Below are 144,179 nucleotides of genomic sequence, written 5' to 3'. Positions count from 1 at the left end.
GAAAAAATTTAAAAATTTTGCATTTTCAAAGGAGTATCGAGGTCATTATTTCTTTGAAAACACCTTTGAATAGTATTTTTTTTATATAAGGTATGTATTCAGGTCTGTGTAGAAACCATAAAATCAACAATTGTTTCCGAAATGGGAAATATTTTTTTTTTTTTTAGCTGTCTATTCTGGGAAAACGTGTTTTCATGAAATTTATATGAATAATAAGATACATTATCTGATAAACAGAAAACAATCGCAAAAAATACAAATGCTTTTTTTCATTCCGATATTTGAGCAGAATTCATCGAGGTAATTTTCGCGCCGTTTCCGAAATTTCGTCCCACGATCAACAGGTTAATTATGCAAATATTTTACTCTTCGCCGACGATATGAAAATATTCCTCCCTATTAATTCTATTATTGACTGCTATTAATTACAAGAAGATCTATATGGACTTGATGACTACTGTATTATCAATCATCTCAACACGAACACCTGAAAATGTTATGTTATTACCTACACTAGAAACAAAATAAAATATGAACATATCTACCACATAGCCAGCCAAGTACATACTTAAAAAGTTTACACAAATTTGTGACCTAGATGTTCTGCTTGACAGTAAACTTACATTCGAGGCGCATGTTGATATGAATGTGAAGAAAGCTCTTAGAATGTTAAGATTCTTATTCCATATTGGAAAAGAATTCAAAACACTTTTTTTATTGTAATATATGGAATATAGATACTTACATAAATATTTAACAGTATTTTTGATCATCATTGGTTATGTATACCTTATCAGAAAAGAGGAGTTCTTGTGCCTGATAAGGGAACCACGATTCTTACATAGGTTTTATGTTGTAATAATATTTTTGTATAGAATATAGATTAAGTTTTTTAATTTGTTAAGTAAGAGTGCTCGCGTGTAATTTTTTTGGGCATGATATCATTTGTTTTCTGTAAACCATTCATTCCTATTTTTAGTTGGTTTAATTTTATATTTTTCTGGATCTTGTTGCTTATTTCTTCAGCTTTTGTAGATAAGATTACTATTGAGAACATCTCTTCTTGTGGACTTCTTTCAATGTTTTATGTTAGCACTTGCGCATAAGATGGTGTTTTATTATTATTTTTGTCGACATTTTGTTCTATTTTCTTGGTAAGTTCTTCGTGATTTTCGATATTTTTTTCTGTAGTTGGATGATTTCTTCTTGAAATTTTATTTTTTCACATTTCCAAATCTCCTCTAGTATGTAGACACGTTGTTCCAGTTTAGTTCTTGCTTTTGAATCTTTAATCGTTGTAATATTTTGTATTTCGATTTTTATGTTATCAATGGCCGTGTCCATAATATGTTGTAGCGCGCAAGACGATGTCGCTCGTGCGGTTATACAATTTTTGCGACAATAATATATTCGGCTGCGCTCGTCTATCCGTATGGACAATAGAGTTGTAACTTAAATATTTTCTTTTTCTTATGTTCGCAGTCATCTTGAAATTGATTCTCATGGAATCCTCAATATAATATTTATTTAAAGCGCATTGAAGCCATCCAAAAAAAATTGCCAATCATTTAAATTTTAAGATGAATATTGATAACCACGACATTAACAGCTCGATGGAATATTAAAACTAGAAGAGACTCCGCAGATATAATATATCTCCATAAAATTATCAATGGCCTTATTGATTGTTCGCCCATTTGGTCTGAGATTAATTTTAGAGTCCCAAGCTTTAGAACTAGAGACAAATCACTTTTTCATCTTCAAAAATGTTCTACTAATCTCAGACAAAACGCTTTTATATTCAGAGCGTGTAACTTATATAATAAGAATTTTAATGATATTAACATATTTTCGTGTAGTTTAGGAACATTTAAAAATATACCTTAGCTATTATTAAATCATTGTTAATAACATACTGCAAGTTATCATGTTGTTGATATGAACCCTGTCCAGTTGCATGTGATCCATTTTATAAACATTTGTTCAGCTTAGTTGTAGGTATATACAAAAATTAGTGATTATTGGTGTTGTCAGTGAGGATAAAATCGATATGTTATCATTTATTTGCGTTCTTATATCCTATTTTATTTAATATTTTCAATTTTGTATTAATTGTTAATATTTTTAGCCCACGGGCACTGGACCCTTAGTTTGTTCTTATAATTTTATCTTTACGTGAACCTGTCATTAGATTTTATGTGTATTAATAGAATAGAAGATGCAATAAGAGCCACGAAGAGCCGAGAAGTGGCGGTAAGAAGTTAAAAGTTTCAAAAAAGCCAATAGGGGACGAGAAGTTGTAATAAAAGGCACTAAGAGTCAAGAAGAAACAAGACTAGCCAATAAGGCGTGAGAAGATGCAACAGGAGCCAATAATAGCCAAGAAAAGCCAAGAAGAGACAAGAAGGAGCTGTAAGACGTAAGAATATGCTAGAAGAGTGAAGACGAGCGAAGAAGGGGCGAGAAGATGCAAAAACATGCAAAAAGATCCAAAAAGAGACAAGATAAACCAGGAAGAGCCAAAAAGAGGCAAGATAAACCAGGAAGAGCCAAGAAGAGGGAAGACATAAAAAAAGACAAAATAACGCTTAAATCAATTCCTGTATTCCTGCCCATCCTTAATTCTAATATTGGCTTATTAGGTTGCCATGTATATCGGTAGATGTAACTCCAACCCTCTTCTCATCCTCCTCAGAGCACGTGTTCCAAGTCCTAACAAATCACTACCCCCTGGTATACCGGTCGCACCGGGACAGGAGTGCTCCTGGCTGGGGTGGTACAATCGTGTCGTATCGTATTTATTGTATTATATTTTGTCTCAATACAAAATACTTTCTTCAAAGAATATTTGTAAAACAATCTATTCTGTTGTTTTTTATACATATTTTAAATAAACTTTTGTCTAAAAAATATTAAAACATAACCTACTTCACGTACCTACTCATATACGATTTTAGTTCACGAATTCGAGTTGTTCACTCGATAGTGACGTAGATAGTGATGCCATTGCTAAAATATTCTGGGGAAAGTTTTCAACCCACCAGAAATTTAACAAATAGCCCCTATAAATATTTGGTAACCCACCGATTTAAATTTTTGCGGTATCACTGGACGAACTGACTCAGCTCCTCGGTTCCGTCGTGTGTGACCCCCTAATTTGCACCGTGTATTCAGCCATATGATTCAGGGCCAAATGTGTCCAGCGTGGTCCAGCTTATCCGCAGCTATTGTTCCCACTAAAATTCGATCGATTAATCATTCGATTCTTTTGATGTTTTTATCATGCTCATCACTAATACCCATGAATCTAGGTTCATGTGTACATAAGCAATAGGTCCAATCGATGAATCATCGATGATTTTCTCGATTTTTTGACCATCGAAGTATTTCAATTCATTGTCATCGACAAATTCACAGTCCGAAACAATCGTGTTGAAACGTCGTCGAACATGGAATGATGGAATAGATTCTGCCGGAAATCATTCGAAACCACAGCAGTCACGTCATTGGTCAGAATTCATCGAAATCAAATCATTCACGTCATTGGTCAGAATTCATTCTACAACGAAAATCGTTTCCAAAATCCGAGATACGCCAAAAATATCTCGGATTGCTTGACAAACGAGATATTATAGGTACATTGTGTTACACTATTAGGTACATTGTGTTATATCTGTAAGTACATTGTGTTACGTACTACCTAATATGATTTGATATGCATATATATATTTTATTATTTTTGTTTTTTTGAAGTGAAACTTCTTTAGGCGCGTAATTCGGGGACGGAGTAAAACCGAGTCAGGATCGACACGAAAATGCGGGTACCCCCACCACCGCTCACCGTTCACTGTCCCTCTCTCACCATATGCGCTTGTTGAGGTGGGGGAGCCGCTCACGAACGTTCTCTCCCGACACGGGACAACAATCGATGCAGTTTTTGCACGATTCATTAAGGATTTAAGTGCTCATGTATATATCTCGCACTTTAGTTACCATAACCCAATTATCACGACATTAGGAAATGATATTCATGAAATTGACAATGAAAATGGCACATGATTGGTAAATTGTTATTGTAATTTCTTTGTAATTTTTAATTGTAATATTGTTATTTATGTAATATTGTATACTTGTGAATAAATTGAAAATTTTTGGAACTATACATTAATCGAACGTCATTCATCTATAAGAAAATATTAGAAAAAGCAAATCCATGCTTCGTAGTTGAATTATTTAACCTCTAATTTTCAAACTAACCTAAGAGAGAAAATAGAGATGATGAAATGAAAATAGAGAGAGAGGAATACTAGAAGTTTCACTTCTGTCTTGCGTAGGCTTGACACACCCACTTTTTTTTTTTTTTTTTTTTGGTTTTTATGTTCTTGGTGATGAAAGGTTGTATTATTTCTTCTATTGAATTAGCATTAAAATACTTAGTCAAATGTTTCGATTAAATTATTTCGATCATGACCATCACTAGTTTATATCAATTATCAGTGTATGTCTATGGCCCAATCTGACGAATCTGACGTTTACTGTTGACATTGACACAGCCGCGCACGGCCGACACCGTTGATCGCTGACAAATGACATTTGCAATACTGCTACGTGCTGCCTGCAGAGTTCAGAGTACATAGTGGCAGTCAGAGACGGGGGCGTGCACAGGCTAGATAGACCATAAGATGAAGAGACGCGAGCGATGGCAAGAGACAAGCTCATTCAGAGGAAGATATACGATCTGCTGTCCAACAGACCGCTCATGGCATTCGTCACTGTCTTCCTCTTTGTTCTGTGCGTCTTTCAAATATACGGGGTGAGATAATTATGTCCTTTATTAAATCATTTCAGTCAAAAACACGTTGCGTGCACATTCCGCATTTAAATAACGAAACACTGTCTTCCTGTTGTTCTACGCGCCTTACAAATATACGGGGTGAGATAATTGTTATTTTCTGTATGAAAACAATAGAGTCTAGCTTATATTTCAGTAGTAAACATGTTGCAGGCAGATTTGTGCATTTAAATTGCGATTTTTATTTTATATTTCATTGATAGATGTAGATTCTTCTGGAAAGTTTTCGTAATATAGCTAAAACTAATATCAATAAACCAACTGTAATACAATCATTAGACATAGACAACACAAACTCTCCTGACCCCAAAAAGATGGCGAAACATGCAAATAAATATTTCACTTCAATAGTAGCTTTACTTGCAAATAAACTTTGTGAAAAATGTAGCGAAAGCCAATATAACCTCGTCTATTTGCCAGCATAAAGTGGATGAGATTAAAACTACCACTAAAGAAGTCACGGAAATGATAGATGACCCCAACACATCGAATGCTTGTAGGCCAGATAAAGTCTTGAATTTCATTGTAGCTAATCCGATTGCATTCATTTGTAATTAAGTTTTAAGTGAGGAATATTTCCGAATCACTTCAAACAATCCATTGTAATCCATGAAAATGGAGACAAATCGCATGTTCCTAATTATCGGCCTATTTCAATTCTTAAATTTTTCGCTGTCTAAAAAATTTAATCGAAAACTGTCTCAGTCCATGCCTAGAAAACAATAAGATTCTATGAAACAGCCAATTCTAGGAACAGAATATGCTGTTGCTAAATTGACCAAAATTATTGATGTTTTCAGATTTACGTGCTGTCGTCGGGTGGAATGGCGACCTCGCTGTGCAAGCGGGCAGGCTGCTCTGTGCGGAGGGAAGGGGGGGACACATGGGGGGGTGAGCCGGTGGACGTGGTGTACACGTGGGTCAACGGCTCTGACCCTACGTGGCTGCGGGAGCTGCGCGCACTGGCCGGCGGGAGGGACGACGTTGATCCCTCGCGATATGATGACAAGCAAGAGTTGAAGTATTCACTGAGGTTACTTTATTTTCATTCTGTTATTAGGCATATTACGCTGCAAACAACACCTTTTTATTATGGTTCCTCGCCTGACTATGTTGGCACACTCCGACATCATGCCGGCATACTAATAATGAATGGCACACGGTCGATCTTCCTTGTATCTGCGTGTAATGCTTGCTTCTCACGCTCTGTCCACATTGCCAGGTCCCTGGAGTTGTATGCGCCGTGGGTGCGCCACGTGTACATAGTGACAGCGGGGCAGCTGCCGTGGTGGCTGGATTCTGCAGCTCCTCGCCTGACTCTGGTGGCACACTCCGACATCATGCCAGCGCAGTTCCTGCCCACTTTCTCCAGCCCGGCTATCGAGTCCTTCATACACAAGTAACCACCATTATTATTCACTGTTTGTTCTTAACGGTCATCTTGTTACGCTTGCTAGCTGATCACGCTTTGATTGTAAACTAAAACAGATTGAGGATCAAGGTTTAACGAGGACTGTCACAAGGTTGTCATAAATTGAAAATGGTGCTGATGATCTTTAAGCGGCCGCTACACTACTCGCTTCGACGCTTCGACGAAGTCCTCGACGAAGTTAGCCGAAGTTCGAAGTGCGTGCCCACACACTCGTGCAACTTCGCGAGTAACTCAGTCCAACCAGTCAGTGATTGGTTTATTTATGCCGTGACGCTTCGAGTCCTTTGACTCGGGCGCATTTACCGACAACAATCGGAAGTCGGGCGAAGCGAAGCGAAGTTGCCCGAAGCGAAGCGAAGTTCGTGCCCACACTATCGTATTCGGTCAACTTCGATCAACTTCGCGAGTAGTGTAGCTGGGCTATAAAACTACGTACACCCCAATATGAAAATGTCTCATTCTTGCTGCTATCTCCCATTCCTTCTCCAGCTGAGATTTTGATATTTGATTTGTCTCTTTCATACTAGACGTCAGTCACCTGGTCGTTACTTACTAACTAACCCTCTTTCCATTTCTCTGAAAAATTCCACTGGTAGAGAGGATAGACTGCCACACAGCTCTGTCTTGCACAGACTCCTTGCTTCATTAACTACTGTCATGCATCGCTTCATACGGTAACCGGATAAAACAAAATACCATAAAATAATAGGTTATGTTAGGTGCCTATGTTTTGTTTTTTTTTCCTTCACTTTTCTTCAAAGTAAAAAAAAAACATACTTTTCTATTTAATATTTAGAATGTGTTTATGTTTGGTAGGATTCCCGGCCTGTCAGAGCGCTTCCTGTACTTCAATGACGACATCTTCCTGGGCAGCCCTCTGTTCCCCAGCGACCTCTATACCCTTTCAGAAGGCTATGAGCTGTACACGGCGTGGAACGTGCCCGAGTGCGCTGTGGGCTGCCCCTGGTCCTTCCTAGGTACCAGAACCAGACCCTATCGTTGTTTACCACACTACCATTGTTATCTCCTGTACATGCTTACTACTCAAAGTCTTCGCATTGCATCTAGTGGTAGATAATAAAAATGAAGACAGATATGTCATGTAAGCTTACTGACTGTCGCTTTAGGTAGAACCAAAGGCTGGGAGCCGCTGTGCGCAGATGCGATTTGCAATTGTTTGGTTAAACGCCTTCTTTTGTGACATCTCCGGGATAATACACAGTATGTCAGTTGTCAGATTCCAATTATGTTTGTTCTTCTGTGTATGTTCCATCGATCACCTATGATCGCATTCCCCTGATGTCTTAAGTTCTGAAACTCTGTGTGTTGCTAGGCGATAAGTCCTGCGATAGCGCTTGCAACGTAGCAGCCTGCGAACACGACGGGGGCGACTGCCAGGGGCCCCCGCAGCGCCATTATGGCCTTGGCAACCCCCCTCTGTTGCCAGACGACTACGACAGTCCTTTCTTCGACGAGGAAGAGCGATTGGACGCGGACGCCAGTTTGGGGCGCTACCCAGGATTTGATGAGCCTCCTTTCAACTCTAAGGTGATTCTCCTTCCTTAATTCTTTTTTTTTTACATTGGCGAAAATGTGCAACACCTCCATACCTTTGAGCCAATAATGATACATAGTTGATATACTACAGGACATGGACAGGTTCATTTAAATAAAACATTAGTCACCATAATGGGCAAGATCAAATAATTATCAAGATCTAATAATCAAGTCAGACGGTGTCGGGTATTACTGTAGTACGTAGTACCAAGCGCTAAGGTACTACGGTACCTAGGCCATCGTAGAACCTATGGACACTTCGACCGTTGCCTAGAGGTCAAGTCGGATGGTAATAGAAACTACCGCGCTATTACTACAGGTACTGGGCGACCTCTATAGTCTTCGGCATAACGGGTGGCAACATATAAAAGGCAGCGAGGCTCGCTTCACAGTCAGTCTACTACTTACATATGTTTAACGTGCTAATCAAAATTTTCTTAATCATTTTGCGCCGCGATTACTTCAATGATCTTGCTGTTTCTGTTGAGGTGATATAGATTCTGTGATATATAAAATATTGTTAAAATTTATCCTAGGCTAGTTTATCCCGGCAACAGAATATTTTTAAATATTCCATAGTTTAATTTCAACATTGAACACATCTTCAACCTTTGCAACACATTTGCATATATTACATTATTAAATAAACACCTAATTTGGGGGTAGAGTATTTTTTTTTACTTATTTAAATAAGTTTCGCTTTTGGTTTGGACTGAAACAAGAACCGAAGACGAAATTCAGTTGCAGTTTCGGCTGAAAGTCTAGTTTCCGTTGGTCAATACATATTACTAACATCTTATATAGTCTAGTTTCCGTCGCTCAATAGACATTACTAACATCTTAAATAGTCTAGTTTCCATCGGTCAATAGACATTATAACATCTTAAATAGTCTAATTTCCATCGGTCAGTAGACATTACTAACATCTTAAATAGTCTAGTTTCCATCGGTCAGTAGAAATTACTAACATCTTAAATAGTCTAGTTTCCGTTGGTCAAAAGACATTACCAATATCTTAAATACTGATTTTATTGTTTTGGTATTTTTTTATTACTACAAAACCTATTTACACCTTATAATGTAAAATGCATGGGATATCTCAGTGACCATGTCGAAGATTAGCTCAATAATTTTTCGGTTTTGATGTATCCTCAATAACAAATACGTATTATTTTTATTTATTACAGATGGTTCAGGCTCGACAGCATGAAGACCAGGATCTGCTGGACAGTCTCCGCCCGGAGCCAGGATCTGACTCCCGCGAGACCAGGCTGGTCAAACGGGAGACGGAAGATGAATTCTGGGCCCCCGTAAGCACCTCTGGGGACATGGCCCATCATAGAAACACCATGAGAAGCTTGAAGAGTTTTCGAGAAAGCCAAAACAGTTCCGAAGAAGAGATTAAACATATAAGTGACTTCAAATTAAATTCGGGTGACTCAACATTAGATATAAGTGACTTGAAGTTGAATTCAAGTGAGTTAAAGTCAAACGGTTCATTTAAAAAGTCAAATATCAATGACCTAAACTTAAGCAATAATGCCATAAGAGATATTATGACATTAGATGGTACAGCGGATGACGTACCAGAATATGTAAGTGACTTAAAATTGAGTACTAGTCACTTAGAGTTAAAAGGTTCACTTAAAGAGCTACATACCAATGACTCAAATTTAGAAAGTGATGCAAATAAAAGTAATTTAGATTTAGAAGGTATAAGAACATTGGTAGATGATGGAACTGTGGATGAGATTCAGAGAAGAAAAGATGAATTCGAGGTCCCCCCAGATGATCTTACTGGGGACATGGCCATCCATAAAATCACCATGAGGAGTTTGAAGGGTTTTAGAGAAAGCCAAAGCAGATCCAAAGAAGAGATTGAGAACTTGAATATAAATGACTTAAAGCTAAATGTAAGTAGCTTACAGCCAAATAATGCACTTAAAAAGCCATACGCCAATGACTTAAATTTAAGAAATGTTGGTCTTAAAAATAATTTAGACATAAGAGATATTAGAACATTGGGGGATGTTATTGCTGGTGAGATAACAGATGTCAATTCTCTATTAGGTCAAGCCGTACAAAAAAACTTATTAGAAAAGAATAATTTAGATATTAGAACACTAGGAGATGGTAATGCAGAGATACCAGATATAAGGGACTTAAAATTGACTGGTGAGAAAGACAGTTTTTCTCTATTAGGCAAAGAAGAACCAAATAACTTGTTCAAATCAAAAGAAAGCTTAATGGAGAAAAATAATTTAAACATTAGAACGCTTAGAGATGTTTTGCCAGAAGAGATAAGTGGCTTAAAGTTAGCCAATGTTGAGAAAGACAGAAATTCTCAATTGGGTCGAGAGGTGCCGAAAAACTTGTACCAGTCTTCAGAAAACTTGATGGAGAAGCTGAAGAGAGCGGCGTCGATGGATAAGTCCAACGTCAGCAAAGCGGTCAACCATTTCAACAAGAGTTACTTGAAAGCCGACAAGAAGTCCCGGCAGAAGAAGAGCACGTATGAGGATGTGGCGGATGATTCGGAACCCGGTGATGAGCGTAAACTAGCTATGTACGCGCGGTCACTGATCTATACCAACAAGCTGTTGAATAAGGAGTTTGGTTTCCAGAACAGGAAGGTGAAAGAAACTTTTATTTTTACGTGGAGAACTGCTTGAAGTTAATGGGATGAAACAATCCAGTCTAAACGTACCTTTCTAACTAACTAAGCATCATGCTGTTTCTCCCAGGGGTAGGCAGAGAGAGCCTCATGTAGGCCCTTACATAATACTTAGCAGTGGCAGTTTGAGGATTTTTCACTGGGGCTTCAGGAAGTCAAGGGTAGATATTATATTCGAATTGTTAATGCCCTGAGATGATAAAATAGAGCTTTCAGATGAAATTTTATTATTATTATTATTATACGAGCAGGCATCATTCTGGTGATGAATACAAATCTGATTTCACAATAAGTTTCACAGTAATTGAGTCGTTTTAAATTGAATAATAAGTTAAGTTTTTCTTCTCTCCAAATAAGAATCCAATCGTGCTTTAAATTAGTTTATATAAGTAGCATCTACGACAAGTTATGGAAGTTTGTTCCAAGTGTTTCCTAGGATGCAAAAGATGTTTTTTTATGTTTTGGTGAAGATGTCCAGATAAAGTCACCTTTTCTTTTAAGGCCCCGTAATAATCGATCAAAAAAGGTTTGAAAGGGAGATATGTAAATATAATTAGAGGGAGCATGCTAATATTAAAAAACGATAACAATTACGCAAAAGTGGTGAAAATATTTAATAAAACACGGCTCGTTTGAAATAGAGCAAAAATCACTCGAAAAATGCTTTAGTTGAATTTAAAGATACACTGTGAATTTTTTCATGCCTATAACATATAACATAGAAGAACAAAACGTGTTTTTAATAATTTTTGGAGCTTACTTTGCGATTTTTTCTATCGAGGGATTTCCGCATAACAAATGCATAGATAGAACTTGAAAACTTAAAGCGTTAACGAGAAACTTGTTATAAATCGGTAGAAATTGGGTATTTAATACTGGTAATCTTAGTTCCTTGAGTCAATCTTCATATTTGCCAGATTCTCAAAGCTCTAGCTCTGGTATTTTTGTAAATGGTTTCTGTACACTCTTTAAATTTGATTACTTTGTTAATGAATTACTAAAATACATTTAAATGCTTTCAATATATATTAAATTATAATTGTCGCAAATGAATTCTTTTGTTTTTATCACATGCATTTGTTTCTGATGTCGGTACCAGCGGGTAGAGTAGTTACAGACGTCCAGTTTGCTAGAAATGGGGTTTTGAAGATTTTTTTCCTGTATACGAAGAGTTAATATTTAAATCTATACACCAGGTGCCAGCGCACGTCCCGTTCCTACTGGAGCGCAGTGTGCTGGAGGCGCTGCACGCACGCTGGCCCACGCATGTAGCGGACACGGCGCGCAACCGCTTCCGTCGCCCCAATGACCTGCAGTATGCCTTCGCCTACTACTACTTCCTCATGAACGAGAGGAGGCAGCTGACCATCCAGCAGATTTTTGACAAGTTCGACACCGATAAAAGCGGGTAAGTTAAGAAGAGATTAAAATATTTACAAGTGTGATCTTTCCTAATATTTTGTGATGGTGTTTCAAACCCCATCGCATTTGATGACGAAAATGACGATCAGCGCCATTTTGAATGTTTTAATAGTCTCCGTTCTGGCTTCGAGAGTGACTGATGAAAGTGCAGTAATAACGAATATGATATTTCCTCTATATCCCCTTTCTGTTGGTTGATTTTAGGACGTGGTCTGATCGTGAGGTGCGCACGGTTCTGGCGCGAGTCCGTGGACTGCCTCTCACGGCAGAGGCGGTGCGTGCCCTGGAGGCGGCCGCACGCTCCTGCGACTCGGAGGCCAACAGGGCGCACCCCACTCCTCCTGCTGAGAGATATCTCGACTCTGATATGGTAAGCATTCCCATATTCCATTCCCATAGATTCCAGCATTCCCATCGCCATAGATAAATTAGAACGAAGGGAGATCGGCCAATAACCATTAATATTATGAAAACGGACGCACATAACTGTTTTCAACATCGTTCACCCATACCATGTACTGCAAAACGCATCTGGGCACCATCCTTTAATTCTACCTACATACTGTGATATCCTAGATATGTGGTAGTTTAAGATGTTACTCATAGATGGCACTGGTAACAATAGAGCTGTCGATAATGCAGGGATTAAGACTTAAGATAAATATGATTGTAAGCCCGAGATGAGGGCCCAGAATCATTTCTACCGCCAGCTAATACAGACACTGGCCTAATGGCTGTCCGAGCTTGTTTATAATCTCACTGAATTGGTCCAAAGTGTTTTGTTGACCCTGGAGTTTTTATTTTAGGAGTTCTGTGATGACCCAGAGTTATAACGCATGGCCGCTTTAATTGTCTTTGGTCATAGCTCTGCAGCAGTCGGAACGGTTCAAGCTGTTCAAATCAAAAGAGCGCTGATTTTAACTTCAGATGGAATTAATGCAATCACAATTATTATTGTTCAAGTAACACTACGTTTTTACTTCAAAGATGTTGTTATATTTAAACATTGCCTCAATCATATAAATTTAAGGGTATCCTGTATTTGTGCAATAATTGTATGTGCGCTAACTTCGGGAGATGATTCCGCATGATAATAAAAAAAAATATATATTTTTCCATAGAAGAATATTTATTTTCCTATACAAACAACTTTTTAATCTAAAAAGTACCTTAAAATGTTGGAATTCCGGAAAAAGGTTTCTTTTTACTTGTACTACATGTGGAATCACCCCCGAAGTTAGCGCACTTTACCCCTGGACAACCTGTATACCAATATATATTTTTAATTTCTTCGTAATTAGTGAATTGTATCTGTTTTTTTAAAACTTATGCTCATGGTAGTACTCCCAAAATTATATAACTTATGTTAGAACTTTCTTTCTTAACAACAATTTCTCGATTAGGAAAGTACTAATACACATTGTTAACAATAAGAAATTAAAAGGATTATAATACATACTTAAAAATAAATTTTTAAATAGAGTGGAGTTCCTTATTAAAAAATGACCAATTCATTATGCATGGTAGCTAACGCAGTAAAGTTGTCTTTCGAAGCGCATCGCACCGCCCGGCTGACTGGAGCGTTCGTTCGTTAGTTATTCTGCTATTGAGGCTATTTACCATGTATTCTTTGTACATATGTCTAGCCGACCCTGAGCAAGGAGCTGGTGTGCGGCTGCGCAGCCCTGGCGGGTCCCCTGCGCTCCTCGCTGGGCATGCTGCCCCCGCGTGCGCGCCCCCGCCCCGCCGCACCCCGACACACCTTCGCCATGCTGGACTCTAACCTAACTAAGGCTGTGGCCGCGCTGGACGAGATACGCCGTGACACCAAGTGAGTGCCGCGTCATCTGGGTTTTTTTTTTAGAACTTATTGTGGATTGTGGACAACGTGGATTGTTTTTTATATTACATTATGAAATCAATTAACCTCTCAGACAAAGACTTTTATTTACTGTGTGTTCCTTTGAGAACTGTCAAAACGTGATAATTTTTGTGTTATTTACGAGTTTTGCTAAAAGCTTCATAACTCACGTTTTGGGAAACGTAGCCTCATTCTAAAAAATGTTTTGGAAAGATTATGAAATCCACTATCGCATTGTGTTTTAATACGTAAATATTTGCGTTTCTAAATATACATTATATGAAAACGTCAAAAATATGTAAAAATCGCTGACCATTATTTCAAAGCCGTGAAAAATGTACTTTTTTCTGAGTATCATAAAGAAATAACACTTTATATATTGAAGAAATATAATTAAAAACTATTAGTCACCTCAAAATATTAACCGTCCAAACTAAAATATTTTTAATAAATTATTTAGAAACGCAATAAATTATGAACGAACAAGATGACAGATCCAATCGGCTTAGATAATGCACCTCTACGTTCCATAGATATTGTTGAATACAGACGCGTAGCGTTATTCATTATCGATACTCTGTTTTTTAAATCATGGCAATCCGTATACTAGTGATGGAAATAAATCGATTTTTGTAAAATCTCACGCGTTTACGTGAAAAGACGTTCTAATGTCTTGACCGCTATTATCATATTTACGTCTTTTGACGTATTTACGTCTTTGTTTCTATTATCTATGGGTTAAAGTATAGCCCAATTGAATGTATTCTATGTAAATTCTTAGGAACTTGGGTTAATGAAAAATGGGATCCATCTCAAGAAGTGAGGGTTTGTTAATTGTTTGCTTTCATTAAGATACCTTGGCTCCCCGTACTTGCAAACATAACCCCGCCAAACATCAGGCGAGAAATTGCAACACTGAGGGAATACAAGAAGGCGCTGTAAAAAAGCGAAATACCTTTGCACGAAGATGTCGTCTCCAACCCGGCATGCCGCTTGAAGTCCCGAAAGCCCTTCTGGGCGGAAGGAGAGAGGCTCCTCCGATTACCTCTCACCCCAGAAGATAGGTGGAAACTTGAGTGGCATCTCATACAGGACCCCACCGAGAGACAGCCTGGGTTCTCATTGCCTCGCAAAACCTTGCGCGCCATCAATAGATTAAGGTGCTCCCATAGCCGCTGTGCCCACATGATGCACAGATGGGGCCTTAAAGAGTCGGCGATGTGTGAATGTGGTGCGGTGCAGACCACCGAACATGTGGTCAACGCATGCCCGCTCCATTGATTCACCGGGGGGATTGATGAGGTTTACATGGCGACGCCAGAGGCCCTAGACTGGCTCGCAGACCTAGATGTCCCCCTTTGACCCCCCACCATACGAAAGAAGAAGAATTAACCACTCAGAACATTAGAACGTCAAAAGACGTAAATATGATAATAGCGGTCAAGACATTAGAACGTCTTTTCACGTAAACGTGCGAGATTTTACAAAAATCGATTTATTTCCATCACTAGTATACGGATTGCCATGATTTAAAAAACAGAGTATCGATAATGAATAACGCTACGCGTCTGTATTCAACAATATCTATGGAACGTAGAGGTGCATTATCTAAGCCGATTGAATCTGTCATCTTGTTCGTTCATAATTTATTGCGTTTCTAAATAATTTATTAAAAATATTTTAGTTTGGACGGTTAATATTTTGAGGTGACTAATAGTTTTTAATTATATTTCTTCAATATATAAAGTGTTATTTCTTTATGATACTCAGTAAAAAGTACATTTTTCACGGCTTTGAAATAATGGTAAGCGATTTTTACATATTTTTGACGTTTTCAAAAATGTATATTTAGAAACGCAAATATTTACGTATAACAACACAATGCAATAGTGGATTTCATAATCTTTCCAAAACAATTTTTAGAATGAGGCTACGTTTCCCAAAACGTGAGTTATGAAGCTTTTATAAAAACTCGTAAATAACACAAAAATTATCATGTTTTGACAGTTCTCAAAGGAACACATAGTAAATAAAAGTCTTTGTCTGAGAGGTTAAGATGAAAAATCTTTTTTGTAACCGTGACCTAAGTAGGTATGAATGGTTTGCAGAATGGTTTGTTGTAATGCTTTCTCTGTATGAAATGGAAACCTGAAGTTAGAAGTCTTTAAAATGTGGATATATAGGCCTATCCTCAAATTACCCCAGACAGACGATAGGGCAACCAATTTAAAAGTTCTTCATGGAATGGCCAAATATTGTGATGGAAAATTAATGGCTTACTTGTTACTGGTAACAGTGCAGTTCCGCCCAGTTCTTCCGGTTGCAAACTACAGTGTGAAGATTACCTTGAATATCCAACCTTCAATAGGAGAGGGCATCCCTATCTGATAATTCTGTATTTATTTTTTTGGTGGACAAATTAATGTACTTAGAGAAATAGGGTGAAGATTTATCTTACGGTTGGTTCTTTCTCCAGGAAATTCATCTGCATCAATGACAACCTGGACCCGGCCCGCGAGGAGGAGAATGTGATAGTGCGCATGCTCCTTCAGGAACTGTACGAGGCGCTTCTGCCTCTGCCTTCCAGCTTCGAGCTGCCCCCCGGTGTGGCCAACAGGTACAATACTATACTACCCAGCTAAACATCTATTATCTGTATAGTTCCTGTAAGAGGAACTCATTCTGCTATCTCCCACGTTTGCCTTATTCCTCTGACGGGCCCTTTAATAAAGTTCACCAGAGTTGTCATTGGGTATTGGGTTATGTCTCATGTTTATACAACGTGCCTTCCCAGGAAGAGTCCTTGTCCACTCCTTGTTTGAGCCTTGTTCCCATCAAGGTGAGACATTGGAGCTTCGATTGAGTTTGGAGTTTCTTTATCTCCTTAACATTTCCTAAGGCATTCCACTCCCAATAGCTGCATTTTTCTCCTGAGGTGGCAGTGTCTTATTAACAGTCCTATGAACTTCCTCAGTGAGTTTTAAATAAAAATATAATTGTTCGTTTGTTCAAAATCTTAAATCTCCAAAAGTTCTTCACTGATTGCTTTGAAATTTTGACACAACGTTGCATTCGAATATGCGTGTATTTTTATATATTTATATTATATAGATGTCATCTGTGACAGGTAAAAACGTGCTTTTTTTTAAAAGAAACAGCACCATCTGTTGAACATAAAAGCAGCATAAGCTATTGTTTTCCATCTGCACAGACAGACTGAGCCACAGCACTGGGTTCAGCTAGTTGTAAATAAAATTGGACCCAATTTCGACCCTTGAGGAACTCTCAGGTTGTTTTCCATTGGTTCCAATACTGAGTTTTCACATTTTGGAGATCTTTTTTGAAAATAAATAAGTGATACCGTCTGTGAGCTCTTAACTGTCTCATTTTAAGGGTTTTGTCCCATTTCTTCCGACGTTGAGCTATTGGTGCTTTCTACCTTCAACATAATATTGTGCTCTGGAGGTTACATCGTCCTCTGTTAGCAGTCCTACTAGCTCCCTGTGTGAGTTTGTACCGATAATGAATATTTGCCTGGTTCATTTGAGGTTTGGACTACCGTAAACACAACTACATGCACAAACCACTCAAGCGTCCCTTTTTTAATCTTAATCACTACGCTACTTAGAATGCAAGGCTGATTTAAGTGTAATGATTAAGTTTAAGAAAGGAAGTTAACTCACTTTTCAATATATATTATATACAGCTTTGTATGTATGTTGCAGGTTCCTACGTCTCGAAGAGTTGGAGGCGTGGCGGGCAGGTCGACGCGCGGCGTGGCTGGGTCTAGCGCTGTGTGCTGCGCTACTCACCGCCCTATCCCTCTACCATCTGCGCTCATTCCGCCGCTCTCTCCACAGGGTTAATTCTCTCCTCTAACCAGTTCTTTTTTTACACAGACTCCACAGTAATGTAAAATGATTTTCCCCAGGGCCTATATCATCTTTGGGAATGCTGTGTGGATGGTCTTTATTAAGGAAAGGAAGGAGAGGAAGTTCTGGGAAGGTAAAAGGTATGAGGGCATTGACAGACGTATGAATATATCCCTCCAACTGCAGCGCAAGGCGATGGGTCGAAAGACGTCAAAGGGACTCCCCAAACCAGCCTCTCTCAATCTGGCACGCCACATAGCTGATGGGGAGGCGCATCCTGAACACGCCGGCTGGACCGAGGCACCCCTACTAAATCACCAAACGTAGAGAACCACTTGGGGAGACCTATGGCACAGGTGTTGGTTATCCAATAAATGGTTCCTGGGGCTGTGGTTCCTAAACCCACCTCCTAAACTGAATAATAATGATGTTCTAATCCACTCTGTGGATTACAATAGATATTTGTATGAAATAATCCACTGGTAATATTTTTTTTGTGCTTTTTTCAGTCAAAAATAAGAAAATGCATATATGTATCTCAATTCAATCTCACATCAAAATTGTAGATGCTCTCAGTATTTCCGTTGCGAAACACCACCGTTCAGAATTGAAACATTGCTTGAAATGGCTTTAGCTGTTGTTTGGCGATCAGATCTGAATAACCAGGTACTTCCCCACCTTCCTCTTCTCCTCCTTAATCCCTTCAGCCTCAAAACTTACCCCGATTGGTCCATGGTTCCCACTGGGTCCGACAGTGGGGACTCTTGGGCGGTCATTGTTTACATTCCAAACGTCTTCAAAAGACAAAATCTACACTACACTCTTATTCTTCATAATGATCACTTTTTATGCCTTATTCAAGTCCCAATAGTGTCCATATTTGTACTGAGGCCATCAAAATCTGTAACATTCATGTGGTCAATAGAAAAGTTATCATTTCAAATTTTTAAATACGTAGTTAGCTAGTCTGATCATTATAATTACCGATCTCTGATATTAGGCCATTTTCATATATTTTTTGTAATAGCATAATACGCTTTAAGCTCATTTTTGTGAAAATGCCATATCGTACCTTAACGTATATTGTACCTTAAAACCAATTGATAATAGTACATGTGCCCCAGTCTTAATTATTCTTGTATCGTTACCTTTTTGTTGACATTTGCTGTCAAATAACGTTTTATTGTGACATTCCATTAAGTGGGCGTTCATATATATTATGTATAAGAGTTGCTCACCAGTCCAAACCTAGTCATTTAACCAGTTTTAAATTTTAAGATCATGTTGTATTTTCGTTGTTTTGTAAATAGCATATAATAAAAAAACATTCTGATAAAATTGTTATTTTTTTACTTTAACCTTTAGGCTGAGTTCAAATGTATGTGTGATTTCACCTAAATTTTTTTTATCTCTTCTCGCCGACCAATAATACTTTTTAAAACTGTATTTAAATATATTTTCCAAGATCATTCTTTATGCCTTGCTCAAATTACTCATCCATTTTTAACTAATCATAAATAACTCGAAATAATTGTTTTGGGGCGATGTTAACACATTGTAGTCGGGCACTTCAAACAATAGACTCTAGCCTATAGCGGGTGTTTTTCGCGATTAGCGCATAAATATATCGCTTTCCTAAAATTGACACAATTTCTAAACCAAATAATATTTTCAATTGAAATTTTCAAAGAAATCATATATGACATTTGATCATCAACAATAAATTATAATTGCTTTGATTAAATCATAATTTCACCACATTTCAAAGCTGAATATAAAAACCTGATATTAATTCAGTAAATAGCATTCAATATTTGAAAATTCCAAGTAAAAGATAACATGTTTATTCATATCAAATAAATAATAATATATATTTGCCATGCCCGCAATTTTACAATCGCTGGATGTGTGAAATCTGATCGCGTAAATTGAACAGTGTCGTCTAAGGTCGAAGGCGCACACTCAATAACTCATATGTTTAATTGCTTCTTGTCAAAAAAGAGTCTTTTGCGGTTGTCTCGCCTAATTGAAGAGCCCATTCCACTTATGAATCATAGTATTTCACGCTGATAACAAACCCGTATAATGCCGTTTCCCGCCAAAAACCGACAGTCGACAAAAACGGCATTTGCCGTGTCCCGCAGTTGACCGACAGTCCGCGAAAAACGGCAAAGGCCGTGTCCTGACGACAATGTGTTAATATAAACAAAATTAAATATTACGGAACATCAAAACATATGACTGTTCAGTGGCTGAGTTGGCATCGCATGTGAGTCCCACCCAGGTATTGTACGTTCAATTCCTTGACTGGCTAAGTCATTCATCATGACACAGGCAACATTTTTCGCTTACTGTGGTGGTAGTAAAGATTTTATTTGATTTGATTAAGTTGTTATTCGTAACCCGGGAATGTTAATCTTTCTTCTTAAAAAAAATAAATAATTATTGAATATTAACGCTGGCCGGGCTGTACCGGGCGGTGCTTACGTCTGTTTGCGTTTGAATTTTTATAACACATATTTGATCCGTGTGCTGAGCGTTTTTAATAAATAAGGATTTATTTATGAACTTATTTACACAGTATGCAATTTTTCAAACATTCTTCTTTTTAAACTTCGAGAATAACTATGAAATTTTTTCCCTCATAACGAAAGAAAATATTAAGCAATTAAAAATTCTGTTTTCTGGGCACTATGTTAGTTAAAATATTATACTTATATTAAAATACATTGTGTACCAATACAATATCATCTAAAGCGCCCTTGAGGTGATTTCTCACGAAAACGGCGCTATATAAATTAGCCAAATATTATATATTCTCTAAAACATGAAACAAGATGCAGCGTTGTTACAGTGGTTACAAATCTCAAAAATTCAGCCTAAAATAAAAAAGCGGCGCACGGTTTCACTTTTCTTGCAGTTATCGTCTCTTGCACATGCATGCCGAGCACGTTCGTTTGAACGGGCTTCGTAAATTTGAAACGAGCTCAATAAAAACCTGTCTTGGGCGCTTGAAATCCTTACCCGATATTTAAAAAATAAATTCACAGAACATGTTTCTAGAGATGTCGCTAGAGATGTGATTGGGGAATTTCTAGAAATGAATTTCGGTTCTATATCATGCTTGTACGCAAAATAACTATTGGTGATGATCTGGCTTGTAAGTAGCACAGACCATCAGGGAAATTAATTCCCTATGAAAAAAAAATGGTTGATTATTAAATTCACTCTGCAGGAGAAGTAACAACTTATAATCCAGCCACCAATTACATAAAAACAGAAGACTCACCAGAAATAATACTCACATTGTTGAGTTTAGCTCCTTAATCTTCAAATTCGGCAGCGGACTGGTGATTGGCACAATAATATTTGCATTTGCAGTATAAAATTATAATCTGTCACCACCAGCTCTCAAGAGAGTGAAATTTAGAATACTAAAAGAATAAACACATTGTAATTCTAAAGTACTGTCACATTATTGTGACAAAAAATATTTTAATCCTTTTAGTCTTAAATCGACCTCTTTTGACAAACAATACAATTCGGATGAATCCAACTGATTAATGCAAAGATGACTGTAATTCATTATCACTCACCTGCAGAGCAAAATCTATACAAAACTGACCAGAGATGTCTCTTCTGTCCACTATTTTTCATTTTAAATTTTATTTCAAACTAATTTTAAGTCGACTGCTTCTCCAACTATAGTTGACTCTCGTGTAAGAGACAAGCGTGATGAAATGACTATAGATGCTTCCCTTGCTTGTTAATATATTTTTTGACAATCTCCGAAACAGCTGTAAGCTCCCAGAGATTTTCATAACTTGGAATTTGCAAATAATTTTATATTTTATTGAAGAAAATAATAATAACAAATCTAAACGAAACATGAAACAGAACAAGACACAGAAAATAAAAAGAAAACGGTCTCAACTGAAATGTTTGATGCCAGATTGACATTTAAAATGAACTTGTTATAAATGAAAAGAGAAGACCAATCGATTGTATTATTATCACAAGGAATACGAGGAGAGAGGAAAGGAAGCCTTTACCTGTTGATGATGTTGATTTATTTTTATCCTATTGGTTTCTTGAAGATTCCGTGGGTTTATAGGTATACACCTCATACTATCGCCATTAATTTTTGTATCTTGTTTTGTTTCATTTAGATTTGTTAGTATTAACTTCTTCTTCAATGATATACAGTCAAACTTGGTTATAACGAGCATGAGGGGACTGACTAAATTTACTCTTTACAGTCATTACACGTTATATCCAAAATAGGTTTTTTAAAAGTCGTATGTATGATACCTTCCTGCCTCAAGTATCAATATATTCACAAATGTACAGTATATTTTCAAATAACGAGTAGGTATTACTTACTAAAAAAAAACACTTATATTACTCAAATTTATTATCAATGATTGTTAAAGATTTCGTCCCCAAAACAAAACGCATAATAACTATCCATCACCTGGTTCAAGGCTTCTAAGAAAAATATCACTAAATTGTATATCTTATTATCACTAGCTTTCGCTTGTAAAATCTCACTTTTCATAAATAACTAGCTTTTGGGATTGTTTTGGTTTTCGGCTGTAAGTCATAAACCAGTGTTGCACAACCCGCGGCCTGCTTCTTGCAACCCACATGTCAATTTCATTCGGCCCAATTGGCTAGAGAAAAATCAAAATGTTTGGGGTAACCCTGAGTGAGAACATTTTTATATACTTTTGGTTAATTTATGCTGCATATCCTAAATGGAACTAAATTTGAAGAACCGGTTTGCATAACACCAAATTCTAAAAATCATCAGAAACCTTAAATTTCGTTGTCAACCCCCTCTCCCTCAACGAAAACAAATCGTCTGTAGGTCGCGGCCTGTTTAAAAAATAGGCAAAGCCATAAAGTTGTGCATCACTATCATAAATTTACCCCATGCAGCGATGTATACACTGTTGGGAAGTGAGTTAGCTAAAAGCTTCACAGATGCTCTCATAGAGGGCAGTGCAAAGAGCTTGCTTGGAAGTCCGCAAGATGGCAGCTAGTAGCCAGTAGTCGCTAGGGCCAGTTAGGATGCTTCCAGGCAAACATGGTGTTTGCAGATCTCATTTAGCCAGCTCCTAGTTAGGTCGACCATCGAAGTCACTCTTGTAATACGCAAAGTATTGAATAAATCCCCGATTTAATATAAAGAATTTACTCGCTAAAATCTCCTTCCACGACGAGTTGGAGAACTGTTTGTGGGAACACAACAGCTGGCGCAGTCGGTAGGATAGTAACCAGTACCTCCATAAACATATTTACTAGTTTTTAAAACAAAATTGACGATGAGTTGTAATACAAAAGACGTAAAAAGGGAACAAATTAGCAAAGCTCAAATTCGGCATGACTTTCGCAGATTTTATGACAATTTTACATAGTGCCCAATGGATAGCAATGCTTCACATAGCCGACAATCGTACACAGGGAGTGCCATAAAAATATAAATTCGTCTCTAAAGGAATAAGAAATTCCCGTCAGCCGCCGTTGTGTGCCGGGCAGCTAACCGCCGCCCCTTTGATTGTTACTACTTACTTCGAGAATAATTTGCAATTATTCGTTTTTGTTTTCAGACCCAACCAGCATGTATTAAGAAATTGTGTTGACAAAATTATTTGCACGATATATCAGTGAATCTACCTCGTTATAACAGCCAACAATTATATGAAGATAAGCCTGAATATTTTTTTGTAATTGCTCATTATAGCCGTGAACTCGCTATTGCCATGGTCGTTATAACCAAGTTCAACTGTATTGATGGAAATAACCTTCTAAAGAAAAGTTATTATTTAGGTCATATTTCGTATATGGAATTTAAATAAATCAGTGTATGTATTTGTTCCGGAAGATTGTTCTGACGAAGCCTAACCTTTGAAGGGGGCACCAAAGAAAAAGTACAATTTAACTTCATTCCAGAGTAAATGAGATGTGCTTAGCATCGCCCTGTTGAGATTAGTTACACCACTTACGGGGGATGAATTAGTGGGCATTTGGAACTCTTGTGCGATATCAGATAAAAATAACTTGTTGCTGAAATAATAACACATTTCATTCAATATTATTAATTTAATAATATTATAATAACATCTTTGTAATAAAAGGTTATATTTTTACAGAATATTTTTGAAAAAAAAAATAAAGAGGCAGGACAAATTAAAACTAAAATAAACAAAACAAATTTAATACTTTATTTTTTAAATTGTCTTAAAACGAAAAATCTTATTTCAGATGAACAAAAAAATAATATTAATAATCTAAACAAAAGAAATACTAAAATAAAAAAAAAACCTTATTTTTAATTAAATAAACTTAACTGGACAAATTATGAAAAAAAATAACAATAATATTTTACAACATTTACAAAATAACGATTTGTAAATAACACATGGAAATAAAGGAATGATAGAGAAACGAAAAAAAATAGATAGATACAATTTAATCCTATGGTGGAAAAAACAGGAAGCAGTAATCAGAGAAATGAGACAAATTTGTTCCACTATATCTTGATGATATTTTAATTGATGTATTAATTTTGGTTTCCAAGAATTTTTAATGAAAAAATAATGAATAATGAGCATTTCTGATATATATTGTTTTGGTTTAACCAAGTAGTTAAGGCAGCGTAATCATCAGACTGCTAACATTACATAAGCGGTTATATGAAATAGTTTGATAGGCATCCACCCCATTTTCCTAAACTTGCTTTATTAGATTTTTATGTTTTACCAGAACCACTAATAATCCAATCCTTTAATAAAGGGTGGTCCATCAGGTATGCTGGATTTAAATTTCCCTCTAATGTTTGAAAGTTGTCATCTGTTGTTCTGAGATTATTCAAAATGAATTGCTATACAAGAGAACAACAAATTACAATCACATTACAAATTTAATTTAATTGGCCTTCTCTACAGCTCTAATGGTATGGATTTGATAAACTGACAGGAATTTGAAAAGGAGCTGGATGACAACAACAACTTAAACGCACACAAGCTGTTTTTGCTACCATCGCCTTTTCGGTATCTGCTGTGTAAATATTACATCTGTAGGTTTTACTTCTTGTAATTGGGATATATTGATTTCATACTGACCTGAGTGGGATTAACCTTACTGTTAACTGACAAAACCCAAGGTACTTTTGACGAAACGCGTATCCCGTCAGATTTCAATCGTTTTGGCGGGCTTTGAAAAATGCAAAAATGAAAATTATTTTAACTATGAAATTGACATTTGTAAAAAAAAAAATATATATATATGGTGACCGGATAACTCATCGATATGACAATTAAACACACCTATAAAAAGTGGTATAAAATTATGAAACAAGAATTAGGTTAAATAGGTTATACATGTAACTATTTAACCTAGTTTTTGTTTCATCACTTTTAATGACTCTATATCATCTTTTAAGAGGAAGCTACAAGCCAAAAATGTGTATATTCTTGGTATACCTTATATTGTAGGTAATAGGCATTAAAATCGCTTGACAAACAGAGTCTAGAAACGTTCGATTTCGAGCACAAAACTGGTTTTTATTTATTTTCTAAATATTTTTTTAAGAAAGCAAAAAAGTTAATCAAGTGAAACTGTCACAGATAATCTTAGCTATAATAATGTATTTTTTAAAAGTTGTTTCCGTTATGCCTTCACACATTTCTATTGAAAAAAATTTTTTTTAGTAGTTTACATTTATATTTTTTATTTGTATTCTACTCAAGCGAAGAGATAGAAAAATCTTCAATTTATCTAAAGAATATTTTTTGGTATTCATAATGTTCACGAATTCGTTATAAAGATTAATCAAAATAGTGATTTGGCATTAAGCTTCGCCTTAAAGGTGTGTTTAATTGTCATTTTGAGGAGTTATCATGGAACCTATATGTATATATTTATATACACTAGCATTTAAGTTAGAAGGCGAACTTTCATAATTTTATTACAACTACTGGAATTCCTTATTTTCGTATATCCAGCTGTCATAAGTTGTTATTATGTATATCCAGCTCCTCAATTGTAAAAAATGTTAACCTTTTCAATAAGTTGTAAATTGAATTGACCTAATATAAGAATAGATTGATGGGAAGAGAATGATGAACGTAAGTGCCTCTCTCTTTCTATTAATGTTGGAAATTAATGTTAAAAAAGTAATATTGAAAGATTATTATCATAATACTTTTGAGGTACATTATCAAGTTTGAAAATCGAATAAAAATATTTCTGAAGAAAATGATTACTTTTCGAGTTCTAGAACTCTAACTAGTATAATATAAGTAATATTGAGGTTTAATTTTATGTTTATTAAATATCGACATATTAAATATATTTATAAGCAATGATAACAATGATTATTTGAATTACTCTGAGATAAAGAAAGGGACGACCGTTATCCGGGCAATACTGACGAAGCAAGCATATTCCTTGCCAAACGTCATCTCGGTACGGCCAATGCATTTTTAATTCTATTATCATAAATCCAATGGTACAGCCTTTTATATATAATCAATTCTCTTTCATTTTTAAATCAATTCATGTCTTCAACATCAAAAAATCATTCATACAACTCAGTTTTTTTTTTTTTTTTTAATATAATTTAAAAAGATTTAACTATTGATTATTCAAAATACAAAACTTGAGAAAATGCCTACATCAGCATGTTCGCAAGATGAAAATTTGGTTCCAAGTACATCATTATATTATTTATACATAAACTTCTTATGCCTAAGGTTCTGAAAAAAAAATAGAGAGTAGAAAAGCGACAGTAATAATTTAAAATAAAGATTTAAGGTAGTTACACACGGTGAATATCAAGAAATATAATATATTCCAGTAGCTCCCAAACTTTACGAGATCGGCAACTACTTTTGCTCCTAGTTGTCATGAGGATCGACTTATAAAAAGAATTTTATAATTTATTTTTTTTCGTTCTTCAATTAAGGCGATGCAATACGTCGTGTAATATTTCAAATCGAGCCGCTATCAATAACACACTTTACGTAGATGGTGATAAGGTTTAAATTCCCGCTTAACACCATCCGCCTGTTTTGATTTATGCAAAAAAAAACATTGCCAAAAAGTGCCTTTTATTTTATTTTGTGGATGTTCAGGCATAAATATTTAATTTTTTTTCGATAATTTTATAAATAACTTAATTTGTCACATTATACAATAAAACCATAACCGAAAATAGGTTCGTAAGTAGAAGATTTTGAACTTTAAAGCAGTTTTCATAGGCCTATATATATTATATTTTTCTGGGCTTATAAAAAGACTTATCTAAAAAATACTCCATGATTTCAAAGGCCAAGATGTATTCTACTCGCAGTATTTAATTAAAGCATCTGAAACATTTCTAGGCGACCAAATTTTCAAACCAAAAACACATGATTTTAAATTACTACGTAGTGCATTGCCTTAACAAACAAACATTTGAATCTAGTGTAATGAATGATTAGTGCATGAATCTAGCCCTGTGAAAAATAATATCCCTCAGTGCGTATGTCATGTAGAGGTTCTTTTTAAGGAAAAGAAGTTCTGGGAAGGAAAAGGTATGCAGGGGTGGGTGAATCTGGGAGTCGGCGTGTATAGGAGTGACTGACGTACGAATCAATCCCTCTCACTGCGGTGCAAGAGTCCGAAGAGAGTCTGGCTGGAGAGGTCAAAGAGTCAAACCGGCCTGTACCGATCCGGCCCGCCACGCAGTGGGTGGGAGACGCATCTGCCACCAAGACTTCGACTAATCTCACCCCATGAAACTGGGCACCCCTGCTAGGTCACCAAATGTAATTAATCACTCGGGGTGACTTATGGCAGAGGTGTTGGATGTGCTATGAATGGTTTAAAGTGATAGACCGGTTGGGAACCCTTGATACACAGAAGACATCTGGATGACTGACCATGTGCAAGGCTGAAGGAGCGAGAGGCGAAAATATACATTGTAAGGAATCAATCCAGATCAAGGAATGTAATCTACACACATATTATATTTCTCGTATGTGATGACTGCATGGGATTGTATAGCAAGCAATGTTGTGAGATAGGTCACCCCCACTTATATTTAAATATTATATTCGCCATCTGAAACTACCTTTACACATAGAACATATTTCTGGTATATTAATTATCTGACTCAATTATTACAGCAGACTCCAGGACTTTTACGCATATTTACATAAATTCATTCAACAACACTAAGCAAATACATATTTCATGCGCTGACTCAGTCTGCAGTATACGCTCGTAGTATAGTCAATATGTCCTACCGTGAATCAGAGTATTTCTTATATACATATTCATGTTTCAAGATTGAAGATTGACAGAGCTTAAAAATTTTTTAAGCTCCATTTAACAATTTAATTTCATTATAACGATTTTGGATGAATAGATTGCTCTGACGGTAGCCAAACTCCGATAGGAGAAGGCACAAGAAGAATAAGTCTAGAATATTGGGAAATTTAACAAAAATATAATGAAACTTTGATCGTCGACTCTTACATAAACTAGTTTGAAACGTAATATAATACCACAAATAATAATTAACCAGCTGGGTATGTTTGTTAGTATTATGCAAGGATCTAATACAATTTGGTACAGTTTAATATCAACTATTAGCAGACCATCACCCCATGTCCCGGGGGGGTGGGCAGAGAGCATAGACACACCGTGTCATTCACATTCATACATATTTAAGCTAATCACGCCATCGGCTATTCCACCGTAGAATAAAGGAGGTGCATAGACTATAGATACAAAGACGACAGTGACAGGCAAATGACAAAAACAAAATCAATCAATTTTATTACTGGCATTTTTTAACAATAAATTACACAAATTATTACAAACATTGGGAAACTGACGTTTTTCTTATTGAATACAACATGGCAATGCTTTATCTGACATACATGTCATGTTATTGAAACTAATATGGCAATGCTGTATCTGTCATACATGTCATGTTATTGAATACAACATGGCAATGCTGTATCTGTCATACATGTCATGTTATTGAATATAATATGGCAATGCTGTATCTGTCATACATGTCATGTTATTGAATACAACATGGCAATGCTGTATCTGTCATACATGTCAAGTTATTGAATACAACATGGCAATGCTGTATCTGACATACATGTCATGTTATTGAATACAACATGGCATGCTGTATCTGTCATACATGTCATGTTATTGAATACAACATGGCAATGCTGTATCTGACATACATGTCATGTTATTGAATACAACATGGCAATGCTGTATCTGTCATACATGTCATGTTATTGAATACAACATGGCAATGCTGTATCTGTCATACATGTCATGTTATTGAATACAACATGGCAATGCTGTATCTGTCATGTTATTGAATACAACATGGCAATGCTGTATCTGACATACATGTCATGTTATTGAATACAACACAGCAATGCTGTATCTGTCATGTTATTGAATACAACATGGCAATGCTGTATCTGTCATACATGTCATGTTATTGAATACAACATGGCAATGCTGTATCTGACATACATGTCATGTTATTGAATACAACATGGCAATGCTGTATCTGTCATACATGTCATGTTATTGAATACAACATGGCAATGCTGTATCTGTCATACATGTCATGTTATTGAATACAACATGGCAATGCTGTATCTGACATACATGTCATGTTATTGAATACAACACGGCAATGCTGTATCTGTCATACATGTCATGTTGTATTCAATTTATATAACATTTTAAAATATATTTTTTTATTAAGTGCCATCTTTTAAAATAGGAGTGTAATTCTTGTGTTGAGATTAAACCGTTTGCCGGATTTGTTTTAAAATATTCTAATTAATTCAAAATTGAACCCTTTATTATTCAATGTTTAATTTTGCTTGAATCTGCCATCTTCGCTAATACAAATACACCTCACATAAAATACGGCTGCAAAAACATTCATTCCCAAATACGTATTTTGGTTAAATTATTGTAGATGAACAAAAATTTCACTTTGATAAATTCAAGGGATTAGTATATCAAAGTGTTTTGAACCAGAATTTAAATTTGGAATGTTACTAAAATGATTTAATTCAAATGATTTGTATATCAAAGTGTTTTGAACCAGAATTTCGAATTTGGAATGTTTTAATTCAAATTTAAACCATGAAAAGAATACAGAAAAACAAAGCTTTTAAACTACATATATGTATTATACATTCAAATGAAATTCAATACTTCTTTTAAAAGTTCTTTTCAGGTAATTCTAGAAATTTCAGCACATATTAGCACAAGCTGTTCAGTATATAATTAAATTTATACAATAAGCACACTATAATTTTAAGTTGTACAAAGGTTTTCTATAAAATATGTTTTTTAAAACCTACTATACGTAAAGTATTCAAGATTTTTTAAACGACTTTGCGAATTGTTTTAAAGATCAAATTGAAATAAATGACTTATCTATGCATTTTATCTGCAAGTTGATTGCTTTAAAAGATAATTTTGTCGATATAATTCATGTAAAACATTGAGAATACGAAATATCTTCTTTACTATATTTGAATGACAATTTTTTAGAACATGTTACGACAAAATAGAAAAAAATAACTTGTTTCTGTAAAGTAAGAGATTTTAGATGATATTATGTAATATTCAAATAGATTCATTTGGCTACATTGGATTAAAAGCTAGTAAATCCCCACTGAAGAAATAATATCAAGCAGGGTGATTTCACATTTCAACACGCTGATTTGTGGATGATTAGAAAACTCCTCCTATGATTGTTCCTGACGGTTATCTCAGTCACCGACAGCATAGACTATATTATTGGCCTGCAGAACTAACTTCCCAGTGGTTCGTGCTCCATGCTGGTATGGGAAGAGCTATCTTGTTATTAAATAGAGAGTTTAAACGGCAAGCCTTCTCACAAGCTATGCTCACATAAAACCTGCTTTTTATATATCTCGTGGCCCAAGGGTTGTGGCGCCAACTGTCGTGTATATTCTAAAAATAGACCGATGCCCGTTGCTTGTTAGTGTGCTTACGCCATCGAGAGGGGAGGGGGTCAGATAAGAGCCTCGAAATTCACTCTGCTCGACCAAAGAATCAGTCATAACAAGGCAACGGAATGCGTTACATGAGTTATTCATACGTCGTCGTGTAGATCTTGAGGTGCTCTAAAAAGTAAGCTGAGCAGAAAAACATTTATTATGCCCAGTGACAAGCGAAAGACATAAAACTAAAAAGTGACGGCAGTGTAGATACTAACCACCCCATTTTTTTTTTACTTTCACTGTTATTAATGTTTCATAAAAACTCACTTTGACCACACTCACGCGTTTACAACACACTTCTATGGGTTTTTCTCTTCAGTGTAAATTACGCTTAATTTAGATGACATCCTATAACAACGAAACCCACTTATAAGGTTCCCATTTAAGAAGTGTTTTCCGGTCCCTTGTAAAAGCTTATAAGAAAGTTTCACTGTACATCCAATGTATTGTAGAAAAATATTGAAAAAAAGCCAACAAAATCTATTTTCAATACATAACATCAAATTTTTACAGAAAATCACAGATTAATTTATTCAAAAGAGAGCATTCACAAAGACACTAAAATAGTTTTCAGTGCGTGCTTTGTGGAAGGTAAGAATATACCCATTAAATAAATGTTCACAATGGTAGAAAGCTTTGTCATATTATAAGCACTTTAAATGCACTTTTTGTAATGTGGCAAATTTCTACCAATTCTTAAATTAATTAAATTTGGCTTTTACGCACGGTTTTCTTTTGCACCTACATATATTTATAATAATTTTTTGTATATATTTTGAAAATTTCACGTTCACCATAGGAAGTAAATGAATTAAAAGCCGGAATGAGAAAATTGAAAACACCAAATTACATTAAGAACATTTGGCACCTTTTAAAGTAATTAAATGCCAATAAATAAATTAATAATAACTGACCACACAATAAAGACACGCTAGATTTTATAAAACTTTAACCCTTTGACTGCAGACATCAAGCATAGACTATTGTTGGATAATTGTTATATAATATCTATTTTTTAAGAAAACTGGAAGTCATGATCATTCAAATTGATAGATTTACCCTAAAATAAAATCTGGGTATCATTCTAGGAGGGTTCAAGAATGCTTTGAATAAATTATGATATCAGTCATACATTAACCGCCACAGAGCGCCCATTGAAATGACCATGCGCAGAAAAGCAATGTTCGCTAAGGTCAGGCAAAGGTTTGCAGCGCTGTCCATTGTGGGACTTTTATGAGCACAAAATTATTGTTCCTTCTTAAACGAATCGCATAGAGTAGCGATGCTAAAATATCAACTAAATAGTGTAACAAAATATTTTCCATGACTAAGGACGTGTCCTCGATGTACCAATTTCCCTAATTTTGGCTTTGGCATAGACTGGAGCGAGTGAGACAGCCAGATAGTGATCCCAACATGGCTATCTCACTCACTCTGCTTTGTGTCAGGACCTAAATGAGGGGGATGGGTATATTGGGGACAAGTCCTTGGTTAGGCATGGAGAGAGGCAATCTGCCTCCTGATACCATCAGAACAATTTACAAAAATACCTTCCTAGGCCATAGACAAGCCAATGAACGCCAATTTACTCAAGAAAGAATTTTTCACAGTGCTATCGGTCAATCTCTTCATACATAATCTGGCAATTCCAGTAATCTGACAATTCCAGTAATCTGGCAATTCCAGTAACCTGGCATTTCTAGTAATGTGGCAACTCCATTAATCCGTCCCCATCGGGTTTTACATAACGCCAAACTAGTGAGATTCTACGTACATATATTAATCCTGAAAAAAACTCGGCACAGATAACATCACCGCCTATTGCATAAAATCCAGCAGTCAAAAGGGTTAAATTTAATTAATTTACTTCCCCCCTTACTAATAGACGTGTTTTAAATTTTACATTACTAATAAACAACGATTAATGTATCGTATATGGTTAAATCAGTTGTGTAAAATTAAAAAAAATATTTATTAGGAAGGGGTCAGTCTTTTGCCGTTTACTTGGTGTGGAAATGTCACTGCCTACCTCTTCAGAGAAGGCTGGTAATCAGTAAGGCGCAATATCTATTTTTATCAGCTTCTCCCTATGGCCAACAAAATATTGAAAAACTTGTTAATCTATATTATGTTATAATATTATTGTTTTTGAACCATTGAAAGGTTTAAATATTATTTTGACTGTGATTGATGTATGTAACTTCTTATGAACACAAGTGTATTTATTATCCATACGGAGGAAGAGAATATAACTTTACAATAATATAATATAGAGTATTGTTTATGACGTGTTTCAATTGTTTTGGTGGGATTTCTGCTCAAACTTCGCGGCCATGTCTCGAATGTTGAATGACGGAGATCGCTTTTCTTTCCTGAAAAAATAAAATATGTAGAGGTTAGGTTAGAACAGCCATATTCAACGTGTTGCCTATGTATAATATGGACAGACTTTAATATCTCTGAAACATTCCGTTAAAATATTAGTAAAGTATTACCTGGCTGATGAAGAGCCGACTACCTCGGGTTTGGAACTGGCTCCACTTTTTCCCTCCAAATCGCTGACGATTCCCAAGTTCTTGGGCCGGGCGAGTTTGGGCCCGTCCCAACTGGCTCCTGACCGCGCCGGAGGACCAGAACTCTGGAACGCATCCAGACTCAGCTTCCTCTGAATAACCGAAATGGTTTCCTCTTCAGGTGTGATTTCCGGCACGCTCGAATTTTCCTCTATCACTTTCTCACTAGATTTCGCCGCGTTTAACACTACGGAAAACTTGCTGCGTTGCACTGCATCAGCAGTGTTACGTCGCTCCAGTAATTTTCCGGGATTCCGTAACTGTATGCCGTCGAAAGTGACATCATCGTATTCTTCGCTGTGTTCTTTGTTTCGGCATGTCATCTGTAAGTCTCCGATACCTCTGAAGGAGTGCGGACTGTATTTTTCTCTCAGATACAATCTTCGCTCCTCTTTGTATTTTTCTATCCGTTCCCGACTCATCTTGTCTGTCTTTTCAGACGGTATGTCGGCTGAGAGAGCGTCGCAGAGATCTTTCTGACTGTCAGATAAGCTGCTGTTGTTGGATCTGAGTCTTTGGTTTTTCTTGGGAGAGAGGCGCGCTTGAACCAGGCTTATCTTATTCTCCGTTGTGGGAGTAATGCTAACGAGTCTACGCACAAACTGTTCCTCTCCAATTTCTTCTTCATCGAGACTCCTCTCATTAGAATAGTTTGTCAGATTTAGGGACAAGCTATCGCGGTTCGAGCATGATGTGGGACAATGATCGCTTGAAAGCGGAATTTTTTTGGGTTGGTTGAGTGACTTGGGATTTCCTGCTTCTAGACTTTTTCGTCTTTCGGACACGGTGAACACTTGCTCGGCTATTTCTCTTTCGGAAGTGTGATCACGATTTAAAACGGCTTTGCCAAATTCTTTGACAAAAGCGTTTTCGTCCAGCGATCGCGTGTTTGTCGAGTACTTGGCTAATCTGTTATTTCTAGCTCGGATGCAAGGAACTATTTTACCGGTAACAGATTTATTTCTTCCTTCGCATAAACTGGCCGCCTTGCTACGATCGAAAGGGTGACTCAATTCTTTTTTCCGTTCCAATGTGGACAGTTTCTCCAGTAGATTGGTTTTAGACGATCTATCAAACGAGAAAGGTCCTTTATTTTCGGTCGGGCTTTCAAATTTGTGAGCTAACTGCCTCACGTTAGTGCTAGACCGACCTAATTTGGATTTCTCATCAGTCGGCGACGCTAGATTCTCATTATCCCCAGTATTTTCTTTATCAAAGTCGCCAAGACTCAGTTTAGGAGAACTTCTCACGGCTTCGCAGATTTCTAAACTCGAAGTGATGTCGTGCGTATTAATTTTGGAATCGGTTTTCTCTGAGAACGGTACCTTATAATTTTCGTATATGTTTTTATTTCTAGATTCGTTTGACTTCAATCTACGGTCGAGACAGAGTTCCGTCAATGGAGAGGTTACTTGGTCAGAACTGTCGCAGACATTATTAGCGTCAACATGCGGCATTAGCACATTTTCGTACGAATGCTGCGACTGGGATTGATCTTCAACATTTTGTGTTTCGAAGCAGACATTTTCGTACCAACTGCCCAAAGACTTGTCACCGGATTCATTATTGACGTTGTCCATTCCTTGTTCGACAGTCACTTCTAAGCTATCAGCAAAAACTTCATTTTCTGGCGTAAGTATCAAGTTATTAACTTCGTTGATGCTTTGCCTGAAGAACTTAACCTGGTTGTAAATATCCACTTCATTATTTTCATGTTGGGCTACCGGTTGGAAAACTTGAATGTCTTCCGTTGGGGTTTCCAGAGATATTAAATCATCGAGGATTCTGACGGGTTGGCAGGCTTGCTGGGTGGGCAGACTAGCGTCCCAGGTCTTAGGGATGACTGCAGATTCTCCGATGGTTTCAACGGCTTCGTAAGCATCGTCCTCACAATCATTACTAGAAACATCTGCAGTTTCATTAGTGAAAGTTTTATTTTCTTTGGTGGGTGATTTGTATGTGATACTGATGGTAGATTTGATAGGAGATTTAAGCAGTGGGGGCGAAGTGGGAGTGTTGCTCCCTCCACTGGAGGAAGCCAGGTGGATGTAGTTAGGCCGGGCAAAGGTAAAGCACTCGTAGATCTCTTCAGTCCGTTCCTGTTCGTACGTGGGAGTGCTGTCTTTAGAAATGCAATTCTTTCCCGAATCTCCAGACATGTTAGAAAACCTGTTCAAATTCTGGTAACTAATATTCACAGGAGAGAGCGATTCCTCTAAACTGTCCACCATGACAGTATTTAGATTATCGTGGCTTTCTGTGACGGTGATGCTGCATCTGTTCTCTGCATCCGCATCGATTGTGTTTACTTTCAATTTATTGACGAGTACACCTTCCACATCGTCATAATGAATTTCTTCCGGCGCACTGATATCTTCATAGTTCTGATTTCCGACTACGCATTTCGCTTCGTCCGAGCGCTCCAAATCGCTGGAAGTCGTAGATTTATCGACACTTGAACTCATAACGCAATCGGACCAATTAAAATCGTCGACTTTAACATCTTTAGAACCGTCAAGATTGTCATTGCTTATATCTTTTGTAACGATTCCTGATAGAACGCCGCTTCCGTCGGCTTTCATAATATCGTTGATGAAATCATATGAGCCGGGATAATCGTCTTCGTCTTTTTCGTCTTGGGTTTCCATTTTGCGTTCAACGTTTATCGAAGACAACATGGAGTCGAGTTCGTGGCTTCTACTCATTAAAGAATCTCTAGATTCAAACAATCTTTTGCCGAGAGACTCTTGTTCGTTGCTCCTGCTCATGAGAGATTCTCTGGATTCGAGTAACCTTTTAGTCAGAGAGTCCCGGGACTCGGTGATGGGTAGGGAGCTCTCAGAATCGCTCTGCAGCTGGCTGTAGCCGTAGGGGTGGTAGTCAAGGCTGTGGGGCTCCGCTGGGCCCCCATCGGCCTGGGGCCAATCGACTCTGATGAGGGTGGAGTGGCGAAGGGGGGCAGGCTGCGGCGGTCGGGGATCGGGGGGAGTGCCACAGTGGCTGTGACGGTTCGAGGGCTTGCCGGATTTTCTCGGCGAGCCGCGTTCCCTAGAAGAATAATAAATACATGTTAAGATAATAAGAGTATCGAAATAAAAACTTCCCAACTGTGCAAATGTGAAAAAATTCAATAATTTATTAGTGACCACATCAAATATGACGGTCGGTCAAACCACTGGCCTAACAGATTCCACAAATAATTTACATCCAAGTATCAGGTTTTCGAGTTTTTACTGTAACTATTTTCTCATCAGATTAATTATAAATACAGAAATAGCACATAATCACCTCATCTTCACTTTTATAGCCACCGTCTGCTGGGGGCTGCCGGTGGAAAGTTTCTGCTCCTTGCATATCCTGCAAAACAAACTCAACAAAGTCAGTCAAAGTCACTTAGTAAACCCAATAATAGAGTCAAGCCAGTCAAAGTCAATTGGTAAACCCAATGCCAAATTCAAGCCAGTGAAAGTCACTTGGTAAACCCAATAACAAACTCAAACGAATCAAATCAACTTGGTAAACCAATAACAAACTCAAGCCGGTCAAAGTCAATTGGTAAACCTAATAACAAACTCAAACCAATCAAAGCAATTTGATAAACCCAATAACAGACTCAATCCAGTCAAAGTCAATTGGTAAATCCAATGCCAAACTCAAGTCAGTCAAAGTCACTTGGTAAACCAAATAGCAAACTCAAGTCAGGCAGCTACTTGGTAAATAGTAATAAGGGAATTTAAGTGAATAATATAGTGATGGATTAACCTCTTGGCATCTTGATCCTTGTCGGGTGACTGCTGCGCCCCCGGGAGTTCCTCAGCCCCTGCCCTCGCTTGGCTGGCGCGCCCGTGCTCCGGCGTCGCGCAATCAATGAACAGCAGATCTGATAGCTGCTCCTCCAGCTTGCTTCTCTTTCTGTAATTATAAAATAAACTAGTTTTAATACGATTCTGCCACTGAGACGTCCGACATAAACCATGTTATATACCAGAAAGATTTAGACAGTTTATTTTTATACAAATCAACAGTTTTATTCATTAATCAACAGTTGAACCCGTGCCTTCTGATGTCCGGTCAGGTGCTCTGTAACCACTGAGCTATGTCGGCTTATTATTAACAATTACTACTTATTATATTTTTTCCACCTGTAAACAACCAACTTTATTTTTGTAGGAAAGGCTTTGTTAGTGCTAAACTTCTAACCAGATGGCATCGAGACATATTATATCTTCATTTATTGGGGAAATATTTTTGACTTGTCAAATATTATTATTTTTTTAATGATAAACTAATTTTTATGAGACAAGGTTTTATGCATAGCATAAAGGATAGCAAATAAATAGTCGCCTGAAATATCAATACAAATTACTCGGAAGATATTTTCAATTTGTATAGATATTTCAGGTGAATAATTATTGCTTATAATTATTCATTTATTAGATGTTAAATCAAAACAAAAATCATGTGGAAGAAACACGGACTAAAGCATATAAAACATTAAGAAAAATTTCAGATTCGCAAGTCGAACATAACCAAACTCACATTTTAACTATTTTTTTGAGTTCTAAAATCAGAGATACTTGAAAATTTTGATTATATTAAATTTCTAGTACGTAATTTCTTTGACGCACTGTACATCAAATTCATATTTGGTCTCCCAGTAGATTTCAGAACACTCTATTAATTTTGAACTATTTAAAAATTTAATACAGAACAAATTGGCATCTGAACGAAAGAATAATAAGATGGTTAGAGACTGGCCTGGTGTCGGGACTGACCCTGCCAACGGTCGTGCGGGGCAGCTTGACGGGGCTCGGCTCCGCACTGGTGTCGCAGCTGCTGCCCTCTTTGTTCCAAATCTGCAATCAATTACGCAACACAATAAATAACATGACACAAATCGCAACGCTGACAATATTGATCTAACAACAGACTGATTATTTATTTAATCGTTGGAGACAACTTCAACAACTATCAAACGAAAAATGTGAAACGGAAAAAGATTCAGTCGCATCTGGGAATTGAAACTAGCACCTTCGCCTTGCCGGGGCATTGGTCTGACTACTGAGCTAATTCAACCACATCAACTTACGTCATTTTTAATTGCATCAAACTTCGACCAAGAACTTTCAAGATTATCTTCATTTTCTTAACGTTATCTTCATTTAAGAATGGTTAATATTGTCTTCAATGATGGAAATATCAATTAGAGGTTTTACTCAGTGAGTGATTTGTCATGGCCTCCATAAAAAGTATATGTTACAATTTTAGAACATATAAATGTAAAATAAATGAGAAACGTTAAAAAAAGAAAAATAATATATGTAAAAACAAGTAGTACGTAGCAACAAACAGTAACTAACTTTACGCCGTTTCTCCGCTGGGGTAGGCAGAGAGGACGGACAGCCAAATAACTCGGTCTCGGCACACACTCCTTGCCTCATTCACATTCATACATCGTCTCATACATACTCTTCTATTATTCTGACTCTTGACATGGCCCAATTCAAGTATCTGATTCACTTGGTCGTGCCATGTCTTCCTCGGGCGTCCCCGACTTCTGCTACCGTTTGTAAGTATTGAAAATTTAACAATACTAAAGAAAACAATATCAAATGAGCATATGCAACAGGCGATTGCAGTGTTATGTTATGTTGGTAAAACTAGAAAAGGTTGATATGAAATAGAGCAAGTAAAAGTATAAATAAGTCATGGAGGCAATATTTCTATTGGTGACATATTGCTAAACTGTCTGTAAGTGATGTTGAAAATGAATCGAAAGTATAATGTGGTGTCACATATTGGGTATATTATCTTTCAATGAATGCATCAATGCAATCACCTGTCTGGTGGTGTCATCCTCGCTGAAGATGTCCATCTCCCTCTCCTGCGATGTGAGTCGGAGCCTCATCTCCGCCAGCTCCAGGAGGCTGGCCTCGAAGTACGAGTCGCACGAGACGGAGCGGTTGTGGGTGTTGGGATTGGTGTCGGGCGGCGCCAGGAGTGGGGGCAGGGAGTCCCCCTCCGACAGGAGGCTCTCGCAGGAGCGCGCCGCACGGCTGGCGTCCATCTGCCGGGCACAAGGGGCAACAATAAGTTTGTTGGTAGTTCTTATTCGAAGTATGTTACAGTTAACTAGACTTTTTCGGATTTTTCTGTTTCAGATTTTCATTTAGGAATCGCTAAAATTGTCTTCAATAATTAAATAATAATATTTATATATTTAGAATCAGTATATGTTGATCTACATGTATGAATTTTAGCCCATATTATTTTTCACTTAAGTTCCTCTATTTTAACAACTTCATTCATAAATCGTTGTAGAGTTTTCGTATTAATTTCACCGAAACAAACAAACCAAACACAAAAAACCACGTAAAAACTCTTATGCTGCCACTGAGACCTCCATAGTAATCTGTCTTTCTTTTCATGCGTCGTTTATGAGAAAGAGGGAATGTTACAACGAAGCAGTATGTCTCAACACAGTACACAGTATCATATTTGTGCGTGCTGTCAACGTCTGTCACGTTTTCATCATCCATTACATATTTATTTGAGAAAAAGAGAGCGGTTACAATATCAGCGGTATGCCTTCAATACTCACCATAATGCTGTCATCCTTGTGTGTGCTGTCTACGTCCGCCACGCTATCATCCTGCGCACGCAGCGTAACCTGTTCGTTGTCAGGCGGGGGCAGCCTAGCGTGTGGGGGCAGGGGTAAGGGGGCCGCAGGGGGCTGCAGGGGGGCGGCGGGGGCAGGGCGTTGCTTGCTGGCGCGGGAAAACAAGCCTCGCCAACCGGAGGGGGAGCGTTTTAGACCGCGACCAGTAGACCCTGCAAATCAATCATTATTCAGTATGTTAAGAGTGCAGTCCAATGTAATCATGAATGTTCCTGTATTATGTCAAATTTTAAGTTCGGTTCTTTGATTTTATCATATGTGGCAAGCCAGGGATTTATTTAACAGTGAAATCTGACATTAAATGGATTGTTATAATATCTGCATTGATTGCCTATGTGATGACAATGTCAAATGTTGCAGGGGTCTACAATTGGGCCTAAAGCAGTGGTCCCCAACTTCATTCGGGTCGCGAACCCGTTTAATAGAAGCCGTGGTGTGACACCCCGAGACACGAAGGGGGAGGCGGGTTAACAGAAGAATATTTTAATTGCTATTTTCAAAATTGGAACTGATGTGTCGACTTTCGGTAATTTTTCACAGGCCTGCACTAGGTTTAAATAATAAACGTCAAAACGTGAACCTGTCAACAGGAAAAAAATACCAGGAGCACATAAATTTCAAAGGGTAATTTGTATTAATTTCCACGGTGACGCTAATGCCATAGTTATACATAAAATAAATATACAAAAAAAAATTATAACTTCTAAACGTGAACCTTTCGACAAGAACAAATTATCAGGAGCACAAAAATGTGATTGGGTATTCTCATTTGGTTATTATTATAAACATTTATTGCTCGGTGATGGCAGTTGTTAAAAATCACATTACGAATAAATCATTTAAATATTATTTTAAATGATTATCCTGTTATTTTTCACAGGTCTGCGTTAGTATTAAAAATAATAGTTGCGTGTTGCAGAAAAGTGTGATATTTTATGTGGCAATCCATGTTTGACGTCAGTGTATGAATAATGTTGAGTAAATGGATAGCACAGAATAATTACCCGAGGGCAGCTGAATGATGGTGTGATAGCGGGGCAGGCTGTTGGGTCCGCCTCCCACCTCGATGTAGTGCGGCTCCCGGGACACGCTGGGCCTCAGCTGCTGCTTACTGCGAGCCTCCTCCAGGCTGAAACAACCAACCAACACTATATTATTATGGATTGGGGTGGCGGAATAATTTATTTATTAACGGACATCGTCCAAATTACAAAATAATAACACGAAAACAATAAAATGAAAAATACAGGAGTAGACAAAGGGACATGAAAGCAAAGACATAAGGTAGATATAATATAATAAAATAAAGTGACAAGTCGAATCAAGTCAAGACTACGCCGTGGGTCAGGACCACGGGACACTTATAATATTCCGTCACTTTTTTAGCGACCGGCAAAAATCATTCAGACTTATTCCAAAAAAGTTAAGGTTTTGACTTGAGTTGACCAGTCTACACATTCTGGACAGTGGTGAATAATATCCAAAATTTGTCGAATGATGGTTGAGGAAGAGCAGTTCATTATTTCTGAGTCTTTGCGAGGGGATATTGAAGGTAATGAGTTGCAGTAGAGTAGGTGAATCAATAATACCATTTATAATTTTGAAGAAGCAAATGAGGTCATTTCTTTCCCGACGGACTTCCAAAGGAGAGAGGTTTAGAGTTAGTTCAATTTCATCATATGAGTACATATTTGCTTTTTTCTAATCCTAGCCTTTTTCTAATACAGCCAATAGACAAGCCGTGAGTCCTTCACGTGTCGCACACCACTACACGCTTCACAAAGTTCATTCCGACTCTCGCGAGCTATAAACTATGAAGTGTTACACTGTGACTAGTCTGACTCCCTTGGCGCTAGCGGGGAATACCTTATACAAAATGCACTACAAATGCACAAAATATATTTGCCCTACCTCTTTTTCTTTGTACAGTTGAACCTCGTTAATTCGAAATCCACGGGACAAATCAAATCAAATTTCGAATTAATGAAAAAACGCAATGGGGCAAAAGTAATGTCACAATGTGAATTAGCTGCCATTTTGTTAGAAACGAAAAAAAATTGGGCTCTGTTATCACAGTTTATTTTGAGGTTTGCACGAGACGCTCAACCAAATGCTTAATTGTACGTGCACGTGGTGCAGGACGATAACGAAATTCATGATGCGTTAAAACAACAGACCGGAAATTGGTCAAATAAGCTGTAACAATAATTCCTCGTTCTTCAGGTGTGTATCGCTCCATTGCTTGTTGTCAACTAATTCTTTATGTGACTACAACATAAATGTCAAAGCACAATGACATTTGACGCCATTTGCAAAAATTATGGCACATTCACATTATGATATTACTTTTGCTCCATTTTGTATATGTAGCATTGATGTCATGTTGTGGAAGTTTGTTCCATGCTTCCACCATTCTATTTGAAAGGAAGTGTTTCCTACGATTGGATGCAAAAGGTGTTTTGTTAATTTATTTTGGGTGTCCATGGAGACTTACATTTGTGTTGGTGGTAAAGATTTCTTGACTATCAGGGCAACATGTCCAGTTACAATTATAAAAGTGTCAATCAAGCCACCCCTTGCTCTTCTTTCTTTTGAGGTAGGTTATATTAAAAATTCTAAACACCTTAGCAGCTTGGTGGGTGTCTGCAGTGGCAGGCTCTTGGGCCGGCGTCCCTGGCCTTCGCTGACTGGTCCTGAATCGCCTGCGTCCTCCTCGGGCCCGGGAGGCGGCAGCGGCTGCCCCTCGGAGCAGAAGATCAGCTCCGCGTAACAGATCAAGAACTCCGTTACCACGGCCTAGAGAAATACACATCATGAATTATACCATTCGCATTTTCGCTAAGAAGATTTTAAAGACACTGTTTATGATGTATTGTCATTTTTTTTGGCAATGTAAATGGTCTAATGTCTAATCGATCATACATAAATTGAGAGTGTTTCTGTGTTTCCTTCCTCCTACAACCTCATTCCTTTGTTTCACCAAGAGTCCTAACTGTTCGGAGTCCATGGGACTATGGCGCCCCGAGTTTGGGTTATGTTGTGAGGCTGAAAGAAGTGGAAGGGGACAAGAAGATCGGGAAGAGGAAGGTACCTGGCTATTCAGATCCGGTCACCAAAGATTTCAAACTACTATTACAAGTAGGGTTTCAATACTGAACGGTGGTCATGGCAAGGCATTTTTCTTTATGTATTTGAAGCAGTAGCATGTAGTCTATAAAGGCTGAAAAGCTGTGCTTACGCTTTAAGAAAAGCAAAGAACCATGTAGAGAAATTAAAAGATAATAGAAAAATGAAAAAAATCCAACTAATTTCTAAGAAAAGTACTTAAATTTGAAAGTACGCTCATTTATTCAATTGGCCATAGCAATCAGCGGAAGATGGTAATAAAGTGGCCATTTTCAAATATTCAATGCACAATAATTCATACCCTAACTTGAAAAACAGCCTACCTTTGGTGATGAGAAATGTAAGTCACTGTTATATAGGTGCACATTTCAATTTATACATTTTTTTAATGTAGTTGTTACCTGTACGGCGACACCTTGCAGTGCGTGCTGCTGGATGGGAGAGCGCAGCAGGTTGGGTGCCCACACTATGGCCATATTGCGCGCCGTCATGCCGGTGCTGGCGCCAAGCAGCGACATGTGGTGCAGGTGGCGCATCAGGAACGCCAGCGTCCTGAAAATAATTGTGAGCGTCATGTTATTGTATTGCATACTTTAATACAACTGTCTATCGACAATGTATCCTAAGATGATTTGAACACGGTACTCGCCAAACTGAAAACTAAAATCTGGAGAAGCTCAAAGTCAGTGTTTGACGGGACAAGCTAAGGAAGATCAACAGTCGGTTGGAGTGATCAAGTACCACGAGCATTTGGAACGCTGGTGTTCGCGGCTCTTAATATAGCGCAGGCCCGTGAGGAGAATTGGGAGTATTTGAATAGAAATTGTCACATACACAATTCTTTCAGAAATCTGCAGCTCAATTATCCGACAATACTATTTACTTATTATATATTTCATTATTATTCTACTACTCCATAAGTTGAGCTCCAGGAGTTCGTGTTTATGGGAGGAGTATTTACCTTAAGTTCTAATGATTTTTTAAACAATAATCAAAAACTTATGATATAGATACAAACATAATATTAACATAGGTACACAAATTAAGACTGTGTTTTTAAAGATGATTAAAATAATATATCTTTTTAATAAATTTCTTCTGGCGCATTGATATCTTCATAGTTCTGATTTCCGACTACGCATTTCGCTTCGTCCGAGCGCTCCAAATCGCTGGAAGTCGTAGATTTATCGACACTTGAACTCATAACGCAATCGGACCAATTAAAATCGTCGACTTTAACATCTTTAGAACCGTCAAGATTGTCATTGCTTATATCTTTTGTAACAATTCCTGATAGAACGCCGCTTCCGTCGGCTTTCATAATATCGTTGATGAAATCATACGAGCCAGGATAATCGTCTTCGTCTTTTTCGTCTTGGGTTTCCATTTTGCGTTCAACGTTTATCGAAGACAACATAAAAATCTATATTACAGTAAGCGTGAGGAAATTAAAGGGTACAATATATCAGGTACACAAATTAGAAAAATAGTTTTTTAAAGACAATTAAAAAATGTATATTTTTTTTACAGATTGAGTAAGTGTTAGAAAATTAGGGGTACAATATATCCAATTTTAGGGACTTAATTAACTTTTTGAATTGTTCATAATTCACAGTTTCGGTTACACTAATTTTATTTTTGGACAATAATATATTGTACCATCTCACACCTAAATACGAATAGTGGTGCTGAGCCGTGGTCGTTCTAAGCATAGGAATGGCTATTAAGCCATTAGTTTTGAATCTATTGCTTATGCTATCCGAGGGGTGAATTTTATATATAAAATATTCTTTATAAATTTGATATAAGGCGATTCTATTATACAATTCTGTGATAGATGGTACATTAAATTCCCGAAATATCTATACACCGTAGATAAATAATTATACAGCGAGGGGTAGTGTTATCTTACTCTGACGCACGCAATTACTATACCGGCATCTAGCTTGCTAGAGCTGACTATTTTACCAGTCACCAGGGTAACGATTCTTTAATCCAGGCCGCTCGCAATCGCCGTCCAAAGTACATACATTTGTCGATATTCTTATTCTTGAGTCTCGTCGAAGGGACATAATTACATACGCCAATAATAATATTTGGATGATTTGTATAGTGCCATTTTTGTGGAAAATCATCTCAAGGGCGCTGTACAAATATATAAGCCACCCAGTGAGGCCCACATTACTGGAAAATTTTGAAATGTAAAAAACAAAAAAAATAAAAATATAATACATTTCTACAATGATCTATGTTATTACTAACTACATATATATGGAGATAATATACAGTACAATACTTACCTGGTAGGTCACTTGAGATTAACACTTAATTAACATTAAACTAATTGTGTATTAGCGAAATTTAGAGACAGGATTTGTGACATAATTAGAAAATTGGATATAATTGGACTTTCTCTCAGGAATGGTATATTTAATTTAAAGGTATGACAGCTTAAAAAGGTAAGTTTTTAGTTTAGACCTGAATTCTGTTGGACTTGTTATGGATCTTAGTTCCTGAAACGTCAAAAGTCATTCCACACAAACAACGAGTGGGTCAAACCATTCGAACCGTTGTTCAAGTGGAATAACTTCGTCGAGAATCGAGACTCGTGGTTCATTATTGTTGTTTTAGGCAATGATCAAATAAATAAGAGGTTTTAGGACATTTGGGTTAGAACTCCTGTGTATTCGACCAACTGTCACTTGTGCTTCTGTTCGTTTCGATCTGCCACGTTTTTTGTTTGAATAAGTTTACAAAGTGGAGTCTTCTTGCAAGCGTAAACCTTAACTTTAACTCTTTGCACGCGGCCGTATCAACTGTTGTTACGGCAAAAAGTCTATACTCACACGCGGCTGTATCAACAGTTGATACGGAAACTTTGACGGCCGATATTCCCGCTCTCTTTCGTCATAAATGTATTTCTTGCTCACTTGGACATTTGTAGAACTATCACGATGCTGACATCTACAAGAATTTCTCAAAAATAAAATTGTATTTCATAAAAAAAAATCGATAACCAAGTGCGCCTCTTCGCGCCTTTTAGTCCTTTAGTTTACATTTTTGTCAACGGATGGCGTTAGTACTAGTTTGTCATTCACAACTTTTCATAACTAAGAATGATAAGTGATCATGTTGTGTCTATAAACACAGTGGGCTAAGTACACACACACCGAGAGTGGTTTATTTATGACGCCGAGTGAATGGCGGGACCACATTCAAAAGATACGGTACGTCTTTGTATGAAATTTTATGTTTTTGTTTTTATAAACATCTAAGAGTGTTGACACACGAGGATTTGTTTTCATATTGTGGAGAATAATCTGTTCTGTCTATATAGTCCAATAAATCATGCCAGAATGCTATAATTTGACATTTAATTGCATGCATAGGTATTTGAAAATATGTACCGCGTACGGGTATAGATAAAACGGAGCAAATTAACGCGTTCAAAAGGTTAAACCAAAAAATGGAAACTACACGAAGGATCGATAGCGGTGTTTGTTTGTTGTTTCGAAACACAGTTGTTTTAATTTTTAGCATATTTCGTATGCTTGCACTGAAATTCCGCTTTCTAATTTGACACTTGTCCAGTTTTTGGGGAGGAGGATTAGTGACAGTGCACTACGCAAGCATCAAACTAACCTGTAATGTGGAGGAGGTAGTTTGACGATGGTCTCCCTCATGCGGAGTAGTTTCTCGGCATCATCGAGGCGGCGTGGTGGGGGTCCTGGCGCCCCCGGCCCTTGCCCCTCTCCCTGCGCAGTGCCCTGCATGGCCGCCACAAAGCATGTGTACAGCTGGTATGTGCACAGCGGGTTAGGCAGCTCCCTGTAATAATGATTACAATAGGTATTAATTACAATTTTATCAATGTTGATATGATTAGTAAATGTTATAACTTCGTTCTACATTCATTTTTGACTGAACCGGCCACAGTCATTAGGGGCCGTTCAAGTATTATGTAAGCACTATAGTGGGGCAGGGGGGTCTTTGCTTTGCTTATTTTTGATGACATGGGGGGTCGAGATAGTGATTACGTCAGCAGTAGTAGTTACGTAGTTATTTTTATTTTTACACATTGGCAACCCACACATTGTCTATGTTTGAAAACCGAATACATATTCGGGGATTCCCACAAATAATTAATACGTTTAGGTACTCGCTTAGAAGCGAATGGGGGAATTACCGCGCGCTACTCACTTGTCAAAATTTCTTCCATCAATCTATTGTTTCGTTTCAGTACGATTGACGATTTGACGTGTTGTAAGCAAATCAAAGCAAGTTAATATTTGTGTTACCGTTGATCCTCTTTCGCTTATGAATCAATAAAAAAACAGAATACATTAACAGAAAAATGCATATAGGTACCAATTTTTATGTAAGCATGGGAGGGGGGGGGGGGGGGGTAAGAGCTTTGCTTACTTTTGGTGACAAGGGGGAAGAGGGGGTAAAAAATTGTAATAAATCTGCTTACGTAATACTTGAACGGCCCCTTATGGATGTCTTCAGACTCGAATTTAGTAGGTGTAATTCAAATATTGTCAGGTTATTCGTAGCCTGGGAATGAAAATTGTAAGAAGAGACCGTACCTGAAATACATCTTGAGCAGCGAGGCCACGGCGTGCACATCCTGCGGCGGCTGCTGGGTGTCCGGGAGCCGCTCCTCGTCAAAGGCGATGCGCAGGCGCTGCGTGGTGCTGGAGGCTCCCGACAGCCTATAGATACCGTCCACGCAGCCATGCTGCTCGATGATGGCGCTGCAGCACGACAGTACCAGGGGCACTGGAACAACAACACAAATGTAAATACCAGGGGCACTGCAAAAACAAAAGAAGTACAAGGTAACCGGAAACTTGTAGCACAAACAGAAAACTGGTGAATCTCATCACATTTGCAGCTTTCATTTTCCAGTCCAATTTTTTTAAAAATTGGTCACTGGGAGGTTAATATCAGCCGATTAATGTTTTTTTAACCCTTTAGTTTACCAATCACCAGGGTTCTCTTCTTATGATGTGGATTTACAAGTTTCCCCTCTTGTACTACGAGTTTCTGGACACCGTGTATAAATACACTGAATGCGGTATGACTATAGTTTGTCCTTTGGGACTAGTGTCTCACCCTCGTGTCCGGAGTTGAGCAGATGCTCGCCGAGGTCGCAGCCAAAGACACGCTCGCGCAGGATGCCCTGCTGGCGGAGGGCTCTCCGACTGGGCCGTGACAATATGAAGCTGCGGAACAGCGAGATCAGCTTGCCGTGCTTGCGTAGCACCGGCTTGATGGGGGCCACGGCTACCGACCTGCCAAAGACAAGTTGTTTTAGTTAGAAATTAATGTTTAAAATCATAACAAGTACCTACTATTAGTGCCATATTCGAATATTGGCTCTGCAGACATTTGGTTCGCTGACCTGCCAATTGAGGCACTGCCCTCGCCCCTAGTAGCCAAGGGAACTACTCATGTTGAAGAGAGTTCAAATTTTTCTTCTGAACCACTTTACACGAGGGAGTATGGCGAACACCTGTGGCTCTATCCTACCAACTTTCTATTGGGTATGCTCAGAATGAACTATCTACAAGTCAGAAAAGATGTACACATTGCTACACATTTCTTCAGACTGATTCGTGGATGGTTTGAAAACTAACCTATCACGGAGAGCATACATTTCTATGTTCCCGATGGTTATCTCCAAAGATATTAGAAGAACGAGATACGCTATGTTGGTCGCCGGACCGTAGGCGGAGTACTACCTAATTAGGGTACTTTGAATACTATCGGGACGTGTACGCATAGAAATCTGTTCTATGTATTAGTGCGGATACCTTAGCGTAAGCGAAGGTGTGCAGTAGTATCGGTGAACAAAACCGGCGACACTGGGCAAAACAATTCCACACAGTATGAACTGCTCATAGCACATCTCGTTCTTCTAATATCTTTGGTTATCTCCGTCACCGACAGCATACTGTTCTGTCTCCCAGCCTGCAGGACTAACTTGCCAATGGTCATGCCGTTGGGAAGACCAATCTTGCTGTTGAACAGAATCAATTCAGATATAGACATATTCTGCACCAATCAAGCAGCCTTTAAAAGACAAGCTTACTACTACTAGTATAGTATACTGTTTATATTTACGTTGATTCTTCTAAAAGTATTCATAAACGCACTAAAATTAACTATTTTGTAATGTTTTTTAAAATAATAAAATAAAAACGGATTTATTTAAATCAAACTAAAAACATTATCAATTATTATGGTTTGCAAAAGAATGTGTAATTGAAAATTGCCAACAAGCGAACATGTAACGTTCCCAAACCTCGATCTTCCTCTCTCCCATTTGCTAGTAATAACAATAATATGACTGACCCCACGATGGGTGGCGGCTGCTTCATGTTGCGCGGCACCTTGTCGCCTATGACGGCCACGCACTGCTGGGGGAAGAAGCCGACGCGGAAGCCGCGCTTGCCTCTCCACCACGTCGACTCCGAGGGGCCGGGCATGTCGATCACGGAGATCATGTCGCCTACCTCGAAGCTGATCTCGTCTCGAGCCTGGGGAGAAAACATAATAACTTAATTATTAAACATGCAACAACAAGATGTGACAAGCACGGCTCAGTCTAAAACCAACTTTGCATTAACTAACATCTGTTGTAATATTACCTACCATATGCTTACTTCATATATTTTCTTAAACTTAACTCCTCAGGTATATTCTGTCAGAAGGTCGGAGTATTTCCACTTTGTATTAAAATCCATATAAATGGAATATTTCTGAATGTATCCGAACACTAAAAACTGTTTTTGAAAGGTGATAAAATACACTATCAAATTTTATTATCGGAAATAAACATGTATTTTTTGAAATGTTTAAATTTTGAATGCAAACATAAAAAATAAATAAAAATGGCTCACTTTACATATTTTATAACTAAAATTACTGATAATAAAAAATATATAAAAACACATCCATTTTATTAGACAAATGTTATACAAATGTCATTATCACCTCAGAAACCTTTGGTTTCATGAAGGTGCACATTTTAATTATTCTGTGGTTAATTTCTTGATTTGAATATAAAGCGTGGTGTTTTCTTTTTCTAATACCATTTAGATCATATTTCTCACCATGACAGTAAGGGAGATGCAACGATTTCTGTGAGACCATATGAATTGTTATAGTGGCAAACGGCCAACGTGGGAAATACCCCTCTCATACAGGACCCCACCGAGACCACCTGGAGACCCCAGAGACAGCCTGGGTTCTCATTGCCTCCAAAACCTGGTCCGCCATCAATAGGTTAATAATAATAATAATGTTTATTTGAGCTGGACAGAGCGGTGTGTGCAATGCTCTGCCTGCCATAAAAGTTTACATTTAAGTTAACCCGTCGTATCCCGGAACCGCATATGTGAGTGCAGCACATTATCTACGAATTAAAAAAAAAAAAAAAAATTATGTGCGATTTTGACCCTTATGTATAAGGAATTTGTATGAAGAACAAGGTCACAATCGCTTGGGCTATTCTCGTTCTTTACGCAGCAAATACCGGAATGACTTCTAGCTTTTCAGATTTTTTACAAAGAATTTTTCTGTGGAATGCCAACGAAATATTTGCCGCGTTTTTAGTGTGAAAGCGTCTTCTTTCATTATTTTTGATATAAATTGATTGTGGAAATAATAGATTTGAGGTATCATCAGAAAGATAGTTTTATCTACATTATTTTGATGTAATTTTTATAATATTTCACCCAAGAAAAGTGATGAAAATTAACTTCGTAAGAAATGTCAAAATTTTTACGTCATAATGAATAATTATATTTTTAGCATTATTTATTTACAGGTTTCTTGTACAAAATAATATTATTAGTAACAACAGTTGTATAAACTACCGAAATCTGGAAGAATTGTTATCATATACTTATATAATGCGACACAAAAAAAATTTAAGTGGACACTTGACGTTTGATTTTGGAATTTGAGCTTTTGGAAATTGAGCTAGGAATTTCCTGGTACACCACAGGTTAATACATAAAAAGAAAATGAATAAAGAAATAAATAAAAATAATAAATGAATACATTGATGAGCACATTAGGACTTTATGGTGGCTTGAGTGAAATTCTCCATCTCTGGTGTAGAGGCGCTCCCTGCCACTGGGCAACGGCCTGGACAATAAGGTGCTCCCATAGCCGCTGTGCCCACATGATGCACAGATGGGGCCTTAAAGAGTCGGCGACGTGTGAATGTGGTGCGGTGCGGATCACCGAACATGTGGTCAACGAATGCCCGCTCCATTCATTCCCCGGCGGGATTGAGGAGGTTCACATGTTCACGAAGCCCGAGGCCCTAGAATGGCTTGCAGACCTAGATGTCCCCTTCTGACCCCCACACCATACGAAAGAAGAATTGTTACCAAAAGCGAACAAATTAGCCTGAATGGTTAATGCATTCATTTAAAGCAGCCCAATCGCTTTTCCATTCTGAATGGTGGTTTTCCACCATACTGATAATATCCTATAGGAGCGGAGGCAATGAACAGACAAATGTATAACCTGCGAGACGTATTTGCGGACAGAGTAGGCGGCTGCCACGGCCGGAGTGTTGATGGAGTTGGAGTCTTCGCTCGCCACCAGCAGACGGTGTCCTGAAAGACACATTCATTCATATTATATTATGTATCAATATAAATTATTATACACGGGATCTTCCACAGTATGAGATCTTTTACTATGGACGACATGGGGCAAGTATCAAACAGACCACAGACACATACATAACAAAATAATTCAAATAATTAATGAAATGGCTGTGCATAATGTTATATCTGCCTTACTTTGCAGATTTAAATGTTGAGAGCTCTTTGAAAAAAGTAAAAGGTTCTACTTATAATTGTGTTTATTTACGTTACAAATAATAGGTCTAGATTTAGCTATACTGTTCATTACCCGAGGGTTGATAATTCTCTGGTTCGAGAAGCTTGTTCCCTGTCAATCTCATCTCACAAGTAATTGTTACACTCTAGCGACATCTGTCGGACTCTGGAGTAAGCTTTATGACTGGCGCCATCTATCGCTCAAATACTCATCTTATTACCATACATCACACATAACTGATCATCCAGACTACGCTTTAATCAATTCTGTCAATCTCTTCTCACAAGTAATTGTTACACTCTAGCGACATCTGTCGGACTCTGGAGAAAGCTTTATGACTGGCGCCATCTATCGCTTAAATACTCAACTTATTACCATACATCACACATAACTGATCATCCAGACTACCCTTTAATCATTTTATCACTGAAAACACTATTTCAATAGTGTCTATAGTCATACAGCAATATATCGGGTAATTGAAGGAATCACAGCGCAGTCAAGAAACTACGTTCCCAGATCGGGTTTAAAGGGTATCATGATTCAAAGCTTGGAATAGTCTAGCACACAATTTAGTGAATGGTTATGCCATTTGTCACTTTAGCACTGTCATATCTCATATTTGGAAATTTTTGTTTCTATTTTCAGGTGACAAAAAAGCATGTTTTTACCTGTCACAGGTGACATCTATATAAAATAGGTATATAAAAACTCACGCGTATTCTTATGCTAAGCTGTGTCAAAATTTCAAAGCAATCAGTGAAGAACTTTTGGAGATTTAAGATTTAGAAAAAACAAACAATTATTACATTTATATTTATATAGATAGGTGGATTTCCAGTCAATTAATTCTGAGCATGCAGTTGATGGTGTCTTCAGCAATGCGTATAACCTAGCGCAATTGTATACTGTTGAAGAGTTGGTCCGCCTGGGTTGTCACACCAAGGCAGAAAGGAACAAGGTTAACGTTAAGCCAGTCGAGGATGATGAGAATGATAATATCATCAGCAAGGTGGTCCACCTTGCTCAATTGAATACTGACAATGCAGCGGTATCACTGCACAGAGGGAGATATGAACCAGGGAACTAAATTCATAAATGCTATACCTTTATTATCCATCTGCAGCCAGTTGAGGATGGGGCCGCAGTTGATGGTGTCGTCGGCAATGACGCTGAAGCGCTGCAGGTAGGCAGAGATCAGTTCGGCGTAGGCCTCGGGGCCCTCGCGCCGCGCTGCCTCCACGCCCGCCTGAAGGTCCGGCAGGCCCGACACCTTGCGGTCGTATATGCACCTGGAAGCACAGCTTAATGGTTAACTCCAGGATAGTGATGGAGAAGAGGTACGGTAGAAGAGACAATATATACAAAAGGGGACAAGACAAGAGAGACAGGAATGTAAAAAAGGGAAAAAAGATTATTAATTTATTTACGCCCGTTAAAACATTTACTATTTTTTTTAATGATAAACTTATGTTTATAAGACAAGGTTTTTTATACATAGCAAAAAGGATAACAAATTATTATAAGCAATAATTCAAATAATTAAAATATAATACGTAGTAATTGTTGATTGAAGTACTAGTACATATTGAATTATTTGGCGTGTTGGGAATAAGCCGACGTAGCTCAGTGGTACAGAACACCTGACCGGACATCAGAAGGTGCGGGTTCAATTCCCGTTGGCGGGATTTATTTTTACTCAGGAGATATTTTCAATTTGTATGGATATTTCAGGCGACTAATTATTGCTTATAATAATTTGTTATTCTACATTTACGTTTGCATTTTAGTAGTATATACAATATACTCATAAACAGTGCAGTAGATTAGTACGTATGCCTGATATACACATATTTTAAATATTGTATAAGAAAAAAAAAGAAAAATTTACAGGAACATAGTGGGAAGTAATATAGAAGTATCAACACAATTTGACCGCTGCAGCCAACGCTCTTTTGCACATCTAAAGTCAAACAATTTCACAAAATGAACTCACTTTTTCACTTAACGCTGTTTTTCCGCATAAGGACTCAATTGGGTGCCCCAGCGGAGGCGAAATGAGGAAGGGGTACAAGGAGACTGTGTGAAAGGGGATTGGAGGCGAATGGCGCAAAGAACAACAGCCAGAGTTTCTATTCCCCGAGATACAGCACTGTGATCTTCAATTGATATTCTAATTTAAATATGTTATTCCCACCTGTGCAGCATGGAATCCAGCATCTTGAAGTTGTCAGCGCTGCGGGTGACCATCCAGTCCTCGCAGTCCTCTTGTGGCTCTGAGACTGATGAGCCAGCAGCCCCTGGGCCAGGACCGTTCTCCTCCGATGAACTGCCTCCCAGGGGGCGGTGGGGCCGCACACTCACCGTCACCCAACCGGCTGGAAGTGGAAAATGAATTTAGATTATTAGCAATATTAGAATCCTTATCATAGTTAGTGTAACATTAACTCTAGATTGGAGGCCCTTTGGGAAATAACTCCGTATAACTAAAAACTTAACCACTCAGAACATTAGAACGTCAAAAGACGTAAATATGACGTCTTTTCACGTAAACGCGCGAGATTTTACAAAAATTGATATATTTCCATCACTAGTATACGGATTGCCATGATTTAAAAAACAGAGTATCGATAATGAATAACGCTACGCGTCTGTATTCAAGAATATCTATGGAACGTAGAGGTGCATTATCTAAGCCGATTGAAACTGTCAAGATGTTCGTTAATAATTTATTGCGTTTCTAAATAATTTATTAAAAATATTTTAGTTTGGACGGTTAATATTTTGAGGTGACTTATAGTTTTTAAATATATTTCTTCAATATATAAAGTGTTATTCCTTTATGCTACTCAGAAAAAAGTACATTTTTCAAGGCTTTGAAATAATGGTAAGCGATTTTTACATATTTTTGACGTTTTCATAAAATGTATATTTAGAAACGCAAATATTTATGTATAACAACACAATGCGATAGTGGATTTCATAATCTTTCCAAAACATTTTTTAGAATGAGGCTACGTTTCCCAAAACGTGACTTATGAAGATTTTAGTAAAACTCGTAAATAACACAAAAATTATCACATTCTGACAGTTCTCAAAGGGACACAAAAAAAATAAAATTCTATGTCTGAGAGGTTAAGTCACTTTCGAATATGTAAATCAATTTTGATTAAAATTAATTTATTTTATTCAAACTAAAAGCTTTTTAAAATTCGATGATTGTTTACAAGATTCGCAAAGTATCGCTACCGAAAACGCATGCACACAACCCGAAGATGTGATGTACGCGTCAGCTTTAAATGCGCAATCCATCCAATTGGCGTTAAAACTTATAACGTTATACACTTAAGTTTGATAGGAATTAGTAGAGTATTATTTCATCCCTACCGTCCTCTTCCTGCTGCCTGGTGGCGTCAGGCGTGTCCACCGCCCGCACTGTGAGCCCCCCGAGCCGCACGCGCCCGTAGTGGAAGTGCGCGCACTCTTCAAGGCGGGGGAAGCGTGCGGCGCCCTCTTCGCGTGGTGCGCCCTCGTGCACAGACGCGCCTGCTCCTGTTGTGGGCAGGCCAGCCGGGGCACTGCGGGACATAGACCAGGCAGACCAGCCTAGAAACAAACAACCAACCACAGTAGGATTTTTGGCAAATGACAATTTCTGCAAACCTGCACAACTCTAAATCTAATTTTAAAAGAAAGACAAACATTCCCAGGTCCACTATAGTGAAACTCTCTTACTAGTAGTTCTGTAGGCTGTTGATTTATGGCTATTTATTTAAAGAACCTTAATATTAACAATTTTTAAATTTATTTTTTATATAAATACCTAAATTGATGTCAACACAACGAAAAAAAAAAAATACATACCTACATAAACAATAAAATTATGATATTTTTATTTCATTAACACATTTCTGGATCCCGTGCGAATTTCTTTAATTCGTTTTAAATTACTATATCTTCGAAAATAATAAAAATTTCTACATAGTAACTCAGCATACCAAAGCTATAAAAGTACCAAACGAAAATCGAATATTATTTGAAATGCAACTCAATTAACCTTGTAACATGTTTATTATGGTCCGCCCATCGGTATTTGCCCATACCCGCTTTCTTTAAATACGCCTGACATCTCTAGCTCGCTTGCACATAGGAGTTGAGTGGGGCAGAAGAGAGATAGCAATTTGAATTGGGTTTCACGGTCATAAAAACCCTCATTCCAGGAATTGAATTATTACAATAACAAATAATATACTATAATTTTGTTGGAATACCAATGTAAACGTAAGGCACGGAGATAAATATAAAAATAAGACGTGCATTACGTTTCGATAATTATGTACACGTAGTTGGGACCTTTACAAAGAGATTGAATAATTCTGTCTTTTCTGCCATTTTCGGCCGACGCAAAGAGGTAGAATTACCCTTCCGGCCGTTAAGCATCAATCGACCGAAAGGGTAGAACTACCTTTCTCGGCCGAAGCGTGTTAATAAATTCAGAGCAAGTTGGCACCAAAATTAATTCAGTTGCTGTGGTCAGTTTCAGTCAAAATAATTTCAGATGGGACGGGTTATAACACAGACATAGGAATTAATAGAGGAGAAGATAATGGCGAGGGGTAAAATCAACTGTTGAAGAACGAAGGGGGTGAAGCTGACTGTGATTGTCAATAAATCAATCTGACAGTAAATAGGCATCTCGCATTATAATATCACCATTTACTTCTTAAAAGTAAAACCTGCTTTTGAATGAATAGACATTTTTACATGGGAGCGCAAATTACTCGCCACGTTATGAACAAATTTGCGAAGTCCAAATTCGGCAAAAAAATTCGGTTCTATTTTCAGAGTCGAATATTTCGTTTAAGTATTTAGTTAAGACACTTTTATAAATGTTCATAATTTACTTCCCAGCAACCAACCAGCTTTGTGTTTCGCGTCCAGACGTTTCTCGATGTGATAGTATATGTTTCTAAAACTGATCTATATTATACGATGTGAATATGCTTAAAATAAAGTAAAATAATGCTTATATATGGAATGTAATACGACAATTGGGTTTATTCTCTTTTTCACAACTATTTTTACAAGTTTTCATAGTACAAGTCAACATTTTGCCGTGTTATTTCGTAAAATGAACCGATGATGCCTCGACCATAGTTCGCACAAGAATGATGACGTCACGTTTTCAAATTTCACTTGAGGCCATACGCGAGCCCAGCCGGCTCCAATGGAACCGGTATGGGGAGTGGGGATAATACGCTTTTAATCACTTAGGGCAGGTCTACTAATATTCATATGTCTATGGGTTATAATAAACAACTACAGTTTGGTGGCAAAAGGAAACTTTAACTCAAATTCAAGAGAACTCGATATGAGAAAGTCAATACATAAAACAAGCAATTGATCAATTTAATTAAACTTTATGTTAAACAAAATAATATTCTTCTTAAAGTAGTCCCAGAGAGAGATTGTACGTACTCTTCAATATGCCTGAAAACTAAAAAGCCAAGAGATACTAGAATGGTGACGTCACATACAACCTCTCCGTGTGACTACTGTAAATTAACTACATGAAAACACAAGACTAAAAACTTTTTCTGAAATTCATACACTTTAATGTACTTTTCCGGCAAAAATATGACAAAGAAACCTTTTTAGGATGAATTTGTGAGGAAAAGAACAATGCAATTTCGATAAAGGTTATTTATATTTATTACTTGTACAGGGTTTTCCAATAAGAGGTGTTATTTTGAAGAGCCCGCTATTTCGGTACATGTTACTTTTGATGCTGTCATTTTTTGACATTTGACAAGTAGAAACTACGCCATTAATAAAAATGGAACGATACACGCTTCAACAACGCATTGAAATTATTAAAATTCACTTGAGTGAATCAAATGCAAATCATCGTGAGTGATGAGGCCCATTTCCACCTTGGTGACTTCGTCAACAAGCAAAATTGTCGCATCTGGGGCTCGGAAAACCAATGAGTTATTCTTGAAAAGCCTCTTTATCCTCAACGTGTGACTGTCTGGTGCGGTTTATGGTCCGGCGGAGACATTGGACCATACTTTTTCGAAAATGAAGCTGGAGCAACAGTTACGGTGAATGGATTGCGCTATCGAGAGATGATTAATGATTTTTTATGGCCGGAATTGGATGGTATTGATCTGGACAACGTTTACTTTCAACAAGACAGCGCTACGTGCCACACAAGCAACGAAACCATTGATCTTTTGCGATTGAATATCAAAATAACACCTCTTATTGGAAAACCCTGTACTATCATGCAGAATCAATCACCTCCCGAAGTTACAGTACTTTAATAATAATATTATTTTGATGATTTGTTAATTGCCGTTTTGGTGAAAAATCACCTCAAGGGCCTTGCACTTTACCCGCAACCAACCTGTGTGGCTTGAATTAGAGGCAAAAGGAGCTTTAGAAGGACTTTTAAATTCACCATAAAATGGTATAACTTACCGCTGGTATCATTATCATCGGTCTGGTAATCCAGGCTGCACTCCTGGATGGACTTCCTGTCCACCTCGCCAGAGAAGTGAACAGACCTACGACAACAAACAAGATTCAAATTATAACCACTCCAACGATTTCTGACATATTATGGAAGTTTGCAAAACATCTTAGGCGACCGCTTGCCATAATATGCCAAATTTATATATGTATAACCATAAAATAAAAATAAAATAAAATATGGGATAAATGATGTAAGGTGGATTCGTTGGCTTTAGTAAGCAGTTTCCATATTACAGTTGATAAATGGTGTAAGGTGGATTCGTTGGCTTTAGTAAGCAGTTTCCATATTACAGTTGATAAATGGTGTAAGGTGGATTCGTTGGCTTTATTCCCCAGTAAGCAGTTTCCATATTACAGTTGATAAATGGTGTAAGGTGGATTCGTTGGCTTTAGTAAGCAGTTTCCATATTACAGTTGATAAATGGTGTAAGGTGGATTCGTTGGCTTTATTCCCCAGTAAGCAGTTTCCATATTACAGTTGATAAATGGTGTAAGGTGGATTCGTTGGCTTTAGTAAGCAGTTTCCATATTACAGTTGATAAAGGTGTAAGGTGGATTCGTTGGCTTTATTCCCCAGTAAGCAGTTTCCATATTACAGTTGATAAATGGTGTAAGGTGGATTCGTTGGCTTTAGTAAGCAGTTTCCATATTACAGTTGATAAACGGTGTAAGGTGGATTCGTTGGCTTTATTCCCCAGTAAGCAGTTTCCATATTACAGTTGATAAATGGTGTAAGGTGGATTCGTTGGCTTTATTCCCCAGTAAGCAGTTTCCAAATTACAGTTGATAAATGGTGTAAGGTGGATTCGTTGGCTTTAATCCCCAGTAAGCAGTTTCTATATTACAGTTAATATTTTGAGGAATGATATTAATTAAATCGAATGAGCAAATCTTCCATCGCTCGAGTGGATATACAATACCCCAAACAAATTTTGCTTTGTGAACACTGGACAGGCCAAGATGCCAAACAAAACGTCTGTAACCAAGTGGGTCTTCCGACTACCCTGTGCATTTTTCTGTCTTATGGTCTTATTAATCCCAATTATTCAGTCAATTATTAACGGTAACTTATGTAATTGCGCAGAAATACTAAAATGATATGTCAAGTATTTAACCGCTTCTGTGCCAAGAGCGAGTTTACTCGCATTCTTGGCCGTGCCCAGCAGGCCAGCCATAGAAAAATAGCGAGTTTACTCGCTCTTCTTTGAGCCTCTGTATCATACATAATGTCCCGTTTTTTTTTTTTTTTTTTTTTTTTTTTCTTGAATATTGAATAAATTTGGTAAGTCATTTAAATATCCTTTCAAGGTGTAATGTTGTTAATTTATAAAAATAAGATTTAAAAATGATTTATTTCGATTAAAAATTCACGGCCTGCTGTGCACATCTACACTTCTACCTACTGGCATTCAAAAGGTTAAGCTAATATAAGGAGGATAGTAATTGTGGGTACTACCACTTGGCTGCGGGATAGAAATGAGATTTTTTTTTTGAAAATGTTTATAAGTTTTTTGATGTCTATCTCTAATAATCAATAAGTGTGGTTACCTGTGGTAGATGGGCAAGGGCTCGGGGTCTCCGGGGGCCAGGGAGAGGGACTGGCAGGACATGGCGGAGCCGCGGCCCGCCGGCGAACCCTGGACAACAAAAAGAAAGAAGACATTAGACATCAATTAAAAATATTGTAAGACAAAATGTAGATAGCATAAGGTGTACAGTTCCACGGCAAAACAGAACATAGTCTAAACTAAACTACACAAACAAACTTATTTTGTGGTACCATTTTATTTAAAAATAATAAACACCTCGTTTTAACTCCTAAGATACAACCGACATCTTTTACGAGCTATGCTAACCCCATCAGGGTTAACTTAAAACTAAATTACAAATATAGACTTAAAGACATAGTCATAGTAGGAGAAGTGGAAAATATAGACTTAAAGACATAGTCATAGTAGGAGAAGTGGAAAATATAGACTTAAAGACATAGTCATAGTAGGAGAAGTGGAAAATATAGACTTAAAGACATAGTCATAGTAGGAGAAGTGGAAAATATAGACTTAAAGACATAGACATAGTAGGAGAAGTGATTTATGACGGCCTCTGTAGTCGAGGGGTAAGGCTCTCGACTAGCAAGCTGAAGGTGGCAGGTTCAAATCCCGGCGTGTGCAAGTAAATTTTACTAGATTAAATTGTGTTATTTCACAAATTCTCATTTAAAATAATATGTAGTATATTTGTGGCACGTTCCAGAGTGGAAGATACTCTCAGTATAGCCCTGGTGTAAGACCACCTTTCAGAATTAAAACATTGCTAGAAATGGCTTTGGCCGTGTTTGGTACTTCCCCACTTTCCTTTTTATTCAACTAAACTAACCTATTCTCTTATCAGTTTTGTCACTGTTCTGTTTAATCCGGTTACCGATACCGACAATGAATACAAGAAATAATTGGATTAAATTCTAAAATTAGGTAAAGATAACCAGATTAGCGAAATTTTCGTTCGCGAACTTAGTCATGTCCTCAAAGCAAGAACATACCTGGACACCTCTGAATATGTTACATATAAATGCAAATCTACTACCAGTGTATGGTTTGGAGTGGAAATATGGATATAAAAATGGCTCACCTCATTGCTCGACAGAAAGATGAATGACTTGATCAGGTGCACGAAAAAATTGCCAATATTACGCTGATAATCTCCAACCTCAAATGAGACTATGTTAGGCACACGACACAACTAATGTATTATCGTGATTTATTTTAGGAGTATTTATACCATCTGGCCTTAGGTGCTTCTTACGAGCGTGCAAACTCGGCCATCCTGGCAAAAAGACCCACCGATCACACCTAATTACAGAAACAATTGAAATCCACAAATTACCCATTAATTTTAATAAAGACGACTAATTTTAATAGTTCGTGGTATACGGTACTTGACGACTACACTAAAACTAAACGCCGAAAACAATTTTTAAATTAAATAATTATGCTGGAATACCAGCGCTAAGAAGATCGGAGCAAGCAACACGGTATCGCATCTACATACATGAGCACACATTTCACCACAATCTTCGATGATGATACTGTAACGCTGTCCGATATGTTCACTAAAGAAGGAGGTAGCGTAACACAGCATAATACCCTGCGTGATAATACCTTTGGCCGTGAAAATATCAAATCATAACCATCCTAATGCGGGGGCTTATGATTACAGGGGCCTAGCTACAAAAACTGATATTTTGAGTTAAGGCGATGCACCACGTCGTGTGATATTTTAAATTGAGCCGCTATCAATAACAACCCTTACGTAGATTACGATAAGGTTTAAATTCCCGCTTAACACCATTCGCCTGTTTTGATTTATGCAAGCAAAAAACATGGCCAAAAAGTGCCTTTTATTTTATTTTGTGGATGTTCAGGCATAAATATTTAATTTTTTTTCGATAATTTTATAAATAACTTAATTTGCCACATTATACAATAAAATCATAACCGAAAATGGGTTCGTAAGTAGGAGATTTTGAACTTTAAAGCAGTTTTCATAGGCCTTATACATTATTTTTTTCTGGGCTTATAAAAAGACTTATCTAAAAAATACTCGATTATTTCAAAGGCCAAGATGTATTCTACTCGCAGTATTTAATTAAAGCATCTGAAACATTTCTAGGCGACCAAATTTTCAAACCAAAAACACATGATTTTGCATTACTACGTATGGCATTGCCTTAACCTTAATTTCGGTACACGAAGCTTTATCTTATACATACAGCCGTTTAAGAGATACAGTTGAGCATATGAGCATTCCAATCTTTATTTGCGTTTATCTCAAAACTATGTTTATGTAGATATAGCCCCTGTGATCCTAAACCTTTCATTATATATCAAAAATTCAAAAACATCATAAAATGTATTCCAAAAAGACGGCAGATGTGAAAGTTGACAGATAGTTCATTGGTTAGATGTATTTGAAAAGCGCAAATTGTAAAAGTTTGCAGTACCTGCACTTGCAGACATGCGAGCGTATCCGCACAGCCCACCAGGACCCTCTTCATGATGATGCTACCATTGGCCTTCTATCCTCCCCACATAATGTTAAGTGTCACTTCTACATCATTTCACCGCCACATTTGTCACATTTTATACATTAACTTAATTTGTCAAAACACCAAAGTCATTAATTTTTAGAATATTTTTTTACCGCGAAACTCTAATGACAATAAAAGTCCTGTAAGATTGGTCTATGTTACTTTATTATAAAAATTTAAAACGAAAAAGAATAGTTTTGTTCTTGTTCTATATCACCATTGTCCTGACAAACAATGCTGATTTTGCAAATTTATTTATTTATTTATTAACGGACATCGTCCAAATTACAAAATAATAACACGAATAAAGTAAAATGAAAAATACAGGAGTAGACAAAGGTACATGAAAGCAAAGACATATGGTAGATATAATATTAGAAAATAAAGTGACAAGTCGAATCAAGTCAAGAATACGTCGTGGGTCAGGACCACAGGACACTTATAATATTTCATCACTTGTTTAGCGACTGGCAAAAATCATTCAGACTTATCCCAAAAAAGTTAAGGTTTTGACTTGAGTTGACCAGTCTACACATTCTGGACAATGGTGAATAATCTCCATAATTTGTCGAATGATGGTTGAGGAAGAGCAGTTCATTATTTCTGAGTCTTTCAAATTGGCAACATTGCATCAGAGTTGCGTAATGAGGGACTGGCGTGAAATATATTATTGCTTAAAAAACATATATTCATATAGATCAACAAATGCTGATTCTGGATATATAAGTTTCATTATATGCAATAACATTTTGAATGAATAAATTGTCATTTAAAACTGTGAAACACTCAAATGCCCCGTGATTGGCCGGCACAATTTTGTGCCAAATTGCACTGCATATTATCCGGTTTACAAATTATTTAAATAAGGTTTTTTTTCTTCATACAAACCCGAGGTACGTATGACATCACGCGTACCCCGTCAGATTTCGATCGTTTTGGCAGACTTCGAAAAATGCTAGCTATGCACAACTATTTCAGTAACCGGAAATGAAAAATAAAGCATGCTAATAACAATTTCATGTCTTTTTTTCACGCCATGTTTTGACATAATAACATTAAAACAGGTTTTTTTACAATAGTTGTTTTTTGAATTATTTTTAATTGAACCGAAACTAAGAATCTAATAACCTATTTTAGGTGAGGTTAAATAAGAGTACAAAAAAAATAACCTTAAAACTTTCACATCAATAACAATGACCGCTAAGTGAACAATCAATTTCAATTTTAACGAAATTGAAATTGATTGTTCACTTAGTAGAAAATTTATTATTTTCCATTTCTGGTGACTGAAATAGTTTTATCTCATTGTTATTAAACTGAGTATTTTTTTTAATAATTTGAGCATATCTGGCTATTTACCAAATAAATAGGGGATGAAAAATACACAATTACATATTTCTTGCTCTTAAAAACAGTATAAATGTAGAAATCAAATTTTAAATAGCTTTAATGCAAAGTAATCAATTTTTAAATATGATTTTTAAATTGGAACAATCGAAATGTCTAGTAATGAAAAATCAATAAAATAATAAAACTTTTATTATTATTGATTACGAAAAAAAATTGCTGATCGATCGTTGCGTGGTTCAAGCGATTCGATTATTGTCAGACCGTCTGTTGAGAGTGGTTTTATTGGCATCAAACACTTTGCTTTCTATTTTCTATAATTATGTATTTTTATTCGATTATAAAAAATAAATAAAAATAAAATTAGAAACCTCATCATTTTGTGTCAAAGAAATTAAAATTAATAAATATCGATTTTGACATTAAATAATATTTGTTTTTATTACTTCTGCCACAAGGGCCACTATACAGATTAAAACTTTTCAGCTGTTTTCACAATCAAGATTTCAGTAGAATATGATTTGGTGACCATTTTCTTTTCTTTCGATTCACAATCTACTCGATCGTGCCAGCATTCAAGTCATAAATCTGATAAAATAATTTATTGTTTCACTTTAATATTTTCAGTTATACCAATATCACGTTTAAGTCTATCTAAAATGTTCCAAAATCAATATTATTCAGTAAACAGACCAAAAAAGAATACAATACACCCAAAATCCTCGCAAAAAACACGGATATTATTACAAAAACATTGAAAAATATTAAGTGCGTTATTAAAAGCATCAGATAGACAATAAAAACATTGATTTCGTCACTAACAAACCGACACTTCTAACGCCGAAATGTTTAAAACTGTACACAAATAAAGTAAACACTGCCTAGACCCCTACTCAATTCACAAGGAAACCACTCAAAGCATAATTAACATGTCTACTCGACGACCCAAGTGTTTTTGTGTTTTTCGATCAAGATTTTGACAGACGGGTCCGCCCTGATAACATTTTGTGAGGTTATGTCTGAACCGGGGTTGCCGTTTTTGAGAAAATCTATTCCGCTTTCCCGAAAGCAGATTATTTCGGGAAAATCTTCGCGGAGACTGCGGCGCGCGTTCGAAATTCAAACAAGTCGTTGGGAATTGAATGTACCATAATGCGTATGGAATTCGAATTATTTAGATATTTGTTTTAAAAACTTAAAGAATATACGAGACTGCGTTTGAAATTAGAATTAGTTGTTTAGAATACGCTTTAAAAATCAAACAATATACGAGACTGCGTTTGAAATTAGAATTATTTGTTTGGAATAACGTTAAACTCAAACATAATCCGAGAATAGAATACCTTCAACTAGTTTACATCAATGTTACTAATTTAACCTCCAACTTGGTGTAGGTACCTATGTGTAACCTTTTTTGTCAGGCGTGTAATCTTATATGTATATTTATTATGTCAACAAGCTTTTGCAATGTATTGGTTTTCATACTGTTTTTTCTAAATAAATAAAGATACTGCGTTATAAATAAGCACACTGTGGTTGCGCTATACAAACTGTTGACATGGAATCGGGAAATTGCTTCTTCAAACCGTTTGGTGTCGAATAGCATTGACTTATAATAGCGCATGTTGGTAAAAAAAAGCCATTACTTCGTGGATCCACATAATATTAGAATAAATTAAACAAATACAATAAATTAAACAAATACAATAAGTTAAATAAACAACTTATAAACCACTGTTTATTTCTATTGCCCGGCTGACCGTTTTTTTTTTGGAGAGCGTCATTGGAAGAGCAGTTACAGTGGGTGGCCGAAATATTAATTAAAAATTACATTATTATCAGTGTGAAGCTGTATAAGATTTTTAAACAGAGGGATTTTATACTTTTAATTGTTTTTTTAGATAAATTGTGCATTTATTATACAATTAAAAATATATTCTTTATTTTAAATAAAACGGATTTGAGAAAGAGTACAATTTAAAATGTTTATAAAAATATCGTAACATTTAGTACAACCCCATTAGCGTCAGTTAGAGTTACCCATTGATTTATTATATTTAGACGAGCCATGAAGTGAAAAAATAGGTTCCACTTTTTGACCTCCAAATGACCTCCAACTCTTCCAAAGCTCTAACTATGTCCTAATTCCGGTTTACTTGCACCGTTTATCGCGTTCTAATAGTGGAACAAGTTTAGATGAGATATTAGTACGCGGTAGCAACTCTAATTGTGGCTCTATTCAGTTACCCCATTTCTACAAGACGACAAAAATGAGTGTTTATAATTTATAAATAATCTCTTCAAATTACTGGTATTCCGGTTAAAAACGGGATTGCAGGCCTTTAACGAATGAATTAACAGATTTCCTGTTAAAATATTAGTAAATTTAGGATTATTTTTTAACCAGAATAACAATAATTTTAAGAAATTCTTAATAAATTAGCAACACTCATTTTCCTCCGTGTGATTTTTATAGCAGAAGTAGTTCTGACTTACGATAGGTATTTTTCTTTAAGTTTATTAATAAAATTAGCAATAAATTTTTATGTGCATTAAAAGCTGTTAATTTTTTTATTTTTTTTATAGTGAATACCTCACAAGAGTCCCAACTGCTCCCGTCTGGAGCCAGTGAGACTATGGCATCCCCAATTGTGGGATGTTGTGAGGCTGAAGGTAAGTGGGGAAGGGAAAGAGGAAGGTGGGGAAGTACCTGGCTATTCAGATCTAGTCACTAAACACGGCTAAAGCCATTTGGAGCAACGTTTCAATTCTGAATGGTGGTCTTACACCAGGGCGATACTGGTAGTATCTTCCACTCTGGAACGTGCCGCAAATATACTATATATTATTTTAATTAATTAATTGTGAAATAACACAAATTAATCATATAAAATTTATTTGCGCACGCCGGGTTCGAACCCGCGACCTTCGGAATGGCAGTCCAATGCGTTACCACTGGACTATGCCGGCCGTCAAAAAATAATAAATAAAAACTCTAGTCAATTTGGAAGGCGGGTATTGGTACCGCCGCCCCGGGAACCATTTATTGGATAACCAACACCTATGCCATAGGTCACCCGACGTGGCAAGCTACGGTTGGTGACGTAGCAGGGGTGCCCGGGTTTATGGGGTAAGGTTTATCTAGGTCTTGGCAGCGGATACGTTCACCTAAAAATACCATCCACACAGCATCCCCAAAGATGACATGCCCTGGGGGAAATAATTTTCTCCGGGCCTCCTGTGTGGTGTCAATGTAAAACAAAACTAATAATAAGCATAAACTTTTTAATATAAGTGTGTTTGTCGGAAGTGACTTGCCAGGTAAGTATGTTTTGGTATCTTTTCTATATAATAAATGTAGATCCTAGAAAATAAATTGTACAGCGCCCTTGAGGTGATTTTTCACAAAAACGGCGCTCTACAAATTATCCAATTATTATTATTATTATTATTGGCCACCCATTGTGTAACCAGATTTTATATTTCGTATTTTTTTAAAAATATATATATAGTAGGTACAGTTTTGTAAATAAGGTAATTAATTTACCGTCACGCCATTTCCAATCGAGGATGAAAAACCACACAATTTTGTCCTCGCACGTACGCATTACAAAAATCACCAACAAATACGGGCAACGAATATTCAGTTATCTTGAACCTTATATGTATATTTAATAAGTTGCCAATGCATATAAAAAGCCAACCAAATCGCACCTAACTAAAAAAAATACTGAAAAAAAGGTTAATATAGATAAGATTTTTTTATATTGATATTGTTTATGCATACACTAACATTAGTATTCATTGCTTTTATGCATGTAATTGTATAAGGCTGGCCGCATACATACGTTTTTCGTATTCGATTTCCGAATTCGTTTTCCGTATTCGGACATCCGAATGCACGGAATCAGTAGAAAATACATTAACTGCCGCACACGTTTTAGTTCGTGGGGGGGGGGGGTGGCGGCTAGAGAATTTCAAAAAAATAAAAATTTGTCCCCAGAAAATAAACAAATTTCAAGAAAATATAACATTTGTCCCCAGAAAAATAAATTTCATGGGGGGGGGGGGGTGGCTAGAGAATTTCGGGACATGTTTAAAATTGATGTTTTTTGTTTTTGAAGTAGCTTAATTGGCGCCTTTTAGATTTTTTCGGCGCCAATTCTCGCTCTGAGTAGCCTAAATGGCGATATATCGCCCTTGTTGGCAACACTGGTACTGACGTTTATACATTCCGAATAAAGAAAAACGAACGTTTGCGCTAGTCTCACGGAATTCCGAATACGGAAAACGAATTCGGAAAACGGAAAACGTATGTATGCGGCCAGCCTAAACCTATGAGTGTATTAAAGTACGTTTAGTGCCTTTGAGTATATTAACTGTGTTGTATGTTATATAATAATAATATTTGGATGACTTGTATAGCACCGTTTTTGTTCAAAATCCCCTCAAGGGCGCTGTACAAATTTATAATACATTTCTACAGTGATCTATGTTATTACTAACTATTTATGGAGATAATATACAGTACAATAGTTACCTGGTAGGTCACTTGAGATTAACACTTAATAACATTAACTAATTGTTTATTGGCGAAATTCAGATACAGGATTTAGGACATAATAGGAAAATTTGATATAAATGGACTTTCTCTCAGGAATGGTATATTTAATTCAAGGGTATGACAGCTTAAAAAGGTAAATTTTAGTTTAGACCTGAATTCTGTTGGACTTCTTATGGATCTTAGTTCCGGAGGGAGTTTATTCCAAGCCCTCGGCCCAGATACTCCGAAAGCGCGATCACCAAACTTAGTATTTGGCTTGCGCTTAGGTTATATCAGTCTGCCTACAGCTGCTGATGTTGCTGATCTAAGAGTTGACTGCCTCAGACCAGTGTTTTCCGGGACGCATAGTTCAGAGATGTAGGGTGGGGCCATTTCATTGATGGATTTAAACACCATCCAGCACAGTTCGTACTGGATTCTTTCAGGGCAATTGAGCCAGTGAAGGTTACCAAGGTGCTCTGAAATGTGCGAATATTTTGAAACCCCGGTTATGAGCCGTGCTGCTGCATTAAACACTGATTGAAGTTTGTCAATTTGATATTTTGGAAGGCTGGCATAAATGCCGTTGCAGTAATCGAGACGTGAGACTAAGTAAGAGTTGATAAGTAGTTTTGTTGCTTCTGTAGGAAGATTTCTGCGGACAGACTTGAGTTGTCTTAGGAGAAAAAAACCGATGCTTACAGTCCTATTTATTTGACTTTATCTATCTGTTTATGTATTTTATGCCTTTGTACTGTAGTCACATCAAATGTTATTCTTCTATATATAATTTTTTTTTTTTTTTTACAGTGAATACCTCACAAGAGTCCCAACTGCTCCCGTCTGGAGCCAGTGAGACTATGGCATCCCCAATTGGGGGATGTTGTGAGGCTGAAGGTAAGTGGGGAAGGGAAAGAGGAAGGTGGGGAAGTACCTGGCTATTCAGATCTAGTCACTAAACACGGCTAAAGCCATTTGGAGCAACGTTTCAATTCTGAATGGTGGTCTTACACCAGGGCGATACTGGTAGTATCTCCCACTCTGGAACGTGCCGCAAATATACTATATATTATTTTAATTAATTAATAGTGAAATAACACAAATTAATCAAATAAAATTTATTTGCGCACGCCGGGTTCGAACCCGCGACCTTCGGAATGGCAGTCCAATGCGTTACCATTGGACTATGCCGGCCGTCAAATAATAAATATTCTGTATATTGAGGCTTCTCGCTATAAGTGTGCTTTGGTGCTATAATCAATATTGTAAAATTGACCTGCTGACAAACTGATTTGGCAGTTTAGCGGGTGCTTGTAATAAGAATAAAATATAAAATAAACGATCCAATCCTCATTCAAACATAGTCTCATAAATCGCGTGTATATTTATATTCTTCCGTTAATTCCGACGTGCGGAATCTCCGATCGTGCAACTGCCGAGTTAGACTTCGAGTCGAGTTTCGCCGGAGTCGGTAGACGAATTGACGCGTGAACGGCAGACCACCAGACAGGAGACACCGGCACAGGCGACCGGCCACTCGCAGCTCGCAGACCGGAGAAAGTCCCGCGGGGAGGTGGCTATACACTTTACACTCTCGTATCTGCATGGTAAAAGTAAAGCGAGTAAGTGATGACTCAATAATCACATATAAGGCCACGACTAGACTTTGTACGGGTTTGGTAGTCAACTTTAACCTGAAACCCCTGTTTTGTCGGATAAATTGCAAACTTTATAACATAAACAGGTGGTGATTGTGTTTGTTCTACCAATTCAAAATATCACCTCCACTCAACAAGCCTTATGATAAGGAACCGCCGAACGAACTTCGACTTTAAAAACATCAATGTTGCCATCTCAGCTCTTGTAGAGCTGCATTAGCTCTGAATCTAGATCAGCTCCAAAAAATAGCTTTTAGCTCCATTTTCAGATATTATGGCTCTTTATTTTATACAGAACTCCCAATTTCTACCGATTTATAATATGTTTCTTTAACTCTTTAAGTTCCAAAAAAAATATATGTTGTTTTTGAAGATAATACCTATGCATTTATTATGTCGAAACGGTAATTATATGAAATTCCATCGGAAGAAAAAAAACGCAATGTAATCTCCGAAAATTATTAAAAACACGTTTTTTTCTGTTATTTAATATGTTATGGGCATGAAAAATTTCACAGTGTATCTTTAAATGCAACTAAAGCATTTGTCGAGAGATTTTTTTCTCTATTTCAAACGAGTCATGTTTTATTTAATATTTTCAACATTATCGCTTAATTATTATCGTTTTTTTATATTAGCGCGCTCCCTCTAACGTTCGTATTTACATATCTCCCTTTCAAACAATCTTTGAACGCTTACAACAGAACCGAACACAGATATCCGAGCCCTCCAAACTTCAATAGAGCGATCTTTTATCAAAAACTCTAAGCAGAATTCTTGCCTAAACAGACCTTGCAATAATTACAATAGCGTATTATCCAAGGTGGATATTTTCAGTTGCGAACTTACCAAATACAAGAGGTCCATAAAATAATATTTCTCTGATGGTTTTTGAAAAATGTTATGTCTCTATTGTTTATATTGCTATTATGATCTACAACCTCTCTCCGTGGCTATAAATGTTTTGTTTTGCAAATTTTTCGTTTAACATAATCTTTTGTTTTGTATAAATTTTTGAATTAATTTTCCTTTCTTACAAATTTAATTTACTTATTCCTTTTTATGTTGTCACAGTAGAGGTAAAGTCACAAGGAGGAAATCCATAATTGGTTTTATTTTGGCTATATAATACATATGTACAAACTGAAATAAATGTAAACTGTCTATTTCCCGAAAATTAATAAATAAATTAAACTTTTTATTAGAAGGCTACATTTTGCTTTCTTCAATCTTCCGATTGCTATATTATTATAACTCTAAATAAGTGCTAAATGTCCACAATCGAAGAGGTACACTAAAAACTCTTGTAGTTCTTTCTTAGATACCGTACTAACAAAGGGAATAACGGTTAGTTTACACGCCATACTTTTAACGGTTCGTGTACCAAAAAGTAAAGCACAGAAAGCCACCGTATGCGACATATGGGCGGAGATATGCGTGGCATATGGCAAATGCAGTGTTGATGGTGCGCTCATTCCAAAACCATACCCTCGCCCAAACTGCACGAACAAGCATCATCAGATTTAGGCAAATGCGTAATCGTGGAATATATTTTTTAAGGTTCCATGATAAATCAACACATCGACAATTCAACACACGTTTAAAAAGTGATATAAAGTCACTAGAAATGATGAAAAAAAAATATTAAAAAAACCTAACTTAACCTAATCTACTTAACCCAGTTAATAAAGTTTTGTTTCATCACTTTCCATGACTTCATATAACTATTTAAAGATGTGATGAATTATCATTTTGATGATTTATCCGGTCACCATTTTATAAATATCTAGGGAACAAAATGATCATATAAGTGATACAGAGCTGATACGAGAGAGTGATATAAGTCACTAGCTATGAAACTTAGTTATGAGCCACAAGTAATAAGTTATAAGTCTAAGAGATACGAATAGATTAAATGCATAAATTAAGTTGAGAAGCGCCCTTAAAGTGATTTTCTCACAAAAAGGCGCTATACAGATAATCCAATCATTATTATTATTACAGATAAATAATAGCGCGTGTTGCTTTACGTCCAACAGATGGCGCTGTTTTTCTAAAATGCACATTTTTAGTCACAGGTGGCATCATACTGAGCTACAGCAACGCGTGACGGGGTACAGTTATTACTAAAACAGGGGTTTGAAATCTCACGCGAATTTTGAAAATCGTCTCATACGTACTCTTCTATTATTCTGACTCTTGACATGGCCTGACTCAAGTATCTGCCTCACTTGATCATGGCACGACCAAGTGAGGCAGTCTTGCTAAGGCGTCCCCGACTTCTTCATATACACAATTTTCTTGATTCATTTGCTCTCCATTTTTTTTATTTTTTTTTTATAGTGAATACCTCACAAGAGTCCCAACTGCTTCCGTCTGGAGCCAGTGAGACTATGGCATCCCCAATTGGGGGATGTTGTGAGGCTGAAGGTAAGTGGGGAAGGGAGAGAGGAAGGTGGGGAAGTACCTGGCTATTCAGATCTAGTCACTAAACACGGCTAAAGCCATTTGGAGCAACGTTTCAATTCTGAATGGTGGTCTTACACCAGGGCGATACTGGTAGTATCTTCCACTCTGGAACGTGCCGCAATTATACTATATATTACTGATTTTAATTAATTAATTGTGAAATAACACAAATTAATCAAATAAAATTTATTTGCGCACGCCGGGTTCGAACCCGCGACCTTCGGAATGGCAGTCCAATGCGTTACCACTGGACTATGCCGGCCGTCAAATGTCTCCATTCCCAAACCATATTTTTTAATCTTACTCATTGCCCTTACATCAGCCTTGTATTCTTTGTGGATCTCCACATTCCTCACACGATCATACAAAGTTTTACCACACATAGGCCTCAGGAATCTCATTTCTAGAGCAATCAGTCTACTTTAATTCATTATCTGCCATACATCAGGGTGGCTACCAACACTCCATTGCGGACTGCTAACTTCGCTTCTTTGGATAATTGTTTTGTTGGCGCCAATTCAGTTCAGTCCTCCATTGATGGAGTTACCTGCATTTACCCTTATTTATTTTATATATGCACAAAAGTACAGGGTTGTCCAATAAGAGGTATTATTTTGAAAAGCCCGCTATTTCGGTAGATGTTACTTTTGAAGCTGTCATTTTTTGACATTTGATAAGTAGAAACTACGCCATTAATAAAATGGAACGATACACGCTTCAACAACGCATTGAAATTATTAAAATTCACTTGAATTGAATCAAATGCAAATCATCTTGAGTGATGATTCCCATTTCCACCTCGGTGGCTTCGTCAACAAGCAAAATTGTCGAATCTGGGGCTCGGAAAACCCAAGATTTATTGTTGAAAAGCCTCTCTATCCTCAACGTATGAATTTTTGGTGCGGTTTATGGTCCGGCGGAGTCATTGGACCTTACTTTTTCGAAAATGAGGCTGGAGCAACAGTTACGGTGAATGGATTGCGCTATCGAGAGATGATTGATGATTTTTCATGGCCGGAATTGGATGGTATTGATCTGGACAACGTTTACTTTCAACAAGACGGCGCTACGTGCCACACAAGCAACGAAACCATTGATCTTTTACGATTGAATATCAAAATAACACCTCTTATTGGAAAACCCTGTATAATAAATGCATATTAAATTTATAGAAAGTACAGAAAAGTCGTTTTATAATCAAGACGTAAAAATATATTTTTCGGCACTACATTGTTAACGCTGGCTAAACCTTATGACAAACACCGAAATAATATACAACGGAATTGTATATCTTAAAAGGGCCTACAGAAAAGTCCGTGACCACAGACATAGGAATTAATAGACGAGAAGATAATGGCGAGGGGTAAAATCAACTGTTGAAGAACGAAGGGAGTGAAGCTGACTGTGATTCGTCAATAAATCAATCTGACAGTAAATAGGCATCTCGCATTATAATATCACCATTTACTTCTTAAAAGTAAAATCTGCTTTTGAATGAATAGACATTTTTACATGGGAGCGCAAATTACTCGCCACGTTATGAACAAATTTGCGAAGTCCAAATTCGGCAAAAAAATTCGGTTCTATTAAGTATTTAGTTAAGACACTTTTATAAATGTTCATAATTTACTTCCCAGCAACCAACCAGCTTTGTGTTTCGCGTCCAGACGTTTCTCGATGTGATAGTAACAACTGATTCATATTATACGATGTGAATATGCTTAAAATAAAGTAAAATAATGCTTATATATGGAATGTAATACGACAATTGGGTTTATTCTCTTTTTCACATCTATTTTTACAAGTTTTCATAGTACAAGTCAACATTTTGCCGTGTTATTTCGTAAAATGAACCGATGATGCCTCGACCATAGTTCGCACAAGAATGATGACGTCACGTTTTCAAATTTCACTTGAGGCCATACGCGAGCACAGCCGGCTCCAATGGAACCGATATGGGGAGTGGGGATAATACGCTTTTAATCACTTAGGGCAGGTCTACTAATATTCATATGTCTATGTCCGTGACGGAATAGTACCAAGGATAACCCCCAGTAACGCCAGGTACACGTCAGCCAGTTCTTGGTAGAAAAATTAAGTATAGTTCGTTTTGTAATTCGAGCTGAATCAAATAATGTAATTTGGTGCAATAAATAAAAGAAATATTATCGCGCTTCATCCGGGTATAAGAAAATACAACACAAAACTGGTGCAATGGAAAGTGAGAAATTAATTATCTGTTTTTATAAGCTGCCTCCATTTAAGAGAATTACAATCCAATCATACGAGACGATTAGAAACGAAAACAGTCAAATCCAATTAAATCTGCCATTAACTCAAATTAAAAACGAATAAAAATGCACCAATAGATCCACAAAATACTTAAGGCCCCGTAGTAAGCGTTCAAAGATGGTTTGAAAGGGAGATATGTAAATACGAATGTTAGAGGGAGCGCGCTAATATTAAATATCGATAATAATTAAGAGGAAGCTATAAGTCAAAAATGTGCATATTCTTGGTATACCTTATATCGTAGGTAATAGGCATTAAAATCGCATGACAAACGGAGTCTAGAAATGTTCGATTTCAAGCAAAAAACGGTTTTTTATTTATTTGTAAATAATTTTATAATAAAGCAAAAAAGTTAATCAAGTGAAACTGTCGCAGATAATTTTGGCTATAATAGTGTATTTTTTTAAAGTTGTTTCTTTTACGCGTTCATACATTTCTATTGAAAACATATATTTTTGGTAGTTTGCATTTATATTTTTTATTGAGTAATTTATTATTTATTTGTATTCTACTCAAGCGAAGCTATAGAAAAACCTTCAATTTATCTAAAGCATATTTTGTGGTATTCATAATGTACACCAATTATTTATAAAGATTAATCAAAATAGTGATTTGGCATTAAGCTTCGCCTTAAGCGAAAATATTTAATAAAACATGACTCGTTTGAAATAAAGCGAAAATCTCTCGACAAATGTTTTTGTTGCATTTAAAGATACACTGTGGATTTTTCGTACCTATAACATAATTAAATAACAGAACAAAACGTGTTTTTTAATAATTTTCGGAGCTTACTTTGCGATTTTTTTCTATAGAGGTAAGTTCATATAATTAACGTTTCGGCATTACAAATGTATAGATATTATTTTTTTTAATTTGTTTGCTTGGTGCGCTGGGTAATTATTGTGGCTTTTATTTTAATTTAACATTAAACAAATGATCTTTGATAATATAGACATTTTAGAAAACAAAAACAAAAAACACTTCAATCTCGCTCACAAAGGCGTTTAAATAACGTTCGTTAATAAAATTTCGGATATTACATTACTCGTACCTTCAAAAATGATGTACAATAATCTGCTAATGGAAATTGTTTAAATTTACATCCTTTTAACTTTGAACCTATGTTATGTTTGATTTATTGAAGTGAAACTTCTTTACGCGCGTTATGCAATTTCGAGGACCGGAGTAAAACCAACTCATGACCGTCATCAAAAACCGTGATCATTTCGCTATAGGAGCCTAGCCAATATTATATACCTACTTTCGGTCGCTCTCCAAACTCAGCTTCGCGGTCTAGAGGCAAAGCGCCCGATTGTCGTCGTGAAGAACCGAGGTTCGATCCCCGCTTTAACTATTTTTTTTTTCTTTTTGTGATTTTTTTAATAATAATTTTTTTTAAAGTGATAAAATGCTCTCGTGCTGCGACTTTTAGATATTTTGACTATATGATATTTTGGTCGAATACGTAATAACCGCGGTCCAGAGGCAGAGCGTTCGACACTTGTTATGCAGGACCCGGGTTCGAATCCCATATTTTTATAACTTTTAATTTTTTTTATCAACGATTTGTAATAATGTAGTAAAAAATTAGATAAATTTGTTAATTTAAATTTAATTTACTTTACGGTACCTATATGATATTTTGGTCGAAATATAGCTTACAAATCGAGCCGGTAGAGTCGCTCGGTATTTTGATTAATTATTTTTATTTATCAACTATATGTAATAATGTAGTAAAAAATTACATAAATTTGTTAATTTACCTTTACTTTAATTTACGGTACCTATATGATATTTTGGTCGAAATATAGCTTACAAATCGAGCCGGTAGAGTCGCTCGGTATTTTGATTAATCATTTTTTTTATCAACGATTTGTAATAATGTAGTAAAAAATTACATAAATTTGTTAATTTACCTTTACTTTACTTTACGATACCTATATGATATTTTGGTCGAAATATAGCTTACAAATCGTGCCGGTAGAGTCGCTCGGTATTTTGATTAATTATTTTTATTTTGAATCATTAAAATTACTAATCAAGGCCGATAACGCCGCGTCGCGCGAAATATCTCTCCTCGCGGTCTAGAGGCAGAGCGTTCGACACTCGTTATGCAGGACCCGGGTTCGAATCCCATATTTTTGTAACTTTTAATTTTTTTTATCACATGCTACTTATAAATATGTCAATAGACAGAAAAAAGAGAGAATGAAATGAAAAGAGAGAGAGAAGAATACTAAAAGTTTCACTTCCGTCGTGCGTAGGCTTGCTACACACTGTATTTTATGTTACTTTATGTTAATTGTGTATGGCCAAGATCACCCCTAATGGGTGAAAGCCAAAATAAAGAATAATAAAAAAAAAACTTTGAACCTCGAATTTAAACATTTGCTGTGAATTTAATTTTTTCTACATTTATTTGTCAGGCTGTACTTTCTGTTACATGCTTTATTTATGAAACTTCGATAAATTTATAGCTACATGAAAGGTCTTCTCCTCAGAGGAGAATTATTCATAAATCCTCGGTTGCGAAATGAGTACTCCTTGGGATAATAAAAGCAAGGCCTGCTGGCCGGGGTCGGGTAGTCGCAGTAGAGCGAGCTTCAAAATGTCAGGACCTTTGTGAGAGGCAGGGCTGGCCAAACTACGGCCCGCGGCCCCAACAGTAGATCAGTTATACACAAACCTATATGCATTATTATACACACACCTCGAATCACGACAACACCGCGAAACTCCAGGTGATACATTTATTCACGAAAATCTAAGAAAAAAAATTTATCAAAATGGCCAAAGCTGTTAATTAATACCTTCCTTATTGAGAATAACTCGTGATTAGGGAGGGAGTGTCGTCTTAAGTTTGAAACATTGAATAATTTAAGGAATACTACAATACATATGAAATTTAAATAATGAACATATGGGTACAGAATAACAGATACATATTTTTTATATATATATTTTTTAAATTCCAGTTCGTATATACACAAATATTTTTAACACTGATTTTTTTATGCACAAAATTCATGAGAAATGGAAAACAATTCACTACACAAAATTTGAAAACTAATTTGTCTTCATAACAACAACAAAGGGTCATCAAAATGGGCCCCACAAGGGAAAAGGGTCTTGTCACTCCTCTTCCCCCCCCCCTGGTTCTTCCCGGTCCCCCGAAGAGGATATTTTACCCGCTGTTTAAAAAAAAATTAGTCGTGTGCCTAGTTGGTTGTTTATTCAATAGAGTATACGTATAAAAACTATTATTTATTTTTTTATTGGGTGTCCGGGGGTATATTGCATTAACTTCGGGAGGTGATTCTTCATGATGGTAGAAGTAAAAAAGACAAATAACTTTTTTCGAAATACCAACTTTTTTTTTCCAAGACTAAAATATTTTTCCATAGAAGAATATTTATTTGCCATACAAAAAATTCAACTGTTTTACCTAAAAACTACCTTAAAACGTTGGAATTTCGAAAAAAGTTATTTATCTTTTCTACTTCTAAAATCATGTAGAATCACCCCCTGAAGTTAGTGCACTTTACCCTCGGACACCCTATACTACACAACCAAATTAGTTTGAGGTAAAGAGTGTGGTTTAAGTTTATTCTTAAAATTTTCATAATTTTTTTCAGCTTGTATTTTTTTTAAGTATATTTTATTTATTTTTAAAATGTTGCATTGTATATCTAGTGTACATCTATTCTAAAAATACTATAAAAATATTCCATTACCTACATTCTTATGAGTGCAGAAAACTGTGGCTAAATAAATATAAAATAACTAGTGAACTTCGCAATGCTTCGCTATTGCTAATGTCTTTCTCGGGCGTCTCTGACTTCTTCCGCCATTCACTACTGTATACCACAATGGTACTGTTAAGAAACTGCATTACATCGACTATAATTCAACTCCGTGTAACCTCAGGCGTCCCCGACTGCTACCATTCAATACGCTCTCTAAACACTCTTGGCACTAATAAGAACAAACTTTGAAATTTTCTGCGTTATAGGTAGACTACTTTTCGAGTTTTGCGAGCAAAAACTTACGCGGATTGAATTATTTTTATGTATCACTAGCTGACGTGTACTTGACGTTGCTGGGGGGTTATCCTTAAGATATAGACATATACCACCGTGGACTTTTTTGTAGACCTTTTTAAGACAAACAATTCCGTAGTACATTATTTTGATGTATCTCATAAGGTTTAGCCAGCGTTAGTAATGTAAGCGCCCGAAAACGTATTTTTACGACTTGATTATAAAAGACGACTTTTCTCTACTTTATATAGATATAATATGCATGTATTATATATGTAAACCTTTCGGAAGAAATTCTCTAAATGATAGTAAAAACCCTATCAAAATCCGTTGCGTAGTTTAGAATAACTAAGCGCACAAACAGATAGACGCGGATGGCGACTTTATTTTATACTATTTAGAGATTTTCACCATTTTCGCTTAATTAATATAGTTTTTTTTATATATTAGCGCGCTGCCTCTAACATTCGCATTTACATATCTCCCTTTCAAACCATCTTTGAACGCTTGCTACGGGGCCTTAACAGATTTATACTTGGTTAAAAATTAGATAAACGTCTTATTTATTTGATTTTATATTCATTTGTATACATTTTATGATAAAAACCAAGCGACAGTAAACAAATCTGGATATTTACCCAAATACAACTAATTTGACGAAACTAAATTACAGCTTTCTTTGCTTAATAAAAACTTGCTAAATACCAACTATGTATATATAACCGGATATTATAATGATCTTAACAAAAACCAAGTACCAACAACCAATGGTAATTATATATGTAAACCTTCCGGAAGAAAATTTCTAAATAATAGTGAAAACCGTATCAAAATCCGTTGCCCAGTTGCGAAGAAATAAGCGCAAAAACAGACAGACGCGGATAGCGACATTGTTTCATACTATTTAGAGAAGATTACATTACAATTTTCGAGATTTAATAGTTGCCCACCACTACGAGCCACCCTTTATGGTGAAAACTGAGCGTATGCGTTACACGCCACTGACCTTGGGGCGGGCGACCCAGTTGCGGGAGTTATTGAAGCGGGGGCTGCCACTGGCGAGTCCAGAAGGCGCCCGCTAAATAAAATACGCAAAGGGAAGTTAAGGCGCGTCTCCTGCAGCAAATGTTTTCAAACATCCGACAAAAAAAAACAAAAAAAGTTGTGACTCCGGACCAAAGTTTTTTTTTTGTTTTTGTCGGATGTTCATTTATTTATATAATATATATACATTGTTGTAAGTTGTTTAAGAGTACAATAATAAATGTACGTACAATAATCTGAGTTTGAACGATGTAAGCAGGTACAATACAAATTATCATAAAGAGTTCTGTTGTACAAACGAGTTCAATAATTGTATATAATAACAAGAGTACAAAATAAGTACTTAACCCTTTCAGCACCACACTTTAGTTTCCAAATATAGACCATACATTAAACAATTATTTGATTTGGTTTATACATTTTAGTTTTTGCTCACGAATTTAGATTTATTTCTAAGTTGATTTTTGTTATTTTTAGGTGTCAAAGGGTTATTTTTTATCAGTCAGGGAAAAACGCACAAACTATTGATATAAATATAATATCCATTTTTTATATATATAAACCTTCAAGAAGAAATTCTCAAAATGATAGTGAAAACCGTGTTAAAATCCGTTGCTTAGTTTAGAAGAACTAAGCGCACAAACAGACAGACAGAGAAGATAACGAGTTTATTTTATACTGTTTACAGATAAGTAGTTAAAGTAAGTTTGGTAACATAAAAATGAACAGTTACGGACGTAATTACAAACCTCAATTTCGCCCGATTGGGTGTTTTACATAACGTAGATAAAATAATATAAAGTAGTTCAATTGAAAAAAAAATGGATCTGTTACAAATATTTTATGAGACTGAATTATAGTTTAGTGGTGGCGGTAAACATCGACTGAACTACACTTATTAAAATTACCAAATCCATGCAGCCATTGAATTGGAAAAATTGGTGAGAATTTTTTGAAAACATTATGTCGCAGGAGACCCGACTTTAGCGGGTCATAAACAAACAAAGCTAGACTTTTCATCAAGGTACCTATACATATATTAGTAGCATGCGTACTCACTGAAGTCATGATGCATAGACACCAGCAGAAATGTGACTCAACGAGATTTATTCAAAGATTTTTGTGGTTTTTTTATATATATTTCGGTGTAATATTACCCAATTCACGTGATATACATATACATAATTGACTGTGTTTAGCTATTTTTTAACATTAACCTCAACCAGGAGGCCCTGAGGAAAATAATTACCCTCAGGGCCTTTGTTATCTTTTGGGATGCTGTGTGGAGGGTATTTTTTAAGGACAGGAAGGAGATGAAGTTTGGGTAGGAATCTAGGGATCAGTGCGTCCAGGAGTGATCGGGAAAGCGACGGGTCGAGAGACCAGTAGGAGAAGTCAAAGGTTCTCCCCAAACCAGCCTCTCCCGATCTGGCACGCCACACAGTTGGTGGGCAGGCGCATCCTGAACACACCTCACCCGACGAACCCGGGCAAACCTGCTAAACGACTCAACGTAGCGAACCACTTGGGTGACCTATGGCAGAGGTGTTGGTTATCCAATGAATAGTTCCTGGGGCGGCGGTACCCAAACCCGCCTCCCAAATTCCTGTTTTAACTCGACCGTTTTGCATTTCGTCTGTCTGCAAATTTGTTTGTACGTTCCGTTTCCGGTTCAAGATGGTGGCCGTTTTAATGGTTCCGTAGTTTTTCAATTTTTAACATGAATATCGCGTAATAGTCAAAATTGGCCGGAGCCATTGCGAAAACAATTCACCAGGTACAAGCAACAATAAAAATACAAAAACCTACTGGAATGATGACGTCACGAAAGACCTTTCTCTGGGACTACTATTCTACCGCGGTAATTAAAAACGCAGTGACTTTCTCGATACTCTCAAGGAAGACACTGTGTTTTTAGTTACAAAGGCAGTATAATTATTACCCCAAGATTTTATAATGACGATAATAATTTTAGATTTTTTGTGAAAAATCCCCTCAGTCGTTTAAAGGGTTAAGCACGTCCCCCTCAGTGGTGTCCCATGTGTGTCACCGTCGCACAGTGGGCTGAAAATCGCCTTTCATAGATATGGAGACTTGAATTTTCAAGGGTCTTTTTTTGGCAAGAAATGGATTCTGCTGATCAATTACTATGCTATAAAATTTCGTATGAAGCATTTGCGTGTACAAATGAAGGAGTTATCATTTTTTTAAGAAAAATTTGTATTGCACTGACTAGCATTTAAGCATTACAATGAATCATCAACATTAAAAAGTGTTTTTTTTTCAACTTTGAGGATTTAAAAAAAAAAATCACAGTATGCGCCACAATACGAAGTATGCCAAAAAATTACAAATAAATAGCAGTATATCTGTATGTGTGTAAGGATAGAATGGCCAACCTTATGATTCCAGAGATACCCTCATTTTTAATGTCAGTGCCATACAATTTTTTCTTTAAAAAATGATAACTCCTTCATTTGTACACGCAATTGCTTCGTATGGAATTTTATAGCATAGTAATGATCAGCAGAATCCATTTCTAGCCAAAAAAAAACACCCTTGAAAATTCAAGTCTCTATGTCTATGAAAGGCGATTTTCAGCCCACTGTGCGTCGCGACGTGCGACGTTCAGCGTAATGATCGGGGTCTAGTGACGCCACTGGATAATTTTATGAAGGATAATAAAAATATTACAGTCTGATGTACGTAGTGATGTATAAATTCCCGGGAATTTATTTCTGGGGAATATTCCCAGGAATATTCCCCAGAAATATTCCCCTGGACGTGGAATTTTGATTTTAACAACATAATACCTCAAAAAGAATAATATTTATTAAATAAAAAATAAAATATACACACATATGGTACATATAGAGCAGGATAGATCCATAAAAACTATTCCCATATATATAGGAATAGGATCCAAGAGAAAAATAACAAAAAAACACAGATAATAATTATTTTAAAGTGAGTAGTATCTCTATATAATTGTATACTGTACAGTATTAGTAGCCTATATACACTTTATGCTAGTAAAACTGTAAAAATGACACAACTTCACAGATCGTTACTGTTCATCTGATGATACCGATTGGACACTGACACTATCAACTTCGCTTCCACTTTCACCTTCATATTCTTCTTCTTCTTCTTCTTCATCCGACCCGGACGAAGTTGTTGCCGACTCAGGATTATCTACGTTTTCTTCTTCCTCAGCACAGTCGATTGGATGTTTGCGAGTACTAGATAGGTTTGAAGATGAGGCAGCTTCGTTTACTGCAAATGTTTGCAGGCTTACTTTACATGCTAACACTCAATAAAGCATCCAAGAGAAGTGTAGAAACCATTTTATTAAAAATAAAATAAATTCCCCGTTTTCGGGATTAGGAATTAGGATAAGAAGGTCGGGGAATATTCCCGGGTCTACATCACTAGATGTACGTCGTATGAATACGTAATATTTTCCGCCCGGATGAATTTGTGCGGTATCAAATTGTATCGACCTTCATACAAACATCCCAATTAAGTGAACATTTTTACACGGTAAAAGCAAAACACTAAAATACATTGGGATTTGAACTAGAGCACACAATCCTTCCTCTAGTTCACAGGTTCTCTAACATGGTTCGGCCACCGCCTACTTTGAGATTTAAAAAAAATCTATTTCTCTACAAATTTTTAACTTACCCTTTTACTTTACCATCAGTCGCGTATCTTAAAAACAATTATTGCAAATATAATTTTTAAACATGCATTATTTATGGATAGCATAGATAGGGTTTGACCCTAGAGAAAGTAGAAGAAATGACAAAAATTAGATTCACTAGAACCCATGAAAATAAGCCGCCTGCCTAAAATAAGTTGACCCTACATTCTTGACGAAAAATTAAAATGCAACGCAAAATACCTTAATTTTATCCATAATAATTTTTTAAATGTATCTTTTCATAAATTCCTGCGAAATTTCAATAAATACGCCATCATTCTTGGATATAATACAAATTTATTTATTTATTTATTTAGACGCCGTAAAAGGCTTTTACAATATACATGATTTATGTTTACAGTGGTTCACAGGAGCGAAACAGTATTATGTTAAGGCCGAGTGTAGTTTTTTATTAATTTAAAATAATGATTATATTATTAAGCAAATCGATTATGATAGTGTTTTCAACAAGTAAAAATTTTTTTATACATTTTTTAAATTAACATAGGCTTAGTAATTATCAAAATCAAATCGAAAATATGACCTTTTTCAGACCGTAATACGTGCGTTTTAAAAAATACTATTAAAGGCTGAATATCGTCAAAAAATACCTGAAGGGGTTTTCTTTAAACGTACAAAAAAAAAACTAAAAAATAAATAAAATAGGTTCGTAGTTTAATTTTTTCATAAACTCTAATTGTACTTGTTTTTAAAATGCAGATTGTAAAACTTTGGATACGTTTATTTAACAAAACTAAACGATAAATTACTGGTATTATATTTTTCCATTTTTTAAAGTTAATTTAATATTTTTTATACTACAATTTAAGAAAGAACTTTTAGATTTTTAAATTACTTTTAAAACAGGCCGTCTGCTGGCGCCTATTTGAAATTTTAAATACGGTAGAACATCGAACTAAAAGCTTCTTTTAAATATCCCAACAGATGGCGCTATCATGGTTCGCTATTGACTCTTCCCATGTCATAAGCCAATATTCAACGTATAAATCGGTTTCAGTTATTCAAGCCAAACGGCCACTGGCTTAGGTTATGCTATTCTGTACACTATACTGTAAAACTCTCGCCTCGAAGTTTGCGGGATCGAATATCGGAATGGGCAAGTAAATTTTATTTGGTTAATTTGTGTTATTCACAATTAATGAATTAATATACGTATGGTATATGCGCGGTACGTTCCATAGTGAAAGATACTCTCAGTATCGCCTGGTGTAAGACCACCATTCAGAATTGAAATGTTGCTTGAAATGGCTTTAGCCGTGTTTGGTGACCAAATCTGAATAGCCAGGTAGATTCACTTATTCAATAAATAATACCCGTTCTGCGGTCTAAATTTAAATAATGATTTGTGGTCTTTCATCGGGGCGATACTGACAGTATCTAACGCTCTGGAAAATGCCGCAAATATAATACTTATGTACATTGTGAAATAACACAAATTATTAAAATAAAATGTAGGTTGGTATTCGTGCACGCCAAGATTGTAACCCGCGACGTCACGGAGGTCGTCATCCTGTTGAGTCGGGCCATATCTCGATATTTATTATTGTTTTTGTAAATTATTCTAAAAAAACATGAATGAAAAGACAAAAAACAAATAACCTGACATTTTTAGGTCGGGATATCAATTTACCGTCCACTGTAAAACAACTTACAAAAATGTCCACCCGCGCAAGGCGCTTTTTAGTTCTGAGTGCTATGTGGCATCGTTGTAAATGAACTGAATGTTGCCAAATCTGAGGTTTTGCTTCACCAAGGACTGTTGAATACAAGCGAATTTTGGGCCCGATGGCGTTTCTGTGGCCCTTAGAAAACAATAATGTTATTTATAACGCTTATTGTTGACCGAGGTAGAACGAACAGAGGTACTCTGTTTTTTGACCAGATGTAGGTATATTTTTTACAATGCGTGCATCTGACGGCCGGCCTGTCCGGTGGTGAAGCTTTGGACTCCCATTCCGAAGGTCGCGGGTTCGAACCCGGTGTACGCAAATAAAGAAGTATTAGCATTTATATCTGAACCTAGATATTTATTCTGGACCACAGAATCAATAAAATTTTATTTTGTTAAAAGTATTTTGGTATTTAAAATTTTAAGTACTTAAAAAATTATTTATTTATATTATTTCATTTAATTCATTGTTATCTATTGAATTTAATGTGTTAATTATTGTGCATAAAACTATGTAAAACCAAATGCCAAAATGTTTTTAATAGAGATATACATAATTAAGAAATTGGCACATACATCATCATACATGTCATAATATGGAAAATCAGGACTAAAGATATATGAAGAAATAATAATAATATAAGCGATTAGTCATAATAGACCCGATATAGTTTTACATGAAAAAAATAAAAAAAATTAACTAATATCATTGATGTCGCTATACTAAATTCCTGTAATATTCAAAAATCTGTTAGCGAAAAAATAAGAAAATACACAGATTTAGGAAATGAAATAAAAAGAATTTGGCATTCTCAGACTATAAAAATATTACCATTCGTTATTTCGGCTACTGGCATTATAGTCCAGTCAAGATGTACATCCGTGCTTGCAAAAGGTCCAGTCATTCTGAATTTTTTATATGTTGTTAGGACCTAAACCAGTATTAAAAAAAAAAAATTGCAACTTCGAAAGTGCTGTGCGAGCGGCGGTGGACCTAAAAAACCAGGAAATTTTCGGATTTTTTTCAGTTTTTGCTCAATATCTCAGTAAAGGAAGGGTCTGACCGGTAAAGTCTGTATACATACTTTTAAAGAAGACTAAATTTGCTATAATTTGAGACCAAAGCAAGCTATATAAAGCCATTGGTTTTCAAGATACAGTTCTTCAAAAATAGGCAATTTTTTCCAAAAAGTGAAATTTTTTCGAAATGGTCACTTATTTTGTAAAATAATTTCTAAAATACGCATCTCACGTCAAATATTGTTTGAAATAAAGTTGTTGTAAATTTAATAAGCTTTTATTTGAGACTAAATTGATATCTGTAGACTAAACGGTTATCTCAAAAATGGCAGATAACCAAAAACAGTCACATGTGGGTTTTGGGTGAAATGCAAATAAACTGTTCTCGCGTCTTTTTATGGTTATATTGTGCTGTGAAGTAAATCCATTAATCATCGTGGGTTTATCCTAGGGTTATAATACAATTACGACTATTTCAAATTTCAAGTACCCATTAGTACCTATACCCATGGGTACCCATATGAATGGGCACGCATATTCACGAGCTGTTCGAGCCCACATTTTGGCAAACCTCACACTGGCCAGCATTGTTTTTTATGAGGTTGACATAACTCCTGAGGAGCGAGACGAGACACTGAAAGGTCTCTCACTATATCAGCAGAAGAAATTGATACCTACCAAATACTAAAGGCAAAATTTAAAAGTGCCTTGGAGAAAATTAAAGCGAATGGTCCAACATCACAGTTGTGGGTCCAATACTTTCGTATGACCACTTTGATAAAACTATTCATCCAGGCAGAGCGTGCTTGTGATTGGAACCTTCATTTGTACACTGTCCACAAGATGCTCCCTTTTTTCCACGCAGCTGGACATTTTTTGTATGCTAAGAGCGCGCACCTCTACCTTCAGGATATGATAGCTCTACAAGATCGGATGAATAAAAGTGAATACGACATGTTCACAAAAGGATCCTTCACCATTTGCCGGTCTGACAAGTTTTGGTCTGGGTTGTAGTCAGACCTAACAATTGAGCAGAAGCTGATGCGATCCATGAAAACCTACGGTGGGTTGACCCAAGGAAGAGGAATCTCCCAAAGTGTTCTGGCAAGGTGGACAACAGGAATGGTGTTTATGTTGAACATTTGTGAAGAACTGGAAATTTTTTGCAGCTTATCATGTCATACTGGAGAGCAGCATGTAGACATGAGACCTTCTCGAATCATCCGAGATAATAGTGATGTGGAAAAACTAAAAAACTGGTTTGCTCTCCACCCTCCATTTCCCAAAACTGACAGTTTAATTTCTATCAGTAGTGGTTTACTGGCAGGTCCTGAAATTAATTGCCACACAGCCCAGAGAGTTGGATCGGAAGGAGTAATGAAAATTGTGGGGAAAATGTACGACAAGGAAGTAATAAAACGGAAAAATAAAGTTACCACGCTGGCATCGATCACCTCAACCGTTAAACTGCCGGACAAAAACAGAAGAGTGGCTGTGGATCCGCTCACAATTTTTCAGCGAGTGTGTATTGCAAAGAAATCTGAACAGGATTTACAGGATGACTTCAAATATGAGTTGGCCCCGTTCCCGATGTCTCTGTTCAATGCACAAGGGATGCGCAAGGGCACAAAATCTACTCTGTACTCTGCCTTCACTCCTCTTTCCAGCCACACGCCGATAGATGCCAGCACTCACGTCACTTTGGATGTTGGCTACCTCTTGCACAAGGTCGTGTGGCGGAAAAGCACGGTTCGAGCACTTTTGGCGCGTTATACCACCTACGTCCGAAACCACTTTGGGAAGAACGTCTCCATCGTTTTTGACGGCTACCCCGAAGATGCTACCAAAAAAAACACCAAAACAGCGGAACGACTCCGGCGCTACGCAGCTCATTCCAGCTACGAATTGACTTTCGATGAATCCACAGTAATTCAAATTGCTCAAGAGCATGTTTTGGGCAATGAAAACAATAAGAGACGCCTTATAACTCTTCTCTGTGACGCCTTTCAGAAGAAGGAGTAGAAGTGGCTGTTGCCGAAGAAGATGCTGATCGAGAGATCGTCATGATGGCGTTATCAAAAAAAGCAGATGCCGATCGGGTCGTCATAGTGGGAGAAGATGTCGACCTGCTCGTTCTTCTCAATGGTTTAGGCGCTGAAGAGACAAACGTCTATCTTTAGAAGAGCACGAAGGGAGAAACTGGTTGCTGTCACTACTCTACGACCTCCTACAACAACCAGGACTCCCGAAAATTACCAGGAACGGTACTATTTACCCACGTGTTTGCCGGGTGCGATACCACCTCAGCACCGTTTGGCCAAGGAAAGACCAAAATCAGCACACTTCTGAGCAAGAGTGAACCACTTGCTGAGCAAGTGGAGGTCTTCCTTCGGCCAGACTCTACCTCACAAGCCGTGAGTGAAGCAGGCATCAAGTGCTTCATGGCTCTATATGGGGGTGACATCGCGAGGGATACTTTGGATTTCCTGAGGTATAAGACGTTTGTCACTTCAACAAACATAAACCTCGCCCGTTTGCCACCGACGGAAGATGCTGCAGGCCACCATGCAGCAAGGTGCTACCTCCAAGTGCAGAAGTGGCGGGGAGTCAACTTGAATCCCACTGAATGGGGGTGGAAGCTGTCTTCTCAAGTACTCACCCCCATTCCCACCACGATGGATCCCGCACCTCCTGCCCTTTTGCGAAAAATTTCGTGTAAATGCAATAAAGGATGCTCTGGGAGCTGCTCGTGTAGAAAGGCTGGGCTCCACTGCTCAGTCCTCTGTCAGTCATGCGGTGGCAAATTTTGCATTAACGTCCCGGATGTGGAGCTGAAATGCTCGGACGATGAAGATGACCCGACTACAGACTGTGCGCCTCTCCCAGCTAAGATAAAAAGAAAGACATGATTTGGCAACCAAGACACAATACCTACATGATTTATATTAGTTTTATTATTTTGTGTACATGTAATTTGTCCTTATAGTAGGTACCATGATGTTTGTACAAGCATTTTGGTATGTAGGTATATAAAACAATGTTTGAAGATGACGTTATTCCCGATAGATGTAATATCTTTTCTTTTTTTCATCAAATATCTGTTAACTGTTTGATAAATAAAAACATTAAAAAACGTGAGAACAGTTTATTTGCATTTCACCCAAAATCCACTTTTGACTGTTTTTGGTTATCTGCCATTTTTGAGAGAACCGTTTAGTCTACAGATATCAATCTAGTCTTAAATAAAAGCTTATTAAATTTACAACAACTTTGTTTGAGACAATATTTGACGTGAGATGCGTATTTTAGAAATTATTTTACAAAATAAGTGACCATTTCGAAAAAATTTCACTTTTTGGAAAAAATTGCCTATTTTTGAAGAACTGTATCTTGAAAACCAATGGCTTTATATAGCTTGCTTTCAAATTATAGCAAATTTAGTCTTCTTTAAAAGTATGTATACAGACTTTACCGGTCAGACCCTTCCTTTACTGAGATATTGAGCAAAAACTGAAAAAAATCCGAAAATTTCCTGGTTTTTTAGGTCCACCGCCGCTCGCACAGCACTTTCGAAGTTGCAAATTTTTTTTTTTAATACTGGTTTAGGTCCTAACAACATATAAAAAATTCAGAATGACTGGACCTTTTGCAAGCACAACCCCCTTTTCATGTTTAACTTGACTGGACTATTATACCTAGCTCTCTAATTAAAAATTTAGGCGTATTAGATCTTTCAAAAAAATTATATATAAAGATGCAAAAGTCGGTCATTTTGAATACATGTAGGATAACAAAAGATTTTTTAAATATTTATGTTGAGGGATCAGTAGGATTTATAGGCCCTGTTAGAAGTTCTACCGAGCCGAACCCTCTGATATGAAAATATCTGGAGTCGGTGAATTATTTTCCCATTTGATCTTTTGTGAGTTGACGTGTTGTTCTTGTATTGTTTTGTATTTATTTTGCTTATATAATGCACTTACATAATGTTGATTGACTAGATGATCATTTGTGGAAAAGTGAGTGGAAGGGTTTAGTTTTTCCTATGGGGAAGATTTAACCCGGACAACAAAATCGGAAGCATAAAAAAAAAGAAATGTCAGGCTTTCTGTAAAAATATTAAAATACATACAATTAAATTAAATGTTACCTTGTATATATTCGTTTATATTCTAATTAAATAAATAATACAAAAAAATAGTGCCATCTGGTAACTGAAATTCATAACTTTTATAACGAAGATTTACACTACCGCCATCTTACTGTTTTCAGGCAAACGTTTTTAAAATAAATTCTAGTTAGAAAAAATATTGTTTTGGAAATGAACAACAGAGTTCGTGTGTGTCGAAAATAGTTGATTTTGTCAGGTATACAATCACTCTTAAACAGAATAATTACTGAGAAATTATGTTGAAAATTAAACAAAAATAAAATCTGGTATACATAGGTACATTAGCATTTTTATTTTCAATCTGTACAGTAGTTTAGTATTGAGGTTATTGTTACCTTCAATATTGAATTTGGTTGAATTTGCTGAGAACTAAGAGTTAGCTCTATTGAATCAGGGCTGTCAGTAAGACATCTCATAACAATTTTGGGAAAAATTATAGTTTTGATTAAGTATATAAAATTATTAGATAACACACTTCTGTCTGATATCTGATGTAAGTGCATAGTTTAGGTTCTGTGATAACTTATGAATAGAATGGTATTATGCCTAATAACATTGATAATTACGGCAGAGGTATGTTATTATAGCCTTCTTATAACTATATTCCGTGCAGTTGAACACATCTACTACTTCTGAGAAAGCATTGCCAACTGCATGCAATCTAGGTATAAGCGAGTTTCTAAATGATTCAGTCCTGATATTGTTATTGAAATTAAAAAGAATTTTGGATCGAGTGGTTCTAGTGGGTATATGGAAGGTAATTAGGCTTAATATATCAGGGCTGTCTATAATACCATTGACAATTTTAAAAATAAAAGTCAAATCGGAAATAAGTCTTCTATCTGAGAGTTTAAGTAAGTTTAATTCTTTCATCAAGTGATTGTAATTTATTGATTCTATAGGTAGACCGAGTTTATAGTTAATGTATCTTAGGAATTTATGCTGAATTTTTTCAATAGAATCGGAGTGGATTTTAAAGTAAGGACACCAAATAGGAGAATTATATTCGATTTGACTTCGAACAAGTGAGGAATATAAGATTTTTAGTGTTGAAATATTTTTAAAGTCTCTGCCATTTCGGAGAATGAAGCCGAGCATTTTTAATCCTTTGTTGGTGACTGTTTCTACATGTGAAAGAAAGTTAAATTTTGAATCGAAAATAATGCCGAGATCGTTAATTTCACTTACAGAGGCGAGAGAAACATTGTTAATTTTGTATTGATAGTTAAGGGGTTGTTTTGTTCTGAAAAATCTTATAATATGGCATTTACTAATATTGAGATAAAGTTTGTTAGTTTTGCACCAATCTTGAAGTTTATTTAAATTTATTTGAATGTGAATACAGTCATTTATTGTTTTTATAATTTTAAATAGTTTAAGGTCATCGGCAAAAAGTAGCACTTCAACATTTTTATCAAATACAGTAACAATATCGTTTATGAAAAGGAGAAACAGTATTGGGCCTAAATGTGACCCTTGGGGTACAATTAAAAACTATAATACAAATTAAACTCGAAGCAAAGACACTTTTAAATGTAACAATAACCTCAATACTAACTACTCTATGTATTCACCAATTCCAAGAATTCATCACCTTGCAAACAAATACTGTAAACTTATTGATATATTTGGTGTTAATAACTTTGTGAGTTTCAAAAGGCAACTAATTTCAGACCTATTTGCTAGTTATTAACTTGTATTATTTATTAGCTTTAAAAAAAAGTCTTGTCTCCATACCTTCCAACGTTTAACTCACATACTCCTTAGTTTATTTGTTATTTATTTTTTTGGACGCATATCTTTTTGGACTGTATGCATGTGCGGTCATACTTGATATGTATATTATACAGGGTGTGCCAGAGAAACTTACTTATTTGAAAAAATTCCCGTCCGTTGAGTTGGGCAGGTAGAGGGGCGGGAGGGGGCGCATCTGGAGGGGGACGTCCCCAAGTTTGTTTCCCATTCTCGTCAGTTGCCATTATGCCAGGGGGGTATAACTCCGAGAAAAAAGTGGGTCAGAAAAAAAGACACGGTAATCTCTATGGGTGACTTGTGACGTATATTTTCCACATTCCAGTACGAACTTCATGCATGTTTATAGGCCGCTGTCACGAACTTCATGCATGTTTATAGGCCGCTGTCATTGGCCGATTTTAGGCTAGCCAATGGGTTGGCTCCGAATGAGAATTATACTGTCTATGGTTACGCCTTTTTTATAGTTTCTATCCTAGTCGATGGTGAGTATGTGTAGTAGTGACGTATATTTTTCAGTTACAGACTTTTATCTATGGCAAACATTAGGACCCATGGGCTCAGTACTAAAAACCCGAAGATATTGATCTAGTGAGTGGTTCATTTATGCATTATGCTGTGGTCTAAGTGCAACGGGCATGAATTTGCTGCGACAACATTTCCCCAACCGCCTCATCTCTCTCCGAGGCGATCTCCCATGGCCGGCGCGCTCTCCGGATTTGACTCCATGTGATTTTTTTATGGGGTTATTTGAAATCCCTTGTTTATGTCGTTCGACCACGGACCATAAATCACCTGAAGAACAACATCCGCGATGCTATTGCCAATATTCCGATTGATATGCTGAGAAGAGTGGACGAGAACTTCAAAAAACGACTTAACCAGTGTATGCGCGATAAGGGTCGCCATTTAAAAGATGTAATTTTTAAGACAGTATGAAAAAAAACTTGGTACATTGCATTTTCAAATAAAAAAAGAATTACAACAATAACTACAGTGTTTTTGTTTTTATTGAACTTTCAAATAAGTAAGTTTCTCTGGCGCACCCTGTACTTAGATTTACTTTACCATTACTTATTAGTTTTTTTCTATACATATAGATACAACAGACATTATTTTTCTTCTTTTTTCAAACATTTGTTTTATAATACATATCAGTATATTACATAAATTTATTTTCTAATTACCTTATGAGTAAATTATATTTAGCTATTTTATTCATCTACATGTTACACTTACATACATATACTGTCAATTTAATATGTAAAAGCCCAATAGGGCGTTAATAAATAATAAATAAATAAAATATGACTATTACCGGGATATTACAATATACTCGTAATATTATGTATGTATTCCAAAGTTTAAGTAGTAAATAATTTAAAACAAATAAACTACTCATTGAAAATCGGACAATAAGTATCACCCACTACAAAGACAAGCATAACTTTATTATTATAAATTCCTGCTAGATGCTACACATAAAAATGTCCACAGAACCTGGAAAATAATAGTAAGGAACGATGTAAAAAAAATAATAGTAAGGTAAACTATTTGGGGGAGAATACGATATAAGTGTGTGTGTTATTCCCAAGTGTAATTAGTAAATCTTAATTTGAACACGTCATTGTAAATAGAGAATATAATTATGTAGCAAACAGTTTGAAATTTAATTCGTTGAACAATTAAGATGGGAAACCAGTTGACAAACTGCTATCTGCCAGTTTAACGGGACATCATAATTATGTAACATCAATATATTTTAAAGTTCTTAAGTATGCACATAATATATATTATCAACAATCACCAACCTTTCAAATTATATACACTCTTTGTAAAATCAACCACAATCAATATATTATTTTTTAATGATAAACTAATGTTTATAATCCTATGTTTTTATGCATAGCATAACAAACATAGGATTATACATGATAGGATAACAAACTATTATAAGCATTAATTACTCGCCTGAAATATCCACAATATACAAATTGAAAATATTTAATAAATTGAATATATGTAAATTTCCCGTCGGCGACATTTATGTTTACTTGGGAGATATTTTTGAATAATAAATCAATCCATATGGTTATGTAAGTCCAGTAATATTTATCATTAAATGCATTTTTTAATATAATAGCATATCCTTTGAATGGTTATTACAACATCAATATGCCTTAAGCGCGGGTCGATAGAGTCCTGCTGGAGAGTTCAAAGGGTCTCCCTCAACCAATATCTCCCGATCCGGCCCGCCACGTGGTAGGTCGGCGGGCGAATCTGCCGCCAAGCCCTAGACAAACCTCACCCCCCATGAACCCGGGCACCCCTTCTAAGTCACCAAATGTAGCGAATCGTTACGACAGAGGTGTTGGTTATCCAATAAATTGTTACCGGGGCGGCGGTACCCATACCGCCTCCCAAAATGGAGCTATTAGCATTATGGCTGTAGAATTATGTGTGTACACTGAACTGCGCAGCGAACTTAATTTTCTGCGCGGGGTCTTGCATCATTCATGATGTTAAATTAAACTTTATCCAACACACTGATGACATCATTAACAAAGCCAATAAAATGCTGGGATTTATAATTCGCATAGCAAAACCCTTCCACAACATAAACACTCTATATTCCCTTTACACCTCATATATTCGCCCGCACCTGGAACACTGTACACCGATCTGGACTCCTTTATACCAACCCCATTTCGAAAGAATAGAAAGAATTCAAAAAAAAAAATTTAAACACATAAATTATAAACTAAACATACACTTCTCAAATTATACTGAATCCATTAAATTTCATAATTTTAACTCCCTCCAAACACGACGTCTAATTTTTGATCAAATCTTATTGTTTAAAATCCTAAATAATGGTCAGGACTCACCAGAACTTACCAATTTAATAAATCTTCATATTCCGTCTAGATCAACCCGACAATCTGATTTATTTTATCTACCCTCGTGTAGAACAAACATTCGAAAAAATTCCCCAATTCCTCGTATATGTGCACAATATAATACAAAATTTTACAGCATTGACATTTTTGGTAATAACCTAAAGAAATATCGATATGAAGTAATGCGTACGATCGATTATTAAAATGAAAGTGTGGAATGTATCGGGAGCATCTCCTATCCTCTTCCTCTCCCCTTCCTTTAACACCAAATTAATTTTAAGATATTAAAACTTCATTTCCAATGAATTTTTACATAAGAAACTTCTGTGGCTTGACTTCAGTTAACTTGTATATTTATATCTATCATTGTATATTATATAAAAGCTGTTTGTTTCTTACAAAATAAATCATTCGGTTTATGTCGATTGCTTACCTAGCCGTGGGACAACGGGATTAAATACAAAATCTCTGACGAACGTTTGTGGAAAATTCAAACATAGGTTCAAGTTAAAAAAATGACCCCCGGGCTTATTGAACGCTATACGAATTCGCCTCATCTGAAAGAAGCCTGAAGCCTCATTTACGAAGGGGGTTATCTGAGAGTTTACGACGTGGTGTTGGCGGCCGGCCATTTATTCAGGCGCGCTGGATTTTCTAGTAGACGAAGAGTTTTAGTGCCAAGAAGTTCAATTTCCATCCAAATCAATAATATTTAAATAATAACAGTCGTTGAAGCTGCAGTTATTCTGTCTGCAGCTAACTTATTCAGTCTGCAGAGTACATGGTCACCTAGACAAGGGATGGCGAAACGTAGACAATATTCACATTTTGTATTATAATACGAATAAGATCCAACTTTTCCTGTTTTGTTCGTTGGTCAATTCGAAGATCGTTAGCCTTCCGGAGTATGTAAAAATTATTATTATTAGATTGGCAATAGTGCCACGCGAATCGTCGGTAGACGGACGACGTTGCACCGACGAGCTGGAATGATGGACCTCGCGTGGCCCAACAGCCATTCATTGATTCACTTACATATTACAGCAAGCGACTCAAACATATACAGGGTGTATCGGCACTAACCCGACAAACTTTAACCAGCTATTCCTTAGGACATTTGGAGTAAAAAATATTATGGGCACTTTGCTGTCCGGTAGCATTTTTTTTTCAATTAAAAACAAAAAAATTAAAAATTTCCACACTACATCACTGTAATTGGCTTTGCTTTTCGTGTTCAACAGCTGTTATAAGCAAGTATGTCTAAAAGCGTCTTCGCTCTTTCGCACACACTAAATAATAATAGTTAAAAATGAGACGAATGGTGCCCTGCCATTTCGTTGTGATTCTAAAAGTGCGCCAATATAGGTACACACGTGCATTATTCAACGGAATTCGAATAAAATATTTGCCAGATGGGTTTTCAAACTTTGACAAAGGATAAAACAGTGGTGACATGTGGTGAAAATATGAATAATAATTTTTTTATTAAAAAGAAACGTTACCGGACAGCAAAGTGAATTTAAGATTTTTTACTCCAAATATGCTAAGGAATGGCTGGTTAAAGTTTGTCGGGTACGTGCCGATACACCCTGTATAAGCGACCGACGTACGCTTGATACTGTTTCCAGCCATCGGGAATGGAACTCCGGTTCGGTACAATCTTGTATAAAATAAAATAAAATTCAAACGTTATTTCAACTCCGATGTTGCTGAACAAATATTTTCGTTCATGGGTTTTATCAAATAGAACGTGAGAAGTCTCCTTGATAAAGCAATCAAATAGATTCACAATCTTTAGATTTGACTGCAGCTTGTGAAAGAATAGTTAAGTTTAAAATAGTAAAAAGTAATTATTAATTGGCAAAAGAAATACCAATATCTCACAGTTAATTTACAATACAAAAACATCGTCGTTAGCGTGCGTGCCACGCTGCGATGGTGCCAATTTTTACAAAAGAGATATATTAATGCCATTCGATTCGTAATAATTTTATCCGGATGTGTTCATCCATCCACAGAATGTCTAAAATTGTTAAAATATTCATTTGTGGACAATAAGTAACAACGAGTATGCGAGGCATTTTTATGTGGGTTGTGGTTAATTCACTCTAATGTAATAACAAGGTAATGGTTACCTACCTGACTTTTTATAATATTTTTTTTTTATAGTCGGGTATATTCTTGGACACACTTGAAGAAGGTTTGCCAATCCTGACCTAGAATACTTAGGAAGGGTTTTTTTTGTTAAAAATCAAGTTCTGTAATTACTTCATCGTGGGCCAGTTGTTTAACGAATAGGACATTCAAACAACTTGAATATTGACTTTCAAAATTGATGAATTATTCAAATTCTGTGAAACAATCCTTCCTTAGCACAGTCGCCTAGCTTTAACTTCTGAATGAACACTCCAGTTAAAATCCATACGAAAGGCGAATCCATAGCGAAAATTTCGTCGCGTCAAAAGACTCCTACTCTGAAAGAGGATTTACGTTCACCGCAGCGGCAGCGGCAACTTATTGGGTAAATTAACTTATGATGACAAATAATAATAGAGATTCTATGGCGTGTGTCATCATCCGTCATCGTGGTCGGGGGCGCAGTGGGCGGCACGGTACACTCACACAAGGACGGTCGGCGGCTGTGTTAGGTACACATTATCACCATCACCTGACGAAGAATTATTCGTTTATCGTGAGGAATGTGTTAATTCTTAGAATTGCATGACAATAATCGCACATGGGTTTTATCATTTATCCACAGTATTATATTGCGAACTTCAATAAATTTCATAAAATATTTAGACAACTGTAGTAGTTGAGGGGTAAGGCTCTCGACTAGCAAGCCGGAGGACGCGGCTTCAAATCTTATTTGATTAGTTTGTGATATTACAATTTACTCATTTAAAATACTATATAGCATATTTGCAGCACTTTCAAGAGCGGAATAAACTAAAAGAGAATAAAAAAAATTTCGGTTCTGAATATCGTAGGACGAATTTTTATCGAACTTTTGTCAAGTTTACAAGAGGAAAACATATAATTTTGTTTATTTTTTACATCATTGGAGAAATTACTTTTTACATAACATTGTGGAAATTACTTTCATGTTTACGATATAAGATACAAGTTAGGTAATCATCTTAATTTTTTTCATTGTTTCTGTGATGTGTAATATAATGTATGTGTAAAAATTATTATTTTAACTAATATAAGACGTATTTATAGCACATATTATTTGAGTTTGTGAAGTGTGGTGGCAATTTCAGGTCTAGAGGCCAAAGATATCGGTCGAATACTTTTCGAGTTTCGCGAACGCTAAAATACGCATGCAAAATTTTATATAATGGTACGTATACATTTGCGAATTTAAGAGGAAGCTACAAACCAAAATGTGTATATTCTTGGTATACCTTGCATTGTAGGTAATAGGCATTAAAATTGCTTGACAAACGGAGTCTAGAAACGTTCGATTTCAAGCACAAAACTGATTTTTATTTATTTTGTAAATAATTTTATAAGAAAGCAAAAAAGTTGATCAAGTGAAACTGTCACAGATAATCTTAGCTATAATACAGTATTTTTTAAAGTTGTTTTCTTTATGCGTTCATATATTTCTAAGGAAAATATATTATTTTTAGTAGTTTACATTTATATTTTTTATTGAGTAATTTATTTTTTTATTTGTATTCTAGTCAAGCGAAACGACAGGAAAACTTTCAATTTATCTAAAACATATTTTTTGGTATTCATAATGTACACCATTTTGTTATAAAGATTAATCAAAATAGTGATTTGGCATTACGGGAAAGCAACGAAGCAACCGCAAATAGCGCGAAACTCCGCTTGCAGTTCCTTCGTCCTTTTCCCATAAGTAGACTTTCAGTTCGGCAGTTCGCCTCGCGTATGTATAAGTAGCATAATAAGATTAATTTACAAATATATATTAACTTTACTATCAACTAGGAAATTTCCGTTTTAGTGCAGTCAATTTGACTATACAAGTTCATAATATTACCATATAGGAATACAATACATAACTGACAACATTCGCAAAATTTAGAGTATTTTGGATATATTCATATGTATGAAATTATATATCAAATATATGTATCAAATTACATAAAATGTTAACGCATGTAATATAATGTTAATATGTCTTAACATTTTATAGCTGAGTTTGGGAGTTTATAGAGATTGTGGGAGGCCTCTAAGGGTACGTATACATTTGCGAACCGAAACGCGAAACCGTACCACGAATTACGGGAAAGGAACGAAACAACTGCAAGCGGCGTTTCGCGCCATTTTCGGTTGCTTCGTTTCTTTCCCATAAGTTGAGGTTCAGTTCGGCAGATCGGCCCGCGGATGTATACGTAGCATAAGGGATAGCGATGACCTTTGGGACGTATGATGAAATGTAAATGGCCATAATGTAATTTTAAAAATGATTGGTTAGGGTGATTGAATATACAGGTTTTCCAATAAGATGTGTTATTTTGATATTCAATCGTAAAAGATCAATGGTTTCGTTGTTTTTGTGGCACGTAGCGCCGTCTTGTTGAAAGTAAACGTTGTCCAGATCAATACCATCCAATTCCGGCCATAAAAAATCATTAATCATCTCTCGATAGCGCAATCCATTCACCGTAACTGTTGCTCCAGTCTCATTTTCGAAAAAGTAAGGTCCAATGACTCCGCCGGACCATAAACCGCACCAAACAGTCACACGTTGAGGATAGAGAGGCTTTTCAACAATAACTCTTGGGTTTTCCGAGCCCCAGATGCGACAATTTTGCTTGTTGACGAAGCCACCGAGGTGGATATGGGCCTCATCACTCAAGATGATTTGCATTTGATTCACTCTAGTGAATTTTAATAATTTCAATGCGTTGTTGAAGCGTGTATCTTTCCATTTTTATTAATGGTGTAGTTTCTACTTGTCAAATGTCAAAAAATGACAGCTTCAAAAGTAACATCTACCGAAATAGCGGGCTATTCAAAATAACACCTCTTATTGGAAAACCCTGTAGTATATATGATAAAATAAAAATGAGTATTGCTAATTTATTAATAAAACTCTTCAAATTGTGGGTAATCCAGTTAAAACGGCATTGCAGGCCGTTTACTGACACTTTTAATAATACATCGCGATAATACATTCGTATTTTACTAACAGTTTATTAGGAAACCTTTCATTCGTTGCGTGCAATCACGTTTTCAACCGGATTACGAATAATTTTAAGAGATTCTTAATAAATTAGTAATATTCAATACCAGTTGTTTTTCTCCGTGTAGACGCATATTATAAAATACAAAAAAATTCGTAATAATAATAAATGGCACCTGCTGACACGATATATGTTTGTTTTGGCCGAACCAAAATATCTGTATCTTTATAAATTTTAAAATAAATTACATATATTTCAGAGTCATTTCCTAGCTTTGTAAAGGCGCTCTCGATGAAAACTATCCCAGTTGGTACTATTATCATAAATTAATATTATATTGATGACGAAACGCTTGTACATCTGATACGTTAGTTGCGGTCAATTAGCGGAAAAGTAATGCGTACTAATGCTCCAGTCGGAATCCAGCCACACTGTCACTACACTAATACTAACCAATCCCGTAAATTAACTAATCAGGAATTTAAAAATATATTATTCAGATAATGATGTAACACTTATTCTTGGGAGTGACTGTTCTACTAAATACTGCGCCTAGTAGTAGTCTTGTGGTTTTCTATCGCTTTGTGGGGAAATTGTGAGAGAATAATACCGTAAATAGACTTTCTTTTAGTGCATTACTGATGGGCTAAATAACAGTGCATCAATAGTAGTAACAATTCCAACCTTCATCCTCCCTATTTCCATCCCCTCCAACTCCATTAAACCTTGCGACAAATCCAAGTGGGCATGCCATAGTACAACGAACACGGTGTGCGGTGCAGTACATTTAGGTTATTTTCTAGCTTTGCAAGCTTAGCCCAAGAGATGATATTTCAAATATTATTTGAAATTTATTATTTGATACTCAACAATATCATCTTAGAACTAATTTTTCCAATATTTTTTGGCATCTACCTTTTTAAATGGAAACAAAGTTTCTAATGAAATTATATATTACATTGAGAGTATAAACTTCTAAATAAGTTAAAACGAAATGTTTATATACATACATATATACATACGTTTATTCTGACGAAGAGATCATTGGTTCTGAAACATATCGATCCTTTTTGATTAAGTAATGATGTTTATAATTTATTTCTAATCAATTTATTTAAATTAACATGACGCCACAAAATGATTTTGCAATTACTGAAGAAGTTATTGATTATCTCATGATTCCAGATGAAATTTTAGTTTTGCCATATAAGAGAAAATTAGAAACATGCTCTTTTTGGATGCGAGTTCTAGTAACTCCACATAGTTTGTACTGGTTATAACTTATGACTTATGACTCATTTGAACACATCGAGTACATCAACCAGTAACCTTATAACTTCCTCCTGTCCCAATTCTCCCAGACAATGACTGTGTGGTGCAATGAAAATTTAACTCGATTGAAGCTATATCGATATAGCCGAATTTAATGTCTGTCGTTAATTCATAGGTACCTACCCAAAGTACTAACCAACATAACGTATACATAGATGGGATTTACGTAGATGTCTGTCTGGGAGTTGTGATGTTTTATGAATCACGATTGTAAAATATTGGAATAAATAATAAAACTTGGATGTCGACTGTTTCATACTGCTGGGGGCATATTGATCAACTTTTTAAATCTTAGGATATTTATAACTTTTGAGTCAGGGGCAAAAGCTCTCGACAAAATTTATTAAATCCACTGTAAAACCCTTCAAGCCACACAATGATTAATAAATAATAATTACAATAGCGTATTATCTAAGGTTGATATTTTCAGTTGCGAACTTACCAATACGAGAGGTCCATAAAAGAATATTTCTCTGATGGTCTGTGAATAATGTTTATGTCTCTATTGTTTATATCTCTATTATGATTTGATTTATATCTACAACCTCTCTCCATGGCTATAAATGTATTGATTTGTAAATTTTTCGTTTTATTTTACTAAATAACACTTATGTATAAACTGATTAAATGTAAACTGTCTATTTCCCAAAATTAAATAAATAAACATTAAAACAAACAGTAAAAACTAATATCTACGGATTCGTAAAACTAATTAAAAATCTTTGTTCTTCAAAATGTTGCTGTTAAATATTTCAATTCTATTTATAATTTAAAAAAAATTAAGGGTTGTGAAATTTCATCTATGATTTTCTCGGAATAACCTAAAAAAACAATTTATGCATAAATTTAGTTTTTAGTATTAAAAATTGTTTGACTTTGAAAACTATTCAATATGAAACCACTGAAAAGTTACATTGCTAAGATTTGTGGCCTGAAGTGTTTTACCAAAACAGAGTCGATATATATCTGGTTGCATGAGTGTAATGTGATTTTTTTTTAATTTGAACTCATTTTAAATTTTCTCCATACAGAAGACCCTAGAGAAATCTCTGGACCTATCTATGTAGGATGCTGTGTTGAGGGTCTGTGTTTTTACTTTCTAAAAATATTGCATGAGTCTCAACTGCTCCGACTGCTCCCAACCTTCAGGAGCCAGCGGGACTATGACTTCTCCAATTGGAGTATGTTGCCAGGGGAATTGAGGTATCGAGGGGAAGGTGATGTGGGAGAGGAAAGGTGGGGAAGTACCTGGAACACCTGTCTATTTAGATCTGGTCAAAAAACATGACTGAAACGTTGCGATTCTAAATGGTAAACTTTCACAAATAAACGAAATGCTTGAAATGGCTTTCGCTCTGTCTCGTGAAAATAATATATAGGGTGTATCGGCACGTACCCGACAAACTTTAACCAGCTATTCCTTAGCACATTTGGAGTAAAAAATGTTATGGGCACTTTGCTGTCCGGTAACATTTTTTTTAATAAAAAATTTAGTATTCATATTTTCACCACATGTCGCCACTGTTTTATCCTTTGTCAAAGTTTGAAAACCCACCTGGCAATATTTTATTCGAGTTTCGTTGAATAATATACGTAAGTACCTACATTAGCGCGCTTTTACGATCACAACGAAATGGCATGGCACCATTCGTCTCATTTTTAGCTATTATTATTTAGTGTGCATGAAAGAGCGAACACGCTTTTTGACACACTTGCTAATAACAGCTGTTGAACACGAGAAACAATGCCAATGACAGTGACGGAGTGTGGATTTTTTGTTTTTAATTGAAAAAAAATGTTACCGGACAGCAAAGTGCCCATAACATTTTTTACTCCAAATGTGCTAAGGAAAAGCTGGTTAAAGTTTGTCGGGTACGTGCCGATACACCCTGTATAAATACCCAGAATATCTGATACCTTCCTATTTCCAATGTACTTCTACTTACGTCGGAAACTTTTTTGATGTTAAACTACTTTTTATTGCGGGCCTAGGGAGAGAAAACCGACTCTTGCGTAGCAAGTGTGGCAAGACGGGACGATGCTTCACTCGACAAGCCTTGTGACTAGTAAGCTTTTTCCGCCCGGCCGCCAAAACTCTGTGCGGTATATCTGCTTCTATTCTCACTAAATTGGTAATTAATCTATTGTAAATGACGATGAATTTTTAATTTTATAATAAATTCTTTTCGTATATCTTTAAATAGTATAAAACAAAGACGCTATCCGCGGCTGTCTGTTTGTGGGCATAGTTCTTCTAAACTACAAAACGGATTTTGATAGGGTTTTTCACTATCATTTAGAGAATTTCTTACGGAAGGTTTATATATATAATACATGGATATTATATTTATGGAATGTAGAAAAAAAGTCGATGTTTTGTAATCAAGTCGTAAAAAATATATTTTCGGTCGCTTACATTGATAACGCTGGCTAAGCCTTCTGAGATACATCAAAATAATGTACTACGGAATTGTATATCTTAAAAAGGCCCACAGAAAAGTCTGCGATGGTTTATGTCTATTTTCTAAGGATAACATATTCACTGCTAGTTACTATCACTACAGAATTTCATTGTATCACATTCTAACTCATATTCACGACTGTTAAATTGATTGTACCTAATATTTTAATATTACTTGCGTGGCAACTTTTTCTTATCCCTCTCCTCCCCTTTCCCGTTCCAACCCAAGTCTATTTGAGTATAGTTATAATCACATTTATTTTATTGCTGTTTATTGTAGGCATATTATAGGTTTATCGTTTGTTGAATTTACATTCGAATTATTATTTTTCTTATTTGCTGCTTTATTCTGTTTTTTTTTCTTCTATTTTTAAATATTCTAGTTTACAGGTTAGTTTTATGTTTCTGAATAATAATGTGAACATTAATAAATTAGTCAGGCGTCTAGTTTTTTTTAAAATATGTATTATTTAAATTTTGGAAATTGATAATCCAGTTTTACGAAACATGCACAAAAGGGTTATATAGATATCGCAAGACTACTGACATAAAAATAATGAAAGATGCAATACATGTTGTGTACAATGAATGTACGCACGTAAAGTGGCACAAATCCCACTGCAGTGCAAAGCGCATAAGACACGACGGGAACCGCCCAAAAGTGACCTACTTTTCACCCACCGACCGACGAACAACAAACAGCTGCAAATAAATAATACCAGACTGCGCGCACTCTTACAAGTAGCCTATTGGTATGGTACGTACGCATATTGCTGCATTACACATTATAGGTATTGTACTTTGTATCGGGTCTTCTCTGCAGCCAAAATCCATAATAAACTATGGTTTTGGCTGCACTATGCAATATTATATAACTGCAATATAACTACTTCTACCATCATGTAGAATCACCTTCCCAAGTTTGTGCACTTTACCCCCGGACATTCTGTATAAAACCCATAGACATATGAATATTAGTAGACCTGCCCTAAGTGATTAAAAGCGTATTATCCCCACTCCCCATACCGGTTCCATTGGAGCCGGCTGTGCTCGCGTATGGCCTCAAGTGAAATTTGAAAACGTGACGTAATCATTCTTGTGCGAACTATGGTCGAGGCATCATCGGTTCATTTTACGAAATAACACGGCAAAATGTTGACTTGCACTATGAAAACTTGTAAAAATAGATGTGAAAAAGAGAATAAACCCAATTGTCGTATTACATTCCATATACATATAAGCATTATTTTACTTTATTTTAAGCATATTCACATCGTATAATATAGATCAGTTTTAGAAACATATACTATCACATCGAGAAACGTCTGGACGCGAAACACAAAGCTGGTTGGTTGCTGGGAAGTAAATTATGAACATTTATAAAAGTGTCTTAACTAAATACTTAAACGACATATTCGACTCTGAAAATAGAACCGATTTTTTTTGCCGAATTTGGACTTCGCAAATTTGTTCATAACGTGGCGAGTAATTTGCGCTCCCATGTAAAAATGTCTATTCATTCAAAAGCAGGTTTTACTTTTAAGAAGTAAATGGTGATATTATAATGCGAGATGCCTATTTACGGTCAGATTGATTTATTGACGAATCACAGTCAGCCTTACTCCCTTGGTTCTTCAACAGTTGATTTTACCCCTCGCCATTATCTTCTCGTCTATTAATTCCTATGTCTGTGATAAAACCCAACCTTTTTAAAGATTTATTTGATGTAATTTAAACACAATTTTGTTTATTACACATTATATGCCCATCAAACATCTATTTTACCTACACAGTTATTTATTTATATGTCCTGCCATCGATGCCACTATTAAATTCCATGTGCCGATAAGGAATACAAGACAAAATATAACATTCTTCTGGTATACATACACGACCAACTATCAGACACACTCACTGACCAATAGGATGCATGATCTGGACAACAAGTATGGGGGTGCTATTGATTTATTTATTGACTCCATTTATAGAATTTAGCATAATCTATACCAACACTTTGTCGAATCCTACAAATTAGAGTAGCGTTAGTAAATTAGTTTTAATGTTTTGTCTTATATGTAGTGATGTTGTAATTTCTTTTTTAATTTATGTTACTCTTATGTTTTACTAATATTACTTCATATTTAGTTTTTTTTTTTAAATTATTTTCTTATTATACTTGCAATCACAATTTTACAATTGTGTATTTTGTACTTACTTTACAATGGATTACATCTATTTACTGTCAGTATCTCCTATATAAAACAGATATTCTCCTATGTACACTGCATCATGTATCACTTTTATGTAAAAGCCTTTTTAGGCGTATATATATATTTATAAATAAATAACACTATTATTACTAGTAGTTCTGTGAAGAATAAATAGGCTTCGCGTAATGTTGATTACTGCGACTTGCCAGCTCCCAACAGCCGCAACGCTAATGCGCTCTGGCGGAATAACAAGGTACTATCAAACACGACTACAGTGACAGGATGACAAGATTGATCGGACACAGAACACACAAATTTACAGACAGACGGAATGCTGCAATGTGGTCGAGTCAAAACAGGACTTTGCCACGCTCTGGCTCAGTCAACTATTATATACTATAGCTGGAGTTGAAAGTCGACGTATTTATTTATTTATTGCATCTCACTATACATAAAACACTCTTTTTTTTCAAAAATTAACCTCACTGGGACTAAGCCTGTATCGAGGTTAACAATTTACATTTGAGTGAAGCAAACATAAAGCAATTCTACATTCAGACACAAAATATTTCAAAATTAAAGAAAAAATAAGTATTAGATGTGTTACCAGATGGGTAATTTGACAGTATATTGTAACAATATTTGAACCATAACTAATCATAAACATTATTCAAAAGAAGAAGCAAAGTAGATAATAAAGACAGCTAGGGTGACATTCAGTTTTTAGCAAATGGGACATAAAATCTTATTATTTAAGAAAGGACAAGGATGAAAAAATATTAATACAATCGTCTGTCAATACAAAAATCTTAATTAACTTTTTAAATTTAACTAAGGAATTGGTAGACTTAATATGATTTGGAAGAATATTAAACATAAGTGGTGCCTGATATAAATTATTTCTTTGACCAAAAGAAGTTATAGTATGTACCGCCACAAAGTTCAATGTAGAGCTAATTCTAGTTGTTCGCGTTTTATTGTTATTATTGTCTTATTGGCTTTTTCAGTGAAGACATAAACCGACGGACGCATGGAGTGGACATGTCCGTGAGTCCGAAGTAAGTTTTCATTTATCTTTTTAAATATCGAAATACTTTCTTGAAAAGAAAGTCGATTGCATTAGCCTGTTTGGGGCCTAGGAGTGGAGTCCCATGTAAATTGTCGGCATTACTTTCAAATCGATAAGATCACGTTTATTGGAATTATTTATCAGTAGGCTAATTTTAAACCAACACAAATTATTAGCGGGAATAAAACAAACAAAAAAAATAATAATCACCGTTTTCCGCGTGGTGCAAATGCATAGATATTATGTCGATGTGCTAATCTAAATTATGTAAATAATAAATGTAAGCTTACAAAACAAGAGCCACCACATCATCATTACTAAATAAGGCAATTATATCATCGAACCGCCCAAACATTTCAGTGAAATTGCTAGGAAGTTCTGCCTGGCGAATACCTCAGCGGGGTTTGAACCCGAAACCCCGACCTTGTGGCACACCCACTGGGCCACGGGACCAAACAGACAGTAAAACACATTCTTCACAATCAATTTGGCAACATTCTTCAATTACAATGTCAGGAAATGGGAAGTTTTCACCTCTCAAAATGTAGGCTTATAGAAATGTAGAAAATGAAGCACAAAGTTGAAATACAAACATTCCCAGGTGGCGAATAACAATTAACCTGACAATATTTGTATGTCACTTATCTTCTTCTTTTTAAGCGGAAAATATTGCTCTTGTAATTATGGAAGACCAGCTAGCAAAAAAATGAGAACTCGGCTACAAACCGGTGATTTTAATCATCGGCTTAAGGCGATGGCATACGTAGTAATGCAAAATCATGTGTTTTTGGTTTGAAAATTTGGTCGCCTAGAAATGTTTCAGATGATTTAATTAAATACTGCGAGTAGAATACATCTTGGCCTTTGAAATAATCGAGTATTTTTTAGATAAGTTTATTTATAAGCCCAGAAAAAAATAATATAAAGGCCTATGAAAATTGCTTTAAAGTTCAAAATCTCCTACTTACGAACCCATTTTTGGTTATGATTTTATTGTATAATGTGGCAAATTAAGTTATTTATAAAATGATCGAAAAAAAAAATATTTATGCCTAAACATCCACAAAATAAAATAAAAGGCACTTTTTGGTCACGTTTTTTTCTTGCAACATCAAAACAGGCGGATGGTGTTAAGCGGGAATTTAAACCTTATCGCCATCTACGTAAGGGTTGTTATTGATAGCGGCTCAATTTAAAATATTACACGACGTAGTACATCGCCTTAATAAACAAATATTGATGAACAGATTCGGCTCTAAGGATCCAGAAGTGGAAGATCAATCGAAAAAAAAAAGTTAGTACATATTGCTAATGCGTAGTGAATAATATATAAACGCGAATGTATGTAATCATTTTGCCGGCACTCGCCTATTCTGAAGCCAGTACTACAATATTGTTTAATTTAAGATTATTTATCTAATTATTTACACATACGAATAATTAATGTTGTTTTTTCTTTTGAAAGGCCTTTTCCTATTATTTTTTTTATGTCACAACTCCAATCTCAGTCCATTGTTTACAAGTAGACCTAAAAAGTAAACAATGAAAGCTAGAGTATCTACACGTTCATTTTATTGTAACTACTGACAAAAATTATAACTTTTCGTTTTAAAATATCGTTTTTAGCTTCTTTATTTTTCTATCTTGAAACATAAACTAATTGTCACTTTATTTTCATACTTATAATTCAATGACTTCTTAGCAATTTCTTTCAATACGATATCTACGGAATTTTATTTATTAAATTATTCAATGCAAATTACGTCAACAAAAAACTTTCGCCTGACATTTTTTCACATCTTCCTCTAAAGTCGTAGATATCTCTAACTCAACGCGGTCATATCCTAAAACCCTTTTAAAACAAATTTTACATGATACTAAACATACGTGAGACATGATAGTGTTTCCCTCCTTTGTCTGTATAGCAAAGAGAAAGAGAGAAGATAGTTTGGGGACAAAATTTAAAGTGACCCACGGTAGATATATATAATAACTTTTCATTTGGACGCTAGATGGCATGGAATCCGCTATTTACGTACGAATCTGGACGAATATTAAAACTAAAATAATAATCGGGTAGTTTGTTAATTTTTTTTTATTAATACTATTGCAGCATATGTTTGGGATTCATTGACCAAATTACCCTCATAGAAGAGCCGCCACTGCTGACGACTGACCTACGTAGTATGAGGTTACGGTCAAGGTCGTGGTTTTCAAAATCCCATTTTGAATTTTCCAAATTATCAAATCCAAACATTACAGCTGTTGATAAAGTTTCACATCCTCTATTATTCTTTCTCCATACCAAATACCGACCTAGGCCGTGAAAATATTGTTTTTCTTTGGCCAATTAAGTAATTATACGATAATTAATTGCGGATAACACGACTGGGAGGTTTGGGCGACGAACCGAAAATAGCGTCGTTAAATTATTTATCTGATTTAAAAAAACAATGGTAAATGAAGAAATGTGTGGAGATAAATGATTGTTCTTACTGGGTTATAGATATTTATCTGAACTATAAAGCTAAAAACTGTAGGTTAGTGCTGGCCTCGCGAAAAGTGAACAAAGGTAACTGTAAGAATTTCTAGGTTAATAATGCTAAAATTGCTCAAGCTATGGAACTATAAAATATGTATTAAATTATAATTTTTTTTAAAGTCGACAGTTTTTCGAAGTTAGTGATTTAATGAGGTTAGATATATTTATTCATTATCATCCTAGGGAAAACAACAGTTATATTTTATCATTTTTTACATGTGTGGTGAACAGGGATTTCATTATAATTTTTTAGATGTGTAGTGAACAGGGTTTTCATTATCATTTTTTATGTGCAGTGTCCGGGGGTAAAGTGCACTAACTTCGGAAGCTGATTCCACTAATATAAGTAAAAAAATTTTTTTTTTTTAGAAATTCCAACGTTTTATCCAGTTGACTGTGAGATAATTTATTCCAAAGCGGTCAGAGAAGCTGCATACATAAAATAAAAAGTATTTTGTAAATAAATATTTAACAGAAGCGATTCTGAACTTATTCTTCCTACGCTTCTTTTGTACATAAGGGTTAAATACGCTTTGAAAAATTCATCGATTTCTGTAGTCCCATCCACAGTTGACAGGTTAAGATAGTTTTAGGTAAATAAGATGAATTGTTGGTAATGAAATAATGAATATTCTTGGAAAAATATTTTTGTATTAAAAAAAAAACGATGGAATTTCTAAAAAGGTTCTACAATCTACAATCTACAATCTACTTGGATCAAAAACCAAGATATTTTATTTTTTAAAAACATAATAACTCCAAACCAAACATAACTAAACCATAAAAAGTATATAATAAATAAACACGTTTTTCGAGATTTTACCAACTATACTCACACTTACCATACAAATATATGCACTTAAATATATGTTAATATATATTAACATTTTTTTTTTACATATTTATTATGAATATTCTTTTTACAAAACCATAAAAATTAAAACTAAAACTTATAAAAAATAAAAACTTTCTTCTACAACACATAAATACTTGTCACACCTATACATAACCACGTAAACACCTCAGCACAGGTTCTCCTAGTGAGGTGTTCACGAAACATACAATATTACTCACATACAGTATCACCTTCTCAAACCTACCTTACACACAACATATTTTAGTTATAAGTTTGAAATATACCAAATACAAATATAAATAATTATGTGAAACTGTAAATTATATATAGAAATAAAAAATAAAACAGAAAAAAAAATAAATAATCATGTAGAGTTACTCCCGAAGTTTGTGCACTTTTCCCCCGGACAACCTGTATGTTTGTACCAAAAATAAAACCAATTACAGATTTCCCCCTAGTGATTTTACCTCAGATTAGAAACGATTTAAATATAAACGAAATTTATGACGCAAATATTAAGAAACATAATAATAGTATTTTTTTTAATAATATTATCATGCCATAACAAAATACAGGGTGCGCCAGAGAAACTTACTTATTTGAAAGTTTAATAAAAACAAAAGCACTGTAGTTATTGTTGTAATTCTTTTTTTATTTGAAAATACAATGTACCAAGTTTTTTTCATACTGTCTTAAAAATTACATCTTTTAAATGGCGACCCTCATCGCGCATACACTGGTTAAGTCGTTTTTTGAAGTTCTCGTCCACTCTTCTCAGCATATCAATCGGAATATTGGCAATAGCATCGCGAATGTTGTTCTTCAGGTGATCTATGGTCCGTGGTCGATCGACATAAGCAAGGGATTTCAAATAACCCCATAAAAAAAAATCACATGGAGTCAAATCCGGAGAGCGCGCCGGCCATGGGAGATCGCCTCGGAGAGAGATGAGGCGGTTGGGGAAATGTTGTCGCAGCAAATTCATTGAGTTTCGTGCTGTGTATGCTGTGGCTCCATCCTGCTGAAACCACACGTCCCTAACGTTCATTTCTTCGAGGCTTGGAATAAAAAATTCCTCGATCATGCTTCTGTAACGAGCTGCATTCGACCGTTACAAAAGAAGCTCTCGACGGCGAAGGCCCGCTGCTCTCTAGACCACAGCATAATGGCAACTGACGAGAATGGGAAACAAACTTGGGGACGTCCCCGCCCCGTCTCCCGCCCCTCTACCTGCCCAACTCAACGGTCGGGAATTTTTTCAAATAAGTAAGTTTCTCTGGCGCACCCTGTATCTATCTAAATAAATAAAAATGTAAATGTTCGTTTGTTCAAAATCTTAAATCTCAGAAAGTTATTCACTGATCGCTTTGAAATTTTGACACAATAACGTTTACTAACGAATACGAGTGTTTTTATATACCTACATTATCTAGATGACACCTGTGATAGGTAAAAACAGGCTTTCTTTAAAACAGCGCCATCTATTGGACAAACATGTTTTAAAAAAAACAGCGTCATCTGTTGGACATAAAACCGCTACACACGCGCTATGTTTCTCTTTCTGCTCATAGAGAGTGAGCAACAGCAACGCGTGGCGGGGTACAGCTAGTAAATAATAAGAAAGGATATAAAACAACTAAAATTCATAACATAAAATAAGAACAGAAAAATGGCTCATGAGATGAGAACATATTGATGATGTCACGTACAATCTTTCCCTTGGACTACTTTATGCTGGACGGCTGAAATAGATGGAGAAGAAGTGCCTGGTCATCAAACACGTCTAAAAGCATTTCAAGCAATGTTTTGATTCTAAATGGTGGTTTTTCAGCAGGGCGATAATGAGAGTATAATCTATCCCAGAAAGAGAACGCAGTAAATAAATCAATTTAAACGTCTTTTCAAGCAAAGCAAATTGTATTTGGTATTTATTTGCACTTCGACAACGATTGATTCCGCAACTCCTGGACTTGAGCCAGCAGCGTTTTAAATACTGGACCCCGGAGACCGTATCGACCGTGCGATGTCTATTTTCACAAATAATCTATTCGTTTCAGAGCGGTTAGAACCCACGAAGAAGAAGTGATGGATTGTGCAACCGAAACGACACGGTGGCCCACAGAGCAAACCTTCACAAACCGTGGACATTTTTTGCTGCTGTTTATTTTTGAGTCATACCTGATCGGAGATATGATAGTACTATGGCATCCCAAAAAGAGGTACGTTGTGATACTGAAAGGAGTGGGGAGAGGGAGTACCCGGTAAATCAGATCTCGTCACTAAACGTGGCCTAAGAGAGGCGCGACTGCCAGAAGTCAGTCGCATCTTAAGAGGAAGCTACAAGCCAAAAATGTGTATATTCTTGTATACCTTATATTGTAGGTAATAGGCATTAAAATCGCTTGACAAACGGAGTCTAGAAACGTTCGATTTGAAGCACAAAACTGGTTTTTATTTATTTTCTAAATAATTTTATAGGAAAGCAAAAAAGTTAATGGAGTGAAACTGTCACAGATAATCTTAGCTATAATACTGTATTTTTTAAAGTTATTTCCTTTACGCGTTAATACATTTCTATTGAAAAAAAATAATTTTTTAGCAGTTTACATTTATATTTTTTATTGAGTAATTAATTTTTTTATTTGTATTCTACTCAAGCGAAACGATAGGAAAACCTTTAATATATCTAAAGCGTATTTTTTGTATTCATAATGTACACCAATTCGTCATAAAGATGAATCAAAATAGTGATTTGGCATTAAGCTTCGCCTTAAGCTGGGGCATGTCAGGCTAAATAGAAATGGAAAGCCATAAAGAACCAATGCCATTTCAAAGCAATCTGATGTAGTAATTATCCTAATGACTGTGCAGTTTAGGACTGTTGTAAACGGGAGTGGCGTCCTCTGTTATTAAAAAAAAAGAACCGTTGAAGTTTTCAAACAGCATTCCCGATGAGAAAATATCAGGTAGAAAATTTACAAAACTTATGTAACAACGAACGAATTTTTTAGAAATATAAAACAGACATCGAGTCTTGGATCATCAGCCAAGACAGATTGTTCGCGCAATATATATGGGATTGTTAGGTATGCATCCACAGGCTTAAAGGACAAGTGTAATGTCAATACCAAATCCTGCAAATGTCCTACCTACCTTTTTACCCATCCCAAAATGTCACCATATTAAAAATATTGTTGCGACACATGTAAAATCTGACAAGTGGTGTCAGTTGCTTATCAGAGTTCGGAGTGATAATTAATATCAGACAGGGCGAATATACATATAATTTGTGAAGTGAAATCAACTAATACTCCTGGAGACGTGTGATAGTCATCAACGGGTGAGTCCATCTTTCCTGCATTCCAATCTGGGCTTATCTTGTGCTCCAGAAGCCCAGATTTATACCTTTGATTATTGCACTGTCCATCGGGTTTGTCGGATGCATATATCGTCCCATACCTATCATTCGGAGTAGTTTGGGACTGGTCCTTCGGGCGTGTGGCATATCACACCACCTCTAAAATATATAGTGGAGTCGCAGCTTCGCGACACCATTTTTGGTCCTTCGAGCCGGATTACCAACGGGGTATTTAAAATTAACATATTTAAAGTTATAAATAAATATTATTTCCTCTTTATACTTTGTTAATTTGTATGTACTAGGTTGCATTTGTAATTATTGTTGTGTTTAAATTCCTACATACAATTAATCATGGCGACTAGCGATAGTACTCAGGATATTAAAATCAAGTTAGTAGAATCGAAGATTAATTTGATGCATAATCGTGTTAATGAATTATACGAGAAAGCGAAAAGTATTGCGGACAGGGAGACGAGAAGTTCGGAGGATTTTCTTAAACAAACGGTTAATATAGCTACATATTATGCACAATTTAACACATTTTGTGATGAATTTCATACACTTCAGTTGAAAAAGGATTCAAATTACAATATGAATTTCGATTTATGGAGTAAATTCGAAAATAAGTACTGTTTTGTAGTTTCTATACGCGAAAGCATTATAGCAAAGCAAGATTCATCACGTGATCGACAGAAGTTAAATAATTCACCATTAATTAAACTCCCACCGATCGAGATGCCATCGTTCGATGGTAATCAAGAGAATTGGTCGATATTTTATGAAGCTTTTAAATTAAACATTCACTCAAATGAAAATTTGAATACGTCGCAAAAGATGCAATATCTGATAGGGAAACTCCAAGGAAAGGCGTTATCAGTTTTTGCGGGAATACTTCCGAATGAACAAAATTATTTTTTAATTTGGGAAGCTCTCGAAAAGAAATATCAGGACAAACGCGTGCTAGGTACCTTTTATCTGAACAATATTTTGAATTTAAAATTATTGGCACCTAGTAACCCAAATGAGTTAAATAATTTTATCGAAAGGTTTGCGTCTTCCATAGCTGCACTCAAGGAATTAGGTATTGATGACCTAACCGATTTTATAATATTACATGTTGCACTGAAAAAATTAGATATACAGTTGGTGCAAAATTTCGAAATGTCTATACGGGAGAAAGCTATACCTACATATACCGATTTAATAGAATACATTCGGTCGCATGTCAAAATCCTAGAACGAACTGGGCAAAATGATAATAAAGTTGTTAATAATAAAAACAAAGTTACGCATTCATTCGCTGTGGTCGAACCGAAGTCAAGTAATAATAATCGTAACAGGTGTCGGAAATGTAATCATTCTGATCATGTTGAATTGTTTAAATGTGAACAATTTAACGAATTAAGACCAAATGCTCGCTTTCAGTTTGTGAAATTAAATAATTTATGTGTAAACTGCTTAAGCGATAAACATAAAACTGTGAAATGTCCATCTAAATCGGATTGTAGAATTTGTAAAAAACGACATCACACCGCTCTGCATTTTGAGAGCACGGTGAATACTGAAAGTCAATCGAAAAACGAAGCCATTACATTAATAGCGCGTAATAATAAACATTATAATAATTTTTCTGCGGGTAATATAGCTACGAATGTACTACTGTCAACCGCGCAGTTATTTGCTTATGACAATAAAAATAATCAAGTAACCGTAAGGTGTTTAATTGATTGCGCCTCGCAACAAAATTTAATCAGTTTAAACACTTGTAATGAATTAAATCTTAAAATAATTCCTTTAAATAATTCAGTAGTTAAAAGTGTTGGTTCAGTAGAGACACCAATATTGGGACACGTTGCGTTAAAAATTAAATCCCGCGTTTCAGAAGATACTTATAAAATTAGTCTATTAGTTGTCGATAAAATAACTGATAAGCTTCCTACACAACATGTTGACACAAAGTCATGTGAGCATTTAGTGGGTTTAAACTTAGCGGATGAATCCTGGAACGTTCCATCCGATGTTGATATCTTATTAGGTGCACAGTTATTTCCATATATTCTGCTGGGGAATAAGGTTTTATCTAAACATAATACGAATGCACCACCGGCTATACAGACAGTATTCGGGTATATTGTAATGGGTGAAATACCTACGTGTACGCCGGAGGTTTCGTGGACGTTCGGCCCCATAACCAATGTAGATTTATATAATGCGTTATCCAAGTTTTGGACGATGGAAGACATGCCTATTAAGTCGTTGATGAGTGCTGAAGATGCAGAATGTGAGAAAATGTACCTCGAGTCAGTCCAACGGGATGAATCGGGAAGGTATATTGTATCTTTACCGTTTAAGATAGATCCTAATAATTTAGGTGATTCGCGCCGTGTCGCGCAGCGTCGATATGAATATTTAGAACGGAAATTTAATACGTCGCCAGAATTGCATTGCAGTTATAATGAAGTAGTTTCTGAATATCTGGAAAAGGGATATATGAGGGTTGAAGTTCCGTCTTCATCTAATATTGATGAGGGATATTTCATTCCTCATCACGCAGTAATTCGTAAAGATAAATCAACAACTAAAACTCGTGTTGTATTAGATGCAAGTACAAAGACCAGTTCAGGGTTATCACTTAATGATATTTTGTATACAGGTCCAAATTTGCAATCTAATTTATTTACACTTTTAATTAAATTTCGCTTATTTGCTGTAGCATTAACCGCAGATGTTAAGCAAATGTATCTACGTATAATGGTAACGGAAAGCCATCGAAAATATCAAAAAATTCTCTATAGATTTCACAAAGATGAACAAATTGGAGTTTATCAATTTAATTCACTCGCGTTTGGGTTGAACTGTTCACCATTTCTAGCAATGCGAACTATACGGCAGCTAGCGAGCGATGAAAGAAATCGTTATCCGAAAGCGGCGGAAGTTGCAATTAATGATTTATATATGGACGATTTTGTATATTCTGTAAATACTATAAGTGAAGGCATCACTTTGGCTACAGATTTAATGGCGATGTTCAAGTGTGGAGGATTTGAATTAGTCAAATGGTCGAGTAATTCTCCTCATTTACTGGCCCAATTACCAGAGTCGCACCGCGCGACAATGGATTTTTCGGATAAATGTAGCATTTTAGGATTAAAATGGGATCCGATATCTGATTGTTTTCAATTTATGATATGTCCGACGGAGGAAAAAACTATATGTAAAAGATCAATTCTTTCCACAATAGCTCGTTTATTCGATGTATTAGGTTTGGTTGCTCCGGTAATTTTATATGCCAAATTACTTTTACAAGAGCTGTGGTTAGAGAAAGTAGGATGGGACGAGGAACTACCCCAAAGTATTGTTAATAGATATGTCAAATTCAAGGAAGAATTACCGATGCTTTCTAATTTATATTTACCTCGATATTTGGGAGTAAAGGAGGACTGCACGATAAATATTATCGCCTTCGCAGATGCGAGTATGAAAGCATACGGTTGTGTAATATATCTTCATGTCACGGATAAGGGTGGCAACACTACAATGAATTTGATATGTTCTAAATCCAAGGTGGCCCCTCTGAAAACAGTATCGCTCGCTCGATTGGAATTATGCGCTGCGCTTATTTTATCTAGACTCGTTAGATCTATTATAGATACTTATAGAAATCGCGTTTCGATAAACGATATATTTGCTTTTTCAGATTCAAAAATAGCACTTTCTTGGATTCACTCGTCCCCGCACCGGTGGCAAACTTTTGTAGCTAATCGAGTTAGTGAAATTCAGGAAAATTTACCCGCGAAACATTTTTATCACATAGATGGCGTTACCAATCCTAGTGATTGTTTATCACGAGGACTACTGCCTGCTCAGCTGGTCGATCATTCTCTTTGGTGGCACGGTCCGCCCTGGGCTGCGAACCCAGTATCCGAGTGGCCTGTCGAAATATTTTCCCCCTCACGAGAGGAGGAGAATACTTTGGAATTGAAAAAATCGCATACATTTACGATAACGTCAATAGAGGAAAATTCTCCGATATATAATCTCGCTTTAAAAATTTCCTCATGGCCAAAACTGCTGAGAATTGTGGTATATATTTTACGATTTATGCGAAAGTTATCACGCTCAACAGTTATAAGTTCCACGGAATTAAACATTGCTGAAATGAATGTATTAAAAGCTTTACAGAATAGGTATTTTAGTGCCGATATACAATTAATACAGAGGGATAAATTATGCTCACCTTCAATCCGAAAACTAAACCCGTTCTTAGATCATAATGGCTTGTTACGTATAGGTGGTAGATTAACAAACGCGAATATACCTTTTGAAAACAAACATCCAGTACTTTTGCCAAGACAGGATCATATTGTCGATATAATTATAGACTTTCACCATCGTGTGAATTGTCATACTGGTGCACATCTCCTTATGTCAATAATTAGACAGCGTTATTGGATCTTATCGGGGAGAAATCTAATACGCAAAAGAGTACATGCTTGTAATTTCTGTTTTAAAACTGCACCTTCTAATATTATACCGCTAATGGCAGATTTACCTACAGCTAGAGTTCAGGAAGCAAAGGCATTTACACATACGGGTGTAGATTTTGCCGGACCAATAAATATAACCCTTTCTAGGCGTCGTGGGGTAAAAAGTCAAAAGGCATATATATGTCTATTTATTTGTTTAACAACGAAGGCTATACATATGGAAGTGGTATCAGATCTAAGCACGGACAATTTTTTAAACGCATTTAAGCGTTTTCTATCCAGACGCGGACCGGTTTCATGTATGTACAGTGACAATGCGACAAATTTCATAGGCGCAAAGAATTGTCTGGATGACTTATATAATTTTTTAGAGGCAAATTCAACTAAAGAAGTTCTTCGCAATGAATTTAACATTCGGAGAATTGAATGGAAGACGATTCCACCCCGCGCTCCTCACTTTGGAGGATTATGGGAGTCAAATATTAAATGCATTAAATCGCATCTGTATAGGGTTGTGGGTACTCAACTTTTATGTTATGAAGAGCTTCTCACAGTTCTGACACAAATAGAGGCTGTACTTAATTCACGGCCATTATGTTTATTAAGCAGTTCTCATTATCCAGAAGCTCTTACTCCGGCTCATTTTCTGATGTCTACCCCGATTCAGCATCTACCTGCTTATGATTTGACTAATGAACGCATTAGTCTACTGAAAAGGAAAGAGCTTTTGGACCACCTCGTTCAATCTTATTGGAAGAAGTGGCATATAGAGTATCTTCACTCTCTGCAGATGAGAAAAAAATGGAATAGTCCCGCGAATAACATTCTAGTAGGTACCATAGTATTGGTGCATCAAGAGGATGCGCCTCCACTTTATTGGCCGGTGGGTGTTGTTGAGGAGGTGTTCCCTGGTAAGGACGGAGTGGTTCGTGTCGCACGCGTAAGGACCCCTTCCGGGAACTTTAAACGACCAGTCGTAAAATTGTGTCCTTTGCCTACACAATAATTATTATTTCTTTATTTCATTATTTCTTTATTTCATTATTTTATAAATTTTCGTTTTAACTTTGCAATATTAATAGCGTATTGATAAGAATATTTATATTTCATCTTTCGTTTTACATTTAACTTTTTACTTTATTTGAAAGTACTTAAAATTTCGGAAGGTACTTTCAACGCCGGGAGAATGTTCGCGCAATATATATGGGATTGTTAGGTATGCATCCACAGGCTTAAAGGACAAGTGTAATGTCAATACCAAATCCTGCAAATGTCCTACCTACCTTTTTACCCATCCCAAAATGTCACCATATTAAAAATATTGTTGCGACACATGTAAAATCTGACAAGTGGTGTCAGTTGCTTATCAGAGTTCGGAGTGATAATTAATATCAGACAGGGCGAATATACATATAATTTGTGAAGTGAAATCAACTAATACTCCTGGAGACGTGTGATAGTCATCAACGGGTGAGTCCATCTTTCCTGCATTCCAATCTGGGCTTATCTTGTGCTCCAGAAGCCCAGATTTATACCTTTGATTATTGCACTGTCCATCGGGTTTGTCGGATGCATATATCGTCCCATACCTATCATTCGGAGTAGTTTGGGACTGGTCCTTCGGGCGTGTGGCATATCACACCACCTCTAAAATATATAGTGGAGTCGCAGCTTCGCGACACCACAGATCCAAGATCAATTTTACTATAAAAATTCCCTCATAAGTATGTAATAGGTGCTGATTAACCAATTTATCATTTATTATTTTTTTTTTATCATTTTCACATTGTCATTTAATGTTATGAAATATTATATTTATCAAATAATATGTTAACATTAATTTATGTACTCAACACGTCTGTCTCGACACAGGTTTATCCTAGTGGGACAGACATCGAAAAAAACCTGTAAAAAAACTTTATATTGTTAATAAAAAAAATTAAAAAAATAGTGTACATATGTTGGGCGCGCGTTTGGCGTTTTTTACACGACTTCATCACTTATGCCGTTAAGATTCTGGCTTTACTTTAGAGTATTGTCTCGTTCTATCCTCGGTCACGTATATTGTTCGTAAACCGGGAATGTTTGTCTTTATAATATCATCCAATAAACCTAATATCAATGTCAAGTGTCGCTTCGAATCAGAGATTTCGAAATTTCTCGGTATAATTTTCTAGAAAGCGCAGAAAGCAAAAATTAAGAATAATAATAATAATAAACGGCGCAGACAGACACGGGCAACACTGTATTAATCGACAAAATAACAAGAGCCACTAACAAACAGCTATCTGCCAGCTGTTCAGTACTCGGCAGTACTTATTCAGTTGTATTGGTGAAATAATTTCTCTTTGTGCAGTGATTATTGAATTTAATTTGGACCTGGCCGCCACTTGTGTGACTGATAAGTCATGCATTGAATAAGTGTTGAACGTATTGTATAAATATTTATAAAATAAAACACAAAACAAAAAAGTTGTCATAATTTATTCGGTCAACGTTCATGATAAGTTTGCGACAAAAATTTAGTAGCGAAAATCACATTATGTCGAAAATTAATAGAGATATTTGTTTGTTTTTTACGCCCGCACGGGCTTTTATAAACATGTGGTGTATTATACATGATGTTAAGATAAGTACTTGACTTACTTTAACCAAAATGTAAATGAAATTTTGGTCTCCGGTGACAATTTTGACGTTTTTTATTTTGGTCTTGGTCTAAAACTTGGTACATTTGGCTAGGGTCGATGTGAGTAGTTGGGCGGTTATTACACCAGAGTGAAAAGTGACGACACATGGAAGAATTGTTTTAAAAATTGTTTTTGAAAAAAAAGAACACAAAAATTGAAAAATCTCCTATTTTAAATCTTAATCAAAATTAGGTTTTTTTTATTAAGTGTGAAACGCAAAAATGAAAGAATACAATTTTTTAGAGTAACTAATTTATTTTTATTTCATTTCGTAAATCTGTGTATTTTCTTATTTTTTCATTAACAGATTATATTTATCAAAAATGTCACCGTACGTCCCTAAAACGCTATATAATAATTTAGTGGAATATTATTCGAAGAAAAATTTGTTAAGGAAATTATAAAATAGAGCACATGCAAAAGAATAATAGAAGCTAACATTAATATTTATTTACGAGTTAATAATGTTATTATAGCCTTCTTGTAACTAAATTCCGCGTAGTTGATCAAATCTACTATTTCCGAGAAATGATTGCCAACTGCATGTAATCTAGGTAAAAGCGAATATCTGAATGATTCAGTCCTAATATTGTTGTTGCAATTATTGTAATATTTTAGTATTTCTAGTTAGTAGATGGAAAGTAATCAGGCCAAGTAAATAAGGGCTATCTATAATTGTCCATGTGATGTAGATTCACCAGTTTCCCACTTGTACTGCGAGTTTCCGGAAACCGTGTATTTGGCAGTTAACGAGAGCAAATATTAAATGGCTTATTTCTAACTTTATTTGAGGCAAACGAACAGTTCTATGCACATTTTAATACATAAAATCACGTGTCACTGAGTTCGTACATGCTAATCTCCGAAACCGCACAACTGATTTCAATTCAATTTTATGAATGTGTATGATTGGTTCCAGCTTGAAATATAGGATAGTTTTAGACTGAAAAAAGTTTTGGAAAAAAAAAATTCCTTCAGATTATTTATCCAAAAATACATACAACCACAAATTTTAGAAGGCGGTCTGTGGCAGGACAACGTCTTATATTATTGGATTCTAATCTTAAAAGAGGTCGGGGCCGCACAAGGAATACAAGGACACCGTACAAGGACACCGTAATAAGATACGGAGTAGAAGTTTTTAAAAGTAACATTGTGGTATACAGTAATGAATGGTGTAAGAAGTGGAGGGGTGCGAGAAAAACAGTAGCAATAGCGAAGCAGAAAGAAATTATTAATATTATGGTTATTTCTGGAATTTGTCTCTTTATCGCAAATTTACATAAAACCTTTATATCCTGTTATGATGCGTATACATTCGCGATAAGAAACGTGAGTCGAGACACGAATTATGAGAAAGGAACGAAGCAACTGCAAGCAGCGTTTCGCGACATTTGCGGTTGCTTCGAGGTTCAGCTCGGCAGTTTGTCTCGCGATAGACCTCGGAAAGGACAATGAAATTGATTATATATCATGTTCAAGAGAAATAACATTTTGACATTAAGGCGAAGCTTAATGCCAAATCACTATTTTGATTAATCTTTATAACGAATTGGTGTAAATTATGAATACAAAAAAATGCTTTAGATAAATTGAAGGTTTTCCTAACGCTTCGCTTGAGTAGAATACAAATAAATATATAAATTACTAGATACAAATAAATAATGAATTAAACCATAAAAGACATGTTTTAGTACTATTTATAGATAACTCCAAAGCGTTTGATACAATTGACCCACAAAAATGATTAAAAATCTTAGAAGCAATTGGAATTAGAGGTAACCTACTTAATTTGTTTAAAAATTATTTATCTAATAGACATATATGGGTAAAAATATTAGAAAAAATGAGTGGGAGGAAAAAAATCTGTGCTGGAGTCCCGCAGGGGTCGATTTTGGGTCCAACCCTTTATATTATATTTGTATCAATAATGAAAAAAATATTTAAATATGTAAGACACTTTGTATATGCTGACGACACTGCTCTTGTCATATCTGATGAACAATTATCCATTGCGATTAAATATATGCAACATGACTTTACGTCCCTGATAAAATGGTCACATGACGCAGGTCTAATCATTAATACCAAGAAAACTAAATTGATGCACATACGGTCTCCACATGCTTCATTTCAGATCATGCCTAAAATAATTTCACATAACTTTATATGTATTCATCAAAACATTTTACAGCCATGTATGTGTGAAAGTATTGAACTGGTAAATGAATACGTTTATTTGGGGGTGACTGTTGATTGTCATTTCAAATGGGATACACAAATAAACAAAACTTGCAAGCGGCTGAGAGCGATAGTGGGTAGGATATACAAACTAAAATGTTTCGTTCCGGTGAATATTTTAAAAATTATTTTTACCTATCACTCGCAGAATCAACTTTACGGTATGGTTTTTAACTACTTGGGGTCACTCTTGTAAAACTAATTTAAACCACCTGCAATCAGTACAAAATTCTATGGTTAAGTTATTAGCTCAAAAACATATTTTTTCACAGAGACGAAACATATCATTGTTGTATCGGAATTTAACAAAATTACCGGTGCAGGCCTTATTATTGTACAAAATATTGATTCAACATATATCTGAGTCTGATTATAAAAGGAAAGTGGAACATGAATATAATACAAGGTTTACAAAGAATGAAGGAATGCTTGTTCCAAAATATAATAATAAATACGGACGGCGAACCCTAGAATTTAACGTGCCAAAAATGCTTAATATGTTACCCATTAATATAAAAAATTGCGATTCCACAAATAGATTGAGATATATGCTGAAACAATGGTTACTAAATAGAGATGTGGTTAGCTGGAAGAAATGGGGTCTACCCATAAGCTATACCTTTTGTAATTTTAATTTTACAATAAATAATTTTTGATTTGATTTGATTTGATTTGATAGTTTATATTAATTTAGGTGTGTTAATTGTATAGTTATAGTAATAATATTACGTGTGTATGTATGTAATTGATCATTAACATCCTGTTGACAAACTGCTTTATTGAAGTTTAACGGGATTGTAGCTTGAAAACCAATAAAAAAAAAAAACTCTATAAAAAATATAAATGCACACTACTAAAAATATTTTTTCAATAGAAATTTATGAAAGCATAAAGGAAAAAACCTTAAAAAATACAGTAGGTATTATAGCTAAGATTATCTGTGACAGTTTCACTTGATTTCTTAAACTTTTTTGCTTTCTTATAAAATTATTTACAAAATAAATTTAAAAAAACAGTTTTTGTGCTTGAAATCGAACGATTCTAGACTCCGTTTGTCAAGCGATTTTAATGCCTATTACCTACGATATAAGATATACCAAGAATATACACATTTTTAGATTGTAACTTCCTCTTAAATGTACCACTGTGTACTTATAATCTCATGTATCACATTATTGTAAAAGCCTTTTATGACGTTTAATAAATAAATAAATAAATCAATGAGGACCAATTCAACTCATCGATGTATCTTTATGCCAAATCTTTTAATCCGTAACAGGCACGAAAAACTTTCATACGCATCGATTAAATTTAAATGTCATTAGCTTAAAAAGTTCACATGAACATTAAGTTGTTTATCGCGGAAAGCATTAAAAGCGTATAAATTGCGTTATAAAATGGCTGTAAAAGGTTTAATGCTTTGTTGAATGCCCTATTGTGCTCAACATGATTTATTAAAGGGTGTAAGTTTTCCCACCCCTTCCCCTACAGCAGGCTTTTCCTACCGTAACGATTTTTTATTTGCTTAGAAAGTTCATGTCATTGATATTATTAGGTGCAAGTCATATTTCAACGAACAATATATATATATTTTTTTAAAAATTTAGTTTATACTAGCTGTACCCCGCCATGCGTTGATGTGACTCAGTCTGTCTGTGCAGACAGAGAAATAATAGCGCGTTTTGCATTTACGTCCAACAGATGGCGCTGTTTTTTTTTTTTTTTAAATAGCATGTCTGTCCAACTGATGGCGCTGTTTAAAAAAAATGTTTTTAACTGTCACAGGTGACATCTATATAATATCTTGTGATAGGGAAAAAATCACGTGTGTTTGTACCCGCTAATCTCCGAAACCGCCCAACCGATTTCAATGATTTTTTGTGAATGTGTATGGATGGTTCCAGCTTGAAATATAGGACAGTTTCGGAACCGATAGGTGGCGCTGTTATCAAGATCTAATTTTGTGAATGTGTATAGTCGGTTCCAGCTTGATATACTATAGGATAGTTTTGAACCCTATAGATGGCGCTGTTAACGAGATCTAATTTTGTGAATGTGTATAGTTGGTTCCAGCTTGAAATATAGGACCGTTTTAGACCCGATAGGTGGCGCTGTTGACGAGATCTAATTTTGTGAATGTGTATAGTTGGTTCCAGCTTGAAATATAGGATAGATTTGGACCCGGTAGGTTTCTATGTTTTTAGGATATGTTTCTTTGTAATGTCTTATATTTAGTATGTATATTTAAGTATGCGGTAGTAAATGCGGGGTTTGTATATGTGTGTGGGAGTGCGTGTATATATGTGTGCGCATTGAACAGTTTATATTATTGACATGATGCTCATTTTAAATTTGGGCAGTGAATCCTTGTGAAGATTTACTCAGAGTTAGAAAAAACATCGATTCTGAATATTAAATAAATAAATAATTGACTAGAAATGCTCATTTAAATTAGAGAAAAATTATGCCCAATTGATCACTTTATAAATCTATCTATCTATTTACATAAAGGAGTGTCTGTGAGTTTGTGGCGGGTGGTGTGAATTTAATTTGTATACAAATCTATAGTTTTATTCCAATACTGATGAAATTTTTAACACTTGCCGAACATGCCACTGTCTACACCAGATTTAAAAAAAGTGAAATATGTTTGGAATTAAAACAGAATGTCAATTATTATTTTTTTGGTAAACTATTGTTTAAGACAAGATTTTTTATGCATAGCGCAAAGGGTAACAATTATTTTACAAGCAATAATTATTCGCCTGAAACACTCATCCACATTGAAAAATCTCCTGTAAAAGATACATGACGGATTTTACAATTTTAAAAAGAGTTAGCACTTATAATGCCTTTCTTATATAAAATAAAGTTGGTTGTTTTCAGGTGAAAAAATGTAACAAACAGTAATTGTTGAATGAAACGCTAGTATATATTGAATTATTTCGCGGATAAGAGATAAGCCGCCATAGCTCAGTGGTCAGAGCTGTCGACCGGAAATCGAAAGTCCCATTGGCGTCATGTATCTTTTATCAGGAGATTTTTCAATGTGGATGAGTGTTTCAGGCTAATAATTATTGCTTATAAAAAGAATGTCAATTCATTGCTATATCGTATATGTTAGTAAAATTATTAGCAGACGCGATTTTGTGAGGCTAAATTGATTAATAAATGAATATTTTCATTGTAAAAGTCCAGTGGTAGAATACACTGCATAAATAAATATTTAAAAAATCAACACCTAAAAAACGTGTTTTTACCATATATCTTACTGATTGTACCTTACTTCCGAAGAACTGGAATCAACGAAAAGGAACAACATTTATTTATACTGTATAATGGCACCCAATTTCAAATAAATGTTTATATGTCCGCGTGTAAATGTCACTAAAGTTTATAGAATGTATTGTTATATAGAACGAGTCTACCTGCCGAGTGTCATCACGATCCGATGTCGGGAAGTGTGTTAATTTCAACTTACAAGATTTACATTCAATCATTCGCGAAAACTAAAGTGAAATTAAAACAGATGTATTTAAAAATTACGTAAATACCGTAAAAAAGCGTCCGAAAAAATATTATAAAAACATGTCGAACAATAATTTATGTCAGCCGGTATGAAAGTCATACAACGAAAGTCGTGTGAAATCACGATGAGTCAGTGAGAGCGAATAGTTGTAATTCGAGGAAATAATCTGCACTAACTGACTTAAAATAGTTAATAATATGAATCAAAACATGCTCTGAAAACCAGAGTCAAAAGAGAGCATAACGCCATCAGAATATTGGTTTGTTCTTCAGGGAAACTAGCATTACAAGTTGACATGCTTACTTATGCACTTATGTATTTTCTGTTGGAATATCATTATTATCATCAAAAATATAATCTATATACAGGGTTTTCCAATAAGTGGTGTTATTTTGATATTCAATCGTAAAAGATCAATGGTTTCGTTGCTTGTGTGGCACGTAGCGCCATCTTGTTGAAAGTAAACGTTGTCCAGATCAATACCATCCAATTCCGGCCATAAAAAATCATTAATCATCTCTCGATAGCGCAATCCATTCACAGTAACTGTTGCTCCAGCCTCATTTTCGAAAAAAGTAAGGTCTAATGACTCCGCCGGACCATAAACCGCACCAAACAGTCAAACGTTGAGGATCGAGAGGCTTTTCAACAATAACTCTTGGGTTTTCCGAGCCCCAGATGCGACAATTTTGCTTGTTGACGAAGCCACCGAGGTGGAAATGGGAATCATCACTCAAGATGATTTGCATTTGATTGATTCACTCAAGTGAATTTTAATAATTTCAATGCGTTGTTGAAGCGTGTATCGTTCCATTTTTATTAATGGCGTAGTTTCTACTTGTCAAATGTCAAAAAATGACAGCTTCAAAAGCAACATCTACCGAAATAGCGGGCTATTCAAAATAACACCTCTTATTGGAAAACCCTGTAAATACATAAATTAACGTTTGTTTGTTTTCTATATAGACTCAAAAACTACTGGACCGATTTGGCTGAAATTTTCAAAGTTTGTTCTTACTAGTGTCAGGAGTGTATAGAGTTTACAGGTTTGAATGGTAGAAAGCGTCGGGGACTTCAGAGGAATACTTAAGGCCCCGTAGTAAGCGTTCAAGTATTGTTTGAAAAGGGGATATGTAAATACGAATGTTAGATAATAAAAAAATATTAATATTAAAAAACGATAATAATTAAGCTAAAATGGTGATAATATTTAATAAAACTCGACTGGTTAGAAATAGAAAAATCTCTAGACAAATCCTTTAGTTGCGTTTAGAGATACACTGTGAATTTTTTCATGAACTTTCGGAGATTTAAGATTTTGAACAAACGAACATTAATTTTTTTATTTATATAGGTAGATTGAATTTTATATTTTTATAGGTAGATTGAATTTTTTATTTATATAGGTAGATTGAATTTTTTATTTATTTATATAGATTATTTCTACCTTAAAAATATGCCCAGATCTCATGTACACTAGATTTCATAATCTCAAAACTTTACTCCAAATCATTCATAATAATTTTACATGACATATGTACGCCGTTTTGATTTCATTGCATTGTTTTGTGTTGAATGAACATGGTAATTAAATGGGTGTAGTAAATTGGGTTACCAATATAAAATATGTTTATTCCTCCTTTTGTCACTCGCACAGATAAGTTGAAATACAGTAAAAATATGATTATTGATAATTTCGCAAATTTGTTGCACAGAGTAAAATCGATTGCAACTCAATATCAGTGGGATGATTGGAGAAACGTCATCTCACTTCACAGTTCATTGGTCGTGTTGATGTATATTCACAATAATTACATCCATCACAAAGCGGAATTACAAGTACACTAGCGCATACCAGTGAAAAATCATGGAAATATTATAATTATTAATGTATCTGAAATTAAAAAAAATAAATCAATTTCTTTCAAAAGAAGAAATTTACCTATAGAATTTTGATAAACTTGAAAATTTATGATATCTCTATCCAATGACAGTAAAAATACAAGATGCATTTAATTCATACCAATCGAACCAAAAATGTAGCTCCGCAAAAGAACATGTGTGTACCATAGACATATGAATATTAGTAGACCTGCCCTAAGTGATTAAAAGCGTATTATCCCCACTCCCCATACCGGTTCCATTGAGCCGGCTGGGCTCGCGTACGGCCTCAAGTGATATTTGAAAACGTGACGTCATCATTCTTGAGCGAACTATGGTCCAGGCATCATCGGTTCATTTTACGAAATAACAAGGCAAAATGTTTACTTGTACTATGAAAACTGGTAAAAATAGATGCGAAAAAAGAGAATAAACCCAATTGTCGTATTACATTCCATATATAAGCATTATTTTATTTTATTTTAAGCATATTCACATCGTATAATATGAATCAGTTGTTACTATCACATCGAGAAACGTCTGGACGCGAAACACAAAGCTGGTTGGTTGCTGGGAAGTAAATTATGAACATTTATAAAAGTGTCTTAACTAAATACTCTGAACTAACTATGACTCTGAATATAGAAGCTGCCTTACTTTGCCGAATTTGGACTTCGCAAATTTGTTCATAACGTGGCGAGTAATTTGCGCTCCCATGTAAAAATGTCTATTCATTCAAAGCAGATTTTACTTTTAAGAAGTAAATGGTGATATTATAATGCGAGATGCCTATTTACTGTCAGATTGATTTATTGACGAATCACAGTCATCTTCACTCCCTTCGTTCTTCAACAGTTGATTTTACCCCTCGCCTTTATCTTCTCGTCTATTAATTCCTATGTCTGTGGTGTGTACGAATGAAATAGCTATGTGAACGGCCCGCTAAAGTTAGGCCTAGTTCAATGAAACCACGCACGTTGTCTCAGTTATACTCTATGATTCTTTCTAATAGACGTGTTTTAAATTTTACACACCTGTTAAATAACCTATAATGTATGATAAATAATTATCAGTTGTGTAAAATTTAAAACACGTAGTAAAGGGGTATTAATACATCTAAGCATCTGTAAAACATTTAAACAAAATAGATAATAATAATAAAGGAATATTAAGTGGAAGCTACAAGCCAAAAATGTGCATATTCTTGGTATACCTTGCATTGTAGGTAATAGGCATTAAAATTGCTTGACAAACGGAGTCTAGTAACGTTCGATATCAAGCAAAAAAAAGGTTTTTTATTTATTTTGTAAATAATTACATAAGAAAGCAAAACAGTTAATCAAGTGAAACTGTCACAGAAAATCTTAGCTATAAATAATACTGTATTTTTTAAGTTGTTTCCTTTATGCGTTCATACATTTCTATTGAAATATATTTTTTTTAGTAGTTTGCATTTATATTTTTTATTGAGTAATTTATTTTTTTATTTGTATTCTACTCAAGCGAAACGATAGGAAACTTTCAATTTAACTAAAGCATATTTTTTGGTATTCATAATGTAAACTAATTCATTATAAATATTAATCAAGATAGTGATTTGGCATTAAGCTTCGCCTTGATTGATTAAATCATTTTGGTACCTAATTTAATACTTGACTGATAAGACTTTACTAATCAGTTCTAATTTTGAAAATAAAAAGTTCATTCAACTTGAATAAGTTTACGCATTACGCAGTAATATCATCACATTACTTACCCATGCACCGACAGCCGAAATTAAAATGTTTAATATTTAATTTATCAAATACTTCGAATTATCAGCTAGGGACAGTGCATAATATATAGCTCTTCAATTCCTAAATGGCACAGTTCAATTTCGTATCCGAAGATAAGCGTGCAACCACAGAATAAAGAAGAAAACTACAAGTACCTTCGGTACAATTTTGAATGAAAATATGCCACTGACTTAGTACCTTTTGGTTCTAGAACATTTAGCACGCGGTCTATCTCTCTTCATTTGTATTTTGTAGTCACTATGAAACAGAGTTTTGTATAGAAATACAGGTCAAAATATTGGGCTTAGATACACTGTGATTTTTTTCATGCCTATAACATATTAAATAACAGAACAAAATGTGTTATAAATAATTTTCGGAGATTACTTTGCGATTTTTTTCTATCGAGGAAATTTCATATAATTAAAGTTTCAGTATAAAAAATGTATAGATATTATCCTCAAAAATAACATGTATATTTTTAAAAACTTAAATAGTAAACATGTTATAAATCGGTAGAAATTAAGAAAACTAAAGCGCATTTGTCGAGAGATTTTTGAACCATTTCAAACGGGTCGTGTTGAAATGTTGATTTTTCAAAAATTGAAATCAAATTTAATTCAACAGATGTCGCGAGGATGTCCGTTTTCATAAGTAATTGGTATATTTTTAATTCGCAAAGTGGAAAGCTAAAAAAATAAATCAACAAAATTACATCATTAATCATCTCTCAATAGCGCAATCCATTCACCGTAACTTATTTGATTTTCATTGTTTTAATTCATTCGGTATGAAAATAGACCCATTTTGAAAAAAAAAAAAAAAATAGAATCACTTTATTGAGTACCTTTATTTATTTTACCTTTATTTTACCTTTATACCTTTATACCTTTATTAACTTTATTTCATTATTTAAGATTATTTAAAAATTTGAAATGAACAGAAAAAAACAATAAACCAATCTGTTACACATTTAGTTTATTTTCACATTTTCGTCAAATGTTAAATGACAGCTTCAAAAGTAAATAATCCATGATGAAAATTGTGACAATGTCAAATTTAAGATTGCCTATAACTGAATGTTAATTTTCTCCCCACAAAAAAATTCACAAGTCCGGCGTTGCTGGGGGTTATCCTTAGGAGATAGTCATATACCATCGCCCACTTTTCTGTAGGCCTTTTTAAGCTATACAATTCCGTAGTACACACAGACATAGGAATTAATAGACGAGAAGATAATGGCGAGGGGTAAAATCAACTGTTGAAGAACGAAGGGGGTGAAGCTGACTGTGATTCGTCAATAAATCAATCTGACAGTAAATAGGCATCTCGCATTATAATATCACGATTTACTTCTTAAAAGTAAAATCTGCTTTTGAATGAATAGACATTTTTATATGGGAGCGCAAATTACTCGCCACGTTATGAACTAATTTGCGAAGTCCAAATTCGGCAAAGTAAATTTCTTCTGTTTGCAGAGTCGTAGTTAGTTTTAGAGTATTTAGTTAAGACACTTTTACAAATGTTTCATAATTTACTTACCCCAGTAAACAACGATGAGCACACTTGAGAATCGCTACATTGTGATGTGATAGTATATGTTTCTAAAACTGATCCATATAATACGGTGTGAATAAGCTTAAAATAGAGTAAAATAATGCTTACTTATGGAATGTAATACGACAATTGGGTTTATTCTCTTTTTCACATCTATTTTTACAAGTTTTCATATCACAAGTCAACATTTTGCCGTGTTATTTCGTAAAATGAACCGATGATGCCTCGACCATAGTTCGCACAAGAATGATGACGTCACGTTTTCAAATTTCACTTGAGGCCATACGCGAGCACAGCCGGCTCCAATGGAACCGGTATGGGGAGTGGGGATAATACGCTTTTAATCACTTAGGGCAGGTCTACTAATATTCATATGTCTATGGTAGTACATTATTTTGATGTATCTCATAAGGTTTAGCCAGCGATAGCAATGTAGTGCCCGAAAATATTATTTTCGACTTGATTATAAAACATCGAATTTTCTCTACTTTCTATAAATATAATATGCATGTATTATATGTATATGTAAACCTTCCGGAAGAAATTCTCTAAATGATAGTAAAAAGCTATCAAAATCCGTTGCGTAGTTTAGAAGAACTAAGCGCACAAACAGACAGACGAGGATAGCGACTTTATTTTATACTATTTAGAGATTTTCACCATTTTCGTTTTTTTTAATATTAGCGCGCTTTATCTCCCTTTCAAACCATCTTTGAACGCTTGCTACGGGGCCTTAACAGATTTATACTTAGCTAAAAATAAGATAAACTTCTTATTTATTTGATTTTAGATTCGTTTGTATACATTTTAGGAAAAATAAACCGAGCGACAAAAAACAAATCTGGGTATTTTACCCAAAAACAAGTAATTTGACAAAACTAAATTACAGCTTTCTTTGCTTCATAAAAACTTTGCTAAATAATACCAACTATGTATATATAACCGGATATTATAATGATCTTAACAAAAACCAAGTACCAACAACCAATGGTAATTGTTCCAATTTCGAATCGGAACAATTCATATTTTCGCTACAGTTTACAATAATATTTATGCTATCATTGTATTGTATTACTGTATTTACAATTATTGTATTGTTTTATACCTTATTTTTTGTGTTGTGACGTGCTTTTTCAAATCAGAATAGTTTTGAAATAATGTGAATACCGCAAAGAGTATGTAGTTTCATGAAATACCGCGTACTCTAATCGCCCTGTGCCAGTGCGATTACGACACCCCCAATTGTGGTGTGGGGTAGAACTGAAGGAAGGGGGAGAACCTGGATATTCAGATCTGTAACTAAGCACGGCTAAAGCCATTCCAAGCTACTCCTCCGCCGTACCACAAACCTCACCAAACAGTCAAACATTGAGGATAGAGAGGCTTTTCAACAATAACTCTTGGGTTTTCCGAGCCCCAGATGCGACAATTTTGCTTGTTGACGAAGCCACCGAGGTGGAAATGGGCCTCATCACTCAAGATGATTTGCATTTGATTCACTCAAGTGAATTTTAATAATTTCAATGCGTTGTTGAAGCGTGTATCGTTCCATTTTTATTAATGGCGTAGTTTCTACTTGTCAAATGTCAAAAAATGACAGCTTCAAAAGTGACATCTACCGAAATAGCGGGCTATTCAAAATAACAACTCTTATTGGAAAACCCTGTATGTCTGAACAAAAATGTATGTATAGGTTGGGCTAATATGATTCAACGGTACAATATATGCACATAACACAAACAGAATATAAATAATATTTTTAAACTAGCTGCACCGCGTCACGCGTAGCTGTGGCTCAGTTTGTCCGTGCAGATAGAGAAACAATAGCGCGTATTGCTTTTAATTCCAACAGATGGTACCTACTGTTTTAAAAAAAAGCATGTTTTTTTTCTGTCACAGGTGACATCTATGTAATATAGATATATAAAAACACTCGCGTATTTGAATGCAAAGTTGTGTCAAAATTTCAAAGCAATCTGTGAAGAACTCTCGGAGATATAAGATTTTGAACAAACGAACATACATAACATTTTTATTTATATAGATAGATGCTGGAAGGTACTATAATTATACCATTATAATATTGAACGCAAGCAATGACAACCCATTATGGGTCATGTTATACTTTTATATGTATAAAATAAAATAACAACATTACAACATCAATTTAAATCACTTGGCTGCTAAAATATGATTTTCGTTGTCAAATTATATTGAATAATCAAGCCAATATGCGGACTACCCAAAAAAAATTTGGTGAAACAAAAATAACTATAAATATTACTGTCATATTTTTTGTGATTTATATTTTACTAGCTCGACGTGTACCCGGCGGTGCTAGGGGTTATCCTTAGGAGATATACAATATGTCATCGTGGACTATTCTGTAGGTACTTGATTACCAAACATCGACTTTTATTTACTATCTGTAAATATAATATGCACGTTTTATATATGTATACCTTCCGGGAGAAATTCTCTAAACGATAGCGAAAACCCTATCAAAATCCGGTTCGTAGTTTAGAAGGACTAAGCGCACAAACAGATTTAATTTTATTTTATACTATTTAGAGATTAGAGGTGAATATATTATTTTTCGTTGTAAATGCTTAATATTTGGGTAAAAACCTTTTTTTTAAATTTGGTAATCCGAAATACAAGGGATATTTTAAGAAGAATGCATAAGTCAATATGTGTATATTCTTAGTGTGCCTTATATAACCACGAATATAGGTAATAGGCATAGAAATCGCTTGGCAACCGGAGTCTAAAAACGCTTTTTTTAGCGAAAAAGTGCCTTTTATTTGTTTTGTGGATAATTTTATAAGAAAGAAAAAAAGTTAATCCAGGGAAACTATCACAAATAATCTTAGCCACAAAACAGTATTTTTTTAAAATTATTTGTTATATGTGTTCATATTATTATTTATACATCTGTAATGAAAAAAAATGTAGTTTACGCTTATATTTTGTATAAAGTAATTAACAATCTTATATTAATTCTATTCGAGCGAAACGATAAGAAAAGCTTCATTTTATCCATAACATTTTTTTATGTTCATAATGTAAACTAATTCGTAGTAGAGATTAATCGAAAATAGAGATTTCACGTGAAGATCCTCTTTAATAAGTGTACTGGGGGGATGGTGACAGTTGTACTGCACATCAGACATTTTTACATCTTCACCATAGACATATCCTATGTCTGTGATCTTCACAGATTTTTTGTCAATTTTATAAATACCTATATCAAAAATGTATATTTTTACCACTCGACATTTTTCATACCAAATAGAAACACATACAATAATACTAATTAGAAAAGTAAAAATCAATTTGTATAACATATAATAGAAATGCTTACTATAAAAAGCTTGCAATTTTTATGTTTATCTATCAACATTTGCGCAACGATCAATTTTCACAATTATTATTGTTTATTGATTGCAAAATGCATGATCATCATACTATTGTTATGAATAATTCAGTAAGTGTGATACTCACGCAATAATTAGTATTTGCTTGGTTGTTGCCATTCATATAATATATTATTTTACAGAACGATGACTATTACAGAATGATTTCTGCCAAGTACTTTTGACTTTTATGGACTTGGATAAATCTGTAAAAGGAATAAACTCCGCCTTTGAATTATTATTCAATTTATTCTCACCACGTTTGGATGAACGGCTCGCTCATATTAAAACAACGGGAGGTGTCTTCTCGATATAAAAACCAAATAAGAATTAGTCAGTGGCAAAAAAAACCTAACGGGAAACCTTAATAATATTACACACGCGACATCCCATCATAGTAAAACAAGATGAAACAGAACGATTGCTAGATAATTATTTAGTTATGTCCATTTACCTCGGTAAGTGAACAAATCAACACTATAACAGTAAAATAAAGCCAATCCATGCAAATAAACAACCAATAGTTCCCTACTTCCGTTGAGACTTGCGTGACAGCTTGGAAAAAATAAACATCATTTTACATTGACTAATTTTGACACAAGACAACACAATTATACCATTATCACAGTGAAAACTTAATAATAAATGTTTAAGTGGCTTACCAGTTTGTTATTGAAGTACGTAGCAGTTAATCCAAAGGCAATAATCACACATAATTCACATTAACACCAATATTTTGTAACACAAATCGTCAAGCACACACAACACACGCCATCTTAGAACTCGACTGAAGTGTTGCCAGGAAAAATAGAAGAATGTACCCAAATGATAACAGCCGGAAAAAAAATATTTTTTAGGAAAATAACATCATAGACAACTCAAGATGGTTGAAAATAATTTGGTAATTTTTCAGGATCGCTGGCCACACTTATAACGAATATTTTTTAGAAAAGACTTATTATTATTTTATTATTAACGCAAACTCGTAAAAAATAAGCAATTTTGAAAAAGACGATAATTTTATGTTATGCAGGTTGCTTTTTATTTATTTTACTTTACTGCTTGTGATAACTTTTTGAAAGCAAATTTTAATTAACTGAAAGTGAATAATTTCATGCAGGAATAACGCAGATCACAGATCACAAAAATCGAAATTAATATGTTTGATTGTATTTCGTAATTATTTTTATTTCACTACTAAGTAAGTCTTCTTTTCTTCTTCCTAGCACTATCCAAACTCATTGCCTAGGTAGGCTGTTGGGGTCGGCTCTTCTCGTTCTCAGGTTATAGCTTCTTCGGTTCTGAGTGTCGCTTTCATCTAGGCCGTTTCTTTGTAGGATTTTGGAGCATTGGGTCATCCAGGAGTTCTTTGGTCTACCTCTGGATGACTGTCTTTGAAGCTCTATAGACATTGCCTGCTTCACTGTGTGGTCTGGTGGTCTCCGTCTTATGTGCCCATACCATCTTAACTGTCGTTCCTCTAGCTTGCTGTTTATGTCAGTGACACCCAGGCTACCACGAATGCGTGAGCTTTTAATTTTATCTTTTAATGATACTCCTGCCGTCCATCTAAGCATTCGCATTTCTGCTGATTCGAGTTGCCTAGAGTAGGAGTTGTACATAGTCCAGCATTCGGAGCCATACATTATCGCGGGTCTAACAATAGTCTGGTATGTCTTTCCTTTAAGTTTTATTGGCATTTTCGTGTTGCACAAAATTCCTGTTACGGATCTAAATTTCATCCATCCCACTCCTATCCTATGGTTGACATTCGCTGCACATCCTCCGTCTCTGTGGATGAGTGAGCCCAGATACTTAAATGAGTCACAGTTGGCTAATGTTACTCCATCCAATAGCATCGAAGGAGTTACAGCATTTGGGTCTTTTCAAACCCAGAACGACTTTCCTCCGCTTCATTTTGCTTGCCCCTGGAGTCCTGCAAGCTGACCCTAACATAATGTCAGTCTCTGGATCACCGAGGAGAGATTTTGGTTGATTTGACTATGGTTTTTATCCACCGATGGTCGTCAGACGTGGAACCAGAGTGACCCAACTAACTAGGGCTGGATCCGCTATCATTGCCCGTTTATGGTCAATTATCGGATTAAACTAATGAGCCTGGATACCCATTAGATATGGTGTATGCGACTAGTACCCGAATATGTCGAGTTGCCACATCCACCATTTGTGAGCCGCCACTAACATGCGGAACAGACGCTCACTGCTTCTCACTTTAGCCGTACTTTTGGGGTCCCCCGACGGATTGGTTACCATCAACTTCACCCTCCAGTCCGTTGCCCGTTGGTCACCGCGTGGAGGTATGAGAAGCGAGGGTGGGAGAAGCTATGTCGGTCCAGGCCCTAGGACCAATGTATTGCGCTATAACCACCCGACCAATTACTACTAAGTAAGTACTAGTCACGATTTGAAATCGAAGCATTATTGTATTTTACCCATAGACATATGAATATTAGTAGACCTGCCCTAAGTGATTAAAAGCGTATTATCCCCACTCCCCATACCGGTTCCATTGGAGCCGGCTGGGCTCGCGTATGGCCTCAAGTGAAATTTGAAAACGTGACGTCATCATTCTTGTGCGAATTATGGTCGAGGCATCATTGGTTCATTTTACGAAATAACACGGCAAAATGTTGACTTGTGATATGAAAACTTGTAAAAATAGATGTGAAAAAGAGAATAAACCCAATTGTCGTATTACATTCCATAAGTAAGCATTATTTTACTTTATTTTAAGCTTATTCACACCGTATTATATGGATCAGTTTTAGAAACATATACTATCACATCACAATGTAGCGATTCTCAAGTGTGCTCATCGTTGTTTACTGGGGTAAGTAAATTATGAAACATTTGTAAAAGTGTCTTAACTAAATACTCTGAAACTAACTACGACTCTGCAAACAGAAGAAATTTACTTTGCCGAATTTGGACTTCGCAAATTAGTTCATAACGTGGCGAGTAATTTGCGCTCCCATGTAAAAATGTCTATTCATTCAAAAGCAGATTTTACTTTTAAGAACTAAATGGTGATATTATAATGCGAGATGCCTATTTACTGTCAGTTTGATTTATTGACGAATCACAGTCAGCTTAACCCCCTTCGTTCTTCAACAGTTGATTTTACCCCTCGCCATTATCTTCTCGTCTATTAATTCCTATGTCTGTGTATTTACCGCTAGATTGCGCTAGTAGTATCGTTCTTGAATTTTCATTTACAACTCCCAATTTTTAAAATAATATTTTCAGATTGTAATATTATAATAGTTAGTACTAAAATATTTAGCATATTAATCAACTAAACAAACCGGATAAAATTTTGTTAAGTAGGAAATCCGACTGTACAAAGTTTTTTATAATTTTTTATATGTGGTAATCAGAAGTGGATGGCAGAAAAAGTCAGGGGCGCCCGAGGAAGATCGAACGCATTATCTCTGCAGTGGAATGATATACGGAAAAAAAATAAAGTCTATATAATGTTTTGTTATAATAGTGACAATATGGTTTACAGCAGAGATGTGCTTTATTTCAAATGGAAATGCAAAATGGGTATTATGGGTATATTTCATGCAAAATGGGTATTTTCCATTTTAAATGCTTTTCTAAAAACCATTTTGCATTTTAAATGCTTTTCTCAATGCATTTTCCATTTTAAATGCTTTTTTGCACTTCCTTCTATCTCCACTCATCTTTTTTTCATAAGCCCCAAATATCAGCCGGTCCTCAACCTCGCTATGAGAGATAATTTCTATTTGTCAAGTTGCTACCTGGTAGGAGCCCTGGCAATTGAGTGATACCATTACAAAAAATACTGATTCAAATACTGAACATGGGACCATGACGCTGTAATATTTAATGTTAGATAGCAGTTTCTATGTTTTTACGTTGGCAACATTAGTCGCGCGCAAATTTTGTGTGGTTTCATAATCTGTAGTCGTGGTGTTTTTGGATTTACCATCATGTAATATGTTTGTTCTACATTGATGTCCATTATTAAATGACAAAATTGTTTAAAAATTCCATAATTATTATAATTGTTTGACCTGAGAAACCATTTTGCATTTTGCATTTGAAATGCTTTTCTAAAAACCATTTTGCATTTTCAAATGGAAAAGTTTTGAACCATTTCCATTTTGCATTTCAAATGGTTTTGGGTACCCATTTTGCACATCTCTGGTCTACAGTAGTGAAAGGTAGAAAAGGTCAGGGACGCCCGAGGAAGACATGGCGCGATCAAGTGAAACAAATACTTTTCAATTCTTAACAATAATATTATGTACTTCCACCTTAACTACACCCAGTTTTCAGGTACACCAGAACTTTACTCCAAACCATTCATAATCCTGAGCAAAGCCAGCTACATGTCATCTATTAAATATAATTTTTTGTATATCTTTCCATGCACTATAGGTTTATACGTACCACTACATACTTTGAATATATCACCATTACATACTTTTAACTACTGTTGAATTTGGCAGCCACCTCTCGTCTGGAGCCCCAACACTGGAAAAAAAAACAAGTGACTCATCGCATAAACGTGCACTCCGTTTGATAAATTCCCCTGTTTTAACAAACGGATTGCATTTTTTAGAGCCCAGCCGTCAGGTGGGAATGCCGTCCTTGTTCTACCGGCATTTCAATGGAAGATGCTTCAAGGAACTAGTATCGTATATCCCTTCGGCACCGGTGCATAGTCGGGAAACATGACAAATGCGCATCCAATATTTTTACTTGGTTGACATTATTTATCTTATGAGAGCGGGATGTTTCTATGTAAGGTTCTCGAGTTCAACATTTTGGATACAACATTGATCTCTTCAAGACCCATTTTCATAACGTCATCTTCTCAAAAGACCCTCAGTACTGTGGAGTTGATGTTAAAAAACTTGTTGAATCTTTATCCATGTATAATATTTATTAATTATTTCTTATTTGTGTCAACTCAACTGCTTGGATGTATGTAAATGTTAACAAATGCAAAAGTATCTCATTTTGTCGAGTGAAGAACCAATTATTTTTGATTATAAAGTAAATGATCTTTGCTTATCTACTGTGTAGTCTATCGAGGACCTCGGTATCACTTTGGATTACAAGCTGTCTTTTCAACAATGTGGTTAATAACTCTTCTTAAGCTACTTGACTTCATCAATAGAATCACTTCTGACTTCAATAATATTATCACATTAAAAAGTCTTTACTCTTCGTTGATTCTCCCTACTCTAGAATAGGCTTGCATTATTTGGTCTCCATTATATGATGTTCACATTAATCATTTCAAATTCGTACAGCATCGCTTCTTAAGTGGAATTGCTTGGAGATTAGGGCTAGAAAGAGGCGATTACTCATACGATGAACTTGAAGTAAAATTAAATCTTTCTTCTTCAGAGAAACGTAGGAATGACTATGATCTCATCTGCATTTTCAATATTATTAACAGTATGATTGACTCACCTACTTTGTTGAAACTCATCCCTTTCAATATCCCATCATGTAGACTCAGAAATAATGCTTTTCTTTTCCCCAATCAACACTCCACAAATTATGGATATCATTCACCAATGTCCAGAATGGCAAGACTTGTCAACTCAAGTCAGGACCTTGAATTTTTTTGGTGTAAGCCTTAATGATTTTTGTCAGTCATTCATTATGCAAGTAATATTTTGTATTGATGTGGCAGAAGTCTTGAACTCCATCAAAACCATTACTGTCTTGACTTATCATTTCATATCTGTATTGTTTTTGTGCCCTATTTTTGTCACTGCTTTAATTTTTTTAATTATCCTGCATTGTAACATTTCTCCTTGTATTAACTTCTTGTAATATGTAATGTGTTGTAATTGGCAGAGATGTGCTTTATTTCAAATAAATCCATTTCAAATGGAAATGCAAAATGGGTATTTTCCATTTTGCATTTTAAATGCTTTTCTAAAAACCATTTTGCATTTTGCATTTTAAATGCTTTTCTCAATGCATTTTCCATTTTAAATGTGTTTGCAACATTCGTCCTACTATCTCCACTCATCTTTTTTTCATAAGCTCCAAATAGTCGGTCCTCAACCACGCTATGAGAGATAATTTACATATTTGTCAAGTTGCTCCCTGGTAGGAGCCCTGGCAATTGAGTGATACCATTACAAAAAATACTGAACATGGGGCCATGACGCTGTAATATTAAATGTTAGATGGCAGTTTCTATGTTTTTACGTTGGCAACATTAGTGCAGCGCAAATTTTTTGTGGTTTCATAATCTGTAGTCGTGGTGTTTTTGGATTTACCATCATGTAATATGTTTGTTCTACATTGATGTCCATTATTAAATGAAAAATTTCTATAATTATTTTAATTGTTTGACCTGAGAAACCATTTTGCATTTTCAATGCATTTTGAAAATAGGTATTTTGCATTTTGCATTTGAAATGCTTTTCTAAAAACCATTTTGCATTTTGCATTTTCAAATGGAAAACTTTTGACCCATTTCCATTTTGCATTTCAAATGGTTTTGGGTACCCATTTTGCACATCTCTGGTAATTGGACATGGTCCGTTATTAAATAAATACATGAATAACGTTGTGACCCCGATCCAATTCTTTATGTTTTTGTCCGATATTTTGAAAACATTTGGTCGCTGGAGACTCGACTTTAGACTTCCCCTTCTGAAGAAGTCAAAATCACTGAACTCATTACTATATAGAGCGGCGAAGATCTTTCAATAAATACCGATCAATATAAAAGTAGACGAAAATGTGTTAATGTTTAAAAATGAAATACAAAAGTGAAGTGTAGGTAAATAGTTTAATTTGTTATTTTTAAAAGCTGTACTTTATTTTGCTCTATTATATTATATGATGTTTATATTAGCACATAAATATGTATCCATTGTACATATTTGCGTACTATTTTAATTTAAATAAATTCAGTACGCTGATACATATGATAAGGAAATTTCAGAGTTTTTTTTTACCCCCGTTCCCGTTGGTAAAGGGAGATGATAATATGTTAATAGTTGAAAAATATGCTAATGCAAATTTTTTATTATACATATTGCATATTTACCATTTACTGTCAATACAAATAAAAAGAAATTGCAACTATTCCAGACATACTGTATGAGCCTTTACAGGGCGCTGTTCGGCCTCCCTTGGCGATGCAGCGCCTCACAGATTGCAGAGGGAAGGGTGCATGGGTTTGCTGCCTCGATGCGCCACAAATTAGCCGGGACGAGTCAGCACTATCGAAGATCGGAAACACTCTTGTCCAGGCCTTCGCCCAGTTGCTGGGCGCACCTGTGCTAAATGTGTTTTCCATTTTATTTTATTTTCAATTTATTATCCCGTGTGAATGCTTTTATATGGCAGACAGAGAATTGGGCTCACCGCTCTGTTCAGCTGAAATAAACAAAAATTATTATTATTCCATATAGATATGTATATTTGAGACCTTTTGCTCATTATTTGAGCCCTTTTGATCATTATTGCATATTTGAAGTTTTTTTGTCAAAATATATTATTTTTTTGTAAATATTTCAGTCAGTTCAGTTAATATTTTACTATACAAATATGAACTGTTAAAATCAGTTATATTCAAATAGAATTTGATTGGCCACCTCCCACTTCACAAACCGGTTATTTTCCTTCAGAAATTCCTCCCCATGGAATTAACAATTTCTACAGAAATCTGAAAACATCATACACAGAAAGTGAACCTTTTTCAAATTTCCTATATTTATTGTGCCTATATTGAAGTAATATGTTTTGCTATTGATTGTGCATATTTTGCAATTTTGATAGCATTTGTAATTTTGTCGTAATCCAATATCTAGTAATGATGTACACCACCTTAGCGACTTGAGTGCCAACCCTCTGGTCTGCGACTGCGCCTTGCTGTGCATATCCAAGTGGTAGCACAGTGCCTCCGTGCACCTCACGGGTAACCTCCGCTGCGCTTGCCTGCCACCCTTGTCAGGTAGTGCGTCAAAAAGACTTGCCACGGTGAGGCCGTCCCACCACGCTGGTCAAAGAGCTACTGCTGCGACCCAAGAATGGACAGGTAGCTTAAATCAATCCTAATTCTGTTCCTTCTTCTGCTTCATGAGCCTTCTGGTTTTCAGCTTTGAACATTTCGTCCCGCTCAAATTTTTTCTGTATAATTTTGTCTAATTTTATTGTTAGGTTCTATTTCAAGGTGACTCTAAAATTGAGGTGCAATTTCTACCACAAAGATGATCTACAACCTCACATGGTCTTTACCCAACACAACCATTGATACTGAACACTTCATGTAAAGCCATTTTCATAATATTGTTCAACTTGATAGCCAAAACTAGTTTAAGCTTAGATGAAT

General features: G+C 35.6%; 2 protein-coding genes across 3 annotated transcripts; one reads left to right on the top strand and one right to left on the bottom strand.

The window, feature by feature from the left end:
- Nucleotides 1–4,543: 4,543 nt before the first annotated feature.
- On the top strand, nucleotides 4,544–18,997 carry Gnptab (N-acetylglucosamine-1-phosphate transferase subunits alpha and beta). Its single transcript, XM_089648387.1, has 11 exons — nucleotides 4,544–4,813; nucleotides 5,653–5,885; nucleotides 6,075–6,251; nucleotides 7,101–7,261; nucleotides 7,618–7,832; nucleotides 9,029–10,474; nucleotides 11,712–11,923; nucleotides 12,142–12,307; nucleotides 13,584–13,768; nucleotides 16,275–16,415; nucleotides 17,524–18,997. Exons 1-11 carry the CDS (start codon nucleotides 4,700–4,702, stop codon nucleotides 17,675–17,677), a joined length of 3,204 nt encoding a protein of 1,067 aa, XP_089504513.1. The 5' UTR covers nucleotides 4,544–4,699; the 3' UTR covers nucleotides 17,678–18,997.
- An 11,119-nt stretch (nucleotides 18,998–30,116) lies between these two features.
- CdGAPr (GTPase-activating protein CdGAPr) lies at nucleotides 30,117–136,595 on the bottom strand. Of its 2 annotated transcripts, XM_089647861.1 has the most exons (22): nucleotides 64,786–64,948; nucleotides 62,530–62,769; nucleotides 60,078–60,166; nucleotides 58,476–58,561; nucleotides 55,380–55,598; nucleotides 54,190–54,370; nucleotides 53,100–53,284; nucleotides 51,672–51,763; nucleotides 49,485–49,669; nucleotides 48,243–48,421; nucleotides 47,714–47,906; nucleotides 46,767–46,952; nucleotides 43,526–43,676; nucleotides 42,622–42,794; nucleotides 41,003–41,127; nucleotides 39,921–40,150; nucleotides 39,159–39,386; nucleotides 38,078–38,175; nucleotides 37,082–37,231; nucleotides 36,608–36,676; nucleotides 33,242–36,367; nucleotides 30,117–33,118 (listed from the first exon to the last, which is right to left on the bottom strand). In XM_089647861.1, the coding sequence occupies exons 2-22, from the start codon at nucleotides 62,581–62,583 to the stop codon at nucleotides 33,040–33,042; spliced, it is 6,078 nt and encodes a 2,025-aa protein (XP_089503987.1). In that variant the 5' UTR covers nucleotides 62,584–62,769; nucleotides 64,786–64,948; the 3' UTR covers nucleotides 30,117–33,039. The 2 variants fall into 2 exon arrangements, with proteins under 2 accessions (XP_089503987.1, XP_089503988.1); XM_089647862.1 differs by lacking the exons at nucleotides 62,530–62,769; nucleotides 64,786–64,948 and adding an exon at nucleotides 136,480–136,595.
- Nucleotides 136,596–144,179: the final 7,584 nt, after the last annotated feature.

The sequence above is a fragment of the Hesperophylax consimilis genome, chromosome 27 (assembly GCF_061612785.1).
Source record: "Hesperophylax consimilis isolate HC1 chromosome 27, BYU_Hcon_1.0, whole genome shotgun sequence".
Classification (NCBI taxonomy): domain Eukaryota; kingdom Metazoa; phylum Arthropoda; class Insecta; order Trichoptera; family Limnephilidae; genus Hesperophylax; species Hesperophylax consimilis.
The sequence above is the reverse complement of the archived record's forward strand: the minus strand, read 5'-3'. Positions and strand labels throughout refer to the sequence as shown.

Excerpts from the sequence above, each read along its gene's own strand:
- Gnptab (XM_089648387.1), top strand. The coding sequence starts at position 4,700 with ATGGCAAGAGACAAGCTCATTCAGAGGAAGATATACGATCTGCTGTCC. Across the intron at positions 7,833-9,028 it reads AGCCTCCTTTCAACTCTAAG|ATGGTTCAGGCTCGACAGCA; the intron begins GTGATTCTCCTT and ends TATTTATTACAG. Across the intron at positions 11,924-12,141 it reads TTCGACACCGATAAAAGCGG|GACGTGGTCTGATCGTGAGG; the intron begins GTAAGTTAAGAA and ends GGTTGATTTTAG.
- CdGAPr (XM_089647861.1), bottom strand. The coding sequence starts at position 62,583 with ATGAAGAGGGTCCTGGTGGGCTGTGCGGATACGCTCGCATGTCTGCAA. Across the intron at positions 51,764-53,099 it reads GCTGCAGATGGATAATAAAG|GACACCGTCTGCTGGTGGCG; the intron begins GTATAGCATTTA and ends TGTGTCTTTCAG. Across the intron at positions 38,176-39,158 it reads AGGATGACACCACCAGACAG|ATTTGGAACAAAGAGGGCAG; the intron begins GTGATTGCATTG and ends AATTGATTGCAG.